Source organism: Squalius cephalus, assembly GCF_949319135.1.
Source record: "Squalius cephalus genome assembly, chromosome: 14".
Classification (NCBI taxonomy): Eukaryota; Metazoa; Chordata; class Actinopteri; order Cypriniformes; family Leuciscidae; genus Squalius; species Squalius cephalus.
Window position 1 is genome coordinate 6,696,461 of NC_137135.1, and position 137,125 is coordinate 6,833,585.

The 137,125-nt window shown below is 40.1% G+C and overlaps 3 protein-coding genes across 3 annotated transcripts; all 3 read right to left on the minus strand.

Annotated features, from left to right (window-relative positions):
- Positions 1 to 20,088: 20,088 nt before the first annotated feature.
- On the minus strand, positions 20,089 to 28,606 carry LOC307170979 (nuclear factor 7, brain-like). Its single transcript, XM_079892317.1, has 6 exons — positions 28,042 to 28,606; positions 27,063 to 27,158; positions 26,720 to 26,950; positions 26,610 to 26,632; positions 26,410 to 26,528; positions 20,089 to 22,158 (listed from the first exon to the last, which is right to left on the minus strand). The coding sequence occupies exons 1-6, from the start codon at positions 28,435 to 28,437 to the stop codon at positions 21,620 to 21,622; spliced, it is 1,404 nt and encodes a 467-aa protein (XP_079748443.1). The 5' UTR covers positions 28,438 to 28,606; the 3' UTR covers positions 20,089 to 21,619.
- A 37,106-nt stretch (positions 28,607 to 65,712) lies between these two features.
- Positions 65,713 to 73,706, minus strand: LOC307171398 (E3 ubiquitin-protein ligase TRIM35-like; the record flags this gene model as incomplete). The annotated part of the gene is made up of 6 exons (XM_079893006.1): positions 65,713 to 66,272; positions 71,945 to 72,063; positions 72,145 to 72,167; positions 72,287 to 72,517; positions 72,627 to 72,722; positions 73,311 to 73,706. The coding sequence occupies 6 exons, from the start codon at positions 73,704 to 73,706 to the stop codon at positions 65,713 to 65,715; spliced, it is 1,425 nt and encodes a 474-aa protein (XP_079749132.1).
- Positions 73,707 to 88,969: 15,263 nt separating this feature from the next.
- On the minus strand, positions 88,970 to 98,826 carry LOC307171399 (nuclear factor 7, brain-like; the record flags this gene model as incomplete). Its single annotated transcript, XM_079893007.1, has 6 exons — positions 88,970 to 89,511; positions 97,060 to 97,178; positions 97,260 to 97,282; positions 97,400 to 97,630; positions 97,743 to 97,838; positions 98,431 to 98,826. The coding sequence occupies 6 exons, from the start codon at positions 98,824 to 98,826 to the stop codon at positions 88,970 to 88,972; spliced, it is 1,407 nt and encodes a 468-aa protein (XP_079749133.1).
- Positions 98,827 to 137,125: the final 38,299 nt, after the last annotated feature.

Here is a 137,125-nt window from a genome sequence, read left to right on the forward strand (position 1 = left end):
ATTGAGGGTGTATGAAGCAAAATGTTTACGATAAATGCATTCGGGCAGTATGGATACTGATGAGCCTGTGTCCACAATTAACTGCACTGGTTGACAGTGTCCATCATTAGTTTTAATTTGCACAGAACAGAGAATTTTGTCTGTCACCATCTTAGGATCATTCATGTATAATACAGTGAGCTCTGGTATCACAATCTCACGCACCTGTTTCTGTGCTGATCGGCAAACTTTGGCAAAGTGCTAAATTTTTCCACATGAATTGCATACTGCTTTGATCGCTGGACATGAAGGTTTGTTAGCCAGATGATTGTTGGAACCACAGTGATAGCATGAACGCCGCTGCCGTGCGTTCGCAACTGATCGGTCTGACAAAGGGGAAGATATTGTCTTCCTGTCCCTTTGTTTAACATTCCGGTGACTCTGTATGGCTCGTACTTGTGAAGTATCTGAAAGAATCTCAGAGTTCTTTAATGCGGTCTCCATTTGTACTGCTATTGAAACAGCTTTATTCAGTGTGAGGTCGGGTTCAAGCAAAAGTCTGTCCCGAACGCGTGAAGTAGCTGCTCACTCCACGAGCTGGTCGCGTAACATTTGTTCTTCCATTTCTCCGAAATCACATGTAATCGAAAGCTCCCGTAAAGCAGCCAGGAACTGATTAATAGTTTCATCAGTGCACTGTGTCCTTTGCCTAAATTTATGTCTCTCGGCGACAACATTAACCGCAGGAATGAAATACCTTTTCAGTGCAGCGACAGCCGTAGTATAAGTATTGCCAGTGTCTGGTAAGGTATAAAACAGTTTTTGTCCTTCTGTGCCCAAAGCATGTAGCAGAACAGCTCGCTTTCTTTCCTCCGGCCATGCGTCACCAGTAGCATCGTTTACAAGTAGGTAATTTTCAAACATTCTGAGCCAGACGGTAAAAGTAAGTGATGGCTCACCAGGGCATGGCAGAAATGGAGCCGGTAAGGGAACTGTAATCGACATCCTCGTCGCCAAATGTGATGTTTGTACGTCTTCTAATCAAAATAAAGAAAACAAGCAGAGACATGAGACTGTCCTTTTCCTTCCCTTTATCGTTTCTCCCTTCCACTCTCCTCTACTGCCATCTAGTGGCTACACAATCAATCTGCAGACACAACAGACAGTTGGAGTGACACCGACGATGATGTCCGTCTTGCCAAAGAAGATTAATTATTTACAGAGAGTGTTCCTGCACCTCCTCAAACTGCCTGGAAAAAAAACAAGAAAAAAAAAAAAAAAAAAAAAGGATCACTTCAAGGGATTGCAATGGACTAACATTATCTCTTCAGGCATTCGCACAATCCATCCACATTGCAGTTTTGTTTTTACAGGCCACAGGGTTAAAATACAGGGATCAACCAGGAACACACCTGCTTTTAAATTCTCTGGCTATTGCTTGTTCACTGACTGCCCAGTAGAAGTTGATGTTGTTGTGCACAGTGAGAACACACTTAAAGCACAGGTGTCGTTCAGAGGTGACATGGTAGTTCACAATAAAGCAGAGCTGCAAAGGCGACCGGTAAGAGCTGATGAACAAAAGGAAATAAATCAGCAATTGCAAACAACACTACCAAGGGCACTCTATCTTAAGAAACTGGAAAACCTGAAAGAATCTGTGGTAGTCTGGCTGTCGAGATGAGGCACCAATGCCAGGTGTTCTGAAATCCATTTCCTGGAGACAAAGAATGAAGGACAGGGAACATAAAAATGAAACACCCAGTCTCCAGATGATGGTAGAAGAAAAAAGAGATGAGCCGGATGAGGTTATCCAGAAAGTGATCTTTCATCCTAAGGGTGTGATGCTTTGGTCAAAGAAAAGCATTGACATATTCCACCAAAGCTGTAAAGACGACATAGTATATCTTGAAGCAACAGGAAGCATTGTGAAGAAAAGTAAACACAGCACAGGTCCTTGTTAAATCTACAAGATGGTGGTCAGAAACTCAAATAAGGTTTCCTCTCCTTTTCCAGCAGCTACGTATGTGACCCGTGACCACACCACCTCATCTATAATGTATGTTCTCAGTGCTTTCCAGACAGATCATGCCAAGCAATATGGACACAAAAACATCAGTCCACTCATGATAATATGTGATGGATCCATGGTCCTCACTCGTCTTCAGCCAAACTAACCTCAATGCCTTGCTCCAAAGTTATTATCAAATAGTGACAGGGAAAGGCACCACTGACGACTTCAGTCTTCCTATTGTCCACCACTGTCTAAGCCATATAATGAAAAATGCTAAATCCCTCCTGTGTAAAAAGCAGTAAGTAAATCCTTTATATATATATATATATATATATATATATATATATATATATATATATAAATATATATATAAAAATATATATATATTATTATTATTTTTTTTTTTTTTTTTTCATAAAACATGACAATGTTGTTATTTTTATTTCTCTCTCAGTGCACCCAATAACTACAAGTTGGCCATGCATGTTTTCGGACTTTTGACCACAGCAAGTTCCATTGTTGAGTTTGATGAAATTCTCCTTGGTTGCACTGTCATCTTCTCAAGCCCATGCAGCTCTGAAAATGTTGGGAAGCACTTCAACAACATCCAGACTTTGATGACCACCACTGGGGAATCAGCTGTTGATGACAGCAGTATTGCTCCTGAGGACCTTGAGGTACACAGTAAACATGAAAAATGTCTTCAAATTATGCCTTCTGCTAACCTGATTAAAATCACTCATGTAAACATCATGTAAAATTTCATATTTTAGGACACCTTCAGTCAGACGTCTTTTCACAGACATTTCATGGAGGTCATTGGCACTGCACCCCTCGATAAAAAAGGGGATCCAAATGTGTCCTACAGTGAGACAGTCATCTCCACTTTGGCTGCCTACTTCTTGCCTCATGCAGCTCTTTGGACAGCATGATGCTGGGTCAGTTACACTTTTTTTTGTGATTGAAAGAGTCACTCAGAGAAAGACTTAAACATATCTTAATAATTTAGGTGTAAAGTTGTACTTGACATGACCATATAGAATGTTTGTCAGATGTCTGTAGTACTTTTGGCCCATTGCCAGGCATGGACATAGTCAGCCCATCAAATGCTTGCTCCAAGGCAAATATCAAAATCTACTAATCACATTCACATTAAATTTGTTATGCAAATTAATTATTCAAGGGGTGTGGATCTTGTCAGTTTTGGTCTCATTACCTTTCTTCTGCTTTCACCATCGGGATAACTTTCAGCTTTGTACAGATGTTGTTTTAGGTACTGTATAGTTATGATGTAGAGTATGCAGAGAAGTTTCCCTAAAACATGACCAAACAAGATGTAAAAAATAATATGTTATACTGTATCTTCAGGGGACCTGGGCAGGCATGGTGAAGGACCCCCATACCATCTATTCTCAAAGACATTTTCAAAGATTTCAAAGAAAAATCGCCAGGTGTGGAATAATTTGGATGAATATATGCAATCTAATGTTTAAATGTCTGAACCTATTACTTTACTCTGAGTCCTCAGATAAGATACTATAGCCCTTTTTATTTTCTTATTAGAATTTCACACAGGACAACAAGACACAAGGAATTATGGAAAAGAGTCAGTGGGACTTGAAGAAAATTTTCTTTAAAGGAAGACGACTGACCAGACTTGACTTCATAATGACTGCAAAGACACGCACACTGCACTTTTAAGGGAATTTAACGATGTGGAACGTATCACTAAAAGAAAGGTGAAACAATCAACATTATATTGTATTTAAATGTGTATTGTTAAGTGTTATGCTTCAAAAAAATGTTAAAATTACACAAAATACAGACACATAATAAATTGCTGATCTGGTAAGACAGGCGTAAGGATGCATTTTCCATCCCTGCATATGTCCAACTGTCTGTCTGTTCACCACCTTACTGTAATGCAAAAAAAAAAAAAAAAAAAAAATTATTGGCCTTATTGGCTCATTAACATGACATTTGGACAGAAATTCCAAGTCTTTCATAAAATTAACTGTAACTACACTACTACACAAAAAATAACTTGTATAAGTATAACTTGTAACTTGTACAAATGTATAAGTATAAATGTATACATTTAATTTCATAGGAGCACCGAATCCTGAAGGAGAAGTGGAGGCAGAGAAAGCAAAGCAGGAGAGGAGTCTGTTACCTCCATCAACAAGCCATTTTAATTAAAAAGCAGTGGTAACAATTTGGATACATTACTTAACAAATAACACAATTTTCAAATACATTTCTATTTTCAAATGTCTTTCCTGAAATAAAGCAGGTGCCTACAGCTCTAGTGTAACGGTCACCAGCTGGAGTGCCCTTGAGAGCCACCAGAGGTCACTCCACACCAGACTCTCATGTTCACTCACAGACTACATCTCCCATCATTCTCTGCCTGGACTCATCAGCACTCATTATCACATTCACCTGTATCTCATCTTCTTTTTTAGTTCACCCCATATAAGCCTGGTTCACCCCATCACTCACTGCAAAGTTTTGTATGTTGTTGCACTGCACTTCTGAGCGTTTTCCCTGGTTTTCTTGTCTCTTGTTTTTGTGGATTTCTTGCCTGTCCAGTGGATTACTCTTGTGCCTCTGACCCCTGCCTGTTTTGTTTTGTTTTGTTTGTTTGTTTGTTTGGACTGTTTTCTGTGCTTGACCCTCTGCTTGTTGGATTACGATTCTGGATAACCCCTTTTAATAAAAGCTGCATTTGGATCCTCTACCCTCGTGTCTCGGAGCAGTTCGTAACATCTAGGGACAACCAGCACACCTTCTACTGACAGCCAAACACCATCAGTGGCAGCACAGGACCCAAAGACAGACAGCCAAGACAAAGATGCATTGGAGGTGAACTTGACTGTACTGTCTTTTTTTATTGTGCACGTACAATCACAATAGTTTGACAAAAGTTAGTTATGCCAACAATTCACAAAATAAGTTAAAACATATTAATAAGCATGTAAAATTAAATATTGTGATGTCCATCTTTGTGTAATTACTAATAATAAGCTAAACACAGATTTATCCAAAGATAACTCAGTTGATCTCATCCACAGTCCTAGAGTAGTAACGAAGTCTTCACCAAGGAATTGAACGTAAATGACAACCACTGGATCACAGCAAGCAACCTTTTCTGTGGACCCAATGAGCTTTGCATTTACGACTGTCACAGATGGAACAGGAGTCAGACAGGTGGTAAGTGAAATGTAGCTTTATTAACAGAAACACAGAACCAGATGGAGATATGGTAAGTATGCAAGTAGATGATAATCAGACAAGCACTTAACTGAAGAATAATCAGAGTCTCTGTTTCAGATGGTGGCTGGAAGATCTCAGGAAGAGGGCTGAAGAAGGCAGACAGAGCTTCAGATGTAGACGGAAGGTGGATGAATCTCAGGTGAGTAGCGGGTAAGTAGCGTAAGAGAGTCTGTGTGTCTTGTAGAGACGAGATGAGACCAGACAATAAGTGTGAGAAGAGGAACTGAATATAGAGGGTGGTTGAATGATGAGATGCAGATGATGATGATTAGTACTCCGGAGATGATGAGCGGGAGGAGTGAGTGAACGAGTGGGAGGAGTGAGTGAATCTGGTGGAACCCTGACAGTACCCCCACTCCCGAGGTGGCTCTTGACAACTGTGAAGACGCAGACGAGGTCTACCACGACCCCTGGGGGCAGGGCGATCAGGATGGTCGGCATGGAACTGAGTGAGGAGAGCTGGTTTCAGGATGTCTTCGCGAGGTACCCACAAACGTTCCTCTGGGCCATAATCCACCCAGTCGACCAGGTATTCTAGACGTAGACCTCGTCGCAGTGAGTCCGGTAGATGGGCTCCTCTTCGACAGGAACGGGAGGAGGAGGCACGTCACCGGTAACTGGGTCTGTGGGAGGAGAATTGACAGGTTCGATGAAGGGCTTTAACAGGGAAACATGGAAAGAAGGTGAGATCTTGTACTGCGGAGGAAGGTTTAGCCTGTAGGTGACTTCGTTCAGCTGCCTCTGCACGGTGAAAGGTCCAATATATCGAGGACTCAGCTTACAGCAGGGCAGGCGGAGGCAAATGTCCCGGGTCGAAAGCCACACTTTTTGACCAGGCTGGTACTGAGGAGGATCGGAACGACAACAATCGGCCTGGTTCTTGTGCCTCCGCACTGCCTGTTGGAGTTGCACGTGAGCCGAGTCCCATACCCTCTCGCTCTGATGGAACCAGTAGTCGACAGCTGGAACCTCCGAGGGCTCACCCGACCAGGGGAAGAGTGGAGGTTGATAACCCAGGATACACTGAAAGGGGGTGAGCCCTGTGGTGGATTGCTGAAGGGAGTTCTGGGCGTATTCTGCCCAGGGGAGGAAGTGGCTCCAGCTGTCCTGGTACTGGTGGCAATAGGTCCTCAGATACCGTCCGATCTCCTGGATCTTCCGCTCAGTCTGGCCGTTTGTCTGAGGGTGGTATCCAGAAGATAGGCTAACAGTAACCCCGAGGAGTCTGAAGAATGCTTGCCAAACCCTTGAAATGAACTGTGGTCCTCTATCCAACACTATGTCTTCGGCCGAAGTTTCGGAACACATGGTTGAAGAGGGCCTCTGCGGCCTCGAAATCGGTTGGAAGTCCAGGCAGAGGGATCAGCTTGCAAGCCTTAGAAAACCGATCCACAACGACGAGGATACAGGTGTGGTTATTGGATCTGGGAAGGTCAGTCATGAAATCAATTCCAATGTGGGACCACGGTCGTTGTGGGATGGGAAGCGGCATGAGCTTGCCCTCCGGGAGTCTTCTGGGGGTGTTGGTTATGGCGCAGACTGAGCATCCCCTGACGTACCGGGAAACATCTTGCGAGATGGACGGCCACCAGTACCGATTACTGAGGAGCGAGAGGGTACGCCTGCTACCTGGATGTCCAGAGCCTGGAGCGGTATGAGCGGAGTCCAGAAGGGCGGCATGAAGATGACGAGGTATGAAGATGAGCCCCTCTGGACCTCCCGGTGGAGCGGGATGACGAAGGTTCTCCTGGGAAATCTGCTCGTCGATGTCCCAGATGATCGGGCTGACGATCATGGCTGGAGGGAGAATGGGTTCAGGTAGAGGATCCTCGGATGATGAATGATGAAGACAGGAGAGAGCATCCACTTTACAATTCTTGCTACCAGGTCGGTATGATACGATGAAATCAAAGCGGGTAAAGAAGAGGGCCCATCGTGCCTGATGAGGATTTATCCTTTTCGCCTCTCTTAGGTATTCCAGGTTGCGATGATCGGTTATGACTTCAAACTAATGATTGGCTCCCTCCAGCCAATGCCTCCATTCCTCTAATGCGAGCTTGATGGCGAGCAGTTCCCGATTCCCGATATCATAGTTCCGCTCCGCTGGGGATAGCTTCTTAGAGAAGAAGGCGCATGGATGGAGTTTGGGAGGATCACCCTGCCGCTGGGAGAGGACCGCTCCAACCCCTGTTGAGGACGCGTCAACCTCGACAACAAAAGGCAGATCAGGGTTAGGATGGACCAACATTGGAGCGGTCAGGAAGGCTTCTTTGAGACGTTGAAAGGCTAAGATGGCTTCAGGAGATAAGGACAGAGACTTGGGCCGGCCCTTTAGAGATGAGGTCAGAGGAGCACTGATGAGACTGTAGTTATTAATGAATCTTCTATAAAAGTTGGCGAACCCGAGGAATCGCTGAAGATCCTTCACAGTTGAGAGCAGGGGCCAGTTCCGGATAGTTTCCACCTTCCTCTGGTCCATCTGGACTACATGTTGGTCTATGACGTAGCCCAGGAATTGTACAGTGGTGGTGTGAAACTCAGATTTCTCCAGTTTCAGGTACAACTTATGAGCTCTCAGTTTCTCCAGAACTAGAGTGACGTGGCGCTTATGCTCTGAGAGAGAAGAGGAGTAGATGAGAATGTCGTCTATATAGACAACCACGAATCTGTTGAGATACTCCCGGAAGACTTCATTCATGTAACCCTGGAAGACTGCTGGAGCGTTGGATAATCCGAAGGGCATGTCCCTATACTCATAGTGACCTGAGGGCGTGACGAATGCCGTCTTCCATTCATCACCCCGACGAATACGAATCAAGTTATACGCAATGCGTAGATCCAACTTGGAAAAGATGCGGGCCCCACACAGCTGCTCCAGAGCTGCTGGGACCAGAGGAAGGGGATAACTAAACTTCACAGTTTGAGAGTTGAGATGTCGATAGTCTATGGACGGCCTCAAGCCTCCATCCTTCTTAGCCACGAAAAAGAAGCTGGAAGTGGCAGGGGATGTAGATGGACGAATGAACTGCTGCTGAAGAGCTTCCTCCACATACTCCTCCATGGCCTTCTGCTCCCGGATGGACAGAGGATAAACGCGGCCTTTAGGTAGAGTAGATCCAGGTAGCAGGTCGATGGCGCAGTCCCATGGCCGGTGAGGTGGTAGCTTGGTCGCCAACTGCTTGCTGAACACATCCTGGATCGCCCTGTACTCTGCAGGAATCTCCACCTGGTGCTGGACTTCTGGACTCTCAATTGAAGTGGAGCAAACTGGAATCTTGGGTCTTCCCACTGAAGACGAAGAAGGAGAAGAGGGAATTCTCTGGATCTTCTTAATCTGAGCTAGACAGGTATGAGAACAGTTCTCCCCCCAGCGAAGGACCTCCCCGGATTTCCAGTCGATGGTGGGTTGATGTTGTACCATTCAAGGGCGTCCCAGGATGAGCTCAGCAGTGGACTCCTCCAGCACCATGAAAGAGATGTTCTCAAACTCACATTCATTTTTGCGTGTGTGGCGACATTATAAGCAAGAAGTTTAGGATCACACTTAAATTCGTACCAGACTACGCCACCCTGGTGGAGGGCCAGGGAAATACTCCAAAAAAAAAAAGAACACACAGGTAAGTAGTACCCACTGAGGGCAAAGATATAACCCAGTGAGACAGGGGTCACAATACAAAATATACTTTATTTTAATAAAACATCACAATCATCCTTAAAAACTCACACCACAGAAAAATACTTCTCCAGGGCCAGGCTTCACAGGAACAAGGCAGGCCGGGCACACGTAAGAGGTCGTCCAACCCTACTTAAATTCACCCCAAAATCAGACTGCAAAGCACTGCAAGACAATGGTGCCCAATACACATCATACACTGTGAAGTACACGCCTTTAGGTCAAGGCAACAGGCCTCCCCGTTCCACATCGAATCCTACTGGCTCCTGAAGACACACAAAAGACTGTTAGTTAGCTACTGATTAAATGAGACAATTATACTACAGACACTCAATAAAACATACAAACACAAAAATGGCACATCAAGGACGCTCCTGCCTCCTGACCAAATAGGGCTACGCAGAGAGCATTGCCTGATTGGTCACTTACACAATCCAGCTCAAAATGGTCACAATAAATTACACAAAGAAAACCATAGCTGAATATGAAATAATGTTGAGGAAAATAACCCCAAAAAACAACAAAACAAAATTTCTACTAATAATAGCCAACATACAGATGTTGCAAAGAAATCCCACACGACAAAACAAAAGTAGAGTAAGCAGGAATTCCAAAACCAAAGAAAACAAAATAAATCAAAATAAACCCAATAAGCAAAACAACAGCGGCATCTTTATAACATCCTCCCCCTTGATAGGGTTTCAGATGGGGAAGTTCCCGTTCCCTTTAACAATAAAAACACTAAACGTTAAACTAAATCTATAAGATCCAAAATGAAAAAGGGATGAGATACTTACGATTTTAGATGAACACCACCCAAACGCCCAGTGTATGGGGGGGGGGGGGGGTGTCAGCAAGCCACGTAAACAGACGCCAAAATAAAGGTCTTTACATACTACAGATGCTCCCACCTCATTGGTCTCCTACCCACCCTCTAATAAACCAATAAACGAGCTCCTTTACCCTGCCACACGTGCAACATCCACATCTCAACATCCAGTCAACAACTGAAGAACCTGCCCTACATTTCTGATAATCTGTTACACTTGGATGTGCGTCACAATATGTAAGAAAAGATCTGTCACTATTTCCTTTTCATTGCGACTTCAAATCACCTTTATTTATATCACGCTTTATACAATACAGATTGTTTCAAAGCAGCTTTACAGTGATAAACAGGAAAATAATGATCAATGATCAAACAGAAATCAATTCTGCTGTAAAGCAGCTCTAAAAAGACAACAGTGTCATTGTCGTTTGTTGTAGTCCTTAAAAAGTGATTTCTGTAAAAGGAAATATCTTCCTTTGCATTGAACTTTGAGCGTCGTAACATTGCAGATGTTGTTTAAGCTCAAACAGCAACATTACACACTAACTAAAGTTAAAAACGTGAAATCATAATCAAGGACCCCTTTATTATCCATTGAAGTGCATCATTTTGCATCTGGTATGGTGCTTTTTTTAAATTATAATGTTAGTATTATAATGCTTTTAATCATCACGTTATATTTTTTCAACGCCTGCTACATAAGACAGTTTTGTGCATCCCATTTTTGAATGATGAAAATCTGTCACACTGAAACCAACTTATACCCTAAAATAAAAAATATAAAATTTTTAAAAATGTTCTAAATAACGGTTTGAAAGCATCTAGTCTTGTTATTCTGTCAATCATTTTGCGTGAATATATAAACAGCTGCTTGCCTCACAGTGATTTCATAATTTTCAGAGCTCAAGTAATAGGATAATATTCATATGAACATGAGGATTTCACTGGCAAGAAGAACCCTTTTCACAGTGATTTCTGTAAAATAAATCATTTATCCAATTGACTCTAAACTGTTTTAACAGTCATCAGCATCATAAATCCTGCAAAGTTTTTTTTATATTTCCATTTTTTTAAAAATGTATTTACATTTATAACACTATACATTGTATTATATTACATTTGCATCAAATTACATTGAGGGTTTTCTAATACAGTGACTGTGGGAGTGACGGATAAACTGACATCTTTCTCTTCTGACTGCTGTTATAAATCCCTCTCTATTTTTTCCCTCTTTTTGAAAGTTGTGAAAACTCTATTGTGGAGTTTTTCTTTTGCCATTTGAGCAAAAGGAAACACGAAAAATATATTTAATGTAGTCTCTCATTCACCGCTATAGAAGTTTCCCCAAATATGACGACTTCTGCTTCTGAGAAACCCGGAAATCTGAAAAGGGTCTATGGCTAAAATGTGTCAACACTTTATTTTGTCTTACATTGTAAATGTGGATTTAAACATACTTTCATTATTTTATGAGTTATTTAATGGTTACTTAATTATCAAATTTATAATAATAATAATAATAAAAACTTTTTTTTTTTTTTAAATACAGAAATCAGATTTTTAACCTTTATGCGTCTTTCTCAAAGATATCAGAAACATCTTTAACAATGTATAAAGTTACTCTGAGGTCTTTAGAGGACAAAATGTCTGTTTCAAAAAATAAACGGTCATAAACATTTGAAGCTTCGGAGCACAAATTTAATTCTGAAGACCCTCAAAAAGAAGAATACTCTTGGAAGATTATTGTTGAAAAAAGTTACAAAAGTGAAAAAATAAAAAGTTACAGGTTTAAATGTATTATATATACAGCGGGGGAAATAAGTATTGAACACGTCACCATTTTTCTCAGTAAATATATTTCCAAAGGTGCTATTGACATGAAATTTTCACCAGATGCTGATAACAACCCAAGGAATCAGTACATTCAAAGAAACCAAAACAAATAAGCTCAGAAATTAAGTTATGTGTAATAATGTGAAATGACACAGGGAAAAAGTATTGAACACATGAAGAAAGGGAGGTGCAAAAAGGCATGGAAAGCCAAGACAACAGCTTAAATCTATTAGTAATTAAAAAGCAATCCAGCCCCCTGTCCGTGCAAATTAATAACAGCTGGTTCAGTCCCAACGGATGGCCTACAAAAAGGTCTCATTGCCAAGGTGTCACACAAGACACATCTCATGATGGGTAAAAGCAAAGAGCTGTCTCAAGACCTTCGCAACCTAATTGTTGCAACACATAATGATGGCATTGGTTATAGGCGCCATTCTAAGCTTCTGAATGTTCCAGTGAGCACTGTTGGGGCCATAATACGGAAGTGGAAAGACAATCATTTCACCATAAATTTGCCTCGACCAGGTGCTCCTTGCAAGATTTCTGACAGAGGAGTGAAAAGAATAAAAAAAAAATAAAAAAAAAGAGCTTTCAGTGAGATTTAGTTTGGGTTCAGTACTAAACTTTCCGCTATGATTTGTGATTTGCAGTAGAAACTTTCTCTATCAAATATTACACACACACACACACACACACACACACACACACAGGGGCGTAAGCACAAGATCGCGGGCCCTAAGCATAGGCAGTCCTGATGGGCCCCCATGTTGTATATGAAGAGTTCAGATGCAAAAGCCTCTAAGTGCCATCTGAAATTTTCTTCTAGAATGATAATTTTTATAAAGCTTGTATATTTAAGTTAAGTGATTTCACTTAAATGACAATTAATAGGTAATTTGCATTGCCATTTAAGTGAAATTATTGAACTTAAATATACGAGCTTGATAAAAATGATCATTCTAGAAGAAAATTTCAGATGGCACTTAGAGGTTTTTGCATCTGAACTCTTCATACAGTATATAACTCCCAATGTAGGCTATAAAATTGCTAATTATTGCTAATTTTAGATATTATAGCCTATTCATTTCAAATTAAACAGGTTTCAATTTAGGCTATTATAATGGTGTGGTGTATGCAAACAACATTGTTAGTGTACAGTTTATTTATTTAGCCTTTATCTCAGATTACATGTACACCAAATTATCATCTGAAAGTGTATGTTCTGCTCTTTCAATGGGTTGTCTCAGTTCATTTTTAGCATTAACGATCGCTGAGATATTCAAGCAGTTTAGCATTATAGATTTCGTGTTCTAGTTTGTGCTCACCTTTCTTTGAAAATAAGTCAGTTACCAATTGTTTCCACTCATTTGTTTTCTTTACTTCTCCTGTCTTTCCTTTCTTTTTTGGTGGTCTGATTTGGCTTTCTTTGAGAAAGATATTTCTACAGCATAAGTTTGCGCTCCACCAGGGGCCTATACCATGAAGGTAGCTGAACAAACTCGGGGTTGCAGGATTAGTTTTGAGTTGATAAAACCAAACCGATGCTATCAGGCTTTATTGGTACCATGATGCAGCTCATCAACTTTCTGTCAACTCAGGCTTTGATCCTCAAGCTGATTACTCCACGCGCGCGTGCACATAAAAGAGTGACGTCGACACTGAACAACCAATCGCGGGTAGAGCGAGAGCGATATATTTTTCCACGGAGGAGCAAGAGATACTCATTCAGAATTACGATGAATTTAAATATGTATTTCAAGCTCGAAACAATACGGTCTCTGCGGCCAAAGCAAGAGAAGACTGTTGGAGAAAGATTGCTGATTGTTAATGTGTAAGTTAAACAAATACGTTCTATATTTATGTAAAATTATGTATGTATATATGTAGCCTATGTGTAGCCTATATGTGTAATATAGCCTATAGCCTATTTTTATAATATATATAAAAATATGCATGTATGTACTAAGAAAGATTAATATTCATTGATTTTTAGATGATTTTACAAAATATAAAAATATAATTCACCTTTTATTCAACCTTTTATTACTTTTGTGAACATTTTATCACAAACACTTGTTTGCAGCAAACAGAAATAAAGAGTTAAATTCAGAAAACCAGAATACATTGGCGGAGGAGTTGGCTCTGAGTAAGGGACGGCCGATTATGGATGTTTCAGTTTACATCATTCAGATTACAGGTGCTGTATAATCTGACCCTGGTGCTGGCTCCTCTAAGCAAGTAACACTGGGTACGTGTGCTATACATTACTACTTTTTTTAAGTTTTAAATATGGCTGACTGTATGTTCTGCAGTAGAGGGAAATACAGTGTCCCTGTTGAAGCCAGCACACATACACAGAGTCTCCCACACAGAGGTCAGTATGCAGCAGACAGAACACCAAACATAACCTGCTTTACAACAGTTATGCTTTACATTGGCCTATTTTTATTTATTAGGGTGGAGGAAATGATGAAGACATTCTGTGTTTTCAGACAGCTGCTGATGTGAATGCACTGGGCTTTTTATTATGGCAAACATTTGAATGTGTGGCATAAAAAAGGGACTGGCCCTTACACATCTCTTTTATTGTAGGATTTTTCACAACCTGCCCCAGAAACTGAGGCCTCTACCTCAATGGGCTTCATAAGAAATGTGAACAAGGTAAGGATTTAAAAACCTTGACATAAATTACAGTCAGTCCTGTGTTTGTAGGAAGTCAAGGAACTTTTTGTGATTTGATGAGCCTCCAGAAAACTTGTAATGATCATGTTTGTGGTGGAATTATGTTTCAGGTGGAAACAGACTCAGTCAGGGCCCTGTACAAAAGGAGTCTTGAACTAGACTGCACACTAAAGGAGACTTGAACTAGACTGCACACTAAAGGAGACTTGAACTAGACTGCACACTAAAGGAGACTCGAACTAGACTGCCAACGTGATCTCATGAGAATACGTGTATTTTTACGTAAAGTGTAGTTCTACCATACGTACATTTATTTACGTACATTTATTTACGTTTTATACACACAGAAACGTATAATACTGACGTATTTACAGCACTAAAACGTATAATATTTACGTATTGACAGCAAAAAAACGCAATTTATTTACGTATAAACAACTTTACCGACGTACAAATTTGTACGTATTCATATTTAACTTGTATTAAAATCGTGGCATTAATGTTTTGACTCTATTGCATTCATTTGTCTTATCAATTAAATTTTCAGTCGCATTAATTAATACAGTTTAACGTTACTCATAAATAATAACATTTCGCTCTGTTCGTGCCTTCTGCTGCAAACTCGTTTCGGAGGATTAACCTAACTTACATGGTGTTAAACAAGAATACACTTTAAAACCTTAAAAATGCCTTCTTTAATCGTTTAACCATTTTGTAATATTTGGTTTATTTACCGTGAGACACAAAAGGCGTTTTCTCCTAGACCCATAATACACTAAAACACAACATAAATTCACAAAAGACATCAATTTTATTAGCTTGGTGTAATCCAAATCATTAGAATCCATGCGTTGTTTTGCAAGAAACAGATCCAAATTCATCCCTTTATCCAGTGATCTTCATAATTTCTCAGCAGCAGCGACCGTAAATGTCAAATCCCGGTGTGGTGAACAATCGGGTCCGGCTGAAGAGATGAGTCCGGGCTTAGGACCCAAGCAATCCGATTGGTTCAAAGCACGTTTTATGGTTTTGATTGTTCACCACACCGGCATCCCGCACTTGTTGTGAATTCAAATTCAAAAATTGCGCCCGAAGCATTACGACATGTTTTACGGCAGTGATATCAAACGCTCATTGGCTCTCACATGCTTCGTCACAGATTGCGACATGCCGTTTTTAAGTTGGTGTACTACATTTTGAAATGGAGAAGCGCGCGCGCCTTCACAGAGCGAACAGCTAACCGAAACCGGATTAACATTTTCATGGATTAATATTAACATTTTCATGGATTAATAACTTAAATTCTGCTCTGTGACGTTACCTCATACAAAACTATTATATACTGCCAGAGAGGACTGCGACACATCGTCATGTGAACGACTTTTGGTACCGGTTTTGACATTTTCTCACTAAATAAATTATTGTGATTAAACGTGTATGTCTGTTGTTTTTCTTTATAATAGTAGCCTAACGTTACGTAACGTTAGTTTTAAGAAATTGTTAGGTTTAGGGGTAGGGGTAGGATTAGTGGCTCAAACTATCTTTTAATGCTATATTGTTAATAAAACTGCCATTTCCCTACACATATGTCCATTAAGTTTTATCCTTTTAATATTGTCTATAAAATGGGTATGTTTAGGTGTGGGAGTAGGGTTAAGGGATCTTACATTTATAATCAATAAAATGGTAAAAGGGGAAATATACAGATATCTTTATGATATGAAATATTCGTAAATAGTTTACGTTTTTTAGCTGTAAAAACGTAATAATGTTACGTTTAAACGTTGCAGATACGTCCATATTATACGTTTGAGCATCTATCCAAACGTACAAAAAAGTACGTTTTCTATCTTTGAAAATTACGTATTAATACCTACGTATTAACAATGAGACCAGGCTGAGACTGCACACTAAAGGAGACTTGAACTAGACTGTTCACTAAAGGAGACTTGAACTAGATTGCACACTAAAGGAGACTTGAACTAGACTGCACACTAAAGGAGACTTGAACTAGACTGTTCACTAAAGGAGACTTGAACTAGACTGTTCACTAAAGGAGACTTGAACTAGACTGCACACTAAAGGAGTCTTGGACTGCACACTAAAGGAGTATTGAACTAGACTGCACACTAAAGGAGACTTGAACTAGACTGTTCACTAAAGGAGACTTGAACTAGACTGCACACTAAAGGAGACTTGAACTAGACTGCACACTAAAGGAGACTTGAACTAGACTGCACACTAAAGGAGTCTTGGACTGCACACTAAAGGAGTATTGAACTAGACTGTTCACTAAAGGAGACTTGAACTAGACTGCACACTAAAGGAGACTTGAACTAGACTGCACACTAAAGGAGACTTGAACGAGACTTGAACTAGACTGTTCACTAAAGGAGACTTGAACTAGACTGTTCACTAAAGGAGACTTGAACTAGACTGCACACTAAAGGAGACTTGAACTAGACTGTTCACTAAAGGAGACTTGAACTAGACTGCACACTAAAGGAGACTTGAACTAGACTGCACACTAAAGGAGACTCGAACTAGACTGCCAACGTGATCTCATGAGAATACGTGTATTTTTACGTAAAGTGTAGTTCTACCATACGTACATTTATTTACGTACATTTATTTACGTTTTATACACACAGAAACGTATAATACTGACGTATTTACAGCACTAAAACGTATAATATTTACGTATTGACAGCAAAAAAACGCAATTTATTTACGTATAAACAACTTTACCGACGTACAAATTTGTACGTATTCATATTTAACTTGTATTAAAATCGTGGCATTAATGTTTTGACTCTATTGCATTCATTTGTCTTATCAATTAAATTTTCAGTCGCATTAATTAATACAGTTTAACGTTACTCATAAATAATAACATTTCGCTCTGTTCGTGCCTTCTGCTGCAAACTCGTTTCGGAGGATTAACCTAACTTACATGGTGTTAAACAAGAATACACTTTAAAACCTTAAAAATGCCTTCTTTAATCGTTTAACCATTTTGTAATATTTGGTTTATTTACCGTGAGACACAAAAGGCGTTTTCTCCTAGACCCATAATACACTAAAACACAACATAAATTCACAAAAGACATCAATTTTATTAGCTTGGTGTAATCCAAATCATTAGAATCCATGCGTTGTTTTGCAAGAAACAGATCCAAATTCATCCCTTTATCCAGTGATCTTCATAATTTCTCAGCAGCAGCGACCGTAAATGAGTCCGGGCTTAGGACCCAAGCAATCCGATTGGTTCAAAGCACGTTTTATGGTTTTGATTGTTCACCACACCGGCATCCCGCACTTGTTGTGAATTCAAATTCAAAAATTGCGCCCGAAGCATTACGACATGTTTTACGGCAGTGATATCAAACGCTCATTGGCTCTCACATGCTTCGTCACAGATTGCGACATGCCGTTTTTAAGTTGGTGTACTACATTTTGAAATGGAGAAGCGCGCGCGCCTTCACAAAGCGAACAGCTAACCGAAACCGGATTAACATTTTCATGGATTAATATTAACATTTTCATGGATTAATAACTTAAATTCTGCTCTGTGACGTTACCTCATACAAAACTATTATATACTGCCAGAGAGGACTGCGACACATCGTCATGTGAACGACTTTTGGTACCGGTTTTGACATTTTCTCACTAAATAAATTATTGTGATTAAACGTGTATGTCTGTTGTTTTTCTTTATAATAGTAGCCTAACGTTACGTAACGTTAGTTTTAAGAAATTGTTAGGTTTAGGGGTAGGGGTAGGATTAGTGGCTCAAACTATCTTTTAATGCTATATTGTTAATAAAACTGCCATTTCCCTACACATATGTCCATTAAGTTTTATCCTTTTAATATTGTCTATAAAATGGGTATGTTTAGGTGTGGGAGTAGGGTTAAGGGATCTTACATTTATAATCAATAAAATGGTAAAAGGGGAAATATACAGATATCTTTATGATATGAAATATTCGTAAATAGTTTACGTTTTTTAGCTGTAAAAACGTAATAATGTTACGTTTAAACGTTGCAGATACGTCCATATTATACGTTTGAGCATCTATCCAAACGTACAAAAAAGTACGTTTTCTATCTTTGAAAATTACGTATTAATACCTACGTATTAACAATGAGACCAGGCTGAGACTGCACACTAAAGGAGACTTGAACTAGACTGTTCACTAAAGGAGACTTGAACTAGATTGCACACTAAAGGAGACTTGAACTAGACTGCACACTAAAGGAGACTTGAACTAGACTGTTCACTAAAGGAGACTTGAACTAGACTGTTCACTAAAGGAGACTTGAACTAGACTGCACACTAAAGGAGTCTTGGACTGCACACTAAAGGAGTATTGAACTAGACTGCACACTAAAGGAGACTTGAACTAGACTGTTCACTAAAGGAGACTTGAACTAGACTGCACACTAAAGGAGACTTGAACTAGACTGTTCACTAAAGGAGACTTGAACTAGACTGCACACTAAAGGAGACTTGAACTAGACTGCACACTAAAGGAGACTTGAACGAGACTTGAACTAGACTGTTCACTAAAGGAGACTTGAACTAGACTGTTCACTAAAGGAGACTTGAACTAGACTGCACACTAAAGGAGACTTGAACTAGACTGTTCACTAAAGGAGACTTGAACTAGACTGCACACTAAAGGAGACTTGAACTAGACTGCACACTAAAGGAGACTTGAACTAGACTGTTCACTAAAGGAGACTTGAACTAGACTGCACACTAAAGGAGACTTGAACTAGACTGTTCACTAAAGGAGCTGGTGGACTGTGAGCTGTTGAGGCTCCAGAAAAAAAAAAAAAAATTGGAGATCAAACAGCTAAAACTCATCTCAGTATGTGAACTTATTTAACCAAGTAACACTTTAGTATGAATATTTATTAATGCAACTTTCTCTTGCTCTCTTTCTCCCTCCCATCCCACAAAACCAATAAAACAGTTTGAGACCTATCTGCAGTTTCAATGTGCTTTTATTAAGTGTAATATTGTATGGTGATTGCATCTACATCTGCACCAACTGGGTGGTCAAGTGTGATCGGGTCAGTTTCATCGGGGAAAAGCTGGTTTTGTGGTGTTTCTCGCTCCTTTCTAATGGTGGCTATATTGTGCAGAATGGCACATGCAGCCACTATCTGTGATGCCCGCTCTGGTGACTCTTAAGGGCCGAACACAGTTGAAATGTGCCTTTAGGATGCCAAAGGTCATCTCTATCTTCACTCTGGTTTTACTGAGGGCCACATTGAAGTGGGGCTGTGGCCCTGTCTGAGGGTCATGATAGGGGGTTATTGTGTAGGTTTTTCTATCTCAGTTCAAATTAACAGTGTTTTGTGCTGACACAACACAGACTCACGGACAATTTGTGAGACAAGCACTGGAGCCAGGCCATTTGGCATCCAAACTTGTGATCATACGTTCATGACCACAAGTCGTCTGCAGATGAAATGTTTAGTAGATCATTGTTATATCTGTTAATGTTACTATTAATTTAAAGATTCATCTCACAGAAAATAATCATCTCACATATTCACATCATCTCTACCTGAACATTAAGGCTGTGATAGGACTTCTTATTAGCATAATCTGCCTCATATTCCCCTAGAGCAGTGGAGATTGGAGCAATAGACTGCATACATGTTGCAATGACTCTAGGGAATCCTATCATAAGATTAACAGAATAATAATAAAGATTTAAAATAATTCTTAACATGTATTATATTGTATAGTACATTTGTGAAATTTGCTTTTTGAAGAAAAAAAAAAACAAAACGTGTTCATGTGATGTCACCCTATCAATATATCTTACCGGCAATTTTATAAAAGCCCTCTTTTATGGACATGGTCAATAAATGTCTGGGGAACACTATTAATGAAACTATTCATGTACTCCTGCAGAGCGAGGACCACCTTGCGAATGGTTAGACAAACCGTGTTTTCCCCTAGCTTCTGTGCGTCACCCACCGTGCAAGTATGTACCGCTTGCAAAAAAACGCAACGCAATACCATTTGCGGTACAGTAAGTGCATGAATTCGACGTGTTAAATTCTTTATGTGCGGCTCAAGAAGTTTGCAAAGATAAGACATTCCTTCCGCGGAAAATCTGTATCTTTCATACAAGTAGCCTAACTATCAGGAAAGGCAAGGGGATTTTGTCTGGCTAAAAACTCTTTCTCTACGAAGTGCTCGTCAAACAATTTGCGCTAAGATGTCCACCGGATTTGGAAGAAAAGGTGAAGTCATTGTAACAGACACTGGGAATAAGTTACGTCACCTATATGTTTCTTTGCTCTCAGCTGATTGGTCAAACTTCAGTCTGAGATCTTGAATCCAGAACATAACCTGCCCCGGAGCAGGTTAGCCGTGCAGCGTAAGATACCATGGCAACGAACACCGATTAAAGCCAAGCTACTTTCATAGTACCTAAAACCCAGGGTTGGCGGAAACTAAACTGAAACATAGCAGGCTAGCCACCTAAACCGGCTTCATGGTATAGGCCCCAGATGCTCAACTAACAAACATAAACAAAATGCGTGCAGATGGACTAAACCATTTGGCGCATTAGCAAGGGGTGGGACCAGTCAATCAACCAAGTTATTCAGCCAATGCACCAACTTTACATTTCATCTGACATTCATTATGAAATTTAATTAGGAAATATAAATATCCAGGTAAAATAAAATATATTCCAGACTTTTCAAGGGCCCTTCTCTCCCCTTGGGGCCCTGGTAATCAGTACTGGTTTTACCCCCAGTCTTATAATTAGAATTATAACGGCATCATTTATCCAATTGATAAGCAAATACGCAGAAGAAGAAAACATGAATAAAGCGAGTATTTGCTTTATAGGCCAAACCTGAGAAAATGGCGCCATCTTGTGAAAAAGTCCAAATTTAAATTTTGTATCTTTCCCAACAGAATAAAAATGTTAAATGTTTGTTAAATGGCCCTGTGATAAAAAAAGAAAACAAAGAAATGTAGTTATTTAAATGTAGTATTTTTTGTCCATAAGGTCCTGAGTGTAAATATGTTGTGTTACTAGTGTACAATTGATTCATGAAAGAAAAAGATGAGAGTAAAATAAGAAAATTCCAATAAAAATAAACACTTGTGCCAAAATGGATGAAGTTGGTATTAACACATGACATTTTCAGACAAAAATGTCCTTAAGGACACACAAGGGTTAGGTTGGCTCTAAATTTTACATATAAGTGTGATTGATCAGTGAGACCCTTTGATTACAGTGGTGCTATTGAAGCATAATTTGCAAAACTGAATTAATCTAGAAGCAGAATCAGATTTAACTGTGATTTTCTGCTGTAATAAACAGTTTAACTGGTAAGATCCTCAGAGGAGTTGTGCAGCGATTATATAAGAATGGAAAGACTGTGTCATTGAAGGTGGATGTGAATGTGAGTAAATGTGTGTTAGTTACAGGATCAGAGAATGACACTGTTCCTCTGTCATAGTCCAGCTGAACTCTCACACGCTGAAGCTTCTGTTCAACAGTAAAGACAGTGACGGGTTGTTCTGGGGATTGTGAGGTGTATTTGCTGTTCATGTATCGCACACGCCAGACATTAGAGTCAAAGAAATCTCCCTTCCTTTGGTTTGATGCTGTGGTTATTCCAAGAATCCAGAGTGTATTGTCTCCAACCTCCACATCCCAGCAGTGTGTTCCTGAGTTAAAGCCCTCAGATCCCAGGACACATGCATACTCATCAATCCTCTCTGGATTATCAGGAAGTGTTTTACCTACACGACTGTACAACACACTGGTCAGATCAGCAGAGAGTGTGAGATGAGGATTTGCTGTGTTTGGATCCAGAGTCAACGGAGCTGCAAAGAGAATAACATCAGATTAGAGGATGAAAAATGATGTATTAGAAATATAAATGTAAAACACAAATAAACACTTTGTTGAAAGAAATCATAAATTATGTTATTGTCACAGGCCGGGGTGGGCGCTAGAGAGCCGCCACCCCTAGTTTGCGTACCACCCTGAGGAGCGAACCGTAGGACACAAAAGGCTAGACACTAGGAATGGCGTAAAAAGGTTATCTTTTTATTGGATCAAAACATCTAGTAAAAGTCAGCATAGCAGGTTCTCGTTCTCTTCAGCAGAGGCTCAGACAGTAAGAGGCAGTGTCAACACAGCAGGGTTTCATTCTCTTTAACAGAGGCTCGGACAGTAAGAGGCTGGCGTTGGCACAGCAAGTTTTCGTTCTCTTCAACAGAGGCTCGGAGAGTAGGAGGCTGGCGTTGGCACAGCGGGTTCTCGTGCTCTTCAGCGGAGGCTCAGACAGTAGGAGGTGGGTGTCAGCCCAGCGAGTTCTCGTCCTCTTCAGCAGAGGCTCAGACAGTAAGAGGCGGTGTCAGCACAGCAGATTTTCGTTCTCTTCAGAGGCTCGGACAGTAAGAGGCTGGCGTTGGCACAGCAAGTTTTCGTTCTCTTCAACAGATGCTCGGAGAGTAAGAGTCTGGCGTTGGCACAGCAAGTTTTCGTTCTCTTCAACAGAGGCTCGGGCAGTAAGAGGCTGGCGAGGGCACGGCGGGTTCTCGTTCTCCTCAACAGAGGCTCGGACAGTAGGAGGCTGGTGTTGGCACAGCGGGTTCTCGTATTAGAAATATAAATGTAAAACACAAATAAAGACTTTGTTGAAAGAAATCATAAATTATGTTATTGTCACAGGCCGGGGTGGGCGCTAGAGAGCCGCCACCCCTAGTTTGCGTACCACCCTGAGGTGCGAACCGTAGGACACAAAAGGCTAGACACTAGGAATAGCATAAAAAGGTTATCTTTTTATTGGATCAAAACATCTAGTAAAAGTCAGCACAGCGGGTTCTCGTTCTCTTCAGCGGAGGCTCAGACAGTAAGAGGCAGTGTCAACACAGCAGGGTTTCGTTCTCTTTAACAGAGGCTCGGACAGTAAGAGGCTGGCATTGGCACAGCAAGTTTTCGTTCTCTTCAGCGGAGTGAACTGCTCCCGCAACCGTAAGGAGAATGAACGCAGAGTTTGCCCGGGTCCCTGCCTACAGTTGAAAAACTGGGTGCTGAGGGCAGCCACCGGGGTGGCATCACCATATAGCCTGGTCAAGAAGTCAAAAACAGCTTTTGCATTGGCTCGTGAAGCTCCTGGCGTGGCTTGGACTTCTCTCTTGGTGTCACCCTCGAGCGAACCCAGAACAAACTGTAATTTCTGCTGCTCACTCAACCCTTGTAAGCCTGCCAAATACTCAGTCTGCGTCTTCCACTCCTGAAGACTTAACTCCGATCCTGGTCCTCCGAACCTTTGCGCCCAAGGGGCACCCATAAAGACTGGCATGACTTGGGGGCGAACTGCTGGGACTGCTGGTCCTTTTAATGCTATTCCTTCGTCCGCCATTTGAAGGTCCACGGTCGCTCAAACTCAGGCGGAACCCTGCCGACTACGCCAAATGTCACAGGCCAGGGTGGGCGCTAGAGAGCCGCCACCCCTAGTTTGCGTACCACCCTGAGGAACGAACCGTAGGACACAAAAGGCTAGACACTAGAAATAGCGTAAAAAGTTTATCTTTTTATTGGATCAAAACATCTAGTAAAAGTCAGCACAGCGGGTTTTTGTTCTCTTCAGCAGAGGCTCAGACAGTAAGAGGCAGTGTCAACACAGCAGGGTTTCATTCTCTTTAACAGAGGCTCGGACAGTAGGAGGCTGGCGTTGGCACAGCGGGTTCTCGTTCTCTTCAGCGGAGGCTCAGACAGTAGGAGTCGAGCGTCAGCCCAGCGAGTTCTCGTCCTCTTCAGCAGAGGCTCAGACGGTAAGAGCCGTGTCAGCACAGCAGATTTTCGTTCTCCCGAGCCGCTTCAACAGAGGCTCGGGCAGTAAGAGGCTGGCGTGGGCACGGCGGGTTCCCGTTCTCCTCAACAGAGGCTTGGACAGTAGGAGGCTGGCGTTGGCACAGCGGGTTCTCGTTCTCCTCAAAAGAGGCTTGGACAGTAGGAGGCTGGCGTTGGCACAGCGGGTTCTCGTTCTCCTCAACAGAGGCTTGGACAGTAGGATGCTGGCGTTGGCACAGCGGGTTCTCGTTCTCTTCAGCGGAGACTCAGACAGTAGGAGGCGGGCGTCAGCCCAGCGAGTTCTCGTCCTCTTCAGCGGAGGCTCAGACAGTAAGAGGCGGTGTCAGCACAGCAGGTTTTCGTTCTCTTCAACAGAGACTCGGACAGTAAGAGGCTGGCGTTAGCACAGCAAGTTTTCGTTCTCTTCAACAGAGGCCCAGGCAGTAAAAGGCTGGCATTGGCACAGCGGGTTCTCGTTCTCTTCAGCGGAGGCTCAGACAGTAGGAGGCGGGTGTCCGCACAGCGGGTTCTCGTCCTCTTCAGCGGAGGCTCAGACAGCAAGAGGCGGTGTCCGCACAGCGTCGCAGGAAACACTCAGAAGTAGTTCAGAACAATAACACAGCACAGAGGATTCTCACTCTCACCAATAAGGGCTCAGGCAGTAGGAGGCTGGCGTCGGCACAGCGGGTTCTCGTTCTTTTCAGCGAGGGCTCGGACAGTAGGCAGTCCAGCGTCCATACAGCAGTTTCACGTTCTCTCCAGCAGAGTTTCAGACAGCAGGAGATTGCGTCAGCACAGCGCTGTATGACACACTCAGAGATAGTTCAGATCAGTAACACAGCACAGAGGATTCTCACTCTCACCAGTAGAGGCTCAGGCAGTAGGCAGACCAGCATCCATACAGCAGTTCCACGTTCTCTCCAGCAGAGTTTCAGACAGTGGGATGTTACGTCAGCACAGCGCTGTATGACACACTCAGAGATAGTTCGGCTCAATAACACAGTGCCCAGATCATGAGAGTCAGCTCAGCTGGAACTACTAGTGCAAACAACAATACAAAATCCAAGCACTCGTGCACTCACTACAAACAGTACAAATTTTCCCAACGTGATCACTTCAATATCAAACACTGCAAATCACAAGACTCACGATGATTAGGGTGCATGCACCGAATCCAGGCCGCGGCTCTCAGAAGCTGGACTAGGCAGAGTGGCTGCTGTGTGGTGAGCAGGGCAAAAATAATGAGCCAGACTGAAAGCAATAAATCAGTACAACAAATAGGCAGTAGTTCAAATACTCGATCAAGCCATTCAAAGCATCATAGAGAGCCTGTTTTATCTGGTAGAGAGTATCGGAGCAAGCTCACGGTGACGTAGAGATCAGGAGAGACATTGACCATCTCATAATATCAGCAATAAGCGTCACTTAACTCAACGGCGTTAGGGGTTCGCGGATTTCAATCTCAGATTTCAATCTCAGAAAGACGCCAGTTTCACATCCGATCCTCGCTGCTCTCCTTGAACACGTTCGTTTCAACCCCAGCCGGAAGCCTGTACAGGATGTCGCTCTCCCCCGCCTCTTCTCCTCTCCTGTTGGCCACAATGAACCTTTATAGTCCTCCCACTGGACACGCGTCCCAATCGCCAGCTCAAATTCCTCCCATCACACACCTGAAACCGATTTCACTCATCAATCCCTGGATTACCATTATTTACAACTGAGTCCGGAACCAGCTTTCTCTTTGGGTGTCACACCGGAAACACTCCCCAAGGGAAACACTATCCGTTGCAGAGGTTCCTCTCCTTCTGCATGTTGTCACCCCGTGACATTCTCCCCCACTGTTGGGTTCTAGTCCCTAGAACCTAGGTGCAGAGACCCAGTCACCATACCTTTCGGGAGGTTGCCCCCGGGTGTCCCGTTGGGAGCGTCTGGGTGGTGATAAGGGGTCTACTCCTTCTGTCGCCATCAGTGACCCATGTTGTCACCCCGTGACATTATCTTAACAATGGTCTCTCAGTTACTGTCATAATTGATTGAGGCTTTTTTTTAATATCATCAATAAACACTATTGTATCATAATACATAAATATAGACCATGAGGAATAGACTTTTCATTATGAGTTCGCTGTATGATCTGATGATTTTCTGAAATACAGTTCAGATTCACTTAGAAATTCAAGTGATTATTACATATATTTCTATCAAATGTTGATGTTGTGTGTGTTTATATCTGAACTATCTTCTGCACTGGTGTCAAATCTGCTGAGACTCACTGTGTTGGACAGTTTCCAGCATCTTCTTCCAGACTCTGAACGGCAGGTTACCCAGATAACGCGACACATGAATCAAAGCTCCAGAACTCATCCGTGGATCCGGCTGTGAGATCTGGACTCTGAGGAACATTCAGGAGTCAGAACTGCAGTGAATTTGAGTTCAGATCCACTGAGAGAAGAGATACGAGCAGCTCACTCACCTTTCCATCGTGACTTTAAACTTCTGGAAAAGTTTGAAAACATTTTGTCAATGAGTCTCTCTATACAAGTTGTTTTATGCACAAAGAATGAAGCCAGATTGATTTGTCACCTTTATAAACGAGACGTCATTGTCTTTCATCATCTCCTCCATGTATCTGATTGTGTGTGAAAGAGCTGAGATGTGTGTGTTCATCTCCTCCAGCTTCTTCTTCATCCTCTGCTTCTTCTGCTCCTCTTCCTCTCTCAGTGCAGTGATTGTAGCTTCTTCTTCGTCTCCGAGAAACTGATGAAGCTTCTCAAACTCTTCTTTAATCTGACGCTCTGTGTGCTCAGCTTGAGACTGAAATCAAATCACATTCACTTCAGTCAGCGCTGTATGAACACACACTACACTAATGTCAATAATAAACTCTGTGTGTGATTGTTGAGTATTTAACTCTTTATATCCTCACCTTGATGTGTTTAATAGTTTTATCACACTTTTTCTTCATTTCTTCTCCATGTTTGAGCTTGTCTTGTAAGGACTTCAGTGCTGTATTAAATTCCTCCTACAGGTTAAGATGAAAATCTGTGAAACTTATGCAGCTCTAAGAGGTTTAAACATTTGTTTTTTTTTTTGTTTTTTTTGCAATGGCCAATTCTTAATTATTATATCCATGTAGTTGTAATTTTGTGGTTGTGCAAATACAAATACAGAAAGAGAAAGTATGTTAGTATCAATCACTTTTTGGTGTGTCTTGTAATTAATCACATATTATTAATGAAAAAATATTAATAACCCATTTCTATTTTCTATGTTTCGTGCCAATGCTGTTACATTCAAGAAGATTTGAACATCAGAAGGTCAAAGTCTGGGTCTTCAATTCTAATTTCAATTCAGTTATTAGCTCAGAAGCAACAGGAAGTCAGATATTTTGGTTTGAATGTGGATTTTTTGGATATTTCAGACTCAGAGTTTTTAGCTACTCCTCCTAACTGTTTTATTTTATTCACACCAAACTTTTTCAACATGATGAAAATACATTAAAGTGAGGGATTCAAGTAATAACTTTCGTGCTCTAAGTTTTACGCCGGCCCAACAGGAGGTCGGCTATTATGGGTTGTTTGGAAACGCATGCTGTGGAATTTGATGTATTCCTCCTAGGGAATTCATCCAATCGCCTCCAAACTCGGTCAAACCTGAAGTCAAGACATTGAGGATACTAAATTGCGGACGGATTTTTGATATCTCGAATGGTTTGGCTGTGGCGAGGAAACGAATTTATGATGAATAAGTTTAGGCCCTAAATAAATATAAAAGGTCAATTTTATATCAGTAGAAAGTCAGAGATTTAGTGTGAGTAAAAATAAATACTGGTCTATTGTATACACAAATAATACTCTATGTGTAGCACTGTGTTCAGCATAAGAAATCAGAGACATTTGTCTTACCTTGTAAGATGAAAGCACTTCACTGATGGGTCTGAATGTGTGATTGGTGTGTTTCTCTGAGTCTATACACACTAAACACACAGGCTGTTTGTCCTCCAGACAGAAGAGTTTGAGTTTCTCACTGTGTAAACTGCAGATCTCCTCAGATCCTGATGAACGTTTCTCATTTCCCTTCTTTATCAATGAATCACACAAGTTTTTTAACACAAGATTAACTAAAGGTTCAGCTGTTGCTGATCTTCTCCTGCAGAGAGGACACTCCTGAGTTTTCTTAGTTTTCCAGAACTGTTGTAGACACTCTTTACAAAAACTGTGACTACAGGACAGAATAACAGGAGTCTTGAAGATTTCCCAGCAAACAGGACAAGAAAGCTCTTCCACAGATTTTGAATCCATTTCCTCGTCCTGTAAAAGATCCAATGATCTACAATTTACTTTAACTTTCTGAACTTTGGTTTAAAGAGTAAATAACAATTACAATCAAAATCTCATCTGGTTTCATTCAGAAATAGACAAAAATGCTATAATATAATGTGTCCTCCTCTGTTCTTCACAACACTGACTCGTTTTAGCTTTCAGTAAAACGGAAAGGCAGAAATAATGAGTCACTTCCTTTTAGGTTTTGTAAGAGGGTGGAGTTTCTGAAGACAGACTGGATGCATAGACTGGATTTTTATCACTGTAAAGCCGCTTTGGAACAATCTACATTGTTAAAAGCGCAATATAAATGAAGATGACTTGACTTGACATGTATAGTTTTATCTTTATTTTATGTGTGCTTTCAAGCATATTCTGGAAACAAAGAACTGCATAAAGAATCAATTGAGAGTCTGTAGCATAAAAAAACATTATAAAAGATTTTAATACTATAAAACAAAATAAGTTTATATATATATTTAGAGATAGACCGTCATTGTGTGTGTGTGTGTGTGTGTGGGGGGGGGGGGGGGGCATGGATGGTATCAGTTGCTGACTTCAGAACATCATACTAGCATACTACTCTTCCTATTTCTGCCATTTTTGTAAGGTTTTTTTTTTTCTTTTATTTTTTTAAGCAGGTAGGAAAACTTGCATCACCATCTTCCAGTTCAGCTTCAGGAGTGAGCATCGAGTTTGCAAATCGATTTCGATTCAATATCTATTCATTTGGATATACATAAATATGTACATTTTTCTCATGGAGAAAAATCTAATGTGGTGAACTGCACAGTGAACTCTGTCAGCTGGTACATTATTATTAAAGGTTAATTAATAATTGATTTGTACACAATTGCATGCACAATATGCATTTTTTTCGTAATAAAACATACAAAATTTGAAGGCTGAGACTTTGTTTCATATCGAAAGTATCCTGCTATGTCTTGTCTGTCAGCCTATAGTCACATTTATTAACTGTGTGGCGTGAGAGCGTGAGCAACCCTGCCATCTACTGTCAGAAAAGGGAAATGCATCCCATCTGATCAGAAACGCTGAAAAAAACGGATCCTGTCAGCAATAATGAAACAAAAACAAGACACATCTTAGCTGTGTCCCAATGTGAAGGCTGCATCCTGTGAAGGCCGTATTTGAAGGCCGATTGGCCACATATGAAGGCCGATTGCGTCACCGCGGAGTGATGAAGGCTGTCCCAATTCAATTCTTTTTTTATTTTAATTTTTTTTATTGAAAATATCAAGATTTACAAGCAAACATGGCTGCATAAAATCCATTTCTTCAGAATAGGATACAGAGAAGATATAGCCAGAGGGAGCAGCTCTTAATACAAACAGGAAATATATATGTAGTCTTAGTAACAAAATTAAGGATGATTTATAAATGGAAAAAGAAACATTCAAATAAACAAATTTAAATAGAAAAAACAGTAAGAAATTATAACATAACGTAAGGGGAGAATTCAGTCATTGTTCAGCTATTAACCTCAGTTGGGAAGTGTTGTATCATATATTTTTTGTGCTTTAGGACCTTTCAGAGATTTTAAGGATTTCAGTTTAAAGGGGTGGTTCAGGATTTTGGACATCGGACCTCATTTCCAAGTTAGCCTGGGTGTTATTTATCAGTGGAGACAGTTTTCTACATTTTTCATCCAGTCCTTCCAGTTTCATAGTTCGCCGGTGCTACCCATATGGAAAAGGTTTGCTAAAAACTCCTGTGATTCTTATATGGTCCAACAGAATATTGTAAGGGACATATATGCTGCAAAAACCACATATATAAATTGTATAATATTAGTGTATTTTTAATCATATTATGTCATATATGTCCTACATACAACTGAAGCCATATAGATTTTCATGATGTAAAAACAGGAAAATAATGCTAATTTAATATGAATGTCCAGCGTGGACGTGTATAAAACACAGTGCAGTTTATCAATCAGTGTAAGGCTGTACTTCACTCATGCTTGCTCTTATCGTGTCCTGAGTCGAGCCCTATGCCTGTAGTCAATCATGGTTATATACTGTATAATCAACCTTAGATGAAACACAACATTTAAACTACACACACAAGCACACATTTTAATTACAAAATTATTTATTAGAGTGTATTCTACAGTATACAGTTGCATATTTCACATATCACTAGTTTTCATTTTAAATCCTGCATCACCTGTTTTCATTTTCATTTGTGACAATTTCTCTAAACTTCATCACAGTATACTATGGTATATACAGCAGTTCTATTCTTAACCTACAAACATAAAACTTTCCTAAATGTCAAAGTGATTCTTATGGGTAAAATAAAAAAAAAATCTAAAAAATCTAAATAATAATTCAGTGGCTTAGTAAATATCATAGCAATAATTAACTTTATTAACTTAATAAAATCTCTGAATATCATTTACTTTGAGTTGAACATACCGAAATAATTGACTAAAACTCCAACAATTAATTTTGTCTGAAATTTAGTCATATTTAAGTTTGAAGTTTTTCACTATTAATAATGTAGTATTTGACTAACCAATTATTTATTTAAAATACACTGAGCTAATATATTTGTGAAATTTCCATCACCATATTTGAGAATGGATAATTAAACTGATCTGTTTCAAGAACCACAAATATTACTTAAATAAAATCAATATTATTAATATTTAACACGCATAAGAAATTAAGTTTACTCAATTAAAACAACGCACCCCTCCCCCACCTCTGACGTGACAGGTGGCAGGTGATGGAGTCTAACCAATTATTTGGATGGAGTCTAACCTTTATGAATTTCTTTCTTCTGCTGAACAGAAAGGAAGATATTTAGAAGAATGTCAGTAACCAGACAGTTTCTGGTCCCATTGACTTCCATAGTAGGAAAAAAATATACTATGGAAGTCAATGAGACCAGAAACTGGTTACTGATATTCTTCTAAATATCTTCCTTTCTGTTCAGCAGAAGAAAGAAATTCATACAGGATTGAAACAACATGAGGGTGAGTATATGATGACAGAATTTTCATTTTAAAGTGGAGTATCCCTTTAAAATTTGCCAACTGCATAAGTGAATCAGATGTTGGTCATCAAAACATGAAATCTGTATGAAACACATAAACAAATGACACAAAACGTGTATAAATTCTATATGACTTTAATTTGACTAGCATATGATTCAATATAAGAACTTTAAATGATTTATATATGAATTTTATATGAGTTTTATATATTTCTACTAATTCCATACACATGTGCATACTTTTGTCATGTAAAACTCTAAGTCTTTTAACAGTATTCATATATAACGCAAAAATCCCCTACAAGTTGTATGTGTGCTATTTAGTATGAAAGGGGCCATAATCGGTCTGATTTTGTATAGGACATGTATTGGCCTTATATGAAACACAGAAGGTAATTCTGGCCGATTTAAGTAAGAAAGATATATCGTTGCTGTATATGAACCATGCAGGTTTTTTTCATATGGGTAGGCTAGCACGAGTCAACGGTATCTGCTAGCCTGCCATTAAAAACAGTTTTACCCACTTTACAGTACACCAAAAGCAAATAAATTATAACGCCATACTATCGATGTAAATGTCTGTTGAGAGAATAATGTTAATGTTATTATTTTATTTACAATGTAGATTGTTTCAAAGCAGCTTTACAGAGACAAACATATAATTTAGGGTATCAGAGATTGGTTTGGCTTTATAGCGGTTCTTTAATAAAGTTATTTTCCAGCTAAAGTTAGATTTGATTGATTCACTTCCGCTTTTGATTGTCATCATTGCTGAGATTCATACGCTGATTGTTCATGTCTGTGTGTGTCATATTAAACTGACTTTTTCATGCTCATGTTTTTTAAAGTCTTCTAACTGACTGTTATAATATTGCTGGATCTCATGCTGCAGTAACACAGGGTTTGTGATGTGAAAATATTAATGGAACAACACAATTGTTAGATTCCAAAGACATCAGTGAAACAGGTTATTTCATGATGATTATAAAACCATCAACAGGCAACCATCATCACCTGATCTCGTTTCACTTTAGCTTTCTTTGCTGCTGTTTAACAAACACACTGTCACAGCGGCCAAAAAAAGACAAAATATATAATAAGAGTTAAGAGCCCAACTAATGGCAACACTAATCACTGTTATGGTGACTTCAAATGAAACACATTAGAGTTAAACCTCTGTTAATTCCCAATAAAAACTTGTGTAGCCGTCTGACAGAAATAAAGTCAGTCTGGTTAGTAATAAGTGAAGCTGGTAATGCTGTTTGTGGAGTTGTTTAATCCTCCTCTGCTGAGATCTTCACAGATTTAATGTCTTCTTTTCTCTTCAGTTGATTTCATCTAAGACTTTGTCTAAAGTAAGCTGTAGTTCTTGTGTTTCTGCTTGTTTCTTTTTCTGTTCTCTTCTTTCCTTCAGTGATTCTGCTTGTTCACAGGCTTATTAAGGCTGAAATGACTCCATATTTAATACACAGACTTTGTGGCTCAGATAAGGTCCAGTTCTGGTTTATTTCTTTGCTCTTGGCTGACATGTGGCATTGCTATGGCCTGCTTGTGGCCCAGATCTGGCAAACAGGAGCGGTCCGCCCAAGTACCATCATTCCATGCTGCATGTGGGCCAGATCATCTTTCCAAATGTGGGCCGGATGTGGGCCGAAACAATGTTGCTATCTGGGCATCCTCTATTTTTGGAATATGTTTTGCTATATCCTGGAAAAAAAATCCACGCTAGAAAATTTAGAACTATAGAGCTGGCTATAGAATTTCCAGATTTCTGAAGAGATACATTTTTCATCTGTGACTTCATTATTATCAATCATCAGGGATCTGATGCTATTTTTTTCTGTCTTCTTTTTTCAAGACCACAGAAATACGCTGAATTTTTTTCCCCTCCTCTATCCACTTAGCTCTGGATCTAATAAAGGCCCCTTGGGCCTTATGACTGTAAATTTCATCTAGTTTAGGTTGGAGTTAATATCTTCTGTCTATCGTCTTCAGTTGGGTTTGGCCTATTGCAGTACATATTTAAAGCTGCAGTCGGCAAGTCTGGCAGATTGGGTCGACAGCCAAAATTTTGAATGTTTACAACTCTCATGCCCCTCCCCCACTAGCAACGAGCACCCTCCCATAGAGGTCGTGTTCATCAGTGCGTGTGCACCTGATTTTCTGTGAACGCGCGCATCTCTTCAGCATCGATCAACACCATGGACTCGGAGGTAGGCTGCCCTGGCTAATCTATCCATAGATAGCAATAACCGAGGAATTGGAAGCTTGTTAGTAGATTTTCTCTCCGCCATTACGCTTCGTACAATCTTCAGGCGAACTTAAGGCGTGTCATGTGCATGTGATATTGTAACGTGCGCGTCTGCGCGAGGGAGGGGGGATCTGTGGCGTGTGCACGACCTGTGATTGACAGTCAGATCTCACACCCCCCTGCGCTGATTGGACCCGATGATCCGGGAGCGGTGGATTTTTGCAAAACAAATAACACGCTCCAGGTGGAGTTAGAAGCTTGTTTTTTTTTCTAAAACCACCTTATTTATGTTGTTCTGTCAGATTATAGTGTCGATTTCACTGAATATGATAAAAAAAATGTTGCCGACGGCAGCTTTAAAGGAGCCGTATGTAAGATTGTGGCCAAAACTGGTACTGCAATCACTTTCAAATTACTGTAGAGCGGTGTATCCCCTCCGCTTTTTCTCACACAAACCGCTCGTTTTGTGTCTTAGGCCATCAATGTGTACTTGCGCATGCGTCGCGTCTGAACGCGTTGTTGTCTTTGGAGCTCCATCGATTGATTTATAATTCTTGATTTCTCTTTAAACTCACTTACAACGAACATTTTCTACTTTTCCTCACCTCATAGTTACAACGCGGACTGTTGAGCAGACGCGTCTCAAGCCTAGTGATCCAACGCTGGATACTCTTATAGGTTACGTCCGTGGATCACGGCTGAACGCGTCTTCTCCGCATTCATTTACAAACAAACATCTTTTTTTCACCTATCGTGCGTCTACTCCACACCCGTACCACTAAAAAGACGGATTATTTCCAAGACTTAAGCCATAAATTAGTATTAATATTGATAGCATCACTGGTAGCGTCGTTGCTAACTTAACGTACTGTCCATCTGTTAAAATGGCAAATATATCAGATGTAAGTAGCCTACCTTTTGGTGCAGGTGAGGACACATTTGAGCTGCACGCTGTGCAGTCTGAGCTGGAAGCTGTTGAGAAACAGATCCACGACCTTTTAGTGAGACAAGCCGAGCTGATAGACCGGCGTTTGGCTCTTGAAACATCACGCGCCGATGCACACAAATCAGAGATTAACGTTACTAACCCGCTGACTCCGACCTCGTCTACTCCGTGCGTTTCTCAACATCGGTACCGAGCGTCGAGGTCGAGGTCGCGATCAGCCATGGTCTCGTTCACTCCGGCTCCAACATGCCACCACGAAGCCTGGATAGTTCCGCAGCGGAAGACGCGAGTCAGGTCTAGACCAAGAAAACTCTCTCCGACCCTCCCGGTTTTCGAGATATCCACACAAAACCGCTTCTCCCCTCTTCGCGAAACCGAACGCGATGCTGTGATCATCGGCGATTCCATCGTTCGGCACGTCCACGCTACATTAGGTAAGAGTAAGGTGCATAGTCACTGCTTTCCTGGTGCTCGTGTCTCTGAAATCGCCGCTCGCGTTCCCGAGATTCTGAACGAGCGCGTCGGAACTGTTGTCCTGCACGCAGGGGTGAACGACATCAGGCTGCGCCAGACGGAAGTTCTGAAAAAAGACTTCAGGAATCTGATCGATACGGTACACAGCACATCGCCTGATATAACGATCATTGTGTCAGGACCGCTTCCCACGTACCGACTAGGTCATGAAAAGTTTAGTAGATTATTCGCGCTAAATGAATGGTTAATGTCATGGTGCACTGAGCAGAAACTGCTCTTTGTAAATAATTGGAATCTGTTTTGGGAGCGTCCTAGGCTTTTCCGTGCTGATGGCTTACACCCAAGCAGATTCGGATCGGATCTTCTGTCAGATAACATCTCCAAAACGTTAAATACCTTTTGACTAGTAACCAAAAGTCCAAATCATAGTCTCTGCTGCACCAATTTAACTGATATAAATAGTGTTGAACATTGCATAAAATCTGTGTCTATTCCTCGTTTAGTGAGATCAAATAATAAATTTACTGCAGGATCTAGAAAAAATCTAATTGTTATTAAAACAGAAAATGTTGCTATTAGTAATCAAAAACAATTTCTAAAGCTAGGTCTTCTAAACATTAGATCACTCACACCTAAGGCAGTTATTGTAAATGAAATAGTCACAGATAATAGCTTCGATGTACTTTGCCTTACTGAAACCTGACTTAAACCAAATGATTATTTCGGTCTAAATGAGTCTACTCCATCAGGATACTCCTATAAGCACGAACCCCGTCTGATTGGTCGTGGCGGCGGTGTTGCAACAATCTATAGAGATATTCTCAATGTTACTCAGAAAACGGGCTATACGTTTATTTCGTTTGAAGTACTTGTACTAAATGTTACGCTCTTAGATGTTAGAAAAACATCCCTATTATCTCTAGCCTTGGCTACCGTATATAGACCGCCTGGGCCTTACGCTGATTTCCTAAAAGAGTTTGCAGATTTTCTCTCAGACCTATTAGTTAATTTCAATAAAGCATTAATTGTTGGAGACTTTAATATCCACGTAGATAATTCAAATGATGCGCTAGGGGCTGCGTTTACAGATTTATTAAATTCCTTTGGGATTAAGCAAAACATTACCGGACCAACTCATCGTTTTAATCATACACTCGATTTAATTATATCACATGGAACCGATCCAACCGATATAGATATCATTCCACAAAGTGAAGATGTCACTGACCATTACATGGTAACTTGCATATTACGTACCCCTGTAATATATCATGCTGCGCCGCGTTATCGATTAGGCAGAACAATCCTTCCATCCACCATAGATCATTTTTCAAATAGCTTATCTGATTTGTCTCAGCTGCTCAGTGAACCCAAACAAACAGATGAACTTGAGGAATTAACTAGCACTATGAGCACCATTCTCTCTGGTACATTGGATATTGTTGCACCCATTAGACTAAAAAAGGTCAGAGAGAAAAGTAAAGCACCATGGTACAACAATACTACGCATGTTCTAAAGAGAGAAACCCGTAATTTAGAGCGTAAATGGAAAAAAAAACTAATTTGGAGGTCTTTAGAATCGCATGGAAAGACAGTATGTCACGTTATAAAAAGGCCCTAAAAGAGGCCAGGGTTGAGCATCTCCGCAATCTAATAGAAAACAACCATAACAATCCTAGGTTCTTATTTAACACCGTAGCTAGACTAACAAATAAACAGATGTCTCCTGAACAAAATATTCTGTTACAGTTTAGTAGTAATGATTTCATGAAGTTCTTCACTGAGAAAATAGAAAACATCAGAACCACAATTGTAAACGTTCAATCCTCAATCGCGCCTTATAATTCGGCCTCAATTATCACCCCGCAAGAACAATTACAGTGCTTTACAACTATAGAACAAAAAGAGTTAAATAAACTTATCATTTCAGCTAAAACAACAACATGTTTATTAGATCCTATACCAACTAAACTATTGAAAGAAGTGTTACCTGTAGTGGAAGAGCCTCTCCTCAATATTATTAACTCGTCTTTATCTTTAGGTTATGTTCCAAGAACATTTAAACTGGCAGTTATAAAACCTCTCATTAAGAAACCACAATTAGAGCCACATAATCTAGCAAATTATAGACCCATTTCAAATCTACCTTTTATGTCTAAAATACTAGAAAAAGTTGTGTCCTCTCAACTGGGCTCTTTCTTGCAAGAAAATGACATCTATGAAAAGTTTCAGTCTGGTTTCAGGCCGCATCATAGCACTGAAACTGCGCTCGTTAAAATCACAAATGATTTACTTTTCGCTTCTGACCAAGGCTGTATCTCAATACTAGTTTTACTTGATCTTAGTGCTGCGTTCGATAATATAGATCATACAATACTCTTAGATCGACTACAAAATTATACTGGTGTTCAAGGACAAGAATTAAGCTGGTTTAGATCGTATTTATCTGACCGCTACCATTTTGTTTATTTAAATGGAGAAAAATCGATCATAACTCCAGTAAACTATGGAGTGCCGCAGGGATCTGTCTTAGGCCCTCTATTATTCTCAATATATATGCTGCCACTTGGAAATATTATAAGGAAACATGGAATTAGTTTCCATTGTTATGCTGATGACACTCAAATATATATTTCATCACGGCCGGATGAAAACGCTAAATTATCCAAATTGACAGAGTGTATTAAAGGGGGGGTACAATGGTTTTTTCATGTATTCAGAGTTGTTTACAGTGTTAAAGAGATAGATTCTCATGCTAAACATGGGCAAAGTTTTAAAAAAATATTTTGGACGAATAACGGAGAATTTCTATGCTGAAAATCTTACTTCCGGGTTGGTACAAGTTTCGGCTGTTTTTTTTAGATCGTGGATCTAATGACGTAGATAAGAGTGGAACTCCTTATATGAGCATTTCTCTCGGAAAAGCTCGCCCGCGAGCACGTCGACTAGAGGAGAGCGAGACCGCGCACATCAACGCGCTTCAACAGGAAATCATCGGCAGCGCTGCATAGGATTTGTTCAAGAATGTCTCCAAAAAAGTGTGTTTTTGGATGTGAGGGAAAGCTTACCGTGTTCAGTTTTCCAAAGAACCCAGTGTTACAGGAACAGTGGATGCAGTTTGTTTTTCCGGGGCAGCAACGGAGTGTAGGAAGTGCGGTTGTGTGTTCTGGTCGTTTCAGTGACGAATGTTTTATTAACAAGGCTCAGGTCGACGCTGGATTTGCAAATCGTTTGCTACAGTATTAAAACGTGGAGCGGTCCCAGTGATAAAAGACCCCATTCATGTAAGTACAACTGGATCAGATTTCTGTCTTTTGCTGGAAATCAAGAACTACCGCTTGACTCTATAGCTCCGCCTCCAGGACCTCGGGTTTTTCCGGAGAGAATCGGAAAGCTGTATTTTTCTTTTCTAAATATAATAAAACTAAACACTTTTTTGAGATATTAAGGATGCACTACTACTCTATAGGTACTCAAGATAAACATGAGATTAGGTGAAACTGTGCATGTTATGTACCCTTTAAAGATATAAAAGATTGGATGACGCGCAATTTTCTTTTATTGAATCCAGACAAGACAGAGGTAATACTTATCGGTTCAAAAAACCACCCACAAAACCTCTCACAATACAACTTTAACATAGTAGGATGTCCTGTTACTTCATCCTCTACACTAAAAGACCTGGGTGTTATACTAGACTGCAACCTGTCTTTTGAAAATCATATTTCATATGTTACAAAAACAGCCTTTTTCCACCTTAGAAACATTGCTAAGCTACGTAATATGCTATCTGTTTCTGATGCAGAAAAGTTAGTTCATGCATTCATGACCTCGAGACTAGATTACTGTAATGCTTTATTAGCTGGTTGTCCTGCATCCTCAATAAACAAGCTACAGTTAGTTCAAAATGCCGCCGCTAGAGTTCTAACTAGATCAAGAAAATATGATCATATAACACCAATTTTATCATCACTACATTGGTTACCTATAAAGTCACGTATTAATTACAAGGTATTGCTACTGACTTATAAAGCCCTAAACGGCTTAGCTCCAGTCTATTTAACCGATCTTCTATCGCCCTATAATCCATCGCGCTCTTTAAGATCACTAAATTCGAGGCTTTTGGTCATACCTAGGATATCCAGATCCACCAAAGGAGGGAGAGCATTTTCACATTTAGCTCCAAAACTCTGGAATAGTCTTCCGGATACTGTTCGTTGCTCAGACTCGTTCTCCCAGTTTAAAACTAGATTAAAGACGCATCTCTTCAGCCAGGCATTTATATAATACTTTTAATCTTACAGTTAAATCCGGTCTCTAGTTCATAAACGCCAGAGGAGAACTGGCCCCCGACTGAGCCCGGGTTCTCCCAAGGTTTTTTTTTCTCCATTAGGTCACCTGATGGAGTTTTTCGGTTCCTTGCCACTGTTGCCTTTGGCTTGCTCAGTTGGGGATATTTGGGGATATTTAATTGAATTAGTCAATCAACGATACCATTGATCAGCATTACCAAACGTGGACGTTCCACTAGAAACAAACATTGATGTATTGTTTTAATTTATTACTGTGAAGCTGCTTTGATACAACCTATGTTGTGAAAAGCGCTATATAAATAAACTTGACTTGACTTGACTTGACTTGACTCCCCCTCCCCCTGACTCAAGATTGCCAGATAGGCTGCAGGATCCAGTAGGAACGTTTGTAGCTGCAGCTGTGGTAACTAGAGCAGAGCTGGCAACCCGGATGCTGAAACACTACGGACTTCGTGATTGGTAGATAGGTGGAGGGTGGCGCTTCAGGCCAAAACACAAGATGACAACATCAACATCAGTTGAGGGCTGCAACTTCACTTTTTAAATGACAATATCCTGACCGTACTACTGTTGTCAGTGATATAAGTATTTGAAATGAACATGATTTCTTAATGTCTATAACATATCAGGGCCATTTTATGATTAATTGAAATACATTTCTTACATACAGCTCCTTTAACTGATTAATAATGTCTACTTCTTGTTTTTCACTATCTTTTTAAATTATTTTACTGAATGAGATGGTAAATTGGCGTATTTTATATTTTAGGAATTCCCACTTTTTGGTAGCAGTTGTTAGCTCCTCAGAATTGGCTTTTTTTATTAATAATTAGATTTTTTGGCAGTAGTCATTATTTTTGAGCAGACTGGAATTGAACTTCCAATAGGTGTGTGAGTGGACATTGTTGTCATTGGGTTTGATCTGTAGTAAAATAACACTATGATCTGTTAGTGGTGCAGCAGAAATATCAGAGCTAATATTATAAAATAGCAAATGATTTGCAATTAACCAGTGATCAATTCTGGATTTATAATTGTGGTTTGAGCTAAACCAGGAGTATTTAGATATTTCTGGATTAAAGTGTCTCCAAGTATCAACCAAATTTTGTTTTTCGCAAAAGTTCGTGAATATGGTGTTTGGATGACTTGCAGAGTATCTGCTAGGATATTTATCAAAAAAAATAATCATGAACTAGGTTTAGATCGCCTCCAATGAGGACGTTATCAGTTGAGTGTGTTAATTTGAGATTGTCTAAATGTAAACCAATTTGTTCAAGTAGGTTTCGGTTTTCTCTACTGATGTTATATCCATAAATGTTGACTAAGATGAATTTCAGACCATCTTTGTCTATGATAAGAATCAGCCAGTGACCAAATTCATCTGCCATATGGGACACAATATGACCTTTGAAGTTATTTAGGAGGATTCCAACATCTGCTGACCTCGAAGTGCCGTGGCTAAAGTAAGCTTCATGTGGCATTGTTTAGACCAAAATATAACATCATCAACCTTAGAATGTGTTTCCTGCAAAAAAAATATATTTGACTTCTTCCCTTTACAAAATAAGAAAATACTTTTTCTCTTTGTCATGTCTCTTAAACCCCTTGCATTAACAGAAATTAGAGAAATGTTACTCTTTAAACTGAACATAGAACAAAAACAAATTAATAAACAATCAACAACAATGGATTGCTGAACTTACTTAAAACAACAGTAGAAGTTTCCTATCAGGAATATATAATAGTAGCAAAACCCAGAGAATACATTTTCATTCAAACTCACTAGTTTTCAGGATTCAAAAACCCTGTATAGTTGTGTCTATGGTGAGACTCTTTGTCCATTAATGAAAGCATGGGGGCCCCGGAGCACTGTCTTTAGTCCTGCCTTCCTTGCTTGTTCAACTTTCGGCCACACAGCCCTCCGTGCCTCTCTGTCTTCCTTGGTGAGGTCTTCTGCGAAGTGGATGTTGAGATCCTTGCAGACGGGGTGAAGTTTGGTGATCCGCCAGAGTTCGTCACTGAAGTGGCGTCCTGTGAACTGCATGATGATCTGACGAGGGCGGTTGGGGTTACTCGGCCCCAGTCGGTGCACCAAATCCAGGATGAAATCCATCTTCTCCCTCCAGTGTGGCATAATCTTTCCGATGATATCAGAGAATTTGTCGTGTGTTTTCGTCTTTTCCCTCCTGTAAGCCATTTACTCGCAGGTTCCATCTTCTTTTATAACGCTCCAACTCTGCAGCTCTTTTTTCCACTTCTTCTGCTCTTTCCCCCCAGATCTGTGTTCTCCTCTTTGAGTTGTTTTACCTCGACGTGCAGTCTTAGGCACTGTTCTTTAAATTCTTTGATTTCGGCAGAGTTAAACTCTACCGCTTTCGCGATGTTGGCTATGGACAGCGTGTTCTGCTTAAGCTCCGCTTTGAAGTCCTGCATCATGTCTTGAAGAGTGCCGATAGCAGCCAGGATCGCAGCGTTAGAGGCGTCTTCAGCATGGGCTCCAGGTTTTGACTGGTTTTTACTTTTTCTATGGTGCTGGTGGTTTGGAAGGAGATGCTAAGGTGTTTTTGGTTCCTCTGGTGTTTGTTTCCATCCTTTCGGGACCACCATAGTCGTGCTCTTGGAGAGCCCTCAATTTAGCATTAGCTTTTGTGCTAGCCATGTTATAGTCTGCAATATCGTACTCCAGGAGGTGCTCAGGGTCACTCACACATTTCTGAATTATTATAAGTTCCCTACGGATCTGATATTTCAGGGTTTTGTTGAGTTAAAAGTTCATTCCGTTGATTTTCAAGGCTTTGCTACTCTGAACTATTCACAATGCGTCTGCTCTCTCCGCCATCTTGAGCCCCCTCCCAATTCAATTCTGCATCCTTCGAAGGTCGTATTCGAAGGGCGGTTGCGTCATCGCGGCACGACGAAGGCTACTCTGATTCAAAAGCGACACCAAATGCACCCTTCTTTTCCCCGTGAAAGGATGTCACACCACGGTCTGTCCAGCAGAGGGAGACTGAGAGCACAAGGCCTTCCACATCTTCCTCCTAATTCTCTGCTCATTATTGGTTCAATGAAATCACCTGTGCCTAGCTAGTTAGTGTTAATCGGTGTATATTTAAAGACTTGGGCTGAGTCCCAATTCGCCTACTTATACTACGACCTAAAAGTATGTACTTTTTTTGTGATGAAAAAGTACATACTTTTGAGTGTGTAGCAAAAAGTATGCACGTTCTGGGACATACTTCGATGACGTCATGCAACGTGAACTTGAACGTGGTTGCCTAGTTACGCACACCGCGACTGTTAACAAAACATTTAACATTTCATTCATTTTTATAAATCCAATATAATTTTATTTACTATTCCCATCTTTTTTTCCACAATACATTTACAATGTGTTTACCAAATTGAGGAGTGAAGCAGGGCGTCGTCGTAGATCAACCAAACGCAGGTCGTTTGTGAGGCGGCTCTGACGTTCATGTGCAAATGTGTGTAACGAAAGCTAGCGCTACTTATTTTCTGAGTTAAAATATTTAAAGTTTATAGTGTAACTATTGTTTAACGTATTTTACACTTAATCTTATACTTATGTATAATACTTAAAAATACCCCGATGAAAATTAACCATGCTTTTACTATAGTAAAAGTGTAGTAACCATGTTTCTTTGGTTGGACTGATAAAGTTAACATATGTACAGCCACAGTATTACTACAAATAAGTCAGACAGAAACATCAAAAGCAATACATAAAAAAGACACTTGCATGACACTGTACTAGAGCCTTTTTATTTATTGTTTTGTAGCCTGCAATGAGGCGCTCGGTATCTTCATCGGACCCTACAAGACCCATTAATATTACGAGACAATAAAATATAACTTTAATTAGGGTTAAACATTTGAATTCTTACACTTAAAAACTGAGGGCGCATCTCCACTGCTGCATCCGGCTGCCATGTTTACATCACCACCATCACCGCAAAGCTCCTCCCTCCCGCACGCAATGGGTTGTGGGCAATATTAGCCGTTAGAGTGTGCATTGATCTGCACTTCGAATTCTAACCGGAAATAGTAGACCATCCGGGTATCTTTGGAATACTCATTTCAACATGCTACGATTTGGGACGTACTAATTCTAGTTTCGCATACTATTTAGGACGGATAGTATGCGAATTGGGACTCAGCATTGCATTTGCTTGTATCTTAGTTCAGTCTTGAAGGTCTCTTGCCTAGCCTATGCTTTTGTGTTTTCTTTTTTGGTCTACCCTGAAAGACTTTTGCTCAGACCTTTTTGACCAGTTTCTCGGGTAAACATTGTTTTATGTTTTTGGACTCTTTTGCCTGCATCATCCAGTGTGGATTTTGTACCTTGCTCAACCCAGCACTTATGCTGGATCCTTTGTGTTTGCTCAGGAAAAATACTAGTAAAGACTATCTTTTTCCTTCTAACCTGCCTCTTGTGATTATCTGCCAATTGGGTCCACACTGCCCCATAGAACAGTGGTTAGAACCTTGGGTTTCCAGCAACACACTCTGTGTTCGAATCCTGGACCTGACAAAGGAAGGATACATAAAAGGAATCCTTAGCTGCCTATCCTATCCTATAAGTCATTGCGCGCCAGTGATGACAGTATTATTATTATTTTTTTTAAAGGCGGCCGAGACTAGAGTTTGGTGGTGGACAGCAAATTCACATTTAAATGTAAGTATTGTTTTCATTTACTCAAATAGCTAGCGAAACCAGAGTTAAAAGCAACAAGTCTTTCTTATAAATTTCATCTTATCTCCTTCGTCACCATTGCGTGGCTTCATTTGTCAGGTGGTTTGAGGCAAAACTTGTGCTAATATTATTAACAATAAGAAAAGCAGTAGATAAGGCAATGGGGTTTCACTTTTATGTGTTTTTGTAGTGCTGTCATACAAGCTATGTCTACAAAGGTTTTAACCAAATTTGAGTATCCAGAAATATGTTTTCTTAAGTATTTTGTATGCATGTCCTGATGTGTCATATTTTGCAGTGTTAACAATGCATTAATGTTAAGATTGCACCATTGTGTTAATATTTTTCATAAGTACCCTTTTCTGCTTTTTTAAAACAATTCTGGAGAAAATGGGTCTGCTGGGGAAGGTAACTCCCATACAGGCAATAATAATAATAATAATAATAATGATAATAATAATAATAATAATAATGCGACAACTTCCAAAAAAAACAAAAAAACAAAACAAAGAAAGTTAATACACACATCTTTGCTGAAATTTATTGTGCTGTTGTTGTTAAAAAGCCATGGTTCATTTGCTCTGCCTTTAGGATTGCAAGTGTCCTGGGACAGGTGAGGGTGTGAGTGGGAAACCCACTGCTGAAACTTGGACCTGGTTTGTCCTCATGGATGAGGTGTTGGGACAGAGGCATTGCACCAACCCCCCATCCTCATTGCCTCAATCCCTGAGGACACACCAGGGCTGAGTTCAGCAATGGGTGCCCACGTGAGGAAGAGCAAGGGGCAGCAGCACCAGCAGCACCACCAGCAGCAGCAGCAGGAGCACCAGCAGCACGAAGGCAGCAAGACAGAGAGGACGAGTTTTTGGACTTGATCAGAGAAGACATGCAATTAGGGTGACCACTGTTGTGGCAAAAAATTCATTAAACAATCATCAACTGCGTAAGAGACACTCTGAAATTCAAATGATCATTAAAAAGTATTTTATTCTTGCAAGAAGGCCCAGTTGCCACACAGAAGTCACAAGTACAGTCTGTGGAACCAATGCGACGACGAGAGGGAGGGCAGAGGAGCCTTTATACTGCTTTCAAGGTCTTCTGCTTACAGGCCCTTATCTAAACAAGGGAAGGTTTCTCTGCCAGTGATCTAATCCTGCTGAGTTTATTCTTACAAACTCACAAGTTCTAAATTGGACGGCCTCTGACCCTAGGGGTCAGAGGCCCCTTTTCAATCTGCCTCCTCCTGACGTCTCACCTGTTTCCCAGTGTTTAAAAAACACACACACATTAGTCATATGTTGGCAGACCACATACAGTCCAGCAAGGATCATTTCAATGTCTTACTGAAATAAATGAAAATCAATACTGTAAATCAATGAAAATCAAAAATTTCCATTACACCACCATCAAACAAACCAAATGTGGGACGATTATAAGTTTGTGTGGGACAATGTGGGACGTTACCAACACCAAAACATAACCTGAAACTGTTATATAATGTTTATCTAACTTAATAAAAACATTTATTTTGCCTTTCAGCTGATAAAAATTCTTTGTTCTTTAGTTCCTTCCAGAAAACACCATTACATCACTATGTAACATAACATGTCTTTATTTTACATGTCATTTAAATTCAACATCACTGAGCCCAAAGGCAGCAGGCATCATGCATATACAGTATATATATATATATATATATATATATATATATATATATATATATATTTTTTTTTTTTTATATCTTTTTTTTAAACAGTTCTGACAACTCCAACTAAAATCCAACAAAATAAACAAAGAACAAATAAAATCTAAAACATGAAATTAGGTCATTGACAGTCTTATATATTAAGAATATATTAAACCAAAAAAGTTCATATTTTTAGAAATGATGTGAATTAAAACAACCACAGCAGATAACAAGTTGATGAATTCTGTTAAATTTAAATTTACCAAATTATCTATTTGTTTTCTGACAGGGAACACATGGAATGAATCACCGCTCCACATTTTGATTGACAGCCGTCACAACCTACTAGTGACCGTGTTTACTCCTTTCCTTTCAACCATTGGAAAGGATTTAAAAAATGGCTGTTGTGTTTGTACTTCTGACGAAGCGCTGTTAAAAACAGGTGAAAAACTACGCGGCAAAAATAATAAATAAAATACTTTCTTAAGAAGGCAAGAGAACGCATGCACGTTTTCTTAATATGATAATTAAAAACCTACAGACCGATGAAAATGCGGGACATTAGAATGCTGTGCGGTAGGCCTACAACCCAAAGCTGGACAGGTGGTCACCCTAATTGTATCCAATTACATAAACATAGACCATGCGGAATAGACTTTTCATTATAAGTTCGCTGAATGATCTGATGATTTTCTGAAATACAGTTCAGATTCATTCAAGTGATTATTAAATTTTTTTTTTTTTTTTATGATTTGTACTTTATTGATTTTCTCATTTGCAAACAAGAAATTATATAAACAATAATGTACTTGGCATATGAAAAAAGAAAATACATAACAAAAAAAAAAAAAAAAAAAAAAAAAAAAAAAGTTGATGGGTGTTGCCAGCACCATAAGTTCCCACTATAACTTAAATCATATTCACCATGACCATTATTTTTATTTTCGTCTCACCACATGTTACTACTACTGTGGGCTACAGAAATGCCAAATTTCCCCCCATTTATAAAAAAACAAAAAAACATCAATCCTCCCATGCAAACTATAGGAGAGTTTTTCAAGGGCTGTGACCTGCCCTAAATCCGAAAGCCACTCATCATCAAATGAGCATCCCAAATCTTTTTCCCAAATTATCTAAACCGCAGAGCTAATATTTAGGCAAATCTGACTAATAAGAAAGGAATAATATGTAGATGCCTCATGACCAGGCTACCCATAATATTCCGGATCATCTTGAGAATGTTTTTACCCCTGGGAACATATGAGGGGGAGGAAAATAATTTGAGCAAATGTCTCATCTGTATGTGACCGAGTGAATAAGGATTGTGTACGGGGTGGGGCGTGTTTTTAGTTTGCTCTATAAATAGCGCAAAGGTTAGTAGGCCGGTGTAACTTCCTGACGTTTTCTCTTCCGTCTCCTTCCGGTGTTGTGACCCCGAAGCGCCATAGCAAGGTGTGAGTTTGGGATTTGCTGTAATGTATAAAGACGTTTTAGTTTATTTGTTGATTCTGTGTTGAACGCAGGGAGGAAATCCTTGATACACGAGTGTGAGGGTGATTAATGTGGCTAGTGTTGCGTGATGAATGCCGTGTGTAGCCTATTGCAACGAGCTGTGTCACCCAGTCTATTCCACTCTTGGATTACGGCAGAGGTGTGTGTGTGTGTGTGTGTGTCAGATTGTTAGGATAATTTCACTGATAAATGTTTATGTATAATTATTTGGTTATCTAACAATTGTGTATTTTGAATGTTTATGACGCTGTATGGGTTTTGCGTCATAAGTAGTTTATTTGGGTTTGTATTTCAGATTTGAATATGGTTTGTTTGGTATTTATGTTTTGTTTTTTTATTTGGCAGATATTTCTTTGTGGAGTTCTCTGTGGGGGGTCAGCCCTATGTTCCCACAGCCCTATGTTCCCACAGCCCTATGTTCCCACATTTCTAAGAATTTTTTTTTTTTTTTTTTTAAAGTTATGGGTTTAGGGGTGGGGTCAGGGGTAGGCCATTTGTGGGAACATAGGGCTGTGGGAACATAGGCACGCTCCCCTATGTGGACCTCTGACGTCTAGGCCCTGCTGTTTTGCTTATGATTTATTTTTGTTATGCAAATCTTAAGTTTATGGTTATACTGATTTTTCTGGTTTGAATTGATTCTTGTTTATGTCTGTAATTGATTTTACTATTTGAGTTTGGTTTAGACCAACTGCTGAGGTTTATGTGATGTGAAAGGGGAGTTTTAATTCATATCTCTTGTGTTTTAGGAGCCAGCCTGTGTGGGAGTACTTTCCTCTGGGGTCATCTGAGTCTTTTCTCTCTTCACTGCATGTGGAGTGAGATTTCCTGCACTACGTGGGTATGGATTTGGGCATGTAGAGTGGTTTGTATTATTCACTACACTTTTCTTTAGAAGTGGTTGGTTGATGATCTTGAGAACCGTGCATGTGTGGTGTGTGCTCTTAGGGCTGTGGGTCCGTGGCCCAGTGACTCTTTCTCTTCTTCCCACAGGCTTGGTTACTCCTGTCTTAAGACTGGTGGGTTGTGATTTTAATAATTGACCGAATGTCTATATTTATTAAATTGTGATCCCTCTTTTATAGTATTCACCATTAAAGTTGATTGTTGATTCAGAGTTTCATGACTCCTGTTCAATTAAAGTTTTGAGCTTGAAAGTCACGTCTTCGTTCTTCCATTTAGTACTGTCTATTTGAACTTGTGTTGCTGTTAAGTTATTTCCGTGGGTGTTCAACCCCGGTGGCGTAGTCGGGATCCTTTAAGTCTCCCAAAAGATCTCAATGCATCATGCTCAGAAAGATCTTCCAAAATATTGATATTTTTATCTAACCATTCCTTCCAAAACCCAGGTGTTCCACCTATTAACAATTTTGGATTGGCCAAATAGCAGACAAAGGGCTTAAAAAAGGGTCAACCCCTAATACAGTGTTCTTCAACCCTGCTCCTGAAGGACCCCCAACACTGCACATTTTCTTCACATTTCTCCCTAACCAAACACACCTGATTCAATTCATCAGCTCATTATCACATGGGTTTATTAGCTGATGAGTTGAATCAGGTGTGTTTGTTTAGGGAGACACAGAAAACGTGCAGTGTTGGGGGTCCTTCAGGATCAGGGTTGAAGAACACTGCCCTAAAATATGAGAAGTTTTCTTCCAGACTGTTTGTAGATGATGACTGCGCACTGGTAGTGGTAGTTTTATCAACAAGGAATCAAATGGTAAATGTGGACAAACAGATTTTTCCATGGCTAGCCATGGGGGAGCTCGCTCTGGAGGTAACATCCATTGTCCCAGGTGCCTCAAACCAAATGCATAATGATACAAAGATAGCTTGGGGAGACCTAGTCCTCCCCTCTCAACTGGTAGCTGCAGTTTCTCTAGCCGCATTCGAGGCTTCTCCACATTTCACAAAAACTGTTTGCATATCCTATCAAATATTTTGAATGGACAGAGACAGGCAGGGAGCTTAAAACATAATTTTAGGTATGAAGTTCATTTTAATGCATTCACCTTGCCCCAAAGGGAAAGAAAAAGGGATGCCTTTTTTCCAAAAGGGGGTCAAGATTGACTTTAGCAATATCCTTAAACTGATAGGGGAAAGTAATGCCTAAATATAGAATGCTCTTGTCAGGCCATTTAAAGGTCCCATATTGTCAAAACTGAAATTTCCTGGCTTTTTTCATGATAACAGAGGTCTAGGGGCTATGAAACTGCCATATAAGTTTCAAAACAGTCAATCCACAGACAAATGCACACAGCCTGCATAAAGTAGCTATGCCTTTTCATGAGCCGTTGTGACTTCCGTATAAATGTGATGTCAGAACTACTCAGTCACCGCCTTCAGTCACCACCCACACCAATGGTGGGTCACTCAGAAAACAACAGGCCAATCAGAAGAGAGGCTTATGAATATTAAGTAGACAGGCCAAAACCGACCTGTTCTTGGCAGAGCTCCTGAGAAAGGAGCTGTAAAAAATATATTGAGATGGTTTTTGGTACTTATACTGCAAATATATATTCTTAAGGACATCAAAACCTAAAATAAAACTTCAGAAAGGTGTACAATATGGGACCATTAAGTGCACAGGTCTGAAACAATGACTTTGGACAATAAGCAGTCAGGGTAAAGCCTCTGACTTGGTCCAGTTGACCTTGTACCCAGACAGTTTTGAGAAATTATTTATCATTCTAAGTAGTGCTGGAAGTGAATTAGCTGGGTCCGTGACAAAAAGCAATATATCATCTGCATAGAGCATAAGTTTCTGAGCTGAGCCCCCCACAACTACCCCAGGGAAGCTGGCATTTCCTGGTATTGCCACAGCTAATAGTTCCAATGCCAAACAGAAAAGTAAAGGGGAGAGTGGACACCCCTGACGCGTGCCTCGACCCAGTCTAAAGTATGGAGAAATGACACCGTTAGTTTGCACAGCAGCCTCTGGATGTTTATATAAGAGCTTCACCCACTTTATAAATATCGGGCCAAATCCAAAAGCTTCTAATGTTGTGAACAAGTAAGGCCACTCAACACAATCAAAGGCCTTCTCGGCGTCAAGTGACACCGCAGCAATAGGAGAGCTATCGTTCCTTATGGCTTACATAACGTTAATGAAGCGTCTGATATTATTAGAAGAGTGCCTAATTTTGTATAAAGCCGACCTGATCAGGATGTATTACAGGCGAGATTACTTTTTGTAAACTGTTGGCAAGAATTTTAGAGAGTATTTTGACGTCTAGAGGAATCAATGAAATTGGTCGGTAGCTGGAACATTCAGTTGGGTTCTTCCCCTTCTTTAAAATTACTGAGATCAAAGCCTGGAACAAAGTTGGGGGTCACGCTTGCCTGTTGAAAGCCTCCGCATAAATATATTTTAATAAGGGTGTTAGTTCTGAGGAGTAACATTTAAAAAATTCGGCTGTATACCCGTCTGGTCCTGGACCCTTCCCTGTTGGTAAATTCTTAATCACTTCTGAAATTTCATCCTCTGTTATGGGAGAATCCAAGAGTTCCCGTTGACTCTCACTGAGAGATGGGATATTAAGTCCACTGAGGAAGTTTTTTATTTCTTCCTCAGAGGAACTATTTCTAGAAGTGTACAAATTTAGATAGAAATCCCCAAATGGGGCATTAATATCCATGGCCTTAGTTACAAGGCATCTCCCGGGAGGTTGAATAGCACATATTGAGACAGAGGATTCCCTATGTTTAATATATCTAGCCAGCATTTTCCCTGCTTTATCTCCAGATTCAAAGGATTTTTGTCTAATTCTGAACAAAAGTCTAAGATTACAATGGTTCGTTCTCTGTTTCAAATTATTTTCTGCTTCTTTGATCCGCCACTCCAGTTCAGACAACCGCTCTAACTTTTTCTTAGCTGAGGCATGCTGTATAATGACATATGCTTTAAGCGCCTCCCATGCCACCCCTACTTATGGAGCTGAATTTAGATTAGTAGATAAATAAAAATTAATTTGGTATTTGAGTAAATCTGGGAGTCTTTAATCTTAAATCTTTAAATGCTGGGAGATGCAACAAAGTGGAATTGAACCTCCATCTGTAAGATCTTTTAATAGTGTCCAATGGCATAAGATCCAGAAATACTGGTGCATGGTCTGAAATCAATATGTTGCCAATTGTACATTTTAGCATGGACGGATTTAGTTGTTTTCAAACGTGGAATAACACAAAATATGTATCATCTTAAAGCTTAGAATCTCAGCTTTTTAAGGCATCTAACCACTTCGATCATCTCTGAAAGAGAGCTGACTAGTCGCTCTAAACCGGACACGTGGGCGCCACCTAGCTGCGAAAATATTAATTATCATATTTTTCAAAAGTACTGCCTTGATTAACACAAAATAGGTGTCAATTGAAAGCTTAGAGTCTGAACTTTACAGTGAATGTAGCTAATTTGAAAAACTCCTAAGTAGTGCTGAGTTATTTGCTGATAAACATAATTTATTTTTTTCAGAATCTATAAAATACTTTTTTTGTAGATGTACAAAATTGTTATGTACTGCAATGTGTCAAAAAACATCATACAGCTCATGAAACATTCACAGATCATTGACAGCATATTATTATATTACAGCATATTATTACAATTAAAATAATCCCAAAATGAGCATAATCTATTGCGTTGATCACAAGATATTCCTCATGGAGGAACAATTATAAAGTTGATAAAGTTCCCTTGGCCTTTGGAATTAAAATAGCCCCACATCATCACATAGCCTTCACCATACCTAGAGATTGGCATGGAGTACTTTCCATAAGATCATCTCTCAATGCAAATCAAACTAGCTATTAGGCTAACTGAAATAAAACCATGCCAATCTCTAGGTATGGTGAAGGCTATGTGATGATGTGGGGCTATTTTAATTCCAAAGGCCAAGGGAACTTTATCAGGATGCATAGTATCCTGGATCCATGAAGTAACTGGCCTTTAAAAATAAAAATCTGCCTGCCTCTATGGGAATTTAACATAGGGGTGTCAAAACTTATGCACCCTGTATTTTAAGGAAGAACATTTGTTTATTTACTATACATTATTCATTCACAAAGAAAATTGGTGTCCTTAAAGGTTGGATTTTTCCTAATTTTTTTTTAAATTAAGGCATTAAGTTTAATTTCCAAAAGATGATTTTTTATTCCTCTTTTTAGTCAACTTTAGCATGGGTGTCTAAACTTATGCATAGCACTGTAAGACAAGCAAATATATTCATCATAATTTTCATCTTTTTTAATGACGAATGAATGCTTTCTTAATTCTCGATTTCCTTCACGCCCCCTCCTTGCCAGGTTCAGCTGAATGTCAAACCAGACCTTGCGAACCAGCCCGGCTGCTGTGTCTGGTGACAGATACGTAGAGTTACGAATGCGCTCTATTTCAGCGGTCAAAATGGGAGGATGATGAGAACTGGAGTCTTTCCCAGCCTTGCAAAACTTTTTGAGGATGGCCTTGAATACGTCGTTGGATGATTTGAATTCTGACTGCCCAATGATGTCGTATTTGGATATATAGCGGAGAGAAAACTTGACACTGAATACTCTGCGCCTGATGCGTTTCGGACAGTGGCATAGAAAGCCTGCAGCTGGGTATTTAAAGCGTCTGCCTCGTCTCTCTCTACTTTGTCCACAGACGTATTTTGGGCCTTAAGCCAGTCGTTAAACACATTGACACCCCAAGCTGTTGTTTTTTTTGGTGTTTTCTTCATGTTTTTCGCCCTCGAGTCTGTCTAGCTGTTCTTCGCTGATTGTTTTATGTCTTTTGTTGTTGCCTGCTGCTTTTGATGTCCTCTTCCGTTTATTTGTTTTTTTTTCATCTGGGTTATCCAATACTGCCATCACCCAGTTGTTAAAAAAAATTATGTTCACCATAAATATTAAAATTTACTTCCGGGGGACTTCCGGTTTGGTGAGATGGCGTAGACACGCGTTAAGTCTCGCTCCCACTTTTTTTTTTGTCTATAATAGTTTTAAACCCCTACTATTTCTTCTACTTCACTACCAAGTGGGCAATATCTTTGTTGCATACATATTGTCATCAAATTATGGCAGCTAAAACTACAAAACAGAGCAAAAAGGATCAGAACGCAGAGGCGAGTGGAGACGACGGCAAAGAGGTTAACATGGCAGCCATCGCTAGCCTTCTTGAGGAACACCGCGTTGCTCTTTCTGCAGACTTTAATACTGGCGTTTCAACACTCGAGGTAAAGCTAGACCAAATTCAAACTGCCGTGACGGACCACGCCTCGAAGATTGCCTCGCTCGAGATGCACGTAAATGCACAGGATGAGCGCGTGCAAGCCTTGGAAACGACTTGCGCTATCCTAACAGAGAGCAATGCTAAATTGCTAGCCAAAGTCGTGGATCTCGAGTCCCGTAGCCGGCGCAATAACATAAGAATTATTGGACTACCTGAATCCATTGAAGGGCCTCGACCATCTATCTTCTTTTCAGAACTACTTGCGGAAGTACTTGGGGACGGAGTACTGGAAGCTCCGCCGGAATGTGATAGAGCTTACTGGTCGCTGTCTGATAAACCGAAGCCGGGGCAGAGGCCCAGACCTGTTATCATTCGGCTACATAAATTCCAACAAAAGGAAAAGATCATCCGCGAGGCCAGAGCGAGGAGGGGAAAGCTTCACTACCGAGGCACACCTATCTCTATTTACGAAGACTATGCGCTGGAGGTGATGGAACAACGCTCCAAGTACAGAGAGGTGCTATCTGAACTGTACAATCTTGGCCTAAAACCAGCGCTGTTGTTTCCAGCCAGGCTTACTATCGTAACGAAGGATGGTGAGAGGAGAAGATTTGCATCGGTCTCTGAAGCCAAAGACTACATTGCATTTATTCATCCTGCTGAGGTATAAACTCGAAGTGATTTGTGGAGTAACTCATGACTGGATCGACTGACTCAAGAAGCGGTATTCGTTAAATGCTTGGATTTCCATACTGACTTAGATGCCTGGTGTTTGTGGTTATTATATATATATTTATTTTTTTTTGTTTGTTTTAACATTTTTTTTTTTTTTTTTTGCCACTACACACCCAGCGCCTGAGAGACAAGTTTTACAGCTGTAGTGCCTACAGTTTGTGTGTAATGCACATTATGACAGGCAGTAGCAGCTACTTGGTTATTACACTTGTTTTTTTTATTTTTTGTTTGTTTTTTTATGCATTTGGTTCTTAAGTCACAGGCTGGTCTAAATACAAGTGTTATCCTAAATGGATTTGTGTTTTGCACCTTCTATTGCACCACGCCTATTCTTCGCTCGTAAAAGTTTGCAGTGGTGCTTATAGTATGTGCCTATTTGAATATACATGAAAATGGTTATAAAGAGTATAAAAATATATTTGGTTTCCTCTCTTGGCGAATGTACATAAATTTTTGTTGTTTACTTATATTATATACCGGTATTATGTACCATCATATATATATATATATATATATATATATATATATATATATATATGGATCTGTGTATATATATGGTATATATTCTTGTTTGTATGTGTTTTTTTTTATTTTTTTTTTTTTTTCAGGACTGGATTGGACCAAGATCCATTCGTCGTTCACTTGAAATTTTCATTACAAAAGGGGGGGTTGACATTCAAATATGGTGGGAATGAGACGTTGGAAGTCTTGTATCGCTGTTAAGCGTTGAGCCGTGTTTCTCGGACAATGTTCGTATTTTGGGGGAATATTTTTGGTGAGGCCACAAATAAGTTTTTTTTTGTTGTTGTTGTTGTTGTTGTTTTTTTTGTTTTTTTGTTTTTTTGTCTCCTTTCTAGTCAAGTCAAGTCAAGTCAACTTTATTTATATAGCGCTTTTCACAATGCAGATTGTATCAAAGCAGCTTCACAGTATTAAATAAAATAGTACATCAGTGTTTGTTTCTAGTGTAAAACGTCCACGTTTGGTAATGCTGATCAATAGTATTGTTGATTGATTGATTAAATTAAGTATCCCCAACTGAGCAAGCCAAAGGCAACAGTGGCAAGGAACCGAAAAACTCCATCAGGTGACCTAATGGAGAAAAAAAAAAACCTTGGGAGAACCCAGGCTCAGTCGGGGGCCAGTTCTCCTCTGGCGTTTATGAACTAGAGACCGGATTTAACTGTAAGATTAAAAATATTATATAAATGCCTGGCTGAAGAAATGCGTCTTTAATCTAGTTTTAAACTGGGAGAGCGAGTCTGAGCAACGAACAGTATCAGGAAGGCTATTCCAGAGTTTTGGAGCTAAATGTGAAAATGATCTCCCTCCTTTGGATGATCTGGATATCCTAGGTATGACCAAAAGCCTCGAATTTAGTGATCTTAAAGAGCGCAATGGATTATAGGGCGATAGAAGATCCGTTAAATAAACTGGAGCTAAGCCATTTAGGGCTTTATAAGTCAGTAGCAATACCTTGTAATTAATACGGAACTTTATAGGTAACCAATGTAGTGATGATAGAATTGGTGTTATATGGTCAAATTTTCTTGATCTAGAAAGAACTCTAGCGGCGGCATTTTGGACTAACTGTAGCTTGTTTATTGAGGATGCAGGACAACCAGCTAATAAAGCATTACAGTAATCTAGTCTCGAGGTCATGAACGCATGAACTAACTTTTCTGCATCAGAAACAGATAGCATATTACGTAGCTTAGCAATGTTTCTAAGGTGGAAAAAGGCTGTTTTTGTAACATATGAAATATGATTTTCAAAAGACAGGTTGCAGTCAAGTATAACACCCAGGTCTTTTACTGTAGAGGATAAAGTAACAGGACATCCTACTATGTTAAAGTTGTATTGTGAGAGGTTTTGTGGGTGGTTTTTTGAACCGATAAGTATTACCTCTGTCTTGTCAGGATTTAATAAAAGAAAATTACGTGTCATCCAGTCTTTTATATCTTTAACACACTCAATTTGGATAATTTAGCGTTTTCATCCGGCCGTGATGAAATTAATATTTGAGTGTCATCAGCATAACAATGGAAACTAATTCCATGTTTCCTTATAATATTTCCAAGTGGCAGCATATTTATTGAGAATAACAGAGGGCCTAACACAGATCCTTGCGGCACTCCATAGTTTACTGGAGTTATGATCGATTTTTCTCCATTTAAATAGACAAAATGGTAGCGGTCAGATAGGTATGATCTGAACCAGCTTAATGCTTGTCCTTGAACACCAGTATAATTTTGTAGTCGATCTAAGAGTATTGTGTGATCTATAGTATCGAACGCAGCACTAAGATCAAGTAAAACTAGTATTGAGATACAGCCTTGGTCAGAAGCTAAGAGTAAATCATTTGTGATTTTAACGAGCGCAGTCATGAAATCATTACTACTAAACTGTAACGGAATATTTTGTTCAGGTGACGCTTGTTTATTTGTTAGTCTAGCCACGGTGTTAAATAAGAACCTAGGATTGTTTTGGTTATTTTCTATTAGATTGCGGAGGTGCTCAGCCCTGGCTACTTTTAGGGCCTTTTTATAACGTGACGTACTGTCTTTCCAAGCGATTCTAAAAACCTCTAGATTAGTTTGTTTCCATTTACGCTCTAAATTACGGGTATGTACCATGGTGCTTTAATTTTCTCTCTGACCTTTTTTAGTCTAATAGGTGCAACAATATCCAGTGTTCCAGAGAGAATGGTGCTCATAGTGCTGGTTAGTTCCTCTAGTTCATCTGTTTGTTTGGGTTCACTGAGCATCTGAGACAGATCCGATAAGCAATTTGAAAAATTATCTATGGTGGATGGAAGGATTGTTCTGCCTAATCGATAACGCGGCGAAGCATGATATATTACAGGAGTACGTAATATGCAAGTTACCATGTAATGGTCAGTGACATCATCACTTTGTGGAATGATATCTATATCGGTTGGATCGGTTCCATGTGATATAATTAAGTCGAGTGTATGATTAAAACGATGAGTTGGTCCGGTAACGTTTTGCTTAACCCCAAAGGAGTTTAATAAATCTATAAACGCAGCCCCTAACGCATCATTTTGATTATCTACGTGTATGTTAAAATCTCCAACAATTAATGCTTTATCGACATTGACCAATAGATCTGAGAGAAAATCTGCAAATTCTTTTAGAAAATCAGCGTAAGGCCCAGGCGGTCTATATACGGTAGCCAAGGCTAAAGATAATAGATAATAGTTTTTTTAGCATCTAAGAGCGTAACATTTAGTACAAGTACTTCAAATGAAATAAACTTATAACCCGTTTTCTGAGTAACACTAAGAAAATCTCTATAGATTGTTGCAACACCGCCGCCACGACCAATCAGACGGGGCTCATGTTTATAGGAGTATCCTGATGGAGTAGACTCATTTAGACCGAAATAATCATTTGGTTTAAGCCAGGTTTCAGTAAGGCAAAGTACATCGATGCTATTATCTGTGACTATTTCATTTACAATAACTGCCTTAGGTGTGAGTGATCTAATGTTTAAAAGACCTAGCTTTAGAAATTGTTTTTGTTTACTAATAGCAACATTTTCTGTTTTAATAACAATTAGATTTTTCCTAGATCCTGCAGTAGATTTATGATTTGATCGCACTAAACGAGGAATAGACACAATTTCTATGCAATGTTCTACACTAGTATTTATATCAGTTAATTTGGTGCAGCAGAGAATATGATTTGGACTTTTGGTTACTAGTCAAAAGGTATTTAACATTTTGGAGATGTTATCCGACAGAAGATCCGCTCCGAATCTGCTTGGGTGTAAGCCATCAGCACGGTAAAGCCTAGGACGCTCCCAAAACAGATTCCAATTATTTACAAAGAGCAGTTTCTGCTCATTGCACCATGACGTTAACCATTCATTTAGCGCGAATAATCTACTAAACTTTTCATGTCCTAGATGGTACGTGGGAAGCGGTCCTGACACAATGATCGTTATATCAGGCGATGTGCTGCGTACCGTATCGATCAGATTCCTGAAGTCTTTCTCCAGAACTTCCGTCTGGCGCAGCCTGATGTCGTTCACTCCCGCGTGCAAGACAACAGTTCCGACGCGCTCGTTCAGAATCTCGGGAACGTGAGCGGCGATTTCAGAAACACGAGCACCAGGAAAGCAGTGACTGTGCACCTTACTCTTACCTAATGTAGCGTGGACGTGCCGAACGATGGAATCGCCGATGATCACAGCATCGCGTTCGGTTTCGCGAAGAGGGGAGAAGCGGTTTTGTGTGGATAACTCGAAAACCGGGAGGGTCGGCGAGGGTCTTGGTCTAGACCTGACTCGTGTCTTCCGCTGCGGAAATATCCACGCTTCGTGGTGGCGTGTTGGAGCCGGAGTGAACGAGACCATGGCTGATCGCGACCTCGGCGCTCGGGACTGATGCTGATTAACGCACGGAGTAGACGAGGTCGGAATCAGCGGGTTTGTAACGTTAATCTCTGATTTGTGTGCATCGGCGCGTGATGTTTCAAGAGCCAAACGCCGGTCTATCAGCTCGGCTTGTCTCACTAAAAGGTCGTGGATCTGTTTCTCAACAGCTTCCAGCTCAGACTGCACCGCGTGCAGCTCAAATGTGTCTTCACCTGCACCAAAAGGTAGACTACTTACATCTGATATATTCGCCATTTTAACAGATGGACAGTAAGTTAGCAACTACGCTACCAGTGATGCTAACAATATTAATACTAATTTATGGCTGAAGTCTTAGATATAATCCGTCTTTTTAGTGGTACGGGTGTAGAGTAGACGCACGATAGGCGAAAAATGTTTGTAAGTGAGTGTTGAGAAGACGCGTTCAGCCGTGATCCACGGACGTAACCTATAAGAGTATCCAGCGTTGGATCACTAACAGGCTTGAGACGCGTCTGCTCAACAGTCCGCGTTGTAACTATGAGGTTTGAGCAGTAGTGCTTCTCAGTTAGGAAAAGTAGAAAATGTTTGTTATAAGTAAGTTTAAAGAGTAAAATCAAGAATTATAAATCAAATAGATGGAGCTCCAAAGACAACAACGCGTTCCGACGCGACGCATGCGCATTCGACAACAGGAAGTAAAGGTCAAAAGCCTTTCTCTGTCTCCTTTTCCTCTCTCTCCACGTTGCAGAAGGCCATGCAGTTCCAGTTACAACATTATGCATCGTTCTAGATGGCTGTTGATAAGTCAAGGATGAGTAAAGGTGTGCGCCTCATTTCATGGAATACCAAAGGAATGAATAAGGCCATTAAGATTGGTAAGGTAATAATGCAGCTGCAACATTTGAAAGGGGATATTATTTCTACAGGAAACACATCTTAAAACATCAGATATCCAACGAATCAAAAAGCCTTGGATGAGTCATGTGTTTCACTCGAAATTCTCGGCCAAAGCTAGAGGGGCTGCTATTATTATTACCAAGAATATACTGTTTGAGCCAGCACATATTATTGAGGATGTCAATGGCCGTTATGTCATAGTATCGGGCTTGTTACAGAACCTTTCAGTAGTCCTAGTCTCTATCTATGCTCCCAACTGGGACGATGAGCAATTCTTTATCAACCTCTTTGCTAAAATTCCAAATAGCGACAATCATCATATATTGATAGGAGGAGACTTTAACCTAGTACAAGACACGATTCTCGATAGGTCGTCTTCCAAGCAAATGAATCTATCTAATTCTGCTAAAGTAGTTTTTAATTGCTCATCTCACCTAGGAATTTCGGACCCCTGGAGGTTTAAAAACCCCCAGAGTAAAGTTTTTTCTTTTTTTTTCTCCGCCACATCAAACCTTTTCCCGGATTGACTTTTTCCTGATTGATAATAAATTGTTGCATCTGGTTACCGCTAGTGGCTATCACCCCATAGTTGTTTCGGACCATGCCCCCACCTCGCTTGATATTAATCTTCCTCTTAGCATTATCTCCCCATCACTTTGGAAATTTAGTTCTCATTTATTAGCGCATCATGAGTTTGAGAACTTTGTGGCCACTCAAATTAGTAATTACATTGAATTTAATGATACCCCTGAGGTCAACAGTGGATTCTTATGGGAAGCCCTTAAAGCCTTTGTTCGAGGTCAGATTATTTCCTTCACTTCGTACATGCATAAGGCTGAAAGGACTAAAAGGCAGGATATCCTAGACAAACTCCTCAAACTTGATGAAACTTACGCCACCTCTCCCTCACCTGCCCTTTACAAAAAACGACTTTTGCTACAATCAGAATATGATTGCCTGATGACTCATATTGTAGAGAGACAACTGCAGCAATCCAAGCAACGTTTTTTTGAACATGGCAATAAGGCGGGTAGACTTCTAGCCCAACAGACCCGTGCGGCCAGTGCCTCTAGATTAATTCCAAGAGTTATGTCCCCTAGTGGTAATCTCACTGCAGACCCAGCTGAAATCAACAGAGTTTTTTTAGACTTTTACATTAACCTCTATACCACTGAGCAGTCTTCAGCTTCGATAATGTTCCCCAATCCCTTAGATTCTTTAATATTTCCTAGAATTGATGAAGATTTGGTTAAGGAATTGGGCAGCCCCATCTCCCCCCAAGAAGTCAAAGAAGCGATTAACTCAATGCAAAATAAGAAATCCCCAGGCCCCGATGGGTTTACAGTTGAATTCTACAAGGCATATTCTACTTTATTAGTCCCAATTTTAGTAAGGATGTACAATAATTCATTTCAAGAAGGCCAACTCCCACCGACGCTGTATATGGCTTCTATATCCTTGCTTTTGAAGAAAGACAGGGATCCCACTTCTTGCGGTAACTACAGACCGATTTCTCTGTTGAATGTAGACTGCAAGATACTAGCCAAATTTCTATCTCTCCGCCTCCAAAATGTAATGCCATCCATAATTTCATTAGATCAAACAGGCTTTACAATGGATAGGCATTCTTTCTTCAATACTCGGAGATTACTTTACATTATTTTCTCCCCCTCATCTCATACCCCTGAAGTCATAGTTTCATTGGACGCAGAGAAAGCTTCCGATAGGGTCGAGTGGGAATACCTGTTCTTTGTGTTAGGAAAATTCGGGTTTGACCCCAAACTCATTTCTTGGATACGGCTTTTGTACGCTTTCCCGTCTGCATCGGTATATACCAACGGAGTTCAATCGCCACCCTTTTTACTTCAGCGGGGGACACGTCAAGGCTGCCCGCTCTCGCCTTTGTTATTTAATATAGCTATTGAGCCCCTGGCCATCTGGCTTCGAAGTCACGATACATTCAAAGGCATCACACGTCATGGCTTGGTCCATAAACTTTCCCTTTATGCAGACGATTTGTTATTGTACGTCTCCGACCCCATAGCTTATTTCCCCCCTATACTATCTGTTCTAGAACAGTTTGGATGCCTATCAGGGTACAAGTTAAACTTTCAAAAAAGTGAGTTATTTTTTGTTAACCAATTGGCTAAATCTCTTCCTCATTCTTCATTCCCCTTTAAGTTAGCCTTGGATGGGTTTAAATATCTGGGGATATTTATCACCGGTTCGCTTAAAGACTTGTTTTTTAAGAACTTTACACCACTTTTGGAAAAATGCAAGTCAGATATTGCTAGGTGGAGTTCCCTTTCCCTTTCTGAAATAGGTCGTGCAAACCTTATTAACCCTCTGAGGTCGACAAACGTGAGGGCGCGTTTTGCTGGATTTTCTCCACATTGTAGCACTATAAACTTAAATTACTCCGTCATTTATGGTCATACAGAAAAAATAAATATAAAAAAAGAATCTGTGATATTTCTCCTTTTGTATGTGTCCACTTACAATCAAATCAAAACATTGTGCTTTTGTAAAATAAAGAAAATAAACAGGGTGTGCGTTCTGCCTCTCCGTCGCGGTGAACTTTTTTTTCTTGAGCACGTCTATAAACTGAAACAAAACTCAGCGAATACTTGTCACACATTTATGAGCCATATACCTTTATAAACATTTAAGTGTGTACTTTTAAATGATCGGATTCAAAACGAAAACAAATATTCTCTGTTTAAGTAATTTGTATAAAACCAACAAGATGTCCAGCTTCTCAAACGCTTGCTCATTACAGTTAATTTGGCCACGCCCACTCGCGCAAAAGATATTCACATGCAAATCTCCACATGGAACGCGGACTCGCTCATTACCTCAACAACAAAACACTTCACTTCACTTTTCGTCGAGTTTGAAAGACGTGCCTGAGCTTACATTGGATTTAGGCTACCTCAGAAGAAGAATAACGCGATTTGAAGACAAGAAAGATGTAAGGTAAGAAATTCTTACATATTAGTTTGTTATTGTTGCATAAATGTCACGTTGCAGTTGAACTGTTGCTAGATATATGGGGAATATTATAATATTTAGACCCGTGTTTACTGTTACTGTGTTTGTGGATATCTGCTCAAACGTAGATATGTATATGGTAACCATAATGTTTTATATTTGAGCGCGATCGCGTTTGAATGTATCATATTTTGGATAGCGATCGCGTTTGAATGTATCATATTTTGCTGCGCGATCGCGTTTGAATGTACTGTATCATATTTTGGATGAAAGCAAAACGCACCAAACGGCTTCATGTTTTTATTATTATCTCATTTCATATCATCATAACGGATGGAAACATTTGAAGTAACATGATAATCAATATATTTTTCTCTAGCTTAGTTGTTACTGAAATCTTTTGGAAGATTTATACTGCTATAGGTTATTTATTGTTATTATTATTTTATCCGGCACTGCGCATATACCTTATGCCTACAAGGCACAACAAACCTGGTGTTAATTATATTATATATTGTTGGAAACATTTGTGTGTGTGTGTGTGTGTGTGTATTCTGTGAATTTTAAAAAGGAATTTTAAAAAGCAATTTTAACCAGAAAAATCTAATATTTATTTCCAAAATCGTGCAGGCCTTTCTCTTGATATCAGTCTGTTCACTTTTTTTTTTCAGGGCCCAGATGCCACTGAGGACTTCAACATTCACATGAGTCTCTGTACGTGAACATGGTAAAGTGAACATCTTGGAGATGAAAGGTATGTACAATGTTTTTAGGAATGGCACAAAGGTCTCTGTCTTTGAAGTGCTTTTTTGGCATTTGTTGTGTATCTTTGGATTATGTTGTGTTGTAAATAAATCCAAACAATTTAAAAGCCATTCTTTTTTAAATCTCCTCATTTACAGTATTGTGCAAGGTTGCTCAGAATGACAGGGCCTGATAGCTCCTAATAGGGCCGTTAGGGGAGGTTCTTTGTCTTTCTCAGGTGTGAAAAGCTTACATATTAATGAGCTCCCGCATAAGGCTTTTTCACACAAAACACGTCGTAAAATTTTTAAATCAATATATTGTCTTATCTGAATGAGCAGTCAGGGTGATTTTCACATAGTTTTGCAGCAAATATTCTAGTCAAAAGTCTTGTGAAGAAATAATCAGTATGGGTTTCATGGCCTTATTTCAGTGAGAATTTTTTTTTGTATTTTCACAAACCACGCATAAATGTCATTATCTCAAAACTACAAACTTTTACATACATGCTGCTGATATATTATTGTAGCAGAGTTTGTGCTGAATACAGTGTAATTAGACTTTAGCCATGAAAATGTCACAAGTAACAGAAATAACCAGAAATGTCAGAGCATGTCAGAACACCTCCAGGGCCCAGAAAACAGCTCAGACCTCAGAGGGTTAAAATGGTTATTCTGCCGAAGTTTTTGTATCTTTTCCAGCATCTTCCAGTCTGCATTAATAAATCCTTTTTCGCTAATTTAGATCAGCAATTGAATGGATTCCTTTGGAATAACAAACCAGCTCGCATCAGGAAGTCAGTTCTTCAGCTTCCCAAATCTGAAGGGGGTTTAGCACTGCCAAATTTTCGATACTACTATTGGGCATGTAACATCCATAAATTACTATATTGGGTTGACCTTAAAAGTTGTGCCTCTAGTCCGCCCTGGGTGCATGTAGAGACATCTTCCTCTCGTTATTTACTTTCTAATATCTGCTCCCAGCTTCCCCTTGGGGTACACAAAATCTCGAGCAATCTAATAGTTATTAATACTATTAAGATTTGGCATCAATTCAGAAAACAATTTGGTCTACATAGAGCATCGATTCATATGCCAATTTCAAATAATCACTTATTTTCCCCATCCCTCTCAGACAGCTTCTTTGATATTTGGGCAGCTAAGGGTCTCTCTACCCTAAACGACCTGTATGAAAACGAAGTCTTCTCCTCTTTCTCTTCTTTATCAGCTAAATTTAACCTTCCTAATAGTCATCTTTTTCGTTTTTTTCAAGTGAGGCACTTTATTCAAAAGCTATTTCCCCATTTCCCCAATCGTCCACCCGAATCAGACATTGATTCAATTCTCACCTTCGATTCTGGTCAAAGACGACTGATTTCAACCATTTATGGTAAAATAATCTCCTTAACCCCTTCTCCGATTGACTCCCTTAAGCTAACCTGGAAGCATGATTTGGGCATTGACATTTCCGATGACCAGTGGAAAAACATTCTCAGCTTGGTTCACTCTTCATCTATTTGTGCTAGACATGCCCTAATACAATGTAAAGTGCTTCACAGAGCTCATTTCACTAATGCCAGACTGGCTAAATTGTTTCCTAACAGAAGTGATGCCTGTAACAGATGCAGACAATCCCCAGCCGATCATCTTCACATGTTCTGGTCATGCCCGGCGCTAACACACCTGTTTGAAAGTTTCTAGTATGCCTAGTGAGACCTTGATTAGCTGGTTCAGGTGTGTTTAATTGGGGTTGGAGCTAAACTCTGCAGGACAGCGGCCCTCCAGGACCGAGATTGGTGAACACTGTCTTAAAGGTTCGCTGAGATCATTTCATAAAACTTGGAGCCCTGTACTGACTACTATTGAAGGTCTTACCGAGATGTCAAGACCGCCTGATTAGACTTCTGGGGTGAGGAGGGAGACTTTTCATCTTTTCTTTACCATCTTATTATTATTGATGTGTTTTTATTGATTAAATTTTTTTTTTTTCGTTTACGTACTTTCTCGTCTATGTATTTACTAGTTTATTTTATTATTATTATTGTGTGTTTTTTTTTTTTTTTTTATCTACTTGTGAGTGCTACGGGTGGCCTTAGGGGTGGGGTGGGGTGGGGGGGTTGATGGGTGGGGGTCTATATTGCTGTGTGGAACTGTTCTGTTGATTTTCTCTTTCTTTCAGACACCTTGTATCATTTTACATCTGTTGTAACACCCTTTATTTGTCTACAGAAAATTTAATACAAATAAATATAAAAAAATATATATAAAAAAAATTACTTCCGTTATTACAGTTAACTACGGTTAAAGACCTGCCTGGAACTGCTTTAGCCATGCGTTTCACTGAAAATAATTTCACAACCTAGAACGTTCATCAACCAATCAGATACAAGCATTCAACGGCCCTGTAGTGTAAGCTGCAATAAAGAGTTTAACTGGTAAGATCCTCAGAGGAGTTGTGCGGCGATTATATAAGAATGGAAAGACTGTGTCGTTGAAGGTGGATGTGAGTGTGAGTAAATGTGTGTTAGTTACAGGATCAGAGAATGACACTGTTCCTCTGTCATAGTCCAGCTGAACTCTCACACGCTGAAGCTTCTGTTTAACAGTAAAGTAAGTGTGGCTTTGCTCTGGGGATTGTGAGCCGTATTCGCTCTTAATGTAATTCACAAACCAGACATTAGACTTAAAGAAATCCTCTCCCTTCCTTTGGTTTGATGCTGTGGTTATTCCAAGAATCCAGTATGTATTGTCTCCAACCTCCACATCCCAGCAGTGTGTTCCTGAGTTAAAGCCCTCAGATCCCAGGACACATGGATACCAGTCAAACCTCTCTGGATTATCAGGAAGTGTTTTATCTACATCACTGTCCGACACACTGGTCAGATCAGCAGAGAGTGTGAGCCAAGAAGCTGCTGTGTTTGGATCCAGAGTCAACGGAGCTGCAAAGAGAATAACATCAGATTAGAGGATTAGAAATGATGTATTAGAAATGTAAATGTTAAACACATATAAAGATTTTGTTGAAAGAAATCATAAATCATAACAATGGTCTCTTACTGTCAGAATGGACTGAGGCTTCAAATGAAAGGTATGTACAATGTTTTTAGGAATTGCACAAAGGTCTCTGTCTTTGGATCATTGTTTTCAATAGTGTGTTTTTTTGTCATTTGTTGTGTATCTTTGGATTATGTTGTTTTGTAAATAAATCCAAACAATCAAAAAGCCATTCTTTTTTAAATCTCCTCATTCTTTGTGCAAGGTTGCTCAGAATGACAGGGCCTGATAGCTCCTAATAGGGCCATTAGGGGAGGTTCTTTGTCTTTCTCAGGTGTGAAAAGCCATCAATATTCAGGATGTGTTTATGCTTACTCGCATAAAGCTTTCTTACACAAAACACGTCTTACAAATTTTAAATCAATATATTGTCTTATCAAAAGTCTTGTGAAGAAATAATCAGTATGGGTTTCATGGCCTTATTTCAGTGAGAATTTTTATTTTTTATTTTCACAAACCACGCATAAATGTCATTATCTCAAAACTACAAACTTTTACATACATGCTGCTGATATATTATTGTAGCAGAGTTTGTGCTAAATACAGTGTAATCAGACTTTAGCCATGAAAATGTCACAAGTAACAGAAATAAGCACAAATGTCAGAGCATGTCAGAAAACCTCCAGGGCCCAGAAAACACCTCAGAGCCCAGAGGGTTATAGGCTTTGCTGAGCGCTACTCAGAGGTGCAGAAGACGTCGCAGACCATACAACACTTCATCCTCAGGCGCTCGAGTTCCGCGACAGGTCGCTCTAAAAAGCAGCCGCCTGGCCGGAACACAGCACCCCCACCGGCTCCGCCGCCGCCGTCGGCAGAAGACGACGATGGTCGAGTCCCGCTGTGGCCGGACCGCCATCGAAAGCAGCACGCTTTGCTCTCGCAGTTTCCACAACAGAGGTGACTGGAGGAGTGTATTTTGCAGCCAACGAGCCCGTTATACAACCCGCTCGCCTGTACCCAAACGCCGTTTTCACGGCGACCCAGATCAATCTCAAAAAGATGATTATGTCTGTTTGTCCAGCTCACGCCGAAAGTGTTATAAATGTAGGAATTGTGCCCACTTCCCAGTGCTCACCCCTACACATAAGCATGGCCCGTTCAGTGACACTCACTCACTCAGGGCCCACATCAATAAAATCGGCTCAGGCCACGTGTGTTTCAAATGTAGGAAATGTGCCCGCTGCTCAGTGCTCACCCCTACTCATAAACACTGCCCGTTCAGTGACACACTTAGGGCTCCCATCAATAAACACCAAATGTGTTTTAAGTGTAAGAAGTGTGCCCGCTTCTCAGCACTCACGCTTAGTAATAAACACTGCACGCCCTGTGTCATATACACATATAGGGCTCCCTTCAATAAAACACTTCCCCGTCCCCATGACAAGAGTGTTATGTGTGAATCGGCCGGCCGCTATTCTCAGCGCGCTGCCCCATATAAGCAATGTAAGCACAGTGTCAATGTATCAGCCCAATCGCGTCTCTGGGTCCCTGACACACAGCGACCAGAGCCCAGATACCATTCTACCCCTAGCCATACGTGCAAAAGCATGGGAAATGATCCCGGGCATGTCAGAATGGGTGTTGAACATTATAAAGCGAGGCTATTCGCTGCAGTTCGCTCGCAGACCCCTGCGCTTTCGAGCCAGGGTCGAAACTACGGTGAAAGGCGAAGAAGCCCATCTACTTTGCGCCGAGATAGCGAAACTGCTGAAAAAAGGGGCCATAGAAACCGTCCCTCTGACACAGAGTGAGTCGGGCTTCTACAGCCAGTACTTCCTAGTACCCAAAAAGGATGGCGGTCTCAGACCCATCCTGGGTCTCAGGCATTTGAACAAAGCCCTTATGAAGAGGTCGTTCAGAATGCTCACGACCAGACAAATCCTCGTGCAAATTCGCCCCAGGGACTGGTTTATTTCAGTGGATCTGAAGGATGCTTATTTTCAGATACAAATAGCGCCCCGTCACAGGCCTTTCTTGAGATTCGCCTTCGAGGGCCAGGCCTATCAGTACACCGTTCTTCCGTTCGGACTGTCTTTAGCACCCCGTACATTTACGAAGTGCATGGACGCGGCGCTCGCTCCCCTGAGACAACGGGGTATGCGAGTACTAAACTATTTGGACGACTGGCTAATTTTAGCGCAGTCAGGGGCGGAACTGATAACGCACAAGGCTTTACTACTCAGCCATCTAGAAGGCTTGGGATCTCAAAGTCAATTGGACCAAGAGTTCGCTGTCTCCCAACCAGAAAATCTCTTTTCTGGGAACAGATTTAGACTCAGTGTCAATGACAGCGCGGCTTACGTCACAGCACTCTGCGAATACAGCGCCTGGGGGCGTCATTCAAAGTTGGCAATGTCACTCCTCTCAAAAGTTTTCAGAGGATGTTCTCAAAGTTCTCAAAAGACTCAGCAGTGCTTCAGCTGGGCTTGCTTCACATGCGCCCACTTCAGCACTTGCTGAAGACGCGCGTCCCGGGTCGGGCATGGAACCTCCGGTCATGCACGCCTCAAGGTAACCCAGAACTGTGTTACAGCTCTGGAGCCCTGGAAGGCGACCGACTGGTATCAGTCAGGCGTAGATCTGGGAGCTGTCTCGAAACTGAAAGTAGTCTCGACAGATGCCTCCAACTCAGGTTGGGGCGCCCTCTACGAGGGCAGGCCAACTTTTGGCCTGTGGTCAGGCCAAGAGAAGTGCTTACACAAACTGTCTGGAGATGAAAGCGGTCGAGAACGCTTTTGGGTATTTTCTTCCCCTCTTAAAAGGCCACCACGTCTTAGTCCGCATGGACAACATGTCGGTGGTGTCCTACATAAACTGCCAGGGCGGTCTCAGATCACGGAACCTTCACACATTGGCGGAACGCCTCCTCGTGTGGTCTCAGCACAACCTGCGCTCGCTGAGAGCGGAGCATGTGCCAGGCTGTCTGAACATGGGTCCAGACATGCTGTCCAGGGACAACGTTCCCCCAGGGGAATGGTCCCTTCACCCTCAAGTAGTCCAGTTACTGTGGGACACCTTTGGCAGAGCGGAAGTCGACCTCTTCGTGTCGCTAGACAACACTCATTGCCCAATATTCTTTACAAAGAACAGGGATGCGCTGGCCCACAACGCTCTATGCGTTTCCCCCAATTACGTTGTTACCACAGGTAATCAAACAAATCAGGGAGAACAAATGCTCTGTGCTCCTCGTAGCGCCGCTTTGGAGGAACCAAGTTTGGACTGTCTTCCAGTCAAGTGTTAAACACGATTACGCAGGCTAGAGCGCCCTCTACTAGACGGCTCTATGCTTCCAAATGGTCAGTGTTCTCCGGCTGGTGCTCGGCTCGAAACTTGGATCCACAATACTGTGGGGTGACGGAGATTCTCTCCTTCCTACAAGAGCTTTTGGACGAGGGCAGGTCCCCCTCCACGCTCAAAGTGTACGTATCATCCATAGCTGCGTTTATATAACCAGCGCATGGCCAGTCACTGGGTAGGAACGACCTTATAATCCTTCAAGCTTCCTTAAAGGAGCAAAGAGGCTAAACCCTCCTCGACTCCCTTTGGTTCCTGTATGGGACCTTTCCACGGTCCTGGAGGTCATGAAAGGTAACCCCTTTGAACCACTACAGTCTGTGGATATAAGGTATCTCTCACTTAAAACCGTTTTCCTGATGGCTCTCACCTCGGTCAAGCGGGTGGGTGACCTGCACCTCTGTGAGCCCCACGTGCCTTGAGTTTGGGCCTAATGACTCCAAAGTCATCCTCAAACCGAGACATGGCTATGTACCCAATGTGCTTGCCACCCCTTTCAGAGCGCAAGTTATTTCCCTGTCAGCTCTCTCTGGGTCTGACAGCGAGAATGACGTGAATCTCCTTTGCCCGGTCAGGGCGCTGAGAATTTACGTTGAACGTTCTGCTGCCTTCAGACAGTCAGAACAGCTCTTTGTTTCTTTCGGAAACAGAGCCTTTCCAGGTGGATAGTTGATGCTATCGCGTTGGCTTATACGTCCAAAGGCCTTCGTTGCCATTTGGGCGTTAGAGCTCATTCCACCTGAGGCATGGCCTCTTCGTGGGCCTGGTCCAGTGGGGTCTCACTTAAAAGATATTTGTATGGTGGCAGACTGGGCCTCTCCGTCTACATTTGTAAGGTTTTACAACCTAGAAGTTCCTGCCCTACAGTCTAGACTGTTATCAGTCTAAACAACATATCTGCAGTTCTGCTCGACTCAGTTCCGACCAGACTGCGTAGAATGCTTTAGCATTCTTGTACAGAGTGGACTGTGCTCAGTCCAGTTGTCATTCTACAGTTCAGGCTGACTAAGGTCTATCCTTACTGTTATACTGTGATAAGCACCTATTCATTCATTAGGCAACCATGCTGCCTTCTGTTATTCTCATTAGGCCCACTTCTTGTTGGCCTTGATAGGGCCAGCGCCCTCATTGGTGCTTACGTCACGAGTAGCCTCTCGATAGGTTGCAGCAGTTGCCGCAGAGCAACCAATAGGCGCGCGAGCTGCCTCGCCTAGGTCTGCTCTCTGCAGCAAATGCGTTTTAAATTAATACAAAATTAAGGATAATTTTTGGCTTCAGTATTCTCGAGAAAAGGGATTTTCCCATAGCGTAAGCTAGTTTACACAACACTCGTTCCCTCTTCTAGAGAGAACCGAGGTTACGTTAGTAACCGAGACGTTCAGTCTATAGGTACAGTATGTGCGTTTTAATATATAAGTGCGCAGACGTGTAGTCCTTCCCTACAAATCAACCCTCAACTAACTACTTGTCTGGCCTTAAAATTAATAATACAGAATTTTATCGCTTCCACGTAGCCGTGACGAACCGGAATTATCCCGACAATGCTTTATCTGTAGAGAGGTAAAGGGAGGGGAGGGAGCGTTCAAGCGTCCAAGCGCAGGTCCTTCATCAGATCTGGATACAGCCAGGATCCGGCGGACTGCGGTAAACCTCGGGATAAACAGAGAGACTAATATTAGCGTAGACGGCATTCTTCTTATGATGTAACGAGTACATCAGGATTCATGGGAAGTGTTCCCGGTTCCGGCTGACCTAATCTATGCAGCCTAACATTGAATTATAGAAGTCTATAATGTATTATGTGTATGCTAGGTCAAAGAGATTGTTTTTAGTCTAGCTTTGAAATGGCAGAGTGTGTCTGCTTCCCGGACAATGTTAGAAAGACTGTTTCAAAGTTTTGGTGCTAAATAGGAAAAGGATCTACCGCCAGCAGTCGATTTTGATATTCTAGGTATTATCAACTGGCCGGAATTTTGAGTTATTTTGAATTCATGTGTTATGGTGCGCATTCACCAGTGTTTTCTTTGTTGTGTTGGTGCACGTAGGCTACTCCTGATTTTGTCAGTCATCTCATCTCTTATATGTTGTGTCTCTATGATCCTATCCTGTCCTATTCATGGTAGCCTGTTTGTGGACATTGCGTCTTCACGTGCTGTAGTTGGGGGGCCCGCAATGATAATCCTGCCTGGTGTTGGCTCGTTACGCCACTGGTGTTTAAATCTGAACTATCTTCTGCACTGTTGTCAAATCTGCTGAGACTCACTGTGTTGGACAGTTTCCAGCATCTTCTTCCAGACTCTGAATGGCAGGTTATCCAGATAACGCGACACATGAATCAAAGCTCCAGAACTCATCCGTGGATCCGGCTGTGAGATCTGGACTCTGAGGAACATTCAGGAGTCAGAACTGCAGTGAATTTGAGTTCAGATCCACTGAGAGAAGAGATACGAGAAGCTCACTCACCTTTCCATCGTGACTTTATAGTTCTAGAAAATACAGAGTTTGAAAACATTTTAATATATTATCAAACACATGTATATTGTCAATGAGTCTCTCTATACAAGTTGTTTTATGCACAGAGAATGAAGCCAGATTGATTTGTCACCTTTATAAACGAGACGTCATTGTCTTTCATCATCTCCTCCATGTATCTGATTGTGTGTGAAAGAGCTGAGATGTGTGTGTTCATCTCATCCAGCTTCTCCTTCATCCTCTGCTTCTTCTGCTCCTCTTCCTCTCTCAGTGCAGTGATTGTAGCTTCTTCTTCGTCTCTGAGAAACTGATGAAGCTTCTCAAACTCTTCTTTAATCTGACGATCTGTGTGCTCAGCTTGAGACTGAAATCAAATCACATTCACTTCAGTCAGCGCTGTATGAACACACACTCCACTAATGTCAATAATAAACTCTGTGTGTGAATGAGTATTTAACTCTTTATATCCTCACCTTGATGTGTTCAATTGTTTTATCACACTTTTTCTTCATTTCTTCTCCATGTTTGAGCTTGTTTTGTAAGGACGTCAGTGCTGTATTAAATTCCTCCTACAGGTTAAGATGAAAATCTGTGAAACTTATGCAGCTCTAAGAGGTTTAAACATTGTATGTTTGGATGTTTTTATAGTTATATTATTCATATGTTGAATGGGTCATTCTCATGGAAGCATTTGTGTCTGAACATTGCAGGACATATATTTTTTAATTATATAATTTGGAAAGGATGAACGTCAATAAATCATGTTTTTACCAAACAAATGTGTTTTTTGCAATGGCCAATTCTTAATTATTATATCCATGTAGTTGTAATTTTGTGGTTGTGCAGATACAAATACAGAAAGAGAAAGTATGTTAGTATCAGTCACTTTTTGGCGTGTCTTGTAATTAATCACATATTATTAATGAAAAAATATTAATAACCCATGACATTTCTTTTTTCTATGTTTTGTGCCAATGCTGTTACATTCAAGAAGATTTGAACATCAGAGGGTCGAAGTTTTATGTAGAATTTTATATCAGTAGTAAATTATAGAGATTTAGTCTGTGTAAAAATAAATACTGGTCTATTGTATACACAAATAATACTCTATGTTTAGCACTGTATTCAGCATATGAAATTAGAGACATTAGTCTTACCTTGTAAGATGAAAGCACTTCACTGATGGGTCTGAATGTGTGATTGGTGTGTTTCTCTGAGTCTATACACACTAAACACACAGGCTGTTTGTCCTCCAGACAGAAGAGTTTGAGTTTCTCACTGTGTAAACTGCAGATCTCCTCAGATCCTGATGAACGTTTCTCATTTCCCTCCTTTATCAATGAATCACACAAGTTTTTTAACACAAGAATAACTGGTGGATCATCTCTAGAGGATCTTCTCCTGCAGACAGGACATTCCTGAGTTTTCTTAGTTTTCCAGAACTGTTGCAGACACTCTTTACAAAAACTGTGACTACAGGACAGAATAACAGGAGTCTTGAAGATTTCACAGCAAACAGGACAAGAAAGCTCTTCCACAGATTTTGAATCCATTTCCTCGTCTTGTAAAAGATCCAATAATCTACTATTTACTTTCACTTTCTGAACTTTGGTTTAAAAAGTAAACAACTATTACAATCAAAATCTCATCTGGTTTCATTCAGAAATAAACAAAAATGCTATGAAATAAAGTGTCCTCCTCTGTTCTTCATAACACTGACTCGTTTTAGCTTTCAGTAAAGCTGAAAGGCAGAAATAATGACTCACTTCCTTTTAGGTTTTGTAAGAGGGTGGAGTTTTTGAAGACAGACTGGATGTATAGACTGGATTTGTATCACTGTAAAGGCGCTTTGGAACAATCTACATTGTAATCTATCATTATAAATGAAGATGACTTGACTTGACATGTATAGTTTTATCTTTATTTTATGTGTGCTTTCAAGCATATTCTGGAAACAAAGAACTGAATAAAGAATCAAGTGAGAGTCTGTAGCATAAAAAAAAAACATTATAAAATAATTTAATACTATAAAACAAAATAAGTTTACTAATATATATATTTAGAGATAGACCGTCATTGTGTGTGGGTGTGGGTGGGTGTGGGTGGGGGGGACATGGATGGTATAAGTTGCTGACTTCAGAACATCATACTAGCATACTTCTCTTCCTATTTCTGCCATTTTTTTTTTTTTTTTTTTTTTTTTTTTTAAGTCGGTAGGAAAACTTGCATCACCATCTTCCAGTTCAGCTTGGAGTGAGCATCGAGTTTGCAAATCGATTTCTATTCATTTGGATATACATAAATATGTAAATTTTTCTCATGGAGAAAAATCTAATGTGGTAAACTGCACAGTGAACTCTGTCAGCTGGTACATTATTATTAAAGGTTAATTAATAATTGATTTGTACACAATTGCATGCACAATATGCATTTTTTTAATAAAACATATGTACACTGTTAAAAAAAATTACATCCCCAAGTCAAAAATTTCTAGTGACTGATCACATCTAAATTTTTCAATTAGTCTGACGTATTATTTCTCATTGAGCCAATGTTAACAGAGTATTGCAACAAGAATTGCACTTGGGCCAATTTAAAAATTTAGATGTGACCAGTCACTAGAAAATTTTGACTTGCAGAGGTTAGAATTTTTATACAGTGTAATAATAATTTTTTTAACATGAATTTAAAGGCAGAGGGTCACTAAGAATGTATAAACTAGGACAAAAATCATACTGGGTCTGTGATATCTTTAAAATATAGTCGTGTAACTCTCTCCAGAAATACTGGACTTCTGAGCATTGCCATAAGACATGAAATAGGTTGCCTTCCTCTCTCTGGCATCGCCAACATTCAGGATTATCCTTTGAATCAGCTCTAAATAGCCTTCTGGGTGTCCAGTAGAATCTGTGTAAAATTTTAAATTGTATGAGTCAAGTCAAGTCAAGTATATTTGTATAGCGCTTTTCACAATACAGATTGTATCAAAGCAGCTTCACAGTATTACATCAAAATAACACAACAAGGTTTGTTTCTAGTGGAAAAAACGTCCACGTTTGGTAAGGCTGATCAATAGTATTATTGATTGATTAAATTAAATTAAATATCCCCAACTGAGCAAGCCAAAGGCAACAGTGGCAAGGAACCGAAAAACTCCATCAAGTGACCTAATGGTGACCTAAAACTCCATCAGGTGACCTAATGGAGAAAAAAAAAAAAACCTTGGGAGAACCCAGGCTCATGAGACGTGTTCCAATTACATTTAGACATCAATTTTACATTACCAGTGAACCTCCCCCATTCCTCATCATCAAATGAGCATCCCAAATCTTTTTCCCAAATTATCTAAACCACAGAACTAATATTTTGGCCCATCTGACTAATAAGAAAGGAATAATATGTAGATGCCTCGTGACCAGTACCCATAATATTCCGGATCATCTTGAGAATGTTTTTACCCCTGGGAACATATGAGGGGGAGGAAAAATACTTTTGTATGTGACCGAGTGAATACGGACTGAGTACATAGACAGTAAAAGTATTTTTCCACCCCCTCATATGTTCCCAGGGGTAAAAACATTCTAACTTAGAGTCTGATCTAGGGGTCCGTGTGCTGCCCGGACGGCTGCGATCTAAAATAGCATCTACTACCACATTCTCCTGCCCATATGACCGGATAGTCACCTAAATCACTCAGAATGCCTTCTAAAGTGGCAAAAAACACACTGTTTGTAGCATATATGTATTGGTCAGGAAGTCTCTCATCTTTCTGGGGTGCAATGTGTTTTCCAGTGTTCCCGGAACCGTCCCTGCTTGTTTTCAAATGTGGAATAACACAAAATATGTATCATCTTAAAGGGGGGGGGGGGGGGGGGGGGGGGGGGGGGTGAAATGCTATTTCATGCATACTGAGTTTTTTACACTGTTAAAGAGTTGGATTCCCATGCTAAACATGGACAAAGTTTCAAAAATTAAATTGTACGTTTGAAGGAGTATTTCTGTTCCAACAATGCTCCTTCCGGTTTGTCACAAGTTTCGGAAAGTTTTTTTCGAGTATGGGCCTGTGTGACGTCAGATGGGGCGGAATTTCCTTATACGGGTCCTAAGGGCACTTCTCCCGGGAGGACGGGCGCGCACCTGTAGACCAGAGCGAGAGAGCGAAAGCAGTACGCCCATCAAAGCGCTGTGCTCTGCTTTAGGGAAGTCAATGTCACCAAAGAAGTGGGTTTTTGGTTGCCAGGGCAAGACAACCCTGCACAGATTCCCAAAGAACCCAGCGTTAAGGGACCAGTGGATGGAGTTTGTTTTTCCAGAGCATCAACGGAGTTGTGCAAGACTGTTTGTTCCCTGCATTTCGACGATGATTATTTTATAAACAAAGCCCAGTTCGACGCCGGATTCGCGACGATCCTCTAATGCTTAAGGATTATCCCAACGATAAAGGTTCACGGTCGTGCATTGGAACCGCAGGCGGTGAGTAAAACTGCTTTTCTGCTTCAAATGTCTGAGTGTTGTTAGCTATCTGCGCATAAGCACAGCTTTAGCTCCGCTCACACGGCACGCCTCCAGCCGCTCGTTTTTTTCCGGAAAGACTCGGTACAGCCTATATTTCTTTTATAAATATAATAAAACTAAAGATTTTTTGGAGATTTGAAGGATGCAATACTACTCTATATGTACTCAAGATTAACATGAGATTGACTGAAAATGAGTGTTTCACCCCCCCTTTAAAGCTTATAATCTCAAAAATATATAATTTTTAAAGCATCTAACCACTTCGATCAACTCTGAACGAGAGCTGACTAGTCGCTCTAAACCGGACACGTGGGCGCCACCTAGCTGCGAAAATATTAATTGTCATATTTTTCAAAAATACTGCCTTGATTTAACACAAAATTGAAAGCTTAGAGTTTGAACTTTACAGTGAATGTAGCCAATTTGAAAAACTCCTAAGTAGTTTTGAGTTATTTGCTGATAAATATAATTTCTTTTTTTCATAATCTATAAAATACTTTTTTGTACTATATACTGCAATGTGTCAAAAACATCATACAGAACATGAAACATTCACAGATCGCTGAAAATGGCACAACATTTTTTACATCATATTATTACAATTCAAATGAGCCCAAAATGAACATAATCTATTGCACTGATCACAAGAAATTCCTCATGGAGGAACAATTTTAAAAAATGCCCATTAGGGGGCGTCAAGGACTGAACAAAAAGATTATCTTGGTTCCAAATGCTGTAACCTTTGATTCCTTTATGCAATCACCACAAAATTTTATCCAGATGCAGCTCACATGTAGAGGAACTTCACATGTGAAATAATTATTTACAGAATTTATATATAAGAAACAATACTAAAATTCAGAGTCAGTTCATTCGCATTCGGAGATCGACTATTTTTGACTGACAAAATGCCGGCGGACACAGCTGAGTTGTTGAAAGTCCGAATGAGTTGTTCAAAATCTTTCTTTTTAGTAAACTCTGTGTTCTCAATGCTCGAGTTCATGTGTAGAGCCCCTTGTGAAACTTCGAGCAAAGTTTCATGTTGTGTCGAGCCTACTTAGTGTTTTAAAAATAGTGATTTTGATGCTGTCATAATCGTGCCCCAAGCACTCCCATTCAAAAGGCAATTTGACCGAAAACGAAAATACGGTCAAACTTAAAAGTGGCGTTTCCATTCTAATCATGCTTTTAAATGAAAGCTTGCCTCGGGTAGATTAACAAAAAGACCCTAGGTTGCATTTTTGGTGAGAGTTACGCTTTATTGTATCGGTACATGGGTTTAAGAACTCACCGATAACAATGCCAGAATTTTTGAAAGTATTGGAATCGGAACAACCCTAATTCATATTCTTAAAAATTATTTGTTTGGAAACTGTAACTGAATCTATTAGAGCAGTGTTCTTCAACCCTGCTCCTGAAGGACCCCCAATACTGCACGTTTTCTTTGTTCTTTGCCCATGTGATAATGAGCTGATGAATTGAATCAGGTGTGTTTGATTCTTTGCCCATGTGATAATGAGCTGATGAATTGAATCAGGTGTGTTTGATTAGGGAGACAAAGAAAACGTGCAGTGTTGAGGGTCCTTCAGGAGCAGGGTTGAAGAACACTGTATTAGAGTGATAGATTAGAAAGACTTTTACAAAGGGAAGCCTTTTGGATTTTTTAGTTAAAAGCTACCATTTTTCCTGGGTTGAATGCAAAATTTGATTTAACTCCATTCTTGTAAAATTATTATAATTATAATTACCGTATTTTTCGGACTATAAGTCGCTCCGGAGTATAAGTCGCATCAGTCAAAAAATGCCTCATGAAGTGAAAAAAAACATATATAAGTCGCACTGGACTATAAGTCGCATTTATTTAGAAATTTATTTCACAAAATCCAAGACCAAGAACAGACATTTAATCAGGAAAGGCAAGTTATTCAACTACACAGTAGCACACAGAACAACAGGCTGAATGTCCAGTATGTTAACGTAACACATTAACGCCCGTTTCACACATACTCCGTTTGTAGTGCGTATATTTTTCCGTACCTTTGTTAACAGGTCAGAGCTTTCACAATGCACGCGGTTGCAGTCCGTCGATCCGTTCCAGGTGCGGTGCGTATACAGCAGTGCAGCGATCGTTTCCGCACCGAGTCTATTTTTGCTGTGCTGCACGCGCTGAATTAAAGTGACAGCACACGGTTTGTGGTCAAAATGAATACAGATTGACCAGATTGACATGAAAATGTAGTAATTTCATCATTAAATGCATTTAATTAAATACTAGCCTACTATTTTTCACAGTCATCTTTTTACTTCAAGCGTTGGTAAATCAAGTAAAACTACAATTTACTTCAACAAGGCGACATAATGAACAACACTCGTCTCATTCGTGGAGGTGGAAAAACAAGTTATTTGTGACATGCAAGATTTATTGTATAAAGATTTAAATTATGCAAAAGAAAGGGTATGAGTCTGCTGTTTTTGTCAATTTTAAGTTTTAATTTAAAATGTATGCGATTTTAATATAAGTGCATGGTTAAATATTTTACCACTTGCTTGAGCAACTTAATATATAATTATATAGAAGTAATGCATTGAATAATAGTTTGTTTAAATTGTGTTTAAACGTGAATACGTCGATTAAAGAGTATACGTATAAAGAGAATCGCAATGCTGACAAAAAACTTTTTCTTTTTTTTTAAATAAAATTTGCTGATAACTTCTGGATTTGAAATACAATGTGTTTGGGGTTACAGCCGCGGGTCAGTTACGCACTGCAAACGCAGCTTATGTGAAAGCACTTTAGCGCGTGCTGCTCCTGCACAGCATATGCACCGCACACGCTATTCAGCTACACAATAGCATAAAGAACAAATATCTGGGAGGCTGAATAAGCTAAATTAACATAAGCCAGCGAGTCCAACAAGCAAGTTACCAGTATTCAAGTTCACCAAGCTCCCCCGATCTCATTCCTCATCATTTTCTTCATCATCCGTGTCGCTTCTGAACAACTCCGCCAACTAGAGCGCCCCCTCGCGGCTGTAGACGGTAATGTTTTCTCTTGGTTCATCTCAGTCTGAATTAATTTTGATATATAAGTCGCACCTGACTATAAGTCGCAGGACCAGCCAAACTATGAAAAAAAGTGCGACTTATAGTCCGGAAAATACGGTATTGTTAGTATTATTATGATTTTTTGGTAACACTTTATTTTACGGTGCCCTTGATACAGAGTAATTAGGCAAGGCAAGGCAAGGCAAGGCAAGGCAAGGCAAGTTTATTTATATAGCACATTTCATACACAATGGCAATTCAAAGTGCTTTACAAAGAATAAATTAAAATAATAAAAGAAATAAGAATAATTAAAACAGTTTAGAAAAATAAAATAAAATACAGTACAAACAGTCGGACGAACAGTGGCACAGTGCTCTGCTCATTCAGTAAATGCATAGCTAAACAGAAGTGTTTTGAGTCTGGATTTGAATGTGACTACAGTAGGAGCACATTACTTAATTAATTACTTAGCAATAGACTTTGTAATAACATGTAACAAAATGTACTTAACATGTAACTAAGTTATGGAACAGCCTGTACTTACAGATTGTAATTACGCACATGTAATAGGCAGCTACTGTTACACATGTGTAACAAGCCGAGTCTGTTACATACGTGTTACGGACTTGGTACACTGTAATTATGTAAGAAAGTACTTAGTATAACACAGTGTAACAACAAGTACTTAAATATGTTAGGCTATAAGGTCTGCAGTTACACATGGTAAATGTGTATGTTCTGTAGCATTACTTGTATGTAACATAAAATAAAGTGCATCAAGATTGTACTTAGTGCACTTCCTGTGTATCTACATATGTTATCCATCTGAATTAACCCACTAGTTCATAGCTTAAATACATGCATTAGCTTGCTAATTACATTGCAATTACAAAATATTACACAGGTATAAGCTACGTAAAATAAAGTGTATCAAGAATGTACTTAAGTGTACTTTGTGAATACATACCTTATCCATCTCTGCCTTACTTTGATTTAACTCACTAGTTCACAGCTTAAATGCATGCAGTAGCTTCTTAATTACATTGCAATTACACAGGTATAAGCTACGTAAAATAAAGTGCATCAAGAATGTACTTAAGTGTACTTTGTGTATACATACCTTATCCATCTCTGCCTTAGTTTGATTTTACTCACTAGTTCACAGCTTAAATGCATACAGTAGTTTCCTAATTACATTGTAATTACATAATATTACACAGGGATGAGCTACGTAAAATAAAGTGTATCAAGAATGTACTTAAGTGTACTTTGTGTATACATACCTTATCCATCTCTGCCTTAGTTTGATTTAACTTACTAGTTCACAGCTTAAATGCATGCAGTAGTTTCCTAATTACATTGTAATTACACAATATTACACAGGTATAAGCTACGTAAAATAAAGTGTATCAAGAATGTACTTAAGTGTACTTCATGTGTATCTATAAACCTTATCCAACTCGGCTTGTTACACATGTGTAACAGTAGCTGCCTATTACATGTGTGTAATTACAATCTGTAAGTACAGGCTGTTCCATAACTTAGTTACATGTTAAGTACATTTTGTTACATGTTATTACAACGTCTATTACTAAGTACCTAATTGAGTAATTACTCTGTATCAAGGGCACCGTAAAATAAAGTGTTACCGATTTTTTTTTTACTATGAAGTGTGTATGTGATAAGATTATACTTTGTCAATGATTAGATCCCCCTGTAATGGTCTCTTTGGTTTCTCCCGTTTCTACTGAGTAACTAATTACATCCACACCTGTGACTCATTTATACCTGACACACTCTGGCTGAAATGCATCAGTGTGCTGGTTTAGTTATTTTTTAATGTTTCTAGTGTGAGCCATGGTTTGAATAAAGGCTTTTTAACTTTATTGAACCAGAAGAAGTGCCTTGGATCTTTTTTTTCTATAAATACCAGTTTGAAACCCATGAGCACCTTCTTGTATTACTTAACAAGGTCCTTCAAACAAGCAGCGCTCCAAGATGTGTTCCTTGAACAGTTAGTCTTATTGTTTAAAAGTCTTGTTTTCTTCATTTACCACAAGTAACATGCATGTATATATTTACTGAACAAGTAATAATAAAGTAAAGATAATCTAAATGAATAGTAATGAATTTCCGCTATGAAGTATATTATATTACTGTATTATTATTGTTATTATTTTGAACATGTACAACTGTGCTGTGTTACCATTTAATTCGACAAATAAAGTGAGTGATTTAGCATTAAAGGGTCATGAAACCCCCCTCTTTCAGCTCAAGTCTACACTGTAAAAAATGTAACTATTATTTACAAAAAAAAATTTGGTTAAACATTTTTACACTAAAAAAAATGAGTACATTTTAAAGCTGTGAAATCAATTAAATATACTGTATGAATTGAGTAAATGCAACTAAAAAAAATAAGTAAATCTGAGTAACTTCATCTGGTACATTAACAAATAAAATTGAGTACGCCTCTGTATGCTGTTTTGCATTAAATAAAATGATTTAAAGCACAGTAATGATTTTATAGATAAAATAAAACATACACAAACCTGAATTTCACAGAGGAAATGCACCAATTCTGTGACGCTGAGAAGAGAACTGTTGTTCTGGAGACTGGAGAGTTCAAACAGCGCGCGCTCACTCAACCAACCGTCGAGTTGTCGTCACGTCAGAGGGTGGGGGTGAATTGTTTTAATTGAGTAAACTTACTCAATTTCATAAGAGTGTGTTAAATATATTAATAATATTGATTTGAATTAAGTAATATTTTTGTTTGTTGAAACAGATCAGTTTAATTCATCATTCTCAAATATTTTGATAGAAATTTCACAAATATATTAAGTATATTGTATAGAAATAATTGGTTAGTCAAATACTAAATCATTTTATTGAAAAAAACTTAAATATATCTGTAAATTTTTGATGAAATTAACTGTTGGATTTTTACTCAATTATTTTGGTATGTTTAACTCAAACAATCAAGTAAACGATATTCAGAGATTTTATTAAGTTAATAAAGTTAAAAATTTCTGTCATATTTACTAAGCCACAGAATTATTTTTTACAGTGTAGCTCACAATCTTTTTGAAAAATGCAACTTAATTGGGTGTGGTTGGTGTGAGAAGAAGGGAGAGGAGTGGGTGTGGTATGGCACGGCAGGGGAGAGGGGAGGGGGGAAACTGTCATCGCCAGTGGACCATGCATATCGACTGTCACTAAAAATCAGTGGTAAAACTTGAGGAAATGCTAGATTTTCTTTATAGCTGGCAAAGTTAAAGTCTAATGAAATACACTGACACCTTATTTTTGTCCTTTCAAAAGTAACTGAATGCCCTGCTACATATATTAGCCTACAGTAATTATAATTGTATTTAGAACATATAAATTTACATGTATATATATAATTATGTCATTATAAAATATATATTTGTTTATATACACGCTATAATGCATATGTTTGAAAATAATACATTTTCCGCTTAAAAAAAACGTTCAGTAGCCTAGATCTACGCGCCCCCTAAACTCACATAATAAAGATGGACAGTGACATAGAAATTTGCACAAATTAAGCATACGTTCCATACAATTGAGGTATTATCGAAATATCTAAATTTTAATAACGAGTGATTATTAGTGATTAACAAAAGGAAAGTAAAACGGCCAGGGCTACATTTTAGACACACACCCACCTCTGAAGCGATAGAAAAGTCCTCGGGACCGCATCACTCGCAAGACGAAACCTGCATTGGTGTAATTTACAAGGCCGAAGTCCACCATTCTCCTGCTACACACACATAGTTTAGATGTGTCCGTGGTTGATGGTCAGAGTCTAGCCCTGGCAGCATCGCTGGGAAAGATGCACTGGAATTTTTGCACCACGAAAACAAGCGCGCGTCCCATCATTGCCTTTCTCATCTACTACGCAATATCATAGTTTGACATGTCTGTCATTGGATAGTTCCACGTCGTGGTGTCATGAATAATTAAGAGCAAGTGTCTTCTCATTGGATAAGAAAACTCAGTCATGAATAATTATGAGACACCGATGAGTCATCAAAGTACTACAGTGCTGTGATGTGGACACGGTGAAGATTTAACCATTTTCCCCTACTATTAAATCTAACAGATGGTAACATTGTCTTCAATGGTGTTCAACACACATACCTCTGTTAAAATCTCAGAAAATTTGGTTTTAGGGTTTCATGACCCTTTAAACATTACGTTACTTGCGGCTAATTCGTTAGAATAAAATAAAATGTATCAAACGTAATGGTTATAAAACTATATTTCATTACCTCATCCATGAACATGATTTGAGTCCCGTCAGATTGATTCCCATTGGCAGTGGAGGTGAAGACGACAACTCCCATGATTCCACACTAGCCTGTGTTATTGCTTTGAATATGGTCAAAATTACATACTGTGCCTTTACCTTTTTATAATAATGTACGGCTGACATGGTTCCCTGTAGGCTATTGTTCACAGCATTAGTTTAGACAGATGTTTTTCCTTGAGAAACAAAATAACACACTGTACCTGATATACAGTATTTCAAAATGAATCAACATTGAATCTAATCGAAATCCAGATTGAAATCAAACCGCAAGCTTATCGAATCAAATCTATTTGTGAAATTTGTGTTACTATAATTCTCACTCCAAGCTGAACTCAAAAGTTGGCAGCACTGGTCTAGAGACTGGTGTGATTTCTCAAAACTATTTCAAATCTATTTTACTGATGGTCATATCAGATGGTTTAAAGTTTCTCTTCATGTGTTGATTTATTTTCTCACAAGTTGATTAACGACTGTATTTTACTTTTATTTCTGTAAAATTAAATTGACACGAGATTATTGTTACCAATGCATATAAAAATAAAAAATGAAAGTGAAATTTCCAAGCATTTGGAATGAAATTAAATTTATTTTGAAGAAGTGCAGATCTTATTGTGAACGATTCATTCATGTACACATTTTTTTATACATAGTCATTGTATAATAGTCCTGCACTATTTCTTTTCTGATTATCTATTACACTTGGTAACACTACGTAAGAAAAGATCTGTCACTATTTCCTTTTTCATTTCGACTTTATTTACCACGCTTTATACAATACAGATTGTTTCAAAGCAGCTTTACAGTGATAAACAGGAAAATAATGATCAATGATGCAAACAGAAATCAATTCTGCTGTAAAGCAGATCTAAAAAGACAACAGTGTCATTGCCGTTTGTTGTTTAAAAAGTGATTTCTGTAAAAGGAAATATCTCCCTTTGCTTTGAACTTTGAGCGTCGTAACATTGCAGATGTTGTTTATGCTCAAACAGCAACATTACACACTAACTAAAGTTAAAAAAGTGAAATCATAATCAAGGACCCCTTTATTATCCATTGAAGTGCATCATTTATCTGGTATGGTGCTTTTTTAAAATTATGTTAGTATTATAATGCTTTTAATCATAATTTTATATTTTTTTCAATGCCTGCTACATAAGACAGTTTTGTGCATCCCATTTTTGAATGATGAAAATCTGTCACACTGTAACCAACTTATACCCTAAAATAAAAATATAAAAAATTTGAAAATGTTCTAAATAACGGTTTGAAAGCATCTAGTCTTGTTATTCTGTCAATCATTTTGTATGAATATATAAACAGCTGCTTGCCTCACAGTGATTTCATAATTTTCAGAGCTCAAGTAATAGGATAATATTCATATGAACATGAGGATTTCACTGGCAAGAAGAAGAACCCTTTTCACAGTGATTTCTGTAAAATAAATAATTTATCCAATTGACTCTAAATTGTTTTAACGGACATCAACAGAGTAAATCCTGCTAAGTTTTTTTATATTTCAATTAAAAACAAATTATGTACATTCATAACACTATACATTGTATTATATTACCTTTGCATCAAAAAAAAAAAAAAAAAAAAAAAAAAAAAAAAAAAAAAAGAGTTACGGCTGTGAGGGTTTTCTAATACAGTGTGCGAGTGACAGATAAACTGACATCTTTCTCTCTTCTGACTGCTGTTATAAATCCCTCTCTATTTTTTACCTCTTTTTGAAAGTTGTGAAAACTCTATTGTGGAGTTTTTCTTTTGCCATTTGAACAAATGGAAACACACAAAAATATATTTAATGTAGTCTCTCATTCACCGCTATAGAAGTTTCCCCAAATATGACGACTTCTGCTTCTGAGAAACCCGGAAATCTGAAAAGGGTCTATGACTAAAATGTGTCGACACTTTATGTTGTCTTGCATATTGTAAACGTGGATTTAAACATACTTTCATTATTATGACTTATGAATGAAATCAGAAATCAGATTTTTAACCCTTATGTGTCAATGTATAAAGTTACTCTGAGGTCTTTAGAGGACAAAAATGTCCATGTCAAAAAATAAACTGTCATAAAAATTTGAAGCTTCGGAGCACAAATTTAATTCTGAAGACCCTCAAGAAGAAGAAGACTCTTGGAAGATTATATTGTTGAAAAAAAGTTACAAAAGTGAAAAAAGAAAGAGTTAGAGGTTTAAATTTATTAAAATGATTTATAATTTTTTTTATATATAAAATGTAGCATATATTTAATAAAACATGTTAAACTCAAAAATTGCTACCAAATAAAAGCCATGAATCTAAACAAGTTGTGTTTTAAATAATAATAATAAAAAAAAGCTTTCAGTGAGATTTAGTTTGGGTTCAGTACTAAACTTTCCCCATTAAATGCCAGCACTGGTATAATCAACGTGTTGACTATTTCCTGCCGTTGTTCTTGTCTCATGCCTTGCCATGCCTTTGTTTTATGTTTGTTTATGTTTTGAAAAGTAAAGTTTGCGTTTGGGTCCTCACCAGCTTGCCTCCAGTGGTTTGATTACGTTACAGAATACTAGACCACATCATGGACCCAGCAATCCGCCTCTTCCGCCTCAGCCAGGGAAACCGTCCAGTCGAGGATTACATGAAGGAATTCTGTGAGCTTTGCCATGGGGAGGATTTCAATGATGCTGTGTTAAAGGACATGTTCCGCTATGGACTCAATGAATCACTTTACCAGCTCATGCCAGCCAATACCCCTCGTAACACTCTGGTGGAGTATATTGACTTTGCCCTGATGTGGAGCGGCTCGTCGTTCACTGTAGGCTTTGCGGATGAGGAGCCCCGCAAGCCCATAGTATCCTCTGAGCCTGAGCTTCACGTCAGTCCCGCTGAACTTGAGTTTCCTCACATCACGCCAGTCCTCACGTCACGCCAGTCCTCAGACCGGCCACCAGATCGGACTCTGGACGTCCGAGATTACTATCCAGCATGACAGACCCACCGCTGGCGTCAGTGCGATCGGCTAGAAGGGCCGCTACCAAGCACAACCCAGGGTCTCATCCCGCCGAGACCGCCCGTCCGGGGTCTCATCCCGCCGAGCCTGAGCTTCACGTCAGCCCTGCCGATCCAGAGACTGTTCACGTCACGTCTGCCGATCCAGAGACTGTTCACGTCACGTCTGCCGATCCAGAGACTGTTCACGTCATGTCTGCCGATCCAGAGACTGTTCCCGTCACGTCTGCCGATCCAGAGACTGTTCACGTCACGTCTGCCGATCCAGAGACTGTTCACGTCAAGTCTGCCGATCACAAAATCCAGTGTCTCCGGACAAGATGGCGTCCGCCGAGCCAGTGTCTCCGGACAAGATGGCCGCCCCGAGCCAGTGTCTCCGGACAAGATGGCCACCCCCGAGCCAGTGTCTCCGGACAAAATAGCCGCCCCCACGTTGCCTTAGCCCTCAGAAGAGATGGCCGCCACGCCTGAACCTGAGCCCTCAGCAGAGATGGCCGCTGCCACGCCTGAACCTGAGACCTCAGCAGAGATGGCCGCCGCCACGCCTGAACCTGAGTCCTCAGCAGAGATGGCCGCCACCACGCCTGAACCTGAGTCCTCAGCAGAGATGGCCGCCACCATGCCTGTTCCTGAACTGGTGTCTGTTCCTGAACCGGTGTCTGTTCCTGAACCGGTGTCTGTTCCGTATTTGCTTTATAGGCCAAACCTGAGAAAATGTAGCCTGACTTCGTCATTCTCATATTCTAGTCAGAATGTGAGTCTGATACTGCTTCATAGGGCTTTGATTATGGAGCGTGTCTCAACCGAACCAGGAAAAAAAAAAACTCTGCACTCAATTGGATAGACCTACAACCAATCAGAGCAACGGAGTAAATGACGCATGTTCTTCATTCATATTTTCAACCAACAAAATGTTGCGGCTCTCTGTTCCTCTTTTAAAATGAATGCGCTGTGGATATCTTCTATAACAGACGCGATGGCGGAATCTACACATGATGTTTCATAAGCAAAGTTCGGGAGGAGCACGTACAAATAATCAATCCAATATCAACTTGTCATCAAACAATACCATGTCTAACGTTACCCTATCTATCAGCATGAGGAAGTATATTAATCACTCTGTCAACTTACCTAACACTCCTTGACAGTTTTTCAGCATCCCTCCACCACCCCAAATCCTCACTCTTGTCTTGGCTTGTTCTCTCACAACCAGGAACACGGGGGGAGTATGGCTACCGAGCCCACAGCCCTCTCCTCGGACAGCACGTCATATACGCATTTATTCTATCTGACTTATTTGTGTGAACTCGTTAAATCTCATATACGCATTTATTCTATCTGACTTATTTGTAAGTGTGAACCTGTGAAATCTCAATTCTGTCCATCATCGATTAAAGCCTGCCCTGGCAATTTGATTGGCTCGGCCTTCTGGGAGCCGAGCATAATCACTCCTCAATGAACTTCCTGACCAAAAAATGTTGTGGGCGGGGTTCGGGCTGGCACCCAGGCTAGAGAAAATGTATCTTTACAAACAGAATAAAAATGTTAAATGTTTGTTTGTTAAATGGCCTGGGATAAAAAACGAAATGTAGTTTTCAATGGGGACATTTTTGTCCTTAAGGTCCTGAGTGTAAATATTTTGTGTTACTAGTGTAAAATTGATTCATGAAAGAAAAAAGATTAGGGTGAAATAAGAAAATTCCAATAAAAGTAAACACTTGTGCCAAAAATGGATGAAATTGGCATTAACACAAGAAAAATGATTGAAAAAAGACAAAAATGTCCTTAAGGATGCACAAGGGTTAAGTCGGCTCAAAATTTTACATTTAAGTGTGATTGATCAATGAGACCCTTTTATTACAGTGTTGTTATTGAAGCATAATTTGCAAAACTGAATTAGTCTAGAAGCAGAATCAGATTTAACTGTGATTTTCTGCTGTAATAAACAGTTTAACTGGTAAGATCCTCAGAGGAGTTGTGCAGTGATTAAATAAGAATGGAAAGACTGTGTCGTTGAAGGTGGATGTGAATGTGAGTAAATGTGTGTTAGTTACAGGATCAGAGAATGACACTGTTCCTCTGTCATAGTCCAGCTGAACTCTCACACGCTGAAACTTTTGTTTAACAGTAAAGACAGTGAAGCGTTGCTCTGGGGATTCTGAGCTGTATTTGCTGTTCCAGTGATCCACACGCCAGACATTAGACTTAAAGAAAACGCGTCCCTTCCTTTGGTTTGATGCTGTGGTTATTCCAAGACTCCAGGATGTACTGTCTCCAACCTCCACATCCCAGCAGTGTGTTCCTGAGTTAAAGCCCTCAGATCCCAGGACACATGTACACCCGTCAAACCTCTCTGGATTATCAGGAAGTGTTTCATATACATCACTGTTAAACACACTGGTCAGATCAGCAGAGAGTGTGAGACAAGGATGTGCTGTGTTTGGATCCAGAGTCAACGGAGCTGCAAAGAGAATAACATCAGATTACAGGATGAAATATGATGTATTAGAAATGTAAATGTAAAACACATATAAAGACTTTGTTGAAAGAAATCATAAATGATAACAGTGGTCTCTCAGTTACTGTCAGAAGGGATTGAGGCTTCAGGTTTAACCCTCTGAGGTCGACAAACACGCGGGCGCGTTTTACTGGATTTTCTCCACATTGTAGCACTATAAACTTAAATTACTCCGTCATTTATGGTCATACAGAAAAAATAAATATAAAAAAAAGAATCTGTGATATTTCTCCTTTTGTATGTGTCCACTTACAATCAAATCAAAACATTGTGCTTTTGTAAAATAAAGAAAATAAACAGGGTGTGCGTTCTGCCTCTCCGTCGCGGTGAACTTTTTTTTCTTGAGCACGTCTATAAACTGAAACAAAACTCAGCGAATACTCTATACCTTTATAAACATTTAAGTGTGTACTTTTAAATGATCGGATTCAAAACGAAAACAAATATTCTCTGTTTAAGTAATTTGTATAAAACCAACAAGATGTCCAGCTTCTCAAACGCTTGCTCATTACAGTTAATTTGGCCACGCCCACTCGCACAAAAGATATTCACATGCAAATCTCCACATGGAACGCGATCGCCCTCATTACCTCAACAACAAAACACTTCACTTCACTTTTCGTCGAGTTTGAAAGACGTGCCTGAGCTTACACTGGATTTAGGCTACCTCAGAAGAAGAAGAACGCGATTTGAAGACAAGAAAGATGTAAGGTAAGAAATTCTTACATATTAGTTTGTTATTGTTGCATAAATGTCACGTTGCAGTTGAACTGTTGCTAGATATATGGGGAATATTATAATATTTAGACCCGTGTTTACTGTTACTGTGTTTGTGGATATCTGCTCAAACGTAGATATGTATATGGTAACCATAATGTTTTATATTTGAGCGCGATCGCGTTTGAATGTATCATATTTTGGATAGCGATCGCGTTTGAATGTATAATATTTTGCAGCGCGATCGCGTTTGAATGTATCATATTTTGGATAGCGATCTCGTTTGAATGTACTGTATCATATTTTGGATGAAAGCAAAACGCACCAAGCGGCTTCATGTTTTTATTATTATCTCATTTCATATCATCATAACGGATGGAAACATTTGAAGTAACATGATAATCAATATATTTTTCTCTAGCTTAGTTGTTACTGAAATCTTTTGGAAGATTTATACTGCTATAGGTTATTTATTGTTATTATTATTTTATCCGGCACTGGCATATACCTTATGCCTACAAGGCACAACAAACCTGGTGTTCATTATATTATATATTGTTGGAAACATTTGTGTGTGTGTGTGTGTGTGTGTGTGTGTGTGTATTCTGTGAATTTTAAGGAATTTTAAAAAGCTATTTTAACCAGAAAAATCTAATATTTATTTCCAAAATCGTGCAGGCCTTTCTCTTGATATCAGTATGTGCACTTTTTTTTTTCAGGGCCCAGATGCCACTGAGGACTTCAACATTCACATGAGTCTCTGTACGTGAACATGGTAAAGTGAAAATCTTGGAAATGAAAGGTATGTACAATGTTTTTAGGAATGGCACAAAGGTCTCTGTCTTTGAAGTGCTTTTTTGGCATTTGTTGTGTATCTTTGGATTATGTTGTGTTGTAAATAATTCCAAACAATTTAACCCTCTGAGGTCTGAGCTGTTTCCTGGGCCCTGGAGGTGTTCTGACATGCTCTGACATTTGTGGTTATTTCTGTTACTTGTGACATTTTCATGGCTAAAGTCTGATTACACTGTATTCAGCACAAACTCTGCTACAATAATATATCAGCAGCATGTATGTAAAAGTTTGTAGTTTTGAGATAATGACATTTATGCGTGGTTTGTGAAAATACAAAAATTAATTCTCACTGAAATAAGGCCATGAAACCCATACTGATTATTTCTTCACAAGTCTTTTGAAAATTGTATGACGTAGCCTAGAATATTTGCTCTAAAACTATGTGAGAATCACCCTGACTGCTCATTCAGAGAAGACAATATATTGCTTTAAAAATTTTACGACGTGTTTTGTGTGATAAAGCAATATGCGAAGGGGCGGATCATCTCATTAATATGAAAGCTTTCCACACCTGAGAAAGACAAAGAATCTCCCTAATGGCCCTATTAGGAGCTTATCAGGGCCCATCCTTCTGACCACCCTTGCACAAAGAATGAGGAGATTTAAAAAAGAATGGCTTTTAAAATTGTTTGGATTTATTTACAACACAACATAATCCAAAGATACACAACAAAAAAGTACCATGTTCATGTACAGAGACATGTACTGTGAACGTTGAAGTCAGCAGGACTCAGTGACATCTAGGCCCTGAAAAAAAAAAAAAAAAAAAAGTGAACATACTGATATCAAGAGAAAGGCCTGCACGATTTTGGGAATACATTTTAGATTTTTCTTGTTAAAATTGCTTTTTAAAATTCACAGAATACACACACACACACTCACACAAATGTTTCCAACAATATATTATATAATGAACACCATTTGTTGTGCCTTGTAGGTATAGGCTATGCGCAGTGCTGCATAAAATAATAACAATATAGCAGCCTATATATATTTTCAAAAAGATTTCCGTAACAACTAAGCTAGAGAAAAATATATTGATTATCATGTTACTTCAAATGTTTCCATCCGTTATGATGATATGAAATGAGATAATAATAAAAACATGCAGCCATTTGGTGCGTTTTGCTTTCATCCAAAATATGATGTGTACATTCAAACGCGATCACGCAGGAAAATATGATACATTCAAACGCGATCGCTATCAAAAATATGATACATTCAAACGCGATCGCGCTCAAATATAAAACATTATGGTTACCATATACATATCTACGTTTGAGCAGATATCCACAAACACAGTAACAGTAAACACGGGTCTAAATATTATAATATTCCCCATATATCTAGCAACAGTTCAACTGCAACGTGACATTTATGCAACAATAACAAACTAATATGTAAGAATTTCTTACCTTACATCTTTCTTGTCTTCAAATCGCGTTCTTCTTCTTCTGAGGTAGCCTAAATCCAATGTAAGCTCAGGCACGTCTTTCAAACTCGACGAAAAGTGAAGTGAAGTGTTTTGTTGTTGAGGTAATGAGGGCGATCGCGTTCCATGTGGAGATTTGCATGTGAATATCTTTTGTGCGAGTGGGCGTGGCCAAATTAACTGTAATGAGGAAGCGTTTGAGAAGCTGGACATCTTGTTGGTTTTATACAAATTACTTAAACAGAGAATATTTGTTTTTGTTTTGAATCCGATCATTTAAAAGTACACACTTAAATGTTTATAAAGGTGTATGGCTCATAAATGTGTGACAAGTATTCGCTGAGTTTTGTTTCAGTTTATAGACGTGCTCAAGAAAAAAAAGTTCACCGCGACGGAGAGGCAGAACGCACACCCTGTTTATTTTCTTTATTTTACAAAAGCACAATGTTTTGGTTTGATTGTAAGTGGACACATACAAAAGGAGAAATATCACAGATTCTTTTTTTATATTTCTTTTTTCTGTATGACTATAAATGACTGAGTAGGGGAGAGTGGGGTGATTTGTGCCAGGGGGGAAGTAGTTCCACCCTTTTTTCTGGAAAACCATAGAAGAAATTGGTCATGTGTCCACATCATTTTGAAAAGCAATCACTTTTACTCGTCCTCCAAAGACTGGAGACACATGGCATGAGAGTTAAGCATATTTTAGTGCAAAAAACTGTTTTTTCCCTTTCAAAGTAAATTTTCTATGATTAAGGTTTTTTAATTGTAGTGTCTGAACAATTATAGACAAGTTTGAAAACATTTCACACATGTTTTAGTGCTTTAGTAGGCTACACAATGAGTCTATACAGTTAGCATGATGTTAGCTCTTAACTGCTGGATCATGCTAGTTTTTCAAACCTGTGGGTCTGGGGTGATTTGTGCCAAAGGGCCTGGGGTAAGTTGTGCCAGATCCAGACCACCTAGACCTACATACTCACAGGGGATAATCTTGAGAAGTGAGGAGATGGGCATGCCTCATCAGTGTTTTACTTGGGCCTGCCTGTTATTTGTTTAATTTAGCTAACACTGATTTCAGTTTTGAGTTTGCTCTATGTTATTAAAAAGAAGTTTTATTCCGTTTTTAAGTGGCCTATGTCAGGATGTTTAGAAATTAGCCTAGTCACTTTATTCTTATATGTTATATAATTGACAGACAGCGCTATGTCAACAGGCATCTATTGCCAAAGCCTTTTTGCCTGAAATGATTCACAAATATCATATATTGTGTTGCTATGGTGCTCTAAATGGTTGCTAGGGCATAGTTTGATAGCTTCACAATGATCCTGAGAGACTGATTGGTCGTCTGAGAAAAATGAGCCCGCCCCCTTGTCTCTATGACACTGTGATCCAGAGGGTAACACTTTACAATAATAGTACATGAATAATCATGTACTAATACCTGAATTAATAATTACTTTACTATGAACTAATGATGAGTTAAGACATGTATTAATGAGGTACTAACCTTAATTACGACATGAGTATCATGAATTCCTACATGAATATACCATCTTAACTACGCGTTAGTACATGCTTGTTAATTAATGTATTAATTAACATTTCGAGGTAAAGTAAATCAAACATGCTCTAGATCAGAAGAAAGATGTACTAAAAGGGCACAATGTTAAATTGTTCATAAATTTAACACCATCAATTGTCACATACATCAGTGAATGACACAAGATGTCTTGAAATATTTATATTAAACCTACTCATTGAACACACATTCCGTTTTAAGTGATTCCACTGCTGCCTTCAAGTGTAAAATACCTACTACACTAGCATATTCATTAAACAGATGCAATTTTCAAAATTAAAATCAGTGTTAGCACAGATGATGGTTATTTTCTGGATTTGTTTACTGTCTTTATATCATAATGCAGTCGGATGTTAGTCTTGTTTGCTGGCTCTTCTTTGGGGCCACTATTGCCCCTTCAAAATTTGTCCACTTTTTTCCTACCGTTCAGTTCCTTCTCCATCTAAATTCAGGCACAGCACCTCTGCTCTTCCACTTCTTTACAAACCACCGACAAGCACCAAATGATATCTGATTTAGAAGAGCTGAATATGTATAAAACATGTGTAATTGATACATTTTTGAAGATTTACTCTTGGAGGGCCAAGACAAGAAATTACATGATACATTAACAAATCATGAATTCATGTTACTTTCCAAGTAATTAATGATGAGTTAGTAATGATGTGCCCCCCCAAGTAAAGTCATGACATTATGATACATTAACAAGTCATGAATTCATGTTACTTTTACTTCATGGCGGGGCACATTATTACTAACTCATCATTAATTACTTGGAAAGTAACATGAATTCATGACTTGTTAATGTATCATAATGTCATGACTTTACTTGGGGGGGCACATCATTACTAACTCATCATTAATTACTTGGAAAATCCAAGAGTAAATCTTCAAAAATGTATCAATTACACATGTTTTATACATATTCAGCTCTTCTAAATCAGATATCATTTGGTGCTTGTCGGTGGTTTGTAAAGAAGTGGAAGAGCAGAGGTGCTGTGCCTGAATTTAGATGGAGAAGGAACTGAACGGTAGGAAAAAAGTGGACAAATTTTGAAGGGGCAATAGTGGCCCCAAAGAAGAGCCAGCAAACAAGACTAACATCCGACTGCATTATGATATAAAGACAGTAAACAAATCCAGAAAATAACCATCATCTGTGCTAACACTGATTTTAATTTTGAAAATTGCATCTGTTTAATGAATATGCTAGTGTAGTAGGTATTTTACACTTGAAGGCAGCAGTGGAATCACTTAAAACGGAATGTGTGTTCAATGAGTAGGTTTAATATAAATATTTCAAGACATCTTGTGTCATTCACTGATGTATGTGACAATTGATGGTGTTAAATTTATGAACAATTTAACATTGTGCCCTTTTAGTACATCTTTCTTCTGATCTAGAGCATGTTTGATTTACTTTACCTCGAAATGTTAATTAATACATTAATTAACAAGCATGTACTAACGCGTAGTTAAGATGGTATATTCATGTAGGAATTCATGATACTCATGTCGTAATTAAGGTTAGTACCTCATTAATACATGTCTTAACTCATCATTAGTTCATAGTAAAGTAATTATTAATTCAGGAATTAGTACATGATTATTCATGTACTATTATTGTAAAGTGTTACCGATCCAGAGTTATGTTCAATACAAAATCCCTATGCAATTGACCATAGTAGGAAAAACGCATGCTATGGTATTCCAGGGTGAAAATATCTAAATAAACCTTAAATGATTAATTTTGTATTGAATTTATCTTGCTTTCATATAGCATTATGGTTCATAACATTAAAATGTTCAGTTTTACTTCAGAAATCACTGGCACAATTTACCCCCAATGTATTCCCCCAAAGGCACAACTTCCCCCGCACCAGGGGCAAGTTGTGCCATGAGACCACTTTTTTTCCAAGAGCTATATTTCTGAAACAATTTATTTCAGATCCAAAGTTATTGTTCTCAGGGATGCACAACATCCTGAAATACATGTACATCCTTAAGTTGAAGGCATTACTGCCATGGCCTCACTTTAAAGTCACTTTGAGTAAAAACTGGCACAACTCACCCCACTCTCCCCTAATTTAAGTTTATAGTGCTACAATGTGGAGAAAATCCAGCAAAACGCGCCCGCGCGTTTGTCGACCTCAGAGGGTTAAAAGCCATTCTTTTTTAAATCTCCTCATTTACAGTATTGTGCAAGGTTGCTCAGAATGACAGGGCCTGATAGCTCCTAATAGGGCCGTTAGGGGAGGTTCTTTGTCTTTCTCAGGTGTGAAAAGCTTACATATTAATGCACGTCGTAAAATTTTTAAATCAATATATTGTCTTATCTGAATGAGCAGTCAGGGTGATTTTCACATAGTTTTGCAGCAAATATTCTAGGCTACGTCATACAATTTTCAAAAGTCTTGTGAAGAAATAATCAGTATGGGTTTCATGGCCTTATTTCAGTGAGAATTTTTTTTTGTATGTTCACAAACCACGCATAAATGTCATTATCTCAAAACTACAAACTTTTACATACATGCTGCTGATATATTATTGTAGCAGAGTTTGTGCTGAATACAGTGTAATTAGACTTTAGCCATGAAAATGTCACAAGTAACAGAAATAACCAGAAATGTCAGAGCATGTCAGAACACCTCCAGGGCCCAGAAAACAGCTCAGACCTCAGAGGGTTAATATCAGTATTCAATAAACACTATTGTATCCTAATACATAAAAATAGATCATGAGGAATGGAATTTTCATTATGAGTTCGCTGTATGATCTGATGATTTTCTGAAATACAGTTCAGATTCACTTGAAATTATTAAATATATTTCTATCAAATGTTGATGTTGTGTGTGTTTAAATCTGAACTATCTTCTGCACTGGTGTCAAATCTGCTGAGACTCACTGTGTTGGACAGTTTCCAGCATCTTCTTCCAGACTCTGAACGGCAGGTTACCCAGATAACGCGACACATGAATCAAAGCTCCAGAACTCATCCATGGATCCGGCTGTGAGATCTGGACTCTGAGGAACATTCAGGAGTCAGAACTGCAGTGAATTTGAGTTCAGATCCACTGAGAGAAGAGATACGAGCAGCTCACTCACCTTTCCATCGTGACTTTATAGTTCTGGAAAATATAGAGTTTGAAAACATTTTAATACCTAATCAAACACTCTCAGTGTCAATGAGTCTCTCTATACAAGTTGTTTTATGCACAGAGAATGAAGCCAGATTGATTTGTCACCTTTAGAAACGAGACATCATTGTCTTTCATCATCTCCTCCATGTCTCTGATTGTGTGTGAAAGAGCTGAGATGTGTGTGTTCATCTCCTCCAGCTTCTCCTTCATCCTCTGCTTCTTCTGCTCCTCTTCCTCTCTCAGTGCAGTGATTGTAGCTTCTTCTTCGTCTCTGAGAAACTGATGAAGCTTCTCAAACTCTTCTTTAATCTGACGCTCTGTGTGCTCAGCTTGAGACTGAAATCAAATCACATTCACTTCAGTCAGCGCTGTATGAACACACACTCCACTAATGTCAATAATAAACTCTGTGTGTGAATGTTGAGTATTTAACTCTTTATATCCTCACCTTGATGTGTTCAATTGTTTCATCACACTTTTTCTTCATTTCTTCTCCTTGTTTGAGCTTGTTTTGTAAGGACGTCAGTGCTGTATTAAATTCCTCCTACAGGTTAAGATGAAAATCTGTGAAACTTATGCAGCTCTAAGAGGTTTAAACATTGTATGTTTGGATGTTTTTATAGTTATATTATTCATATGTTGAATGGGTCATTCTCATGGAAGCATTTGTGTCTGAACATTACAGGAGATATATTTTTTAATTATATATTATTTGGAAAGGATGAACGTCAATAAATCATGTTTTTACCAAAAAAAAAAAATATTTTTTTCAGTGTCCAATTCTTAATTATTATATCTATGCAGTTGTAAATGTGTGGTTGTGCAAATACAAATACAGAAAGAGAAAGTATGTTAGTATCAGTCACTTTTTTGGTGTGTCTTGTTATTAATCACATATTATTAATGAAAAATTATTAATAACCCATGACAAAATGTTATTTTCTGTTTTGTGCCAATGCTGTTACATTCAAGAAGATTTGAACATCAGAAGGTCGAAGTTTTGTGTAGAATTTTATATCAGTAGAAAGTCAGAGATTAAGTCTGAGTAAAAATAAATACTGGTCTATTGTTTACACAAATAACACTCTATGTTTAGCACTGTATTAAGCATATGAAATGAGAGATATTTGTCTTACCTTGTAAGATGAAAGCACTTCACTGATGGGTCTGAATGTGTGATTGGTGTGTTTCTCTGAGTCTCTGCACATGAAACACACAGGCTGTTTGTCCTCCAGACAGAAGAGTTTGAGTTTCTCATTGTGTAAACTGCAGATCTCCTCAGACCCTGATGAACGTTTCTCATTTCCCTCCTCCAGGAACGACTCACACAAGTTTTTTAACGCAAGAATAACTGGAGGATCATCTTTTGAGGATCTTCTCCTGCAGACAGGACACTCCTGAGTTTCCTTAATTTTCCAGAACTGTTGTAGACACTCTTTACAAATACTGTGACTACAGGACAGAATAACAGGAGTCTTGAAGATTTCACAGCAAACAGGACAAGAAAGCTCTTCCACAGATTCTGAATCCATTTCTTTGTCTTGTAAAAGATCCAACGATCTACAATATACTTTCACTTTTTGAACGTTGATTTAAAGATTAAATAACTATTACAGTCCAAATCTAATCTGGTTTCATTCAGAAATACACAAAAACCCTAATATAATGTGTCCTCCTCTGTTCTTCACAACTCGTTTTAGCTTTCAGTAAAAATGAAAGGTAGAAATAATGACTAGTCACTTCCTGGTAGGTTTTGTAAGAGGGTGGAGTTTCTGATGACCTTTTGGAGCTTCAGGTGTCGGTTGCATAAACTGCTGAATCTAGTCTTACAAGTTAGTAATCACATTTTTTCTTTAACCCTTTCATGCATAGAGGTCACTACAGTCGACAGCTATTCAAAAAGCATTTTCTTGCATTTGTATGGGTTTTTAATTCATAGCTGCACATCAACCTCTACAGTGGACCCTGGTGCATCATCCTATACATTGCGAACCAAGTGGCAAACCGTTGTGTGCTGTTTTTCTTTCCACCTCCAAACCAAGATGGCCAATGTCCAGTCAGAAACGTTAAGTTGCTCTGGAATATCCAGCCATTTTTTTTTTCTATCCTAGGAGACTCTTGCAGGTATAAAAATGTTGTAGCATCAAGCGCAATATCTAATGAGTCATATCACAGTTAAATTTTCCAAATATTGATTTTAGATTGGGAGAAAATTCGGATTAATCATCTGTACGCTATAGTGGACCTCATGCATCAATTGCTTTATATAAGATACAATTCATACTATTACTGTTCATACTGTAACCATGCTACACTCTAAACGTGAACTAACACTGTGCTAGGTTCGAAAGGAGCTAAGTGATATAAACTGTACCCATAAAAGGAAGTATCAGACCAGGTAAGTAGTAACCAGTAACTTTTACTCACATTAAGCTGCAAATAACAGTTGAAACACAATTGCATAACATGTATATGAAAAATAAAAAATGGGCCCTTTAAAACAATTGAGTCTCTGGTTTTGTCCTTTTGTAGTCGTTAAAGTCTGTTTTGTGATCACTTTCTGTATTAGTCAGTCCTGTCAATAGTTCGGTGTCAAAAGTGTGTGTCACCAGTTCTGTGACAGTTTCTCCTTTTAAAAGGAAGTTTGCACTTGGATGAAAGAGTGGGTACAAGCAGAGCCCGTCTACCTTGGCAGAGCCTTGGCACTTCCTATTAGCCCCATTGTATCGATCTTGGTTGCAGTTCCATTAGAATTCCACTGGAGGTGATCGCGGGCGAGTGCAGACTGAATGGGAGTCTATGGGGCTAGACGGCTAAATGTGTCTCTTTCACCCGATTGCCTTTGAGAAATCTCAGATTTTATTGTAAGTTTTGCAAGTTCATCATGGGTTATAGGTCGAAAGTTGAATGAACGAGTACTTTTTTTTTTTTTCGATTTCTTACAGGTTGAGTTGTTGTTGCCCATAACACGCTAGCATTCTGCTAATGACGTCAGCATTCTGACGTCATTGACATTTTAAAAGACTTTTTAAAGCAAATAAGTGACTCTAAAAAATCTAACACCCAGCAATGTGTAATTTCTTTGCATCTCCTTTCGAATACAACATTCAAATTACTAGACACAAAATTATATCCTGAGAAAAGTGGATTTTGAGGTGTATTTCGCCATAGACCTCCATTCAATCTGCACTCGCCTGCGAGCGCCCCCGCATGGACAGAGACGTGTTACTGCAGCAGTCCAGAAACCGGAAGTAAGCAGAGAGTGCCAATTCTCTTCCTATTAGACATTCTCTGGTTCCAGCTCAGGCGACTGATACTTTCCTACCACCAGGGGAAACGTTCGATGAGTTGGTCTGCGTCTCTTCACGATCACACTGGGAGGCTCACCATCGATAGAAAAGGATCTTCCAAGTAGTTTCACTCTGTCCATAAGACCTGACCGAGACAAATACAGGTGGAAAACGGGGTTTTTCCAAACTCTCGGTTGCTCCTCCTTATTCTGTCTTCTGTGTTGGTTCTTTAGCTTGCTAATACACTCACTTTTATCACTCTGTTAACTTTAAATCTGTAAATTTCCTCTCGTTTCCCGTCGCCATCAATCGTGTTCGTCTTCTCTCTTTCTCTCACATACTCGCGCGCATGGTCGAATCACGCAATTTGCCTCGTGACCTGTCAATCATGTTCAGCTAGGGGAGGAACTATCACTCCTGATTGGCTGATTTCTTCCTAAGGGATATTACGCTATTTTGGCTGTTTTTTTCTTAAAGGGATATTAAGCTATTTTGGCAGATTTTTTCCTAAAGAGATATTACACTATTTTAATGCAATTTTAAAGTAATTTTAACCCTGTATTGCCACTGGGTTACAATACTGTTAGAAGTGACCTCACAATGTTTACCGTCGGCGGTGAGAAGATCCCCCTCCTTGCTGAACAGCCTATTAAAAGCCTTGGGTGACAGAACTCTCTGACAAACACGCAGGGGAAGCTGTGATGAAGCAGCAGACTGATGCCTGTTGAGGATCAACCAATGCCAGCTCCCGGGAAAACTTAAAGGGTTAGTTCACCCAAAAATGAAGATTCTGTCAGTAATTACTCACCCTCATGTTGTTCCAACCCTGCAAGACTTTCGTTCATCTTCAGAACACAAATTAATATATTTTTTTATTAAATCTGAGCGCTGGATCACTCCTTCATAGGTTGCTAGGTAATTGCATCTGCCGGCCCAGAAAAGTTAGTAAAGACATCGTTAAAATAGTCCAAGTGAGTGCCTCAAACTTAAGTTTATCAAGCGACGAGAATACTTTTTGTGCGCAAAAAAACAAACAAAAATAACGACTTTATTCAACTATTAATTTTCTTCTGTGTGGGCGTCTGAGTGAGTTCACGAGAGCGCCACGACGCATGCGTGAGAACTGAGAAGAAAACACATCTACAAAATTGCTTTTCTTTTTCTTTTGAAAGACCACATTTGGGTCCTATTGTTTAGATGTGTATATAGGTCTTGCCATTAAGCCATGAACAAATACAACCTGCAAACTTTCCTGGAAGCGCATCTCCTTGTTTCATTGGACTGGATATCTCAACACTGAAGTAAAACCGCAGAAATATATATTTTTTTGTGATTGTTAGAATGTCTAGTTCTTGTAAATACTTGGTGATTATTGTGGAATGCATGCATCAAATTAGATTTTTAGCTAAAAATGTCTTTGTTGTAATTTTACAACGTTGGGAGAGAATGGTTGCAAAATAGCACGTGCACCTTGTTCACATATAGGAGAAATACTTACAGAAATATAATGTATTTGATGATTCACACTTTCTAAATGTGTTATTTGTTATAATTTTCAGTTTAGACCAGATTTGAATCATTCTGTAACGACTGAGACAAATCAGACACAAGTATTTGTTATAGTATAACCAATAATATTTAAAACTCACTCTGGGCAATGTGGTCCCATCCCCCCAACAAGGGCAAGAAGGTCCTAGTTACCATGACCATGATTAGATAAGCTGGTTTTATTGCTATTATAAATGTCGTCACATGGTCGAGACAGAGACAATGGGGAAGACAGAAACAGACTTTAAAACAGACTTTGCTGCATTAATCTGATCTATAAATGAACATGCATTCTAGAAAATTGTGTGAATGATTTACTGACTTGTGTAGTGTTTTTAATTCTATTATTTCTTTGATACTGTGTATTTTATGATAGAACCAACGGTCAATGTAACCTCACCTATACCATGTTTGGTCTCTATAAATGTCACGATACCACACACCGGAAACAGGGGTAGATCCAAGAGCAGTTTAATGGGTAATCCGTAAATCATAAAACCAGCCCAGGCAAGGGTCAAAAACCATATAAGCAATTGTCACCGGCCGGGGTGGAGGTAGAACCCAGTAGCCCACCACCCGTACCAACTACCACTCTGAGGAGCTACACCAAGGGAACACCACAAGGCAGGACACGAGATAAGATGAATAAGTTAACTTTATTGGATATTAAAACATACTTAAAATAATTTCAGCATGGAGAACTGAAACTCTTTCTCTTCTTCAGACGAGTAACCCAGAGCAGCGGGAGGAGCTGGCTTGCTCTGTTTCTTCAAAACAGCGGTGGAGCTCAGAATATTCGGACTACGAGGATCTTCAGGTGAGTAGCTCAGAGCAACGTGATTAACTGGTTTTCTCTGTTTCCTCGGGACAGCGGTGAAGCTCAGAATACTCTGACTAAGAGGACCTTCAGGTGAGTAACCCAGAGCAGCGGGAGGAGCTGGCTCGCTCTATTTCTTCAGGTCAGCAGTGGAGCTCAGAATACTCAGGATACAAGGGTCTTCAGGTGAGTAACTCAGAACAATGTGGACGACTGGCTTTCTCTGTTTCCTCCGGACAGCAATGGAGCTCAGAATGTTCGAACTACGAGGGTCTTCAGGTGAGTAACTCAGAACAGCGTGGACGACTGGCTTTCTCTGTTTCCTCAGGACAGCGATGGAGCTCAGAGTACTCGGACTAAGAGGATCTTCAGGTGAGTAACCCAGAACAGCGGGAGGAGCTGGCTCACTCTGTTTCTTCGGGACAGCGATGGAGTTCAGGATGCTCGGACTACGAGGATCTTCAGGTGAGTAACCCAGAACAGCGAGAAGAGCTGGCTCGCTCTGTTTCTTCAGGCCAGCAGTGGAGCTCAGAATACTCAGGATACAAGGGTCTTCAGATGAGTAACTCAGAACAGCGTGAGCGACTGGCTTTCTCGGTTTCCGCAGGACAGCGGCGGAGCTCAGGATACTCAGAATACAAAGGTCTCCAGATGAACAGCTCGGAGCAGCGTGAGTGACTGGTTTCCCCTGTTTCTTCAGGGCAACAGTGGAGCTCAAGATACCTGGGGTACGGGGTCTTCAGAACAGCCAGGGAGCTCAGGAGGCAGCGGTCTTTGAGGTCGGGGGACTCAAAGCGGCATGAGTGACTGGTTTTCTCTGTTTCTTTGATACAGCAATGGAGCTCGAAATACCTGAGGTATGGGGTCTTCAGAACAACCAGGGAGCTCAGGAGGCAGCGGTCTTTGAGGACGGGTAACTCAAGGCGGCGTGAGTGACTGGCTTGCTCTGTTTCTTCGATACAGCAATGGAGCTCGGAATACCTGAGGTACGGGGTCTTCAGAACAACCAGGGAGCTCAGGAGGCAGCGGTCTTTGAGGTCGGGGGACTCAAAGCGGCATGAGTGACTGGTTTTCTCTGTTTCTTTGATACAGCAATGGAGCTCGAAATACCTGAGGTACGGGGTCTTCAGAACAGCCAGGGAGCTCAGGAGGCAGCGGTCTTTGAGGTCGGGGGACTCAAAGCGGCATTAGTGATTGGTTTTCTCTGTTTCTTTGATACAGCAATGGAGCTCGAAATACCTGAGGTACGGGGTCTTCAGAACAACCAGGGAGCTCAGGAGGCAGCGGTCTTTGAGGACGGGTAACTCAAGGCGGCGTGAGTGACGGGTTTTCTCTGTTTCTTCAGGATGGGGGTGAATGGGCACCTGCACACATCTATACACAGTCAAATTTTAGAACGCTCCCCACGCCCAGAGGGCTGGATGTTCCCAGGAAGGATTTGGAGCGGCAGGGTATGTCAAACTTCCTCACACTTGTGCATGCATTAATCACTCCACAATTCCATACGTGAACACTTCAATTCGTAAGCACTGCAATTCTACAAATACCTCACAGTGGATTTAAGCCTTCACTCCATTCAGCCTGGGACACTCCATCAGCAGCTCGTATTCATACAAGTTGCGACGCATGCAACGTTATTCTGGCTGCATGAAACTTATCCAAGAAAATGAACGTGCCTTCCAATCACCAACTTCAAACACACAAAAGAGAGAAGCAGCAAACAGATAACGAGCCCTCCAGTATATCCCAATTCCTCCATGGACACAGACGCGGTACTTCTGTAGCAATTAGAAATCATGTAATTATCTTCTTTCCAGATAATGGTCTTGACACTCACAATAACAATCTCCTTCCCAGCCAGCTCTGATATTCTCACTCACTCGCTCTCTTCTGACTTGTCCTTTGCGTCCTACTTCTTCCCCGAACTCCCTCTAGTTTCTTAAATCTCTGCTTTTATATCCCCTCTGGAAATGCGCGTCCTAATCGCCACCATAATCAACTCCGATTTGATGCAGCTACCGCTAATTTCCCCGTTTACCTTTCTGGTCGGCCATGACAGCGAACCGGAACTGGCCTGGTGTTACCCCGGAAGTGCTCCCCAAGGGAATCACGCGTTGATTTTTTTTAGTTCCGCCTTCGTCACCCAGTGACACAATCCATAAACAAGAAACAAAACAAGAACAGGCAAGAAAACAGACCTCCAAAGTGGTGTGACGAATAACAAGGACTCCGTGACAAACACTGAACCAACAGGGTATATATATACACACAGAAACTAACAAGGGAACGGGAAACAGCTGAGTGCAATGAACAGTGATGAGTCCAGACAAGGATTGTGGGATATGCAGTTCATGATGTAGTGGTGACAGTATGGGGAAGAGACCTCTAGTGGACACCCGGGATACACAAACCAGACACTGTGACAATAAATTGGTACTTTGAAGATCGAAATGATTGTGTACATCAGTGATCTCAAACTCAATTCCTGGAGGGCCACAGCTCTGCACAGTTTTGCTCCAACCCTAATCAAACACACCTGATCCAGCTAATCAAGGTCTTCAGGATTACTAGAAACTTCCTTGCAGGTGTGAGTTGGATCTGGTTGGAGCTAAACTGTGCAGAGCTGTGGCCCTCCAGGAATTGAGTTTGAGACCACTGGTGTACATGATATGGCGATAGCTGTGCAACATATTAGTATTACAAGAATCTTGCATAGCTTCGTCATCAGAAACCAATCCAGCTGCACATGCAATTGAGCACGCTTAGAACAAAGATTCATAAATCAACCACAGAGGAATCTTCCTGCTTGGAAATTCCACCCTTCTCATTGGTCAAGCAGACACGGAGAGGTGGGGCCTTTCTCAGGCTTTATTAGAGACAAATTCTCTGTGACCTCTCTCTCTTCTCTTCTGGCCTCTACTGCTGCTGTCCATGACCACCGCCTGCTATCCTTTCACTCTCCCAAAGGAGTCAGACTGTCTTTTCTTCAATCCAACTCAGAAGAAAACTGCAACCTTACCATCACTGAATGGGCAACGATCAACTCTTGGCCTTCTCGGTACGTTCAGGATGCCGTGCTGTCCAGCGTGGCCTCAGCAGGCCCCATGGCAGCAGGCCTCGACTCACCACAGCCATGTGCTCACTCAGGAGAGAGAGGACTCTCTCAACCACAACAGCATCAAGGACAACCTCAGGAGTTTAATGTCTTCATTCAATGCAGAAGAAGTCCATCGCAACTCCCACCATTTGCTCTGCGTGTCCTCTCCGGCCCAGGCCACGATCTGCACTCCAGCCATGAGAACAGCGTCGAAATAACCATGCAAGTTCATCATATCTTCTCCATCCAGCAGAGAAGAAACCGATTGCACCTTCAACAACTTAAATTTTCATCCACTTCAAGAATTGTGTCCATTGCACAGACCATGAAAGTATCAATTTAATGAGGTGCTCTGAAAATGATAAGCTGATGGTTCTTTTCATAGTTAAATGGATCTTTTCCATAGTTCCCTTTCCTGCTTCCAGTTCCATATCACTCACCATTTTACCTATGCATGTATGTATGTTTGTTTGTTTAGTTTAGTTACGTTTGTGATTTAGATAATAAAACTTGTGCACAATATATATATATATATATATATATATATATATATATATATATATATATATATATATATATATATATATATATATATATTTGGTTCTGATTCTCTGCTTTCAACAAAGTCTATTTTAGGGACTGTTCGTTTTTTTATTTAAGGGGCCACCGGAGGAGTTTTGACATCTGTAGTCAAAAAATACATGACCCTCCCTTTGCCAGCAATACATTTTTCTATGACCCTCCAAAATGATTGTGAAAAAAGGCATGACCCTCCCTGATAATTTATTGATTAGTCTACTTCTGTACTGGTTTGCGCTTGGCAAAGATGTTCAGATAGCCATTGTTTTTTTTTGTTTTTTTTTTACAACCATAACCTCTTGCTTTCTCATCTTACTAGGGCTGTAACGATAGACCAAACCTACGATTCGGTTCGTATCACAATTTTTGATTTTAGATTAGAAAAAAATCATGTTTTCGGTGCTGATGCGGTGTGACGCGTTCAACATGTGGGTGGCGCTGCCCATAAAGCATCTAAAAGCTGTCACAAAGAACCAGCAAAAGTAATGATTATGTCAAATATAGCAAGGAGACATTTTAATTGTTTATTAATAAACAAGTGTTTTCTGTGTCGACTGCAAAGATGAAGTTGACGATGCGTTGTGACGAGCGCCAGAGAGAAATGCACATTTCATACGGATTACATAAGAGAGCAGTCTGTTTTCTTTCGTTGTGAATTGTTCTGTTTAAAAGTAGACATTTCAAGCTTTCTATATATTTCTCAGGTCTGTGAGGCAAGTACCTTACGCTGAGTTTCGGTTCATTTATGAGACAGAGTCCAGTTCACTCGCCGGCGCCTCCGTGTCATGATTATCTATTTTCTACTATATTTTCTTACTTATTATTTATTAAATCCAGGCAATTGGTTGATGAAACATTGATTAAAATTAAGATACAATTAATAAAAAACGAAATTCACTTTAAAGACAGGCTTTGTGCTTTCTGTTTGAGGTCTCTGTGATTTTTTTAAAGTCGCTTTCAGAGCAGTCATGTCGGAGAACTGTCACGCCCGTAACAATTTTTTTTTTTCACATAAATGCGAACACGAAAAATAAAATAAAAAGAATATTTTATGTTCTGTGGAGGCCGACCCTTCTTCATCCGGTGGGTATATATCTTTTGGTTTGCGCAGTGTAATTCATAGAATTACAAAAAAATATTTTGCCACCTAAAAGTTAAAGATTTTTTTGTGTCACGTCACATGTGTATTTCCCTCATATTAAATATAAAACGCATGTGTAGACTGATATTTTTCTAATGTCTTGACTCCTTTACTAAGGGAGTATGGATATATTAACAAACGTTTTAATATATTGGTATTAAATGCATTTTCTGAGAATTTATATTTCAAGTTTTGACTGCAAATGTCACGTCCATAATGCTGGAATTGCCCAATTTTAACGAATTTATCCTCAACTAGTTTTTTGGTGTAGGTCTACGTATTTTATTATGTTAACTTAAATAACACTGATAGTAATTTAAAGATGTGGTAGCCCTACATCTTACACATCACACTCCACTGTTATGGTGGCAATTTCAGTAGATTTACTCACTAACATTATTGTGGAAACAAAATAAGGTAGTATCGCGCTACAGCGCACATTCTATCAGCTGCAGTTCTGGCGCCTCAGTCCCAATACTGTAAAACTCGATGTACATTCATATCACACATGTTAATGCAGCGGTAGAGTTACACTCACAGGACACTGCACTTATTCGCAATCATAAAAGTTCATTATTTGCTCGTGCTTTAAAGCTTTGCCGGGTAAACATTTCATTGGCGTTCTGTTCTGACATGATTCATTTTTTCTGAGCGCGTACTGAAGTGCGTGTGCACTGTCAAACAGCGCCAAACTGGATTTTTGTTGGGTCAGACCCATCTGATATAGATGGGGGGCTGATACCGCGAGAGCAACATGGAGCTACATGTAAAAGATATGCAGCAAACAAGCCACTTTGAAATGTTGCTGTTTTCATGAATATAAAAGTTGGGTGACCCTCCCCCTAGACTAAAAAAAGTTGGATGACCCTCCCCTCAACAAAGAATAAAAAGACATGACCCTCCCCTATTTTCCTCCGGTGGTCCTTTCCATAAATACCGAATGGTCCCTTACGATCTTGATCTTGTTACATGCTCTAAGCACTGTACATGCTAGGAAATAATTATGTCTCGGTGGCCATCAGTGATGCGCGGGTTGATCCGAAATGAGCGGGTGCCTGCGGTCACCCGCGGTTACCCGCGGTTACGAGTCATCCAAAAATATTTTTAATGATATTCGGGTCGCGGTCGGTCGGGTCGTTTGAAATAAAGATGCCAATTAAACCTTTGTAATTGATATAGTTCTAGACACAATTTTCTATGAATACGTTTTAAATTTAATTTACACTTTATTGGCTGAATAACTGGCGCGAAGATGACGCACGAGCTCAGTCTGCAGGTAGAGATGGAGGCGGCAAGAGAAAAGGTGAAGACTGGGGAGTGGAAGCTCCGCAAAATTATACACAAATAGAAAGAGCAAAGTGTGGGAGACATTTGCCGAAATAATGAAAGATGATGACCAAAGTGCTGGCTTTGTCATGTGTAGGCTACTTCTTGCGATGCTATTTACACATTTGATAACCACAAAACTGGCACGACCAACCAGGCACGGCGCCAGGATTCTGGACGTTTTGGATAAGCCAGACCAATTGTGGGTGGGCCTTAAATTAAAAACGTTAAATAAAAATAAAATAAAAAAACGTTATCCAATCACTGCTTAAATAAAAAAATATTGACTAATATAGCCTACTGTTATATTATCTGTGCGTATACATAATATAGATTTTAATAGCTTGATGCTCTTTAAATATTGTGTTGCATTGTAAAAGTAAATCCGCGATCGCTCTCCATGGTTCTGACCAAAGAAGAGAGCTTTGGAATCTCCATTATGCATATACCTGGGCTGCATTTTCCGATAACATTATCTCTTAGCGCGCTGCGATAACTTAACTAAAGGTATACTACCACTAAAGGTATATCATTGCTAGGCGTCTTCAGGGCTATCATCCACTCGTGAGGCAGAGGCGCTGAGAGGCAGAGGCGCTGGCGCCCTCCTAGCAACGGCACTGTTTTTGGTAAAACATGATTTTGACGACTTCATTAAGTTTTGTTTTATAGAAAACTCTTTTTAAAAGATTTTCGTTTTGTATAAATTGTATCTTAATTTTGATCAATGTTTTATCAATCAATTGCCCGTATTTATTCAATAAGAAGCAAATATATAGCAGACAAAATAAGGCGCCGGTACGCGATCACTGCATGTGAACTGGAGGGCGCCGAAACTCAACTTGTGCCTCACAGATTTGATAAATATAGGCTATATATTACAGAAAGCTTGAAATGTCTACTTTTAAACGAAAATATTCAAACCAAAATAAATAGGCTATACTCTCTGATTAGGCTAATCCATATGAAATGTGCATTTCTCTCTGGCGTTCATGGCGAGTCCGCAATCTCCGCATTGTCAACTTCATCTTTGCAGCGACACAGAAAACACCAGTTTATTACTAAACAATTAAATGTCTCCTTGCTAATTTAGACACATTCATAATCATTACTTTAACCGGTTCTTTGTGGCAAGCTTTAAGCGTGCGGTCATTACGCTTATTCCTGTAGGCTAGCCTATTTAAGTAATTAATTTAATATAAAGGGGCGATTTGTCCACGAATGGCTTAAATGAACAACTAGTCAACAAGAAAAAAAAAATAGTCGGAGGCAGCCCTTATTCCACATATTTTCGAACCAGCAGGCCATCTGGGTTGGGCGAGCGACCATGAGCGGAGCGGAATATTCAGAAATGCGCTCTCCGCTCACGAGCTCTGATCGGAACAAACCCGAACCTCACTGTCTGCTGAACTTGCGCAGAAACATCAAAATAGACATAGCCAGCTTTTTAAAATTGTTTTTAAAACTAAACATTTAGACTATTTTAGTACAAATTATGAGCTTATATTGACGATTTTTTATAATTCTTGACAAAATTAGAATATTAAGTTATATTAAGACGCTACGATGAGCATTATAGGTACTTTAAAAAAAATGCGGGTCAGGAAGCGAGTCGGGTACAATATTTTCTTTTTCGTTTTTTGCGGTCCGAGTTGCGGGCGGGTTAGTTGAAAACGTCGGTCGGGTGCGGTTTGTTTATACATTGACCCGCGCATCACTGGTGGCCATGAAAGATACGTTTTTCTTAGAATAAATGAATAATCAAAAGAGTTTGTTGGACGAACTGATTGATTGATTGTAATATTAATTTAGCTACCTCATGTTAATCAACATCAATCACTCGTTCACTCATTTTGGCGCCCCTATGGTTGAATGGCGCCCCTAGCATTTGCCTATTCTGCCTATGCTGCGGGCCGGCCCTGCAGTGACACCTCAGAAACCTGTAACTGCTCAGAGAAGACCGTCCTTAGGTAATGGGGGTCCACGAAATGAGGTCCCAGCCAAGAGGTCATGTGAACCACCAATGAATGTGCGTAGGGACATGGTCGCACATTTCCCAGTGAAGACAATGAGAGGATGCTGCCTCTCTTATGTCATTTTTTGCAGTAAAAAAAGGGATATTCGAATACGGAGTGCAATCTTCGTCTCTGCTTTTCAGAGGAAAGGAACTGCTTTTGGGACACTGACACAAGATGGCGGCGCGCACAGACGCGGCGGCTGAGGTCTCTCTGAAACAGAACTGTATTTTGTTGTTATTTTTTATTATACTCTGGAAGTTTATTTATATATATAGTATTTCAGAGTTTATTCGTTTCACCCGGGAATCATAATTTATGATTTATAATGGGACGACACAACCACAGTCAGTATCGGCCACCTTTCAGCACATGCATGGAATTCCAGTGGAGATCACTAGATCACCGGGGTCTAATCATACCCAGCAGCGGACATCGGAGACGGCGAAGAGAGCGCAAACAAAAATGAGGATGCAGGGCTGGTGTGCTAGCGCGGCTAAAAAGGAACCCTCACAGACCACCGCTCCCCAGTCTCTCCGTCTCTAACGTAAGGTCTGTAAACAACAAAACGGATGAGTTGAGACTTTGTTGAGACTCCTGGAAAACAGGACATAATATCTTATGTCATTTTACTCATCTAGTAAATGCATCTTGATTTAAGAATTTTTAGATATTTTGGACTGGAAAAAAGACAAACATACTAAGTAAGAGAAGCATTCTTTGCAGTGCTATTAATTTGGATATACATTATCATACACATTATATATATATTATGTTATTTATCTAAAAAAAAAAAAAATCTAATGTTGTAAACTGCACAGTGAACTCTGTCAGCAGGTACATTATTATTACAGGTTAATTAATAACTGATTTGTACACAATTGCATAAGGCATGTTATGTTACAACCTCTAATGGTTGCCCTATTAGAGTAAAAATATAATGAATATGTTAAAATAGTTTTTTTTTGCAAAATGCTCCTCTCTAGAGTACAATTGTCTCGCTAACTATACAGTTTATGGACAATGAATGTTTTTCTGGGGTAAATGTAACATTGACACATTGTTCACAAGCTGTTTTATCCGTGGTTGAAGCACTGATCGAGCGATTACGAGACATGATTTATTTCAGTTGTACTCTTTCAACATATCTTTTGATGTTCATTCATGTTTATTTTGTACTTTAACTAGAAGTAAAGAGAAAGAGATGCAACGCAGTCCTGAAGTATCAACTAGTCTCTCCCCTGTGAAGTCCTCCCTCCCCTCCCTTTACTTCTCTACAGATAAAGTGTTGTCGGGATAATTCCGGTTCGCGTGGCTATGCAGAAGCGATAAAATTCTTTATTATAAATTTTAAGGCCAGACAAGTAGTTTGTTGAGGGTTGGTTTGTAGGGAAGGACTACACGCCTGCACACATATATTCAAACGCGCATACCTATAGACTGAACTCGTAATACGCATGTGCACACCATCAGCGTTCTCACAGGTTCGTGTTTTTAAAGTTTGCGCAGAGAGAACTTAAGAGTTTTCTGTTAAAACGGTGTCGTGTTAGTGACCCCTAAGTTAATAACTAATGATCGTTGCGACGGAAGTGAATCAATCAAAACTAACTTTAGCTGGACAATGACTTTATTCTAGAGCTACTATAAAGCCAAAACAATCTGTTACTTTAACTTCCTGTTATCACTGTAAAGTGGCTTTGGAACAATCTACATTGTTAAAAGCGCTATATAAATGAAGATGACTTGACTTGACTAGATGATCTGTCAATGCCACATTAAGAGTGGCAAAAGAGTAGGCCTATTTATTGTTTGAATTTCGTAATAAAACGTACAAAATTAAAGGCTGAGACTTTGTTGATTATCGAAAGTATCCTGCTATGTCTTGTCTTTCAGCGTATTGTCGCATGTTTATTCACTGAGAGTGAGCAACCCTGCCATCTACTGTTAGAAAAGGGAAATGCATCCCATCTGATCAGAAACGCGGAAAAAACGTATCCTGTCAGCAATAATGAAACAAAAATAAGAAACATCTTGTTTTATGTTTCTAGTATTCTATTTTCCACCTTATTCCTGAGGGCGCTGCTATAGAAATGATTATGGGTGAAACTTCCATGAGATAGCGGAAGTAGAAGTAAAATAGTTAGTCCCAGTGGCGTTGGTGGCTGCGGTCACGCCATCTGTGCTCCGGAGAAGCGCGGCCACGCCATCTATGCTTAAAAATATATTGCGCGTCTACACAAGGTTGCGTGGTAGGCTAAAGGTGTAGGCGCTTGGTGTCGGTAGACATATTTAAAAATATATATAATAAAATAGATAAAATCAAATTGTTTTCTGCAAACTCCACCAGATTCTTGTCCTACATATCCCCGAGTACCACTGTGGTGATTTACATGTTTCTTTACTGTTTTATTCTTTAATAATTGCCTGCCAAAGTCATGACCAATACTATTTACCTTGATATACAGGAATGTTTTATAAATCCATAAAAAATTAAATCAAATTGTTTTCTGCAAACTCCACCAGATTCTTGTTCTACGTCTCCCCGAGTATCACTGTGGTGATTTTCATGTTGCTTTACTGTTTTATTCTTTAATAATTGCCAGCCAAAGTCATGACCAATACCATTTACCTTGACATATGGACATATTTTATAAATTCGTAAAAAAAAATAAAAAAAAATTGTATAAGTCATTTATAATAATAATAAGTTTAAATAGGATTCAACTTACTGCAACTTCCTTAATTACACCATTAGAATGTATATGAAAAATTACATTTTTGTGGGGCAAAAAAACACTAATGATGTGTTTTTTTCATAATTAAATTCTGGATATTGATCTAGGTCAGTGGTTCCCAAACTGGGGTGCGCAGACTGGCCACCGGGGGTGTGCGAGAGAATGTTTGTAATGGCAGGAAAAAAATGTTTGTCTCGGTTTTGTTTGTCTTGTTGTTATTTTTATGTATTTAACTGAGGTAAACTTCACATGCGAAAGTTATATTGAGAAATTAAATTTCACATTACAAGCTATAAATTACTCATGATTTAATTTAATTTTACAAGCACGTCTGTGTCACAATAGCCCCGCCCTTTTCATATTAGGCGCTAAGTGATAATTCATTCCTTTATTTTTTTGCTTTCTACATTCATCAAAATGGACACCTGGTTAAAAACAGGCACTTTAAAGAAATCAAGGGACAGTAGGAGTGAGCCATCTACATGGGCCTCTTCTGTGGAGATGTGCACCGACCACGGCGCTGAATATATGGCGAAACCCGATCGAACAGACTCAGAGGATAATGAACGGGGTGAAGAGGCGGGAACAGAGATGTGCTGGTCAAGAGAAATAGGCCTACATTCCAGAGTGAGAAAATGTCATGTAAGAAACGCAAATACAGTGACTGTTACATTGGTTTCGGGTTTACATGGATTGGTGATGCAGAAAGTCCAAACCCGCAATGTGTAGTCTGTGGTGAAGTTTTAGCTAATAGCAGTCTCAAGCCCTTATATATGGTCCGGCACCTACAAACAAGACATAGTCAATTACAAGACATGCCTGCAAGTTTTTTCCAAGGAAAATTGGAGGAACTGCAGAAGAAGAACAAATTTATCCACTCCCCTTCAGGCCTAGAGACTTCCAAAAATGCACAGAAAGCTTCATATCTGGCGAGCAACCGCATAGCTAAAAAAGGTATGCCCCACACAATTGGAGAAAATCTGTGCTTACCTGTTACCAAAGACATGGTAAACTGTATTCTAGGGGAGAAAGCAGCAAAGACGCTGGACAAAATCCCTCTCTCTGACAATACTGTGGCTCGTCGCATTGATTCGACATCTACTGACATCTTCAGCCAGCTAATAAGCAGAATAAAAAACAGTGAACTCTTCTCACTGCAAATCGACGAGTCTACTGACGTAGCGTATTTAGCTAATCTTTTGGTGTATGTCCGTTATTTATTTGAGAACACAGTTCATGAAGAGTTTTTGTTTTGCCGTCCCCTTGTCACACGTTCAACAGGGGAAGATATTTTTAATTTGATGGATAGCTTTTTCAGAGTACACAAAATTGACTGGGCGCGCTGCGTTGGAGTTTGTACAGACGGGGCGAAATCAATGATGGGGAGGCACAAAGGAGCAGTAGCTCTCATCTGAAAAGTTGCACCTTCAGTTTCCCGTGTCCACTGCAGGATCCACCGAGAAGCCCTAGCGACGAAAAACATGCCAGGTGAACTTTTGGCTGTACTTCATGACGTCGTGAAAATCGTCAACTTCATCAAGGCTCGTCCGTTAAATTCAAGGATTTTTCGCACTAAATGCAACGAAATGGGCAGCAAGAATGAAACACTTCTACTGCATACAGACGTGCGCTGGTTATCATGTGGAAAGGTTTTAGCAAGAATTTTTGAGCTCAGATGTGAAGTTCAGGAATTTTTTGTTCACAACCCGTTTCACTTGTCTTCATGCTTGCAAGATGACATCTGGCTTCAGAAGCTGGCGTATCTGGCAGACATATTTTCTACTCTGAATTAACTTAATTTAGTCTCAGTCTGCAGGGTCTCAGTACCACCGTTTTCAACACCCAGGACAAAGTTGAAGCACTTATTAAAAAGTTTATTTTCTGGGCCAACTGGATAAATACAAACTCCACCGAGTGCTTTCCTCTTCTATCTGAATGTTTGCAATCCCGAGAATCTGTGCTAAGTGATTGCGTCAAAGGCCTCATAATTGAACATCTCAACCAGCTCAGCCAAAATCTGCGGACTTACTTCCACCCTATGGACCAATCTCAGACATGGATTCAGAATCCTTTTGATGTCACTCCTCCAATCCCACATCTCTCATTTCAAGAGCAAGAAAAGTTACTGGAGTTATCATCTGATGGGAGACACAACATACTTTTTAAAAATAAGTCACTGGTGGATTTCTGGGCTTCAGCAATGGTGGAGTATCCAAGATTATCAAAGCAAGCACTTAAAGTGTTGATGCCCTTTGCAACCACATACTTATGCGAGGCAGGTTATTCTGAAATGACATTGTTGAAAACAAAACATCGACAAAGACTAGATGCCGAGAATGATTTGAGAGTAAAGCTATCATCCATTACCCCGAATTTTGATGATCTGTGTGCAAACATACAAGCCCACCCATCTCACAAAAAAAAAAAGGTAATAGTAATTTTTTGTATTTATAACTAATTTAGTATTTTTTTAAATGTATGTGTTTTAATCTACAGTGAATATTTGTATTTAGTTATTGCAATCAAAAATGTGAAGTTTAACCAGAGTAAGGTGTTGGGGGTGCTTGACAGATGTCAAACACTAGAAAAGGGTGCATGCTGCAGAAAGTTTGGGAACCGCTGATCTAGGTGTTAGATGCAGAATTCCGCCATCTGCTGGTCAGAGGAAAGCTTATGGTTTTAGAAAAATAGGAGTTCCCTTTCGAAAGGGAACTCTACACTACGTCAGAATGACGCTATGGGGAACGCCTCAGGCGTGACAGGTGTCTGAAATAAAAATCAACTCACGTCAATCATGTTGACCGGCGACAGCCCGTGCATCATCAGCTTGAATGATGAGCGCGCGACCTGGATGTATAAAGGGGAGCCTTGCACACATGACATCATCTTTTCGTCTTCAGGGACTGTTTGTCTGTTTTGGCTGCATTTTAATTGAGGAATTAAAATGATGAGCAGTGAACAAAAAGAGCAGGTCTAATTCTGGTCTTTTTGTAAAATGTTAAATTAACATATTTCTGTTTCTTTTCAGACCACGTCTCCTGTTTTAGAGTCTGGGGCAAAATGTTATGGGTAAGAAAGTAAATCTAAAGATTTTTTCGATGGTCAGGTAGTAGGTCTTAACAGGCCTCCTTGACCAGACAGTCCCCATTTTGCAACCGGACAGCGCTTGGGCCTCCCTGAGGTGAGCTCCCAAGAATTGACTGTCAAGGAGTAATGTGGTTATCAGGTCATAGGCCTCACTAGGCCTTCCTGAAAATGAGCTCCCACATACTGTGGTTGAATGAGCTCCCACATTCTGTGGTTATCAAGTTATAGGCCTCACCAGGCCTTCTTGAATATGGGCTCCCACATACTGTGGTTATCAGGTCATAGGCCTCACAAGGCCTTCCTGAGTATGAGCTCCCACATACTGTGGTTGAATATGAGCTCCCACATTCTGTGGTTATCAAGTTATAGGCCTCACCAGGCCTTCTTGAATATGGGCTCCCACATACTGTGGTTATCAGGTCATAGGCCTCACAAGGCCTTCCTGAGTATGAGCTCCCACATACTGTGGTTGAATATGAGCTCCTACATACTGTAGTCACCAGGTTATAGGCCTCACCAGGCCTTCCTGGTTATGAGCCTCCATATGTCAGGTTACAGGCCTCACCGGCCTTCCTGAATGTGAGCTCCCACATACTGTGGTCATCAGGTTACAGGCCTCATCCGGCCTTCCTGGTTATGAGCTCCCACATACTGTGGTTGGATGAGCTCCCACATACTGTGGTTATCAAGTTATAGGCCTCACCAGGCCTTCTTGAATATGAGCTCCCACATACTGTGGTTATCAGGTCATAGGCCTCACTAGGCCTTCCTGAGTATGAGCTCCCACATACTGTGGTTGAATATGAGCTCCCACATACTGTAGTCGCCAGGTTATAGGCCTCACCAGGCCTTCCTGGTTATGAGCTTCCACATGTCAGGTTACAGGCCTCACCGGCCTTCCTGAATGTGAGCTCCCACATACTGTGGTCATCAGGTTACAGGCCTCATCCGGCCTTCCTGGTTATGAGCTCCCACATACTGTGGTCGCAGGTTACAGGCTTTACTAGGCCTTCCTGAATATGAGCTCCCACATACTGTGGTCACCAGGTTACAGGCCTCACCGGCCTTCCTGGTGATGGGCTTCTACATGTCAGGTTACAGGCCCATCCGGCCTTCCTGAATGTGAGCTCCCAAATACTGTGGCTGCCAGGTTACAGGCCTCACCCGGCCTTCCTGAGTATGAGCTCCCACACACCGTGGTCGCAGGTCTTCCTAGTTATGAGCTTCCTCATGTCAGGTTATAGGCCTCATCCGGCTTTCCTGAATGTGAGTTCCCACATACTGTGGTCACCAGGTTTCAGGCCTCATAGGCCTTCCTGAGTATGAGCTCCCACATGCTGTGGTCGCCAGGTTTCAGGCCTCTCTGCCTTCCTGAGTGTTAAGCTCCCACATTCAGTGGTCACCAGGCTTCAGGCCTCCTAGGCCTTCCTGGTTATGAGTTTTCACATGTCAGGTTACAGGCCTCACCAGGCCTTCCTGGATGTGAACTCCCACGCACTGTGGTCGCTAGGGTATAGGCCTCACTGGTTGTGAGCGTCCACATGTCAGGATGCAGGCCTCATCAGGCCTTCCTGAATGTGAGCTCCCACGCATTGTGACTATCAGGTTACAGGCCTCGTCTGGCCTCCTGATCATTGGTTCCCACATGCTGTGGTTCCCAGGTTACAGGCCTCACCGGCCTTCCTGGATACAAGCTCCCACATTCTGTGGTCGTCAGGTCACAGGCCTCAGCGGCCTTCCTGAGGATGAGCTCCCACTTACTGTGGTCGTCAGGTTATAGGCCTTACTAGGCCTTCCTGAGTATGAGCTCCCACATGCTGTGGTCGCTAGGTTAGAGGCCTCACCAGGCCTTCCTGGATTCAGAATGGATAAGTACATGCACTTTCGTTTCATGCACTTTCTAAAATCCATATTTATGGTAAGGGTTATGCGCTGTATGCTTCATTCCCTTTTTTACGTGGCTCAGACTCCGGTTCTTCACCTTGGGTCCCACTCTAGATGCGTCTTCTGTCGCAATGTTTTACGACAGGCGCTTCCCTTTCAGGCTATCTCCCACATTCTGTGGTTACAGGCCTCATTAGGCCTTTCTGAAGGTAGCCCCACATTCTGTGGTCGTCAGGTCACAGGCCTCAGCGGCCTTCCTGAGGATGAGCTCCCACTTACTGTGGTCGTCAGGTTATAGGCCTTACTAGGCCTTCCTGAGTATGAGCTCCCACATGCTGTGGTCGCCAGGTTAGAGGCCTCACCAGGCCTTCCTGGATTCAGAATGGCTAAGTACACGCACTTTCGTTTCGTGTACTTTCTAAAATCCATATTTATGGTAAGGGTTATGCGCTGTCCGCTTCATTCCCTTTTTTATGTGGCTCAGACTCCGGTTCTTCACCTTGGGTCCCACTCTAGATGCGTCTTCTGTCGCAATGTTTTTCGACAGGCGCTTCCCTTTCAAGCTATCTCCCACATTCTGTGGTTACCGGCCTCATTAGGCCTTTCGGAAGGTAGCCCCACATTGTGTGGCTGTCAGGTTACAGGCCTCTCCGGCCTTCCTGAATACGAGCTCCCACTTACTGTGGTTGCCAGGTTTCAGGCCTCACAGGCCTTCCTGAGTATGAGCTCCCACATACTGTGGTCGCCAGGTTAGAGGCCTCATCAGGCCTTCCTGGATTCGGACTAGCATAAGTATACGCACTTTCGTTTCGTGTACTTTTTAAAATCCATATTTGTGGTAAGGGTTATACGCTTCCGCTTCGTTCCCTTTTTTACGTGGCTCAGACTCCGGTTCTTCACCTTGGGTCCCACTCTAGATGCGTCTTCTGTCGCAATGTTTTACGACAGGCGCCTCCCTTTCAAGCTATCTCCCACATTTTGTGGTAACAGGCCTCGTTAGGCCTTTCTGAAGGTAGCCCCACATTGTGTGGATGTCAGGTTACAGGCCTCTCCGGCCTTCCTGAATACGAGCTCCCACTTACTGTGGTCACCAGGTTTCAGGCCTCACAGGCCTTCCTGAGTATGAGCTCCCACATACTGTGGTCGCCAGGTTACAGGCCTCACCGGCCTTCCTGATATGAGCCCTCATGTACTGGAGCTCCCCACATGAGGGGGTCATCAGGTTTTAGGTCTCAGTAGACCTTCCTGGTTTTGAACCCTCTCTTACTTCCCCAGTGTTCGGAGCGAGCACTGGGTAGACCCGTGGATTGAGTGGACGACTTCCGTCGTTTCTTGAGGTTAAGTCACACTCTCTGGGAGATCCCGTCTCTGTGATCCGGAACTGAATGGTTTCTGCCAGCTTTACAGGCCTTCAGTTTCTGGATGCCTTATCCAAGGCAACTTCCAGAGGCTCTGTCTTGGACAGACAGGCAATGGCCAGACTGTGAGTCTTAGTATAGATCACCAGGCCAGCCTGGTGGCATTTCAGGAGGCATGCTCCCCTGAATAGTGACTGGCTGGGAGTCCCTTGGGTCCCCTAGCCACACTCCCTGGAAGGGACCCCTTCTATTGGAAGTTGTGGTCCTAAGCCTTTGAGCTGGCCCAGATATACCCCCAATTAACTATGTTCTGGCGGTTTCTTGGTTCATTAGCTTGGGCTATGACCGGTAGGGAGTGCTGTCACTGACAGCCCGATGTGACCTAAGGGTGAGTGGTTCCAGTGTTTCTGAATTACTGGTTCGGACAGTTGTCACTGCCTTTGGGCATGCACTCCCCTCAGCATGGTGGCGTTGGTATATCGTTCCCCATAGCGTCATTCTGACGTAGTGTAGAGTTCCCTTTCGAAAGGGAACGTCTCAGGTTACGACTGTAACCTATGTTCCCTGAGAACAGGGAACGAGACACTACGTCTTCCTGCCATGCCTCGGGGCCTGCCTGCAACAGTCCCTTCAGACGATAGGATGTTGTCATGTGTGCAAGGCTCCCCTTTATACATCCAGGTCGCGCGCTCATCATTCAAGCTGATGATGCACGGGCTGTCGCCGGTCAACATGATTGACGTGAGTTGATTTTTATTTCAGACACCTGTCACGCCTGAGGCGTTCCCCATAGCGTCATTTTGACGTAGTGTCTCGTTCCCTGTTCTCAGGGAACATAGGTTACAGTCGTAACCTGAGACGTTATATTTTATAACCCATAACTCCTATAGCTTTGCTTAACGGTGTAAGTTAAGTTATTTAAACAACAGATCCTCCTTATTTTTCACTTTATCTTTTAAGATACGAATACCATTCATTTTCAAAAAAAAATGTCTTTTCAAATTTACATTTTGTTAAAACTATTAGTTTTGAAACCTAAGGCTATTGTTGCCTAAATGTTACCGAGTGAAACTGACTTGATCAGAAGATAGTAATGACAAAGGGATGAAAAAATGTTTTTGCTTATTTCAAATATATTTCACTGTGGTTGTTTTGAATAATGTTTATTAGTGCTTCTTTGTTAATTAATATGATTGTTATCATTCGTTTCCTGAGAATATGACTACAGACCATATTTGATTACATTCAACTTTATTTTCATTATGCAAAGCAGGCTACATGTAGTTTGCAGATTATAGCAACATATACATGTAACCCTTTTCACCATAGGCTCGTGATGAGGCAAGTACGTTATACAGCAACGTATAAAGTATTAAACCCTCTTAACCCTGATGCTTGGTAAAATGGTGAAAGAGACATTCCATTGTATAACAACCCTGTCTAAGAACATTATGATTCTCACTATCTCTCTGCTGATCAATGGGTACCTGAAAGGATATTCTTGGTTTTAAAACATAAACTATTACCACACAAAACACTGAGCTACACAAATACAATGGCTGGTGAAAGAATAAACAACAAGAACGCTATAGCTCAATTTCCTCCTTTTGTATTTTGCAAAACTCACATAACAGTTGAACAGTAAAGAGCAAATATGAAAATAAAACCCAATTTGAAGAAGAAACAAATAAAAAATAAAACCCCGGGGAATAAAGTCAATAGTCTGTGATAACCTGAGTGCACTCTTATTTTTCAGTTCTTTTAGCAGGCCTGCATTAAGTTAGTTCGTTGGCGCGCTTAATGTTGGAGCTCATAAAGTGAAGTAAGCAACAATACCTCCTGGCGTGAAGTGAAAAGCTCAGATCCTACCGCGTCTGTAACTCTCTCTCTTGTCAGACGAAATCCCAGTTGCAAGCGGCACCGCGAGGGTTAATCAGCGTCGTCCGTCCAGCATCGACAGTCAAACAGTCCCCAATGACGAAACCGTCCGCGTCAACCATCGAATCTCTTCCCGATATCGTCTCCTCTCTTCCAGCAGGCAAACGATGTGTATGCAGTCACTCCCGCGATTGTGTGACAGTAACGTTACTGAAAAACCACAAGCTAATTTAGCCAGAGAAGCTTACAGGCCTAAACTCGCGTCACAATCCAAAAACACACACCTCCGGTGGTATTTCACTTTCCCTCAGTCACAAACTCCTACGCAGAGAGCGCATTTTCTGATAAAACAACTTATAGTCCAACTTAAAGCGTTAATCCAACAAACTCTGTGTTAACAGCAGACTAGCCCTCGTGCTCAGTCTCGTGCTCAGTTTCGTTTTTTTTCCCTCTCCTTCCTGTTTCCGTTCTCGTCCTTCCCTCTCGCGGGATTTCACAAAGTTCAACAGAATACTTTATTAATCACTAAATCTCTAAAATTAACAGATTGATTAGTGAGCTTTTCTCATGTGATGAACCATCCTTAAAACATTTTGAAGAAACACAACTTAACTGTTAAATTGCCAGGCATATCTGAACAGCAAAGAAATAATTAAAGGATAAATCTTCTTGCATATGCATTAAACACTATCAAACAAAATACAATAACCCACATATTTCAGAAATAAACAAAATAACAGAAGGACTGATATTGATCAGGTCATTACACTCTCCCCCCACCAATATAAGACATGCCCTCATGACTTGGTGCTTTAGAAATGTAAACACAACACAACATATTAGTGAGTATAACCTTAAGTGACTTACACCTAAAAGATCACTGGGCACTTATCCACTTATAAAGGCAAGAAACATATCTCGTAATAGGAGCTTTTATAACACTTGGATGTCCTAGTGTGTCATATGTTAATATGGATGGAGCTCTTCTGACTCTCTGAGTTCTGCTTGTCAGAGTTTCAGGCTTTGTACCATCTGGTAACATTTGAGTTTCCTCATTAACAACTTCTTTTCTTTGAGTCTCTTCTCTTATTTCACCTGTTTCATGTGTCCCTGTTTCTCGACTTGTCATCTCAGCAGACTCTGGTTGAGACCCTTCTTTGTCTGTTACTGTTCCCTCTGTAACCTCTTGAATTTCTTCTGGCTGTGTCACCTCTTGACGCTCAGTCACTTCATCCCACACCATATCCAGGTCCAAGCTAAATGGTTCTGACATTTCTTTTTCTACTCCAGTCCTGTTAGCTTGGGCAGATAAGTCATAGCACATCTCACTTTCTTCATCCTCAGAATCTGTGTACTCTTTCCCATGACAATTATCTGGTTTTTCTTCTTTATCTTTGTTCTCTGATGTCTCTGATGAAACCTTGCCTCTCTCTGACACACGGTTACGAAGTTTATGAAGTCTCTTTCGTTTCTTTCGAAGGACTCTCACACCAGGTACAGGGTCAACATCAGGTGTCGGATCCAGGCATGCATTTTGTCCAAGAGGCAGGATGTGATTTCGGTGGAGAATTTTGATAGGTCCATTTCCATCTTCTGGTTTCAACCGAAACACTGGTAAGTTTGGCATCTGACTGTCCACCACATAAGGATTTGAAGCCCAGCGGTCTGCTAACTTATGCTTCCCCTGCAACCCTAGGTTCCTTATCAAGACTCTGTCTCCAGGCAACAGCTGTGAACACCGAATCTTCTGGTCATACCTCCGTTTATTTCCTTCATTCTGCTTGGCAGCAATGGACTCAGCAAGTTCATAGGCAGCTTTTAACTCCTTTCTCATGTCAGTTACATACTTTAGGTAAGTTTCCTGCCGTGTGTCATCGCTGGATGTCCCAAAACACAAATCCACTGGGAGCCTTGCCTCACGCCCGAACATAAGGTAATAGGGCGAAAACCCAGTAGCCTCATTCGAAGTGCAGTTGTAGGCATGGACAAGGTGTCCAATGTGCTGACTCCATTTCCTCTTACTGCTTGGCTCCAGAGTCCCGAGCATGTTTAACAAAGTCCTATTAAACCTCTCAGGCTGGGGGTCTCCTTGAGGATGGTAGGGCGTGGTTCTTGATTTTTCAATCCCAAGTGTGCCAAGTACCTCATGTACAAGTCGACTCTCAAAATCTCTCCCTTGATCACTGTGCATCCTCTTTGGCAATCCGTAATGGACAAAGTACTTCTCTATCAACACCTTCGCCACCGTAGAGGCTTTCTGGTCTCTCGTTGGAAAAGCTTGGGCGTAGCGGGTGTAGTGATCAGTAATAACCAGAACATTTTCTGTATTGCTTGAATCGGGTTCAATGGACAAGAAGTCCATACAGACAAGGTCCAGTGGTCCATCACTTTGCAAATGAGACAGCGGAGCAGCTTTCTTGGGTAGCGTCTTCCTCTTTATGCAACGGATACAGGACTTGCAATAGTCTTCCACATCCGACTTCATCCGTGGCCAGTAGAATCTATCTTTAATTAGGCCGTAGGTTTTGTCAAGGCCTAAATGACCACAGTCATCATGCAGTGATGTTGTTACCATCTTCCTATACTTTTCTGGCAAAACTAGCTGAGAGCGAGGGGGTTTTCCAGGAGGACTTGTGACTCGATACATGACTCCTTTCCGTATCTTTAACCGATCCCATTCTCTCAACAACAGAGAGCAGGTTGGATGCTTTGTCTTGTCAACTCGTGTCAAATCTCCTTTGTTGAGAGCTGACCATATCTCGCCAATGCCAGGACATTCTTGCTGAGCATTTGACAGCTCAGTAGAACTCAGAATGGGCATCTCCTTTACACTCAAGGTAGACATATTACAGTAGGCTTGCGGGATAGCATGTGAAGAGGGTCCCAATTGGTCAATTGCCCTACTAGGACATGGATTTCTACGTTTATTCACTTCAGCCATCTGACACATGGCTTTCACACCGACTGCAGATATGTCTTTCCGTTCTGGTACTTGAGTGAGCGTAGGATGTGGCCGACGAGACAAAGCATCTGCATCAATGTTTTGAACTCCTGACCTGTACTTGAGACTGAAGTCATACGTGGACAATGCCGCAAGCCAACGGTGACCTGTGGCATCCAGCTTGGCCGACGTCAGCACATAGGTCAACGGGTTGTTGTCTGTTCTCACCTCAAACTTTGTCCCATACAGGTAATCGTGCAGTTTGTCCACTACCGCCCACTTCAAAGCCAGAAATTCTAATTTATGAGCAGGGTAATTTCGCTCAGATGGGGTTAGGCTTCTACTGACGAAAGCGACGGGTCTTAACCCTTCACCTTGATCCTGGTATAACACGCCACCTAGCCCTTCTTGGCTGGCGTCCACATGTAACACATAGGGAAGCTGAGGGTTTGCAAAAGCTAACACCGGGGCTTGAGTAAGTCTATGCTTCAACTCTACAAAGGCTGTCTCACACTTCTCATCCCACCTACTACCAAAAGGCTCTGATGGGTTCAGGTAGAGGTTATCCTTTTTTCCTTTGGATTTCTTGGCAACTGGTGGGTAACCGGACAACAGTTGGTTCAACGGATAGGCAACTTTGGAGTAATCTTTCACAAAGCGTCTATAGTATCCACAGAAGCCAAGAAATGATCGCAAAGCAGTCACAGTGTTTGGTCGGGGCCATGTGGTTACTGCTTCAGTCTTCTCTGGATCGGTAGACACTCCGTCTTGAGATATAATGTGCCCCACGTAAGTCACTGATGGTTGACAAAACTGGCATTTATCCAGCGACAACTTGAGACCCTCATCCTTCAAGCGGTCCAGCACCTTTAACAACCTATGCTCATGTTCTTCGAGTGTTGCTCCAAACACGATGAGATCATCCAGATATACCAAGACTTCAAGCAAGTTCATATCCCCAACAGTTTGTTCCATGATTCGTTGAAAGGTTGCTGGAGCCCCTGACACTCCTTGTGGCATCCTTTCAAATTGATAGAAACCCGCTGGGCAGATGAAGGCTGTCTTCTCTTTATCGGAGTCACTCATAGGCACCTGATAATATCCACTCCGGAGGTCTAACACACTAAACCACTTGCTTCCGTTGAGGCAGGCCAGTGCGTCTTCGATCCTCGGTACTGTGTACTGATCTGGAACAGTGCGTCGATTTAGGGTCCTGAAGTCCACACACATCCTTATTTTACCTGTCTTCTTTCTCACCACCACTATAGGTGAGGCATACGGACTTCTTGTTTCGGTGATGATCCCAGCATCTTTAAGCTGTGACAGATGTTGTCTCAATGCCTCTAGATCAGCAGGCGCCAGTCGGCGAGATCTCTCTCGAAAAGGTTTGTCCTCAGTGGTTTTGATAGCGTGATGTGCACTTTTACAGCAACCAACATCAAACTCATGAGTAGAGAAAACCTCATGTCGTTCCATCATTTTGCCCACCAATCTCTCCTTCCACTCCTCAGGGACTGGTGAATCTCCGAAGTTAAAGGAAGATGGGGTCAATTTTCCTGCTGACTCAGTGTTAGGCTTTTGGCTTACAGAAGACGAGGACACCACATCTACTGGAAACAGGTGAGCAACTGGCATTCCTCGGGTCAGTGTAACTTCTTTTTTCGATACATTCCTGACCAGCACAGTGATTTTCTTTGACATTACAACAGTGGGTACCTGCAACTCTGGTCTGACCAAAAACTCTCCTGAAAACCTTGGATCATCGCCGGGTTCTTCAGGTGAGTCCACCAGAATGGCTTGAGCACGTGGAATCCCTTGAAACTTTGGCACACCTGTCACTCGAGCTACCCCTCCAGGGCGCACAGTAATGGGTTTACTTTGTGTGAACCACACAGTTCCCCTCTTGTGGTTGTCATCATCATCAGGTAAGCATTCTAACAGCTGTTCAAAAGCCCTTTTGAAAGCGGGATGAATGTGCATGCTACTGACAAAATTCTCTCCTATTCTCTCTTTACAGCTCTTCAGTAGTCGTCTCACTGTGGGTGTATTTGTGCCAACAAGTATGAACGCTTCACCTCTCACAACTGGGTCAGGACACACCAACACAAGGGCATCAATAGTCTCAGTAACTCCAATGTCAGCTTCCAAAAACTCCAGCTTAAGTGACAAATAGCCATCATATGGGTAATCAGCAGGACTGAGGCCCCATATCTGCAAGGCACTGATAGGTGTCAATGGCAGGTGTGTCAAGTATCTGTCGTAGAAGGATCTGTACAGCAAAGTCACTTAAGAACCAGTATCGAGTATAGCTTTAGCATAGATGCCTTCAATCTGCACTGGCACAGCAGAACTTGGCCCCACTAAGCCCTCAGGTATAGTGTCTTTCACTTTCTCATCTGGTTTAATGCACTTGGTGGAACGTGTTTTCACAACAGGGAAGCCAAGCCGTTCCTTTACTGGTTCCCGCGGTAGTTTCCCGACTTCTTTGTCAGTTTGATGAGGCGCTTGTTGACCCTCTTGAGATTTTCTTCACCATCACATTCCCTTTTGAAATGTCCATCCTCCCCACATCTATAGCAAAATATCCCTGGTCTATCTTCCTCAGTGCCAGCTCTTTGCGGGGTTTCACTCCTCCTGTATCTAGCCTTGGCAGGGATTTCAAATTGTGGACCTTGGGTGTCTGGCGGGGATGTTACTGTAGCAGCTTTGAGGCTAACCATTTCTGCTTTCATAACAGTAATGTCTCTTCTGAGTTGTTCCACTTCAGGATCCACTTTAGGTTCTGGAGTGGACCTGGGGACAGGAGTAACAGTCATTGATGTCACTGGGCTTTTGACATCATTCCTACTTTGAAGCATGTCCTCTTCCTCTCTGACCTCTTTCAATAAGTCACTGAAGGTAGGTGGTTCACGCAGCTTATGTGTCATGCGAATGCGAAGGGCAATCATGTCTTGTGGCAAGGCACCTCTCACAATCTGCTCGATGCGAAGTCGATTCATTTCCGACAGCTGCACCCCTCCTTTCCTGAAAACACAGTGTAACAGTTTATCTAGCCTCATCAAATAGGCGGACAGCTTCTCACCTTCACATTGAAGTGTTTGACGGAATCTAATAAGAAGATCAGATGGACTTTCAGTTGTTCCAAAAGCTGTCTCCAGAGCTTGCATGTAGTCATATGAAGTAGCAGAAGGGTTCTGTGCTCTTAGAAACCTCACTATGTCAGCAGCTGGACCTTTAAGACTTTCCACTACCCTCTGTTTTTTCACATTGTCACTGCATTGCCATTCCTCCAACAAATGCATAGTCTGCTCTGCCCAAGCGTCATATTCTTCTTCCCCACTGGGGGTGGGTCTCACACCAGAAAACATGCGGAGCTTCCTGTAACTTTGAGTATCAGTAGGTGCAGTGTTACATTTGTCCACCAGGGAACTTATGGCATTGATCAGGGCAGCGTTCATGTCAAGAGGCGAAGGGTTAAGCAAGCCTTTAACATCAGTAATAGTCTTTCCTTCATGCCTCAAAAAGGACAACAGCTTGGCTTCAAAACCTTCACCTTCCGCGAGAACAGGGAGCACATGAACAGGCCAGGGACCAGCTTTTCCAGGGAGCCCAACACAATCAGGTATAGTCTGCTTAGTAAGATCAGTGGATGTCTGAATCAGCACAAACTGGGTTTTGGAAGCTACATCTAGACAGCGATCCACTATTTTAGCAATTCCAAAAGCTTTAACAAGACTCAAAGCTTGAAGCAGAACATCATCTGTGACACTGGCATCAAAACCACTTAACACTACTGCATTCTCACGAGCTATTTGCTTCCTTTTACACCAAGCTTCAATCTCATCAACATCCATTTTGTGTGCTTAGAATAGATAAGTGAGAAAGCAGGGGAAAAAAATAGTGAATTAAACTTTTAGCGGAACAGACCACTAAAATATTCAGAATGAGATTGCAATAGCAGGTTGAAATCTGCACTAAGGGATATTACAAATCTACAATTATCCCGGACGAGCCCCCAAAAATGTAACCCTTTTCACCATAGGCTCGTGATGAGGCAAGTACGTTATACAGCAACGTATAAAGTATTAAACCCTCTTAACCCTGATGCTTGGTAAAATGGTGAAAGAGACATTCCATTGTATAACAACCCTGTCTAAGAACATTATGATTCTCACTATCTCTCTGCTGATCAATGGGTACCTGAAAGGATATTCTTGGTTTTAAAACATAAACTATTACCACACAAAACACTGAGCTACACAAATACAATGGCTGGTGAAAGAATAAACAACAAGAACGCTATAGCTCAATTTCCTCCTTTTGTATTTTGCAAAACTCACATAACAGTTGAACAGTAAAGAGCAAATATGAAAATAAAACCCAATTTGAAGAAGAAACAAATAAAAAATAAAACCCCGGGGAATAAAGTCAATAGTCTGTGATAACCTGAGTGCACTCTTATTTTTCAGTTCTTTTAGCAGGCCTGCATTAAGTTAGTTCGTTGGCGCGCTTAATGTTGGAGCTCATAAAGTGAAGTAAGCAACAATACCTCCTGGCGTGAAGTGAAAAGCTCAGATCCTACCGCGTCTGTAACTCTCTCTCTTGTCAGACGAAATCCCAGTTGCAAGCGGCACCGCGAGGGTTAATCAGCGTCGTCCGTCCAGCATCGACAGTCAAACAGTCCCCAATGACGAAACCGTCCGCGTCAACCATCGAATCTCTTCCCGATATCGTCTCCTCTCGTCCAGCAGGCAAACGATGTGTATGCAGTCACTCCCGCGATTGTGTGACAGTAACGTTACTGAAAAACCACAAGCTAATTTAGCCAGAGAAGCTTACAGGCCTAAACTCGCGTCACAATCCAAAAACACACACCTCCGGTGGTATTTCACTTTCCCTCAGTCACAAACTCCTACGCAGAGAGCGCATTTTCTGATAAAACAACTTATAGTCCAACTTAAAGCGTTAATCCAACAAACTCTGTGTTAACAGCAGACTAGCCCTCGTGCTCAGTCTCGTGCTCAGTTTCGTTTTTTTTCCCTCTCCTTCCTGTTTCCGTTCTCGTCCTTCCCTCTCGCGGGATTTCACAAAGTTCAACAGAATACTTTATTAATCACTAAATCTCTAAAATTAACAGATTGATTAGTGAGCTTTTCTCATGTGATGAACCATCCTTAAAACATTTTGAAGAAACACAACTTAACTGTTAAATTGCCAGGCATATCTGAACAGCAAAGAAATAATTAAAGGATAAATCTTCTTGCATATGCATTAAACACTATCAAACAAAATACAATAACCCACATATTTCAGAAATAAACAAAATAACAGAAGGACTGATATTGATCAGGTCATTACATACAGTTGATTATATGTATAGTCATATGTCCAGTAAAGTACTGAAGCAGTGCTGTATGAGTGATAGGTGCCATTAGAGTTGTGGTATGGAGTTCAGCAGGGTCACAGCCCCAGTGAAGAAGCTCTCCCTGAGCCGACTGGTGCGAGAACGTACAGTATAGCCTCCTGTAACTAGATAATGTAACTAGCACTATATCAAATAGCACCCCAACTAAACCACATTATAGGATGATATTTTAAAATGTTAAAAATACTCAAGTACTCAAGTAAAGAAAAACATTAATTGTGTGTTTTATTTAAATTTTATATACAAAATTGTCTTCAAAACATTTGGAAAGGTAAGAACTATAGTATAATGTTTTTATTTTAATTGAAGTAATTTAGCATTTTTAGCATTAGGTCTATATTAAATTGTAAGCTTAAAATTTAATTTCTGCTTTGTTATTGTATGTATATAAAACACGCTTGTCAACCAAATTTGCTTTTACAGTCCAGAAAAAAAAAAAAAATCTTTTCAAGATTTCTTCAGGAGTCATTATCTGAGCAAAAAACGTGGGAATGTCTTCAGCAAGACCACAAGTTCTGGGCAGATCATCAAAGCAGATGTATTAAATACATCCCCAAACAGATATCAACTAAAAAGGGAATACAAAGATGAAAATGTGAAAAAGGTTCAAACGGACAAAGATGTGAAGGAAGATGCACCAGAGATTGAAGTTGCACAAGCGGAAGAAGTTACACAAGACATTAATGATTTTCAAAAGAAAGATGAAAAAGAACATATTAAAGAGAAGGACATCATACAAGATGAGGAAGATTTAAAAGCAGAAGAGGGAAAGAAAGAAGATGAAAAAAAGAAAGAGTTTGGGCCGGTGGATGTAAAGAAAGAGGACGCAAAGGAGGTGAAGACAGCGCTTAAAGAGGAAGATGGAGATGAAGATGTACCAGAGCTTCAATATCTGGTACATCTTCATCTCCATCTTCCTCTTTTAGCACTGTCTTCACCTCAAGGAGGAAAAAGTTACACAAGAGATGACTACATTTCAAAAAGAACATACGAGGGAGAAGGTCTTAATTCAAGAGGATGAAGATTTAACAGTGGACACTGCACAGGGAATGAAAAATGGTCAGCATGTAAGGGATGAGATTATATTATTTACATTTAAACTTATACACATTTACTTCTATGCATACCACCAGTATGCTGTTTTAGAAAACTACCACAGATGTTGAAACACAAATTAAATGATTTAAAATGATATATTACATGACTTTCTATTATTACTGTTTATTCTCTTGTAGGTCCACAACAAAGATCCCAAGGTGGAAGACAGTGACAGTTGGAGTGACACTGACGATGATGTCCGTCTTGCCAAAGAAGATGAATCCTTTACAGAGAGTGTTCCTGCACCACCTTCTTTTTTTATTCCTCAAACTGCCTGGAAAAAACTAAGACTACGTCTACATTAATCCGGATACATTTGAAAACGGCGTTTTTGTTTATAAACGCTCTCCGTCCACACTAGAGTTTTCAGGCGTTTTCTGAGGTTTCAGTGTGGATGAGAAACATTTGAAAAACGCCTGAAAACGCTAAATTCACCTTTAGTGCGCATGCGTAAAACCCCACAAAAGATCACTGACATGATTCAGATGGAAAAATAAATAATGAAGTTATCGCGCATTTCTTCTGACAGGATCATTTTATTTAGTAAAATATCTCAGCATTCACTGATGTGGTCCAGGTCGCCGCAGTCACCATGTGTTTAGTCTAAAACGCGACTGCTCTCATGTATTGCCGCAGGACAGCAAATGTGAGTAAATTCTGCCATCTTAGCAGGACTGTGATATGAAGAGTGTGCAATGTTGAATAGTTTTAGCAACAGTGTGAAAGTGAATAGCACATAACAGGCACAATACTGGTATAAACATGAATATCTATTGGTACAATATGTGTCACATGACTAAATTTACATCATCGTTTTTAAATACCACCGGTTTCACAGTCCACACTACAACGTGAAAACGGCGTTTTCAAATGTATCCACTTTGGAGTCCGTTTTCAAAAAAGCTTTGTTTTCATTAATAAAAACGCCGTCTCAGTGTGGACGGAAGGCCAAAACGGAGAGAAAAATATACGTTTTCAAACAAAAACCTATTAGTGTGGACATGGCATAAGAAAAAAAACAAAAAGGGATCACTTCAAGGGATTGGAGTGGACTAACATTATCTCTTCAGGCATTCGCACAATCCATCCACATTGCAGTTTTGTTTTTACAGGCCACAGGGTTAAAATACAGGGATCAACCAGGCACACACCTGCTTTTAAATGCTCTGGCTATTGATTGTTCACTGACTGCCCAGTAGAAGTTGATGTTGTTGTGCACAGTGAGAACACACTTAAAGCACAGGTGTCGTTCAGAGATGACATGGTAGTTCACAATAAAACAGAGCTACAAAGGCGACCGGTAAAAGCTGATGACCAAAAGGAAATAAATCAGCAATTGCAAACAACACTACCAAGGGCACTCTATCTTAAGAAAATGGAAAACCTTAAAGAATCTGTGGTAGAGTCTGGCTGTTGAGATGAGGCACCATCGACAGGTGTTCTGAAACCCATTTCCTGGAGACAAAGAATGAAGGACAGGAAACATAAAAATGAAACACTCAGTCTCCAGATGATGGTTGAAGAAAAAAAGAGATGAGCCGGATGAGGTTATCCAGAAAGTGATCCTTCATCCTAAGGGTGTGATGCTTTGGTCAAAGAAAAGCATTGACATATTCCACCAAAGTGCGTCATGGATGGTATCTGTCATGATTCCTGTCTTGTGTTCCCCTTGTTTTGTGTGGACTAATGTTATTTCCTGTTCTGTGCCATGTTTTGTAGTCCTTTGTAGTTTTTCATGTTGATATCTGTTTTACTTTATTTACCTTGTGTTAAAAAACAACAACAAAAAAAACAAAACAAAACTGCATTTAGATCCTCTCCTTCTCCTGCTTTCTCTGGCACGTTACAGTATCAGTTGCAGAATTCAGAACAGCATACAAGCATACTACTCTTCCTATTTCTGCCATAAAAGAATATGGTAAATGTAGTACGAGTAGTGTACTAGTATGTGCTTCTGAATTCAGAGGGTTTTTATTTTATTTTTTAGGAAAACTTACATCACCATCTTCCAGTTCAGCATGGAGTGAGCATCAAGTTTGCGAATCAATGTTGATTCAATATCTATTCATTTGGATATACATACACGTATGTTAATTTTTCTCAAGGGGAAAAACTATACTGTGAACTCTGTGGTTCGGCTGGTACATTATTATTAAAGGTTAATTTAATAACTGATTTGTACACAATTGCGTGCACAATATGCATATTTTTTTTCGTAATAAAATGTACAACATTTAAAGGCTGAGACTTTGTTACTTATCGAAAGTATCCTGCTATGTCTTGTCTGTCAGCGTATAGTCGCGTTTATACACTGTGTGGTGTGAGAGCGTGAGCAACCCTGCCATCTACTGTCAGAAAAGGGAAATGCATCCCATCTGATCAGAAACGTGGAAAATAACTTATCCTGTCAGCAATAATGAAACAAAAACAAGAAACATCTAGTTTTATGTTTCTAGTATTCTATTTTCAATTAATTTTATTTGTTCTGGTCCTTATAGGGGGTCTCTAATGCTTATGAGTGGTCCGGACACTGATAATAACACTTTTTTGTTTATTTTAGGCTTAAGCTTTAAAAATTTGCTTCAGCATCTTTGATGCCAGCCGTCATTATTAAATCTATGAATATAATTAAATACATAATTTTAATATTGACTCTCTTTTGTGTAACTGATCCACTGACTTTTAAAAACAACAACAACAACATAGTATTTTCATGGTAGCTATTGTGGTGAAAATCAGTTAAGATGGCATTCCAGGGACCAGTTTATGGCAAGGCCCCTCTAACTGCCGGTGCGGAAGAAGATGTGCCACACTGTGTGTGGCGATCGGGTTCAGAAACAGGGACACCAAATGAATAAACCAACTACGCCACCCTGGGGGCTTATTACCAGGGAATCGCCCTAAACAAATTAGGAGCACACAAGGCTCACAGGCTCGTATTGGTTGGAGTCAGGCATGAGACATGGGTGAAGGATACAAACAATAAAATCACTTTATTGATTAAAATGATACAAACAATAAAAAAAAAAAGATTAAAAAAAAGACAGTAATCAGAAAAAGGATATTCAAAATGGGACACTCCTGGCGACAGAAATTGGGAACGGCAGCCAAATTACTCCACCCAAGGGGCCTCCCTATTCTCCTAAAAGAAAAGAAACAAAGAAAACCACAACCACACGTGCACTCACACTGCACTCAGTCAAACACCTCCAGGTGGCACAGCAATCACTCCAAAATACCACCACCAAGATGAGGAGGGCTGCCGCCCTTAGTTTCCTTGCCGCCCAGGCCTACAATAAAGAACACACATCAGACTCATACACCACAAAATAAAGAAAACAAAAAGGAAAAAAACAAGAAATACACAAAAACAATTATTTGACCCAAATGCACGATGTTCGTCTCAAACCAGTATGATAACAAGCATTCTCATCATAGACAGATACATTCCAGATGATCGTCACCTCACAACATTGTTGAATTTTACACGTTCACCACTTAAATTAGGGTACTCTCATGAGAACAATTGGATAACCGGATATCCTAGACAGCATCCGGAATAGAGCCCTGCACGGGCCTCAAATTTAGGCCCGAGCCCGGCCCTGGCCCGAGACGCTCAGGCCCTAGCCCGACCCGTGTCCGACAGCTCATCAGAATTATCAGCCCGAGCCCGACCCAAGCCCCTTTTTTTTTTTTTTTTTTTTTTTCATTACACAGCGGCAGCCTGCCCTATTTGCAGCCATTAAAATAGCTCAGTTTTGTTAGTTATGTTTCTTTGTTAGTTATGTAAATTAATGTTTCTTTTCATGTCTTTATTAGGTTAATTTAGACAAATGTTTGGAGCATTTTTTTTTTAAATGACGACCAAGCAAACCGAGCCGACAGCAAGTAAAACATGTTTGATCAATTGAGCCTCTCAAATCAATGCTATAATACTTTACTTGTCTACAATAAAATCAATAGATATAAAAAACTTCAAGCATATCACACAGACAGTTAGTTTAATAAATGTTTATTTATTAAACCACAGTGAGTAAAAAATTTTTTTTGAAATACTGAGGCAGGCTCAGGCTGCTCGCAACAGCGCTTGCAAACGAAATGAGCAATAGCTTATTAAATAAAATAAATTAAAAACAAACTTGCAGATTATCTTACCTCAAAAATGCACCACAGAACATGGCCATTCTTTTTTTCCAGTGGTTTCCAACAGTTAAACGAAAATAAAGTCCAATCAAACGAAAAACATCAGAGGTTTCCAACAGTTAAACGAAAATAAAGTCCAATCAAACGAAAAGTTAGAACAGTCTCTAACAGAGCATCGTGGAGAAAAAGAATAGCTAAGCATCCACAGTGGAAGGTTTTAACCCAGTCCTCCTTTCTTCTATCACGAATTCTTCTCACGCACACGATTTTTCTCTTAATATTCTCCATTATTTGCACATGAGGTGAATCGTGGGTCGCGCTGACGGGAAACCTTCTGTGTGCGTGCGTGAGACAGACTGTCATGTCAGTCATATGTCAGTGTAATTTTAAGATTAGCTGATGGCTATAATGGCCAGTATTTAAAACACGTTTTAAGTGCAGGGCACGTCCAGTTCCCGCGCGCGAGCAGAGAGATTCGCGCTCAGCACATTATATTCCGTGTGCGAGCAGAGATTCGCGCTCGCGCATTATATTAATGTAGGGGAGACCGGGGATGGTTGTAACACGGGTCAGTTGTAACAATTCCAATATGTCCAATCAGGAACTAGTTACAAATCACCTGATTCACTTCGCACATGCTCAGTTTAGTTCTTATTCCACATGTGATAAAGTAGAGCCCTGTGACAGACACAGCACATGTTGGAGTGGAAAAAACAATTTTGAGATAAGAAAGTTACTTTTTTTACTTTTTTTGTTTTTGTTATGGGAATTTCTGCTTTGTAGTTAAACTCATCAAACTTTTATTATGTTTATTGTGTGTCTGTGTAGATATTTTCCATGCAAGTTGTTAGTGTTAATGTTTTGCCTGTTAGCTGTAAGGTGAGCTAGTTCATGGCTACATGACTCTGGGTTAGTTGTAACAACAAGACTCTGGGTTAGTTGTAACAACAATGAAACATTAAATTTTATTATGGCCAATACTATAGACTGACAGTAACAACCATGCTTACACAAATAGAATGTTCAAGTGTTCAAGTTCAATTTATTATGGTCAATTACTATGACAGAGTAACAACAGAGTCACACACACACACATGCGCGCACACACATGCGCGCACGCGCACACACACACACACACACACACACAATGTTCAAGTGTTCAATTTTATTAATTATTATTATTTAAAATTTACAATTTTATTATTCAATTTATTATAATTATTTGATTTATTATTTATTATAATTTTATCAATTTATAATGGTCAATTACTATGACTGAGAGTGACAAACACACTGAGACTAAGAGTGACACACACACATCAGTTATATTGAAAAGTCAGTGTTGAATAAAAACCTTTCAAAATATTTTTTTTTGTCAAAATCCTTATTTCATTATGTTACATATCACCCCGGTGGATATCATAATGTTACATCTCACCCCAGGGTATGTTACAACTAACCCAGACTATGGG

Coding starts and splice junctions, on each gene's coding strand:
- LOC307170979 (XM_079892317.1), bottom strand. CDS start 28,437: ATGGATTCAAAATCTGTGGAAGAGCTTTCTTGTCCTGTTTGCTGGGAA. Junction 27,159..28,041: donor AAGTGCTTTCATCTTACAAG/GTAAGACAAATG, acceptor CTTAACCTGTAG/GAGGAATTTAATACAGCACT. Junction 26,951..27,062: donor AAACTATTAAACACATCAAG/GTGAGGATATAA, acceptor ATTTGATTTCAG/TCTCAAGCTGAGCACACAGA.